Raw genomic sequence first — 115,461 nt, 5'->3', positions numbered from 1 at the left:
GCTCGTAGATGGCTTCCTATCCAAGCGCCACTACCACCCTAGACCCAGCACCCCCACCCCCTCCCCCTCCTTGCCGAGGTTAAAGAGACGGGTGCCGGCAGCACGGCCTTGATCCCAAGATGAACTCGACGGAGGAGTCGATGCCGCAGGGCCTCCACCACCAAGAGTTTGTCGTCGCCCGCGCCATCTTCACCTCCAACTCGAGCTTGTTGAGCAGTGTTACTGCCAACGGCGGCGAAATAGCGTGGAGCTCCAAGCCGAGAGGGTGGGGGTCTCTCCACGGATGGAGCTCGCTGTCAACTTTAACTGCTCCACGAAGAGAGGGGAGAGCGAGTTAGAGGGGAAGGAAGAAGAAGAGGGGTGGAATGGAACTGACTAATGGGACACTTCCCTTTGCTGATGTGGATCTTTTTAAAATGTGGCATCCAAAGTGATGTCCAGCTATACCAAAACCATCCTAAAACCTCTAAAGGATGTAAATGTCTGGTTTTGATAGTTTGAGTGTGTTAGAAACCAATTTTATAGTTCGAGGGTGTGTTTTTAACAAAGCAAAAAGTTGAAGGGTGTTAAATAGACTTATCCCTACTCTAAATTCCATTGCATTGCAATGCATAGACATCTACCTAATTGAAAAGTAAAACTCAAAAAGCAACCAGAATTAGCCACATGATTTGTCAAAAAATAGCAGTTGGATTCACAAAATGACAAAATAGCAAGGAAGAATCCTAGCCATTGAAATGAGGAATCTTCTAGAAGTAGTAAAATATAGAGAGAAGGAAGAGTTTGAGCCACTCATTACCTCTTATTGGTTATCTCATGTTGGCCTCCCAAATAGGCCTAGGGCTGGCTTAGCCTGGCCAATCAACCCAAACGGTCCTTAGACTAGATAACCAATTAAATAATTTCATAAGAGGGAAAAATTATTCTACATATAACACTTTAAATCAGTCAGCAACAATCAAAACAAAGATATAGAAAAAAAAAGTTAACATCTCAAACAAATCTTATAACATAGTTACAATTATGATGTGCAATTTTACTTAAATGTAGACCCAGGATATTTGGAATCCGAGGTAGTAGTGAAATTTAATTTTGATTCTTACAATAATATCACAAGTTTAGCGTAATTATAGTAAATTGTTTATTTTCATTACAATATGTATTTATTACATATCAAAACAACATAGTATTTGTATTGAACATGCACTTCCGACCAAATACTTTTTTCGAATATTAAATCAAGTAAAGCAGGAAACAACACGAATAAGATGAATATAAACCCTGAGTCTATACATTAATTATTGATTTAGCTGAATGGTGGAAAATTTATTGTTAATTGTAATAGCAGCTAATAGATAGGAAGGTTATAGTCGCGCGAACGTGCGACTAGTTGCATGCAAAACCTTCTTAAACTACATGGAAGAGATTAACAGTAAAGAAACATGAATAGTGTGTCATGTACAGCAAGTAATTAAGTGACATGAAGAACATACAGTTGCATGCAAACACTGCACGCATGATCTATTGGATTTTCTTCCAGCGAGTGATGAATACATTGCCATATATAAATATCAGTGATGAATACATGCTTTGGCTAGGTTATTAGCTTTGGCTCGTATTAGATAGTATTGATGAGAATACATATTTATCCACTGAAAAAGAAACATTAATTCATGATGGAATATTGGAGGAAAGCAAGAGGGGTTTCTTACCCACCAGATTTTGAAGAAAATATGTGAAGATAGATTGAACAGATATTCATGTCAATTTTGTTATGGTTTAACAAACCTGCGAGTGGGATAGTTATGATAGAATTTTCTGATATGGTTCATATGACAGTTTTATAAAAAAACATTCGATCACTCCATATTTTCATTAAGAAGCAATCGCTCTGTATGGGGGAGAAATAATATATCTACATTTTTCATTAAGAAGAAATCTCTCTGTACAGGGAGGAAAATTATATATAGTATTTAAATGATTGGTGTGATTTTTTTATTATTTAAACCGACCCAATTATATCATTTTTAGTGTTTTAAGTAGTGGGCTTTAGGTTTTAAATATTAAATAGTACTATAAGTTGTAACTTTTTATGTCTCATAATTGTAATTTCATCGGAGGATGATATACTCAAACAAATATTATCTTCATTGTCCGCATAACCTACAAATTGTGAGCATATTATGTCCAATTCTATTTATCCTCAATATTGGTTGGGTTCTGATTGAATAAAATTTAATGGACAATGTAATTGAGTATACACGTATACTATGATATGTGTAAAAAAACACATCTCATTTGTTATGACTAAGGTGTATTTCATTTGATGGATTATATTCTATGTTTATCTCATTTGTTATGACTAAGGTGTATTTCATTTGATGTATTATATTCTATGTTTTGTTGGAGGGATGTTGTTGAATGGAATAGGACAATGTGTTGGATGGGGGTTAGGATAGAATAACTACACTTATTGATTGTTTGATCAAATCTACGGTTCGATTGATCAATTTATTTGGTTGATAATATTGTAAAAGATGACCCAGAATGGTTGGGTAAAATTTATGTTATTTCTAATTTTCATAGAGATGTTGGTACGTAAGTAAATCATAATCTTCCTCGATAATATTTCATTGCATGTCCTTATCTTCTTGTTCATATTTTATTTTCTCTTTTTTATTATCTTGTTTTTATTTGTTTCTATTGGTTTTGTTTCCATTTCTACCGGATTGGGCCAACCTTGTGTAGGTGCATCTCATTCATTGTTTTGTTTTGTCAATTAAATAATATATCTTCACATATATTGCGTCTCCAGCATATATTGTTACTTGCCAAAGAACCACGCTCCAAAACCATATTATTTATATGGAACGGAACTATACACATCTTTGGAGTTATGAGAATATTAGTGAAACATATATGCATCTGTTCTTTTTAATTGAGCATTTTGGACATTGACACCGTCTCAAATGCATGTGTTTTGCCATTATTTTTTTATAACAGTATATTTATAAAAATAACGAACATATAACCATGTGAATATTTTTTTCATGATAAATCTATCAATACCATTTTTGTGTATTAAATTCTAATACTTATGTATGCTTAATTTAATATATCAAGGTTTGACTAGACGCATTCTATAATGTCATCTATGTGATAACGGAGGTAATATCTTGCTGTCTCCAAACACATATAATCCCGTTTATGCATCCAAACAGTAGGATGTCAAGAAAGCATGAACTGGATAGTTCTCCATTCATCTCGTCGGTCCATCCAATCAACCAAAGATAGTACGAGGGTGGGATACCTTTAGAAAAAACAAAAAGGGCAGAGAAGGGTAGAGATCAATTGGCGCGCTAAAAAAAACATAAAAATTGAAACATGTTACATGCATGATCGTTCTGCATTTCAATAAAGTAAGCTAGCTAATGATTCATGCGGGAGTAGCTAGCGTTCATGCGTATGTGATTTATGAAGCAAATAAGTGGGCAAGGAACATAAACATGATGCCATAGCAATTAAATGACAGTGATAGTATATAGTGGCATCATACAGCTAACTTTGCACACATGATGTGTTTATGTCGTACCAGTGATATATAGGAGTGCTAGTTTTAGGCATGATTGAAATAATATGGGTTAGTTATACCGCAAAAGATCATTATTAAATGTGATAAAATATTGGAGAAAAACAAGAGGGTTGCTTACTAAACTGTTAAATCTGTTTCTTATCAATAGTCATGTGGCTTACAAATCAATGTTATAGATGAATGTATACTATATATTGAATGAGGCACAAATTTTTTATTTGAGCCTGTTTATTTGAGAAGGAAAACTAGAGATGATGGTTAAAGATAGGAAGACAGAGAAATCAATGTTATAGATGAATGTATACTATATATATTGAATGAGGCACAAATTTTTTATTTGAGCCTGTTGATTTGAGAAGGAAAACTAGAGATGATGGTTAAAGATAGGAAGACAAAGAATGATTCGATTGAGAAATAATAACATGTAAAACATGTGCTAAATTATATATCAATTTGACACAAGATTTAATTTGGTTGATGAACACAAATTACATATCAATTTGATACAAGATTTAATTTGGTTGATGAACGCAGTAGATTAGCCACTCTTTAATGATGTATGACTGTCTACTCATAAATATGTTTTGCAGTCATAAAAAATCAAATTCCTTATAGTGTGAGTAACCAGATTTGATATATTCATTTGAGAATGAAGCTTTGGCTGAGAAATTATAACCTCATAATATTCAACTGTATAATTTTACCTGTTGATATATGTTGATTGGTCTGCATGTTCTGCCCCACAAGTACTGCATCAAACTTTCAGTTGATGAAACTAATCAATGGAAGGGGCATAGGTTTGGAAAATATGATTGCGCTGGAGTGATTCTTAATTTGATTATTAGCCCCGTTCTTTTCTGCTTATTTACTGAATTATTTCCACGTATTATATGCTCTACGATTCTAAAAATATGATTCATAAGGAAAAAATTAAGACCATTTTACCTTGTATTTCAAAACCAGTTATTTAACTCCATATACTATACAAATTATAGCAAACGATCGATTCCCTCAAGGTAGCGATTCTAAAAATATGATTCATAAGGAAAAAAAAATTAAGACCATTTTACCTTGTATTTCGAAACCAGTTATTTAACTCCATATACTATACAAATTAGAGCAAACGATCGATCCCCTCAAGGTAGTATTCAATTTGTGGTTAATGTGCCATATCATATCCTACTCTTTTGTGATCTAGCTATCATTCTTGAAGAATGATGACGATGGCTTGAATCTTAAAAAACATACCATAACAATCTGTGGACAGTCATAGACAGCGTTGGAACGATTATGTTTTACTGAGTATGCGTATGTTGACAGAAAACACGAGGCCTGGGAGATCTGCTTAACTCCAGTGCAGGTCCAAAACTCGCCTTCGGATGTATGAGCGTACCAGTTAATTTGATCCTGCAATCAACAAGAAATAGAACAAAGAAACCGCAATTAATCCTATAAATGATAGCCGATCGGCTAGGTGCCGATGACATATCATTTATTTCAAGCCGATGTCATGCGTACATCGATCGGCAAATATCAATAAGCAAATCAGAACTAAATCTACTCGATCGGCTGTAGATATTAATGATATATAATCCTTATATCGATATATACTTGAATCAAGTGGTTGGGATAGATCGGTCGCCTTGCCGAGACAGTATAAATCACTTAGATCGAAATATATATTAATAGTGGGATTATATACATTTATAGCATAGCCGATCAAATGGATCTAGCATGTATTGGCTAATACTCCGATACCACTCTATATTAAGATATTAAAGCAAGTAGAATATACCAAACAGAAGCCTAATGTACTTAGATGCGACAAGATCTTAACATAAAGGGCAGATTTAACATATAGATTAAGCATATGGAATAAAAGTAGTTAAATCAGATAAGATCGGTTGAAACTCCGATACTACCCTAATCGGCGACCAGAAAGCAGGCTAGAGATTGCAATTCTAAGCACGACTTAATATATCAAACTCAACTGATGCAGCATTAAGTATGAAAAGAAAAATAATATCTAGACAATCAAGCCGCTGGAAGTTTCATAGAGTGGTAGATATATCACATAATCTAAGTTAACGTCATTGTCTAACCTAATCGGCTGCCTTCCATTAACAGATGTTAGCCGATTATAGGTTAGATAAAGATATTATCGAAGATTATGTGAGATATATGATAACTCGACGAATTATATAGACAAGATTAGAGTATAATAAAGATGGAAGCACTAATCCTGAGAACATAAGTCGTCATGACAAGTTTTACCTCTTATTGAAGATCGAAACCGATGCAGCTCAACCCGAGAGTACGAACTCATCGAAATAAAAGTAAAGCAAAAAGGGTGGCGATGCGCCGAGATTGTATTGGATGTCGTCCCTTTTTTACATAGGGCTCGGGTCTATTTATACCCGAGAATTACAAGATACGTCCACAACGGACATGACTATTATCTCTAACAAACTCTAAGATACCATAAGTCTTTACGGCAGACTTTTGCCCAAACATATCTCTAAGGAAATTACATAGAATATCCTAATTAATAGATACAATTGCCTTCCCAGGACTCTATCCATGCATGGCAACCATCTTGAAGCACATCAACTTGAACCCGATGACGTACACCGAGTCATATTATCAGAATCGGCTGTATCGGCTAGCCTCGTCCGACTCGAACTCTTCCGACTTGACCTTAGCCGATTTGGACTGCAGCCGACTCTTACTCTGTTTCCGCAACGATCTTCATTTTGGATCCCACTTCAATCTGATCTTCACCTCCGATGCCAATAGTGATAGAATTTACCAAATTTGGTCGTTAACACATGCCCCCCAAGTCCGGAATATTGGATAATGTTTCGGATTTGCCATATACCGACTCTGAGAGAAACTCGCACTTGCTGTTTTCCTGTCCGTTATCGCTCTACTTTAAATACTAACCGTTGCCCCAAAGAATCTTCACGTCGTGATTTCCGTTTTCACCGCTTAAACAGATCCCGTCCTTTCTCTCTCCGGCGACCTCCTCAACACGCATGGCGATTTCTAGGCGATTCCACTCCCGGCCAGATCTTCACCCGTGACGATGTCGACCTCCACCAATCCGACCGCCGCATCATCAGCCGAATACGCTGAGGTAAGTCCCCATCGGCTAGACCCCCTTTTCCGTTCATCAGACCGGTTTTCGCTCACCTTATCTTGTTTTCTTCTTCTCTATTCTTGTAGCATCTTTCCAATCTTGTTGCGGTTCCCAGTCTGTTTCATGACCAACAATACTTTCTCGGTCCAATCGGCAATCTAGACCCCACTGAGTTTATCATAGCCGAAACCAACAGAACCCCTTTTAGGTCGGCCAATCCAAACACAAGCCATTGGAAAAACACCTTCAAATCCTGGCCTTCTTTGGAGAAAAGCTGGCCTGTATGGTATAAGCGGATATCGGCTAGCAAACAAGCCCATTGGGATGAGATCGGAATCAGCCAAGCCCTAGCCCTCACAATAGCAAATTCGGCCAAAGATGAACCCCTAATGGCTGCTGCAACTTATTTCTGGTCCAACACTCTCAATGCTTTTCTTTTCAACCAAGGGCCGATGACCCCAACGCTGCTGGATATTATCATGCTCACTGGCCTAGATGTAACCTCATCAGCTAACCCTATGAACCTGAACACCAAGAACACTTTTGAGTTCAAAACTAAGAGCATTGGGGGTTGGTCAGGATATATCACAGCATATATGGGCAAAGGGCCAGTCACTCCTAGAGAGCACGTAGCTTTTTTGCTGATGTGGTTGGAAAAATTCCTTTTCTGCGGATCAAGCTGCGGTCCTACAACCAACTGGCAATTCTTAGCCGAGGCCCTAGTAACGAAGAAACAATTTCCCTTAGGCAAAATCCTTCTCGGCTATCTATACCAGATATTAAACAACGCATCGGCCAAGATAATTATCGGCTCAGTGGTTGGAACAGGTGGACCATGGTGGCTCTTGCAATCCTAGCTGAACCTGGTAGTCATGAAAGTTGTCAATCGGCCATCTGTGACAGAAGCTGAATTTCCAAGTTTGGAGCCGATTGTGGAAGATGATGGAGAAGAACACACCCATCGCAGATGTATGTCATACGGAGAATATGCATCTACACCAGCCGATGCAGGAGCAAAGTTATCGGCTGAACTTCTGAAGGACTGGTTCTTCAGCTTTTATGATGGATTCCAAAAAGATGCCCGAGTTTGGTTCTTCTATGCCGACTCAATGGATTTCGAACTGCCAGCCGATTTCAGGTTCGAGGATATTAATCATGAGAAGTTTCAGCAATCCAGAGAAATCTTTACTACTGCTATCAGCCCATGTATCCTCCCAGTCGGCATCCATCAAGGGAGAAATATCCAAGTCTCTTACGAGTTTTATCATCCGATGTCATCGGCCAGACAACTTGGAATGGGACAATTGCCAATCGGTCTGTACTTTGCCAACAAGATCCAATGCAGAGGCGACATCTCCTCAACTTTAATGATGGATCAGCTATTGAACATCCCTGGACCTCCGTTGGGCAGCATCGAGAACATAAAGCTGGCAAGGTTCAGGAGCAGGACATTTGACAGATGGTGGGGCGAGTGGAAGCTGCATCTGTTCCATCAATCGGCTTCCATGTACATGACAGACTTATTCCCTGATGCTATCCCTCATGTTAATCTTTATTTCTTCAATCTTGCTTGAATAGTCAATCAACCGATTTGAACCTTGACTAACTTTTCTTCTGTTTTGCAGACAACAGAATCTTCTCCTCCTCACCAGAGCAATAGCGGCAAGGTCATTAAGTATGCTCCGGGTCTAATTCCAAATGGAGGTGGGCCATCCCCTTCTGCCATTGGCTACAATGCCCCAAAGACCTCAGCACTTCCCCGAGGACTCATCAGAGAACCAGCCGATGCCGGCAAGAAGCGGAGAACCAGATCATCGGCTGCAGATACTTCAGCCCCGGCTCCGAAGAATAAGGCTAAGACAAAGAAAGCTAAGCCAGCTGACGATCTACCCGCCCTAGATCCATCCATTGAACAAGCTCTGGATGAAGAAGAAATCGAGGAAGACATCGACCAAGCTGCAGCCGAAATAAGCGATACTGAAAGAACACCATTGGCTTCACCTAAGCAATCTCCTCCATCCCCTTCTGCTTCAGCTCAATTGGCAAAGGTAAGCGACTTTATCTGTCCACTTTTGCAGTCATTTACTTTATAGCCGATTCCTCACAATTTTAATAAATATAGAGAAAGAAAATTGCTGTGAGGAATAGATCAGCTACTTCAACCCTTAAACCAGCTCCTACAGTAAGATACTTTTATCATCTCATTAACTGATTTGGGCTGATTATATCTAATATTTATCCCTTTAGCAGTCTCCTCCTCCTTCTTCCCCTCTTGTGCAGGCAGAATCAGGCGGCCACACTCCATCGACTGCAGGCAGTCATCATGTTGAAGAGGAGGAACAATTAGCTGCACCTACTATTCCAGTAAGGTTTATTAACATAAATTTGAGATCGGCCAATCATATCTTGATCCTTAATCATCCATGATATTGTCTCTTGCAGGTCTTAGCCGATCTGTTCTCCTTTGACATCAAAGATTACCTCGATGAAACAGAAGAAGACACCACCAGTAAAGCGATAGCTCTCCTGTCTGATGATATGAAGAAAACACTCGAAGACATCTCCCATCGGTTAGGAGCATCACTAGATAACCTGGTGACCAACTGTGGCTCAATCCGGGCAAGATTTGCAGATATCCAAGCCTTTCTTTCGGACGAATTAGCCGATGCTCTTACTCCAGCTGTCTACCTCGAGCAGCATCAATTCAAACTGGAGAAAGCCAGGCAGAGGTTATCCGATCGCCGGGAGCGCAAGGACATCGAGGCTACAATCCAAACCAATCGGCAGCGTGTTCATGAAGAGAAAGCCAAGCTTGATCAGTTATCTGAAGGCCCGATCAAATCTAATGTTGATCGGCTTGAAGCTCACAAGATTGAACTCTTGGCACAACTTCAAGAATGCAATGCTAAACTGGATCTAGAGCACAAGAAGTTAACCGATCTCATGCAAGCTGTCGAAGAACAGAAGGCAAGGCTAAAATCAGCTATCAAGAACATTGCTGAGATGACTAAATCCTTGAAAGTCATTCCTGGAACCGATGCTCAAGACGCCCAAGCTATCGAAGAAATAGATCAAATTAGGCAAAGGGCTATATCGGCTATCCAGCGATACTTGTCTCAGTGATTTCCATGTAATAGTTTGTAGAAAACTGTTGTAATCGGCTAAGACACCCTAATTACTTTGCTGCCATCCTTGTGCCGGCTTGTTCAAAAATTTCAATTCTCTCATTTTTCTTTGCAATTCTCTATGTATGTGCCCCCCTAATTTTACAATGTTGAAAACATTGACAAAATTATAGAAACGACTAAGGGCGATATAACAATATCGGCCATTTGTAGATCGGCAAACCACAACCGATTACAATAGTGAAAAGCAACTAAGGGCGATATAACAATATCGGCCATCTCCAGGCGATGCAAACACATCGGCTATCATGTATCGGCAACACTAGTCGATCATGCATTAACCCAAACACTGGGATAATATTTCTTCAAGTATTTGCTATTTAGAGCTCGGCCATAAACTTCTCCATCGAGTCCTTGCAACATGTATGCTCCCTTAGATACCACCTTATAAATTTGGAACGGTCCTTCCCAATTTGGCGACCACTTGCCAAATTTGCTATCCCGAGTCCCAATCGGCAGAATCAACTTCCATACAAGTTCACCCTCCGAAAAGTCCTTGGGTACTACTCTCTTATTATAATGCCGGACAACACGCTCCTTATCCCTAGTAACCTTTGCAAGAGCTCATAGCCGTGATTGAACCAGATCTTCCCTTTCATCGGCCATAAGGTTATAATACTCATCGGCTGTTAAAGTATTTTGCAACTCTGTTCTCCTCGAGCCGATTCGAACTTCCCATGGCAGAACAGCCTCATGACCATAAACAAGTTTATAAGGAGGAACCTGTATCGATCCATGACAAGCCATCCGATAAGACCACAATGCTTCAGCCAGCCGAGTATGCCATTGCCGAGGATAATCAGAAATCTTCCTCTTAATCAACTTGATCAAACTCTTATTAGATGCCTCGGCCTGTCCATTAGCTTGTGCATAATACGGTGAAGAATTCAACAATTTAATTCCCATGCTATCGGCAAATTGAACAAACTCATCAGATACAAAAATTGAACCTTGATCAGTCGTAATAGTTTGAGGGATACCAAATTGATAGATTATATGCTCTTGAACGAACTGTATAGCATCCCCAGAATCAACTTTCTTTAAAGGAATCGCCTCTACCCACTTGGTAAAATAATCGGTTGCCACCAATATAAACTTATGTCCTTTACTCGAGGGTGGATTAATCATACCGATCATATCAATTCCCCAACCTCTAAAAGGCCACGGTTTAATAATAGGATTCATAGCCGATGCTGGCGCCCTTTGGATCGCTCCAAACTTCTGACAATCTTGACAACCTTTATAATATCTTAAACAATCCTCCAGTATTGTCGGCCAAAAATATCCAGCACGTCGGAGCAACCACTTCATTTTATGAGCCGACTGATGTGTACCACATATCCCTTCATGAACTTCGCCGATTGCAACTTTTGCCTGATCGGCACTCAAACATTTAAGCAACACTCCATCAATCATCCGATAATAGAGGTCATCATCCAATAAAGTATATTTCAAGGCCTTATAACGCAATTTCTGCGAAGCCGATTGAGATGGATTCTGTAAATACTGAAACACATCATATCTCCAATCATCGGCTGTAATTGTAGCAATCTCTATCTCGATATCTTTTGTCATTGGCTTATATCCCGACGCTCTTTGAGCCAAATCATTAGCCTCTATATTCTGTTCTCGATATATGTGCTTCAAAGTCACCATCCTAAATTCACTTATCAACGTTCGGCACTTTTCATAATAAACCATCAATGTATCATCCTTGCATTCATACTCCCCTGCCAATTGACTAATCACCAACAACGAATCACCCATGATTTCAATAGCATCGGCTGCAACTTCCTGAAGCAACTGTAACCCTTTTAAGACCGCCTCATACTCAGCCTGATGATTAGTCACACGGTGTTTGATAGCATAGGCAAATTCAAAACTTGCCCCCCAAGGCGCAATTATAACCAAGCCGATACCATAACCATGACTGCATACAGATCCATCAAAGAATAATACCCAAGGCATAATGTCAACCAAGCCGATTGAATCATCACGATGACCCACAATAAAATCGGTTACAGCCTGTCCCTTAATCGCCTTTGGTGATTCGTGCCGAAGATCAAACTACGTTAAAGAAAATATCCACTTGCCAACTCTCCCTTTTAAAATCGGAGCCGATAGCATGTACTTAATCACATCGGCTTTACATACCACAGTGCATTCATTGGACAACAAGTAATGCCTCAACTTAGTGCAAGAGAAATATAAACACAAACACAATTTCTCCACAGGAGAATACCTTGTTTCTGCATCTAAGAGCCGACGGCTTAAATAAAACACAACCCTCTCTTTTCCTTCAAGTTCCTGAATCAAGACCAAGCCGATTGACTTATCACCGGCCGACAAATATAACCGGAAAGGAATCCCTTTTTGTGGAGGGATCAATACTGGAGGAGAACTTAAATATTCTTTAATATTATCCAAAGCTTTCTGTTGTTTTGCCCCCCAAGTGAATTGCTGATCAGCTCTCAATCTTAACAATGGTGTAAAAGGTTCCAGTTTTCTAGACAAATTAGAAATAAACCTTCGAACAAAATTAATTTTGCCGATCATCTCCTGCAACTCTGTCTTAGTTTTCCGGAGGCTTAATCTTTTTGATCGCATTGATACTCCTCTGAGGTATTTCAATCCCCCTCTCATGAACAAGAAATCCCAAGAACTGGCCAGCCGATACACCAAAAGCACATTTTGTCGGATTCATCTTTAAACCATATTTCCTAGTCCTCTCGAAAACCTTTCTCAAATCGGCTATGTGGTCCTCTATTTCTCTAGATTTAACAACCACATCATCAATGTAGACCTCAACCAACCATCCGATCAGATCATGATATATATAATTCATAGCCCTCTAGTACGTAGCTCCAGCGCTCTTTAAGCCGAAAGTCATTACAACCCATTCAAACAAGCCGATCGCACCAGGACACCTGAAGGCTGTCTTATGGATATCTTCTTCGGCCATAAAGATTTGATTATATCCTGCGTTCCCATCCATAAAACTTAGTATCTTATGTCCTGAAGCAGCATCAACCAACTGATCGGCCACTGGCATCGGATATTCATCCTTTGGGGTAGCTTTATTCAAATCCCTGAAATCAATGCAAACCCTCACCTTACCATTTTTCTTGATAACAGGAACTATACCAGAAACCCATTCAGCATATCGGTAAGGACGAATAAAACCAGCATCATACAAACGTTTGATTTCAGCCTTGACAGGTTCAAGCATATCGGCTTTGCATCTTCTCGGAGGCTGCTGGTGTGGTCTAATCCCTGGCTTTAAAGGTAATCGATGCTCGACGATCGATCGGCTGAGTCCTGGCATCTCATAATACTCCCAAGCAAAGCAATCTCTAAACTCTTTCAAAAGCTCCATCAGCTTGGTTCTAAATTCTGAAGACAAATTCTTACTAATGAATGTCGGCCTTGGTCGATCACCCAGACCTATATCCACTTCTTCTAAATCATCGGCCGACATAAAACCCTAACCTTGCTTGTCATCGAGATCATCTACCGTGTCCTTGGCGTAGACGCTTGAACCCTCCACGACGCCCTCAAAATAATAGCTTGGGTTCTTCATCTTCAATCGGCTGTATATCAGAATCGGACACTTTTAGAAAATCTCCAACCCAAATCTTCCTGGATAAACAATCAAGGCCATCCATCTCCCAAAGAGCTAGATCGGCACTAGCAACATTAACTGACCTGTCGGCTGGTACAATCTCAACCTTGTCGCCTTGCCATTGAATCAAGCATTGGTGCATGGTCGAAGGAATACAACAATTGGCATGAATCCAATCCCTTCCAAGCAACAAGCTGTAAGAACCTTTCCCATCGATGACAAAAAATGTGGTAGGGATAGTTTTACTGCCGACTGTCAATTCTACATTCAGAACACCCTTTGTTTCCGATTGGTTGCCACCAAAGTCTTTAAGCACCATGTTTGTCTTGATGAGATCCTCAGTAGTTCTACCTAACTTTCTGAACGTAGTATAAGGCATCAAATTTACCGCAGCCCCACCATCGACCATCATCTTAGACATCGGCTTCCCATTGACATAGCCATTTATATACAATGGTTTAAGATGCCGATTTTCTGTCCCTTCAGGCTTTTCAAAAACTGCTCGTTCTGGTGATAGAACCAACTTAGCCAATTCCTCTTCCAGTTCGTCAACATCGGCTTGGTCAATCCCGAATTCGGCTGGCAAAGTAAAGACCATGTTAATTGGCGCCGTTACAATACTTTTCCCTTTTGCCAACCTCTTTGCTTCATCGGCTGCAATATCATCGGCTCCAAGAACTTGATTCTTAACACGCCACTCCTTCCTTGGCTTTGCTTTCCTCAGCCGATGACCAATTTCTTGCTCGACCTCCTGAAAGCGCTCCCTATTCCTCAACCTTTGAACCCTTCTTTTCTGATTCTTTGTAAAAATATCAGAAGGACACCACTGAGTCTTCGCGTTCTCGTCTTCCTCCAAGTAATCATTTTGATTTGCCGGGCCCAACCTTTGATGAACGGGAACTCTAGCTTGCTTCAGCCGATTGCCTCTATTGTACGATCGGCTTGAACTCTCTGTAATATCACTGCACTCAGGACAGTCTTCAATAGATGGTAGCCTCATACCTTCGTTCCAGTAGAACCGAAAGAACTCACAATTCCAATAAGGATCGAAACCATCATTATCTTCTTCATAATGCCTCTCTTGTTGTTTGTCGTATTTCCTCTGATACTTATTTATAATTCTAGCCGAATTCACGCAAAAACCTCTCGCTCGTCCCACATCGGCTGTCCGACCAACGGTATGCACCATGTTAACAAGGAAAGGATTACCATCGACCTTCATCGGCTTTTTGGAATCATCAAACTTAATCTTCCCTCCTTCAATGGCTACTTGAATCTGCTGTCTAAAGACCTTGCAATCATTAGTAGAATGAGATCCAGAATTATGCCATTTGCAATACCTCCTTTTGCCTAGTTCCTTAGCCGATGGAATTACATGACCAGCGGGGAGTTGAATTTGCTTCTCCCGGAGTAGCATATCAAAAATCTTGTCAGCTTTGGTAATATCAAAATCATATCTCTCCTCTTTTCCAGAATTCTTTTCCCACTGACAAGGTATAACCTTTTTACTCCTTACCCATTCGGCTGCAGCTATTTCGGAGTCATCATCGTCATCATCCGATCCATACATGTAAGGGCAGACATGATTAACCCTCTTAGAGCTTCTCCTGGCCTCTGCAAACCTCTGTTCATGCAATGTTATCTTCTGTACGAGATGCGACAGGCTATCAAAATCTTCAGATCAGAATTTCTCCCTAATCGGAGGAATCATGCCTTGAAAAGCCAAATCGGCTAACTGGGCATCAGTCAAACTTAAGCTAAAGCACTTGTTCCTCATCTCCCTGAATCTCTGAATATACTCATGCACAGGTTCATCATGCCTTTGTTTGATTGCTGTCAAGTCAGATAACTTCATCTCATGAACTCCACTATAGAAATAGCTATGAAACTGCTTCTCCAAGTCGGCCCAACTATTGACTAACCCATACGGCAAAGAAGAAAACCATGTAAAAGCCGACCCAGACAAGGACAACCGGAATAATCTAACTCTGAGAGCGTCCACAGCCGATGCTTCGCCGCACTGAGCTAAAAATCGGCTAATGTGTTCATAAGTTGACACACCATCTTGTCCCGAAAATTTGGAGAAGTCTGGGATTTTAAATCGGTTGGGAAGAGGAACTTTCTCAAACCATTTAGGGTAAGGTTGCCGATACAATTTTCCAGTATCTTTCGGCTTAAGCCCAAATTGTTCTCTCATCACATCGGCAATTACATCAGCCCATGGTCGTTGTTGACCTGCTCCTTGCGACTGTTGCTGTATTGGTTCAAACTGATTATATTGCCTCATTGGTAATTCTGTTAATTTGGCTGAATAAATTCTGTTAATTTGGCTGAATACTTTGCACCAAGTGCTCTGGCACAATCTGAGGCATCGTCGTACCATCTGGTTGTATATGGTGAACCAAATGTTCTGGAACAACCTGATTCAGGGCGTGTCCAGCTGATTGCTCAGCCGATTGATTCATCAAAGCTTGCTGCGGAATCGGCTGTATAGTTTGTTGTCCCGGAAGTGTTGGCTGAACTGGCTACACAACCTGCTGCCTTGGTGGAGTCTGTTGAATCGGCTGCACAACCTGTTGCCTTGGTGGCGTCTGCTGAATCGAATTGACAGTAGATTGGAGGGGTAGAAACATAGCAGCCACCTGATCCTGTGCTGGCCGATTTACCGTCTGTCCGCTATGCTGTGGCTGCTCCCTCATCAATAGCCGAGGATTAATCGGCTGGCCTGGTGTCGACGCTGATGGAGCAGGCAAAGAAGTCAATGGCGGTGCCATCGGCTGAGCCGATGGTGCACTCGGAAGAACTGCCTGAGCAAGCGGCTGAACATCAGTGATCAAAGATCGATAATTCGGAAAAACACCTCCCGGCAAGTAAACCGGGCCTGCAGCTTGATGCTCAACTATTGATCCATCGGCTATCGTCTTCATCATGTTAGACAAGGTGTTGACTAACACTCCAGATTGATTGATCAAAGCATTGTGTACGGCGTAGTCCACTCGATCTTGGAAATTGTTGAAGAAATCTTGTGCTGTCTCACCATTCTGATTAAGATTTCCTCGTTGTGGCTCGTGAGCACCATCACCTTGAACTGCATGTGCCCCCTGAGAGTCGTCACCCTGATTCTCTTGAGCCGAGCCATCTAAAACTCTTTTCCCTTCTCCCTCCTTAAAGGTACTGGTCTCAGGCTCATCGGGAACCACCTTTACCTTGTACTTTTAAACAAATTTTCCCTTGCGAGTCTGTGTGAATGATTTGAAGAACTGTTCTCGTGCTTGTTGCATCATTGCTTCGAAGTCCTTCTTCTGGTCAGGTGTGAGCTTTTCCGGATCAATAGCCACAATATTCCCTTCATTGACTTCGCTCAATCCTGGTCTTTGGATTTTCTCTTTAACAGTACCCGGGCTAGCCGAGGATGGCGAAGGTGGCAGCTTCTCGGCCATGAGGAAGATTGATTTCTGACTTCTAATTCGTCCCACCGGGCGTGCCAAAAGCGTGTTGACAGAAAACACGAGGCCTGGGAGATCTGCTTAACTCCAGTGCAGGTCCAAAACTCGCGTTCGGATGTATGAGCGTGCTAGTTGATTTGATCCTGCAATCAACAAGAAATAGAACAAAGAAACCGCAATTAATCCTATAAATGATAGCCGATCGGCTAGGTGCCGATGACATATCATTTATTTCAAGCCGATGTCATGCGTACATCGATCGGCAAATATCAATAAGCAAATCAGAACTAAATCTACTCAATCGGCTGTAGATATTAATGATATATAATCCTTATATCGATATATACTTAAATCAAGTGGTTGGGATAGATCGGTCGCCTTGCCGAGACAGTATAAATCACTTAGATCGAAATATATATTAATAGTGGGATTATATACATTTATAGCATAGCCGATCAAATGGATCTAGCATGTATTGGCTAATACTCCGATACCACTCTATATTAAGATATTAAAGTAAGTAGAATATACCAAACAGAAGCCTAATATACTTAGATGTGACAAGATCTTAACATAAAGGGCAGATTTAACATATAGATTAAGCATATGGAATAAAAGTAGTTAAATCAGATAAGATCGGCTGAAACTCCGATACTACCCTAATCGGCGACCAGAAAGCAGGCTAGAGATTGCAATTCTAAGCATGACTTAATAGATCAAACTCAATTGATGCAGCATTAAGTATGAAAAGAAGAACAATATCTAGACAATCAAGCCGCTGGAAGTTTCATAGAGTGGTAGATATATCACATAATCTAAGTTAACGTCATTGTCTAACCTAATCGGCTGCCTTCCATTAACAGATGTTAGCCGATTATAGGTTAGATAAAGATATTATCGAAGATTATGTGAGATATATGATAACTCGACGAATTATATAGACAAGATTAGAGTATCATAAAGATGGAAGCACTAATCCTGAGAACATAAGTCGTCATGACAAGTTTTACCTCTTGTTGAAGATCGAAACCGATGCAGCTCAACCCGAGAGTACGAACTCGTCGAAATAAAAGTAAAGCAAAAAGGGTGGCGATACGCCGAGATTGTATTGGATGTCGTCCCTTTTTTACATAGGGCTCGGGTCTATTTATACCCGAGAATTACAAGATACGTCCACAACAGACATGACTATTATCTCTAACAAACTCTAAGATAACATAAGTCTTTACGGCAGACTTTTGCCCAAACATATATCTAAGGAAATTACATAGAATATCCTAATTAATAGATACAATTGCCTTCCCAGGACTCTATCCATGCATGGCAACCATCTTGAAGCACATCAACTTGAACCCGATGACGTACACCGAGTCATATTATCAGAATCGGCTGTATCGGCTAGCCCCATCCGACTCGAACTCTGCCGACCTGACCTTAGCCGATTTGGACTGCAGCCGACTCTTACTCTATTTCCGCAATGATCTTCATTTTGGATCCCACTTCAATCTGATCTTCACCTCCGATGCCAATAGTGATAGAATTTACCAAATTTGGTCGTTAACAGCGTATACTTATTTCTCTCTCTACAAAAATAAGGGATTTGGGGTTTAAATTTATTCACGAATATAGGAGATTTTACAGCACTACTTTCCCAATCCATCCAACCTCTACATTTATTCTCATTGATAGGCGTGATCTTTCCTAATTCAAACACACACAGACATTGTAGCGCCCCAATTTTCGTTCGAGATTAAAAATCATTAAATAAATCATTTCTAGAAATTATATTAAAAATTAAAGCAATTTAATCAAGTGAAATAAGGAGGGAATTAAAATTTCCTTTAAAAATCATGGCTACAAATAATTTTGTAATATTCTCTGTGCCCTAAAATACTCTCTGAACTTTTCCTGCGAATTTTCCGAGCTCAAGAAATAATTTAAATAGCATAAAGTTCATTAAACCCATTTAAATTAAATGGAAAACAAATTATTTCCCCCTCCTTCACTTTCGACCCCTTCTATTCCAAAGCTCTCCCTCTCTCTCCTTGGCCCATTTTCCCCTCCCTCCTTCCCTCCTTTCTCTTGGGCCGGCCTCTCTCCCTCGGTCCGCTTGCCCATGAAGTCTATTTAACCTCCCCTTGCCAATTTCCCCTCTCTCTCCCCGACAGGTGGGACCCGAGGCCCCACGTGTCATCTTCCTCTTTCTCCTCGGGCCGGCTCCATGGCTGCCGAAACAGTCCCACGCTGCCACCTTTTTCATGCCTCCCCGCGCTTCTCTCTCGCGTGGGCCCAGATGCCACCCCTCTCCTCCACCTCGCGTCCGTCCTGCGCCCATTTTCCCCACTCCTTCCCACCAAATCCAGCCACCATCCTCCCCATGTCGCCATGCCACTTCCTCGCAGGTTGCCGCCCCTAATCGGCCACGATCCCATTGACCCGAGCCCACAAAAAGGATGCCCGCACCTCCCTCTCCCTTTTTCCCCATTTGCCCGAGCTCCCTTCAACCCCTCCCGTGCTGCCCACGCCGTCCGCCATTTCCGCCACCCTCCGGTGAGCTTTGGCCGCGCGCCACCACCACTCTAGTCTTCACCGCTCTACTCCGCCGTCATCGCCAGCTTCGCCGCCGCAAGGGCAAGCCAGGCCGCCACTCCGTTTTCCCCCACCACCATCGAAAAGCCGCCCCACCGCGCCACCAACCTCAGCCGCTCACCAGTGTCGTTCAGCCGCCCACCACCACCGCTTGGGTCACCGCCGCACTGCACCGCCACCACCGTGCCAAGCTACATCTTGGCGTCCCCTCCCTTTCCCCAAAACGCCGCCGGAACGACCTTCCCACCACACACCCGAGGCAGCCGCCACATTCACCGCCTCCGGTCGCCGTTTTCCCACTGTTACCCGCCATCCCGAGCCACGATGGTCACCCCAGCGTCGTTGCACTGTGCCGTACCACGGGCACCGCCCCACACCGTCGAAAACCTCGCCGGAGCTCCATCTCCCTCGCTCGCCGGTGAGCTCCGCCACCCTCATCGCCTTCGGCCATCCTTCCTCGCTGTTCCGGCCACCCCGCGCTTCCCTAACCCCTTTAAACCCCATCCCCAGGTCGCGACCGAGCTCGTACACCCCTTCCTGAGCGTCGCTCGTCACTGGAGCTCCGCCGCCTCCCTCCGCCTCGAGCTTCGCCGGCCGCCTCCCTACAGTGTCGTTCCCCGATGAGCGCTCCCCTCCCTCTCCCTCTTTCTCCGCTTCGTCGGTCGCATCCTGGGCCAGCTCGCGACGCGCCGCTGCCGCTAGTGGCCGTCCGGTCGGGTCGCTGCCGCCGCGCGCCGCGTCCTCGCCGGGCAGCCAGTTGCCGCCACCCCTGTCGCGCGGCCGATCTGGGCCGTCGGATCGGCCCCGGCCTCCATCTGAGCCGCCCGTGTGTCCGCATAGGTGGCCAGCACGTCGGTGCCCCATCGGCGCCACGAGTGCGCCACGTGGTGCACTAGCCCGTGCCTCCGTGGACTCGGTCCACGGTAGGCCAAGGCTCCTTGAGTCACCGACAGGTGGGGCCTGCTTGTCGGCTCCACCTAATCCCCTCGGTTGACACCATAAATAGCTTTAATTGCGCAATATTTCGAGTAATAATTATAGAAATTCATTTAAATGGCTCAAAACTTCTAAAATTCATAGCTAATTCATAAGAACTCCAAATTGGGCCATTCAACTTGCAAAATTCATCTAAACTTGAGCTCTACATGTTTGTTTACTTTTCATATACTGTTTACTTGGTTTTTATTAGAGTTTTTCCTTGTTTTGCGTGCCAGCGCGTAGATTCCGCTGTTTCGGAAGCTCGCGATTACGAGGAAAGAGTTCAGAGGATTCTTTTGAAGAAGCAGGGCAAGTCACACATTCCCCTTGAGCATGTTGATCCTAATTTATAAATGTTTTATCGTTTGCAAATAAAATTGCATGTCATGCTAATTACATGGGATCAGGGTTTTATCTACTTCTTCGCTTGTGCCATATTACTTGATGTTCGTCCTTTGTCAAACTTAGGTGATAATTCGACTATTTTGTGTTACTTATGTTGACCTAGCTAGAATTATATGCTTATCCATACTTAATTACCACTAGTTCACATAATGGGATAATTACATCATTAGACACCTAGTATATATCTTGACGAGCTGCGTGCTCGAGACATCTAGCCATGTTTCATTGGTTGTAATTATCCAACTAAAACATGACTTAATGGTGGTTTGTGGGTGCATGGTTTTTCTAGTTGCGCCCATAGCAAATTAAGGACTGGTTCGCTGGATGCACTGGAAGACTTACCGCGCGTACCACAAGCAGGAATGGGTAATTGCTTGACTTGTAGTATAGCTTTCCTTTGGCTGACGTACCCAGGCTAGGGTGGGTGTGATCGAGTATGGATGGGCCCTGCGACGGCCTATGCTGCTTCCGGATTCACCGTGGCACGAGGGGGGACTGCCTGCTGCCTGCTGGGGGAGGGGTGAAACCTGAGGTGTGGCATCGATTGGTCAGAGGGAGTTATATGAAGGGTCTTGCCACAATCACTCGACATGGTGACGTGTCCAGCCGGGCACGGTGACATGCCGGTGGATTGTGTCTTGTGGGTACAGTTGTGCACCTCTGGCCAGAGTAAAACTATTCAAATAACCGTGCCCGTGGTAATGGGCGATCGACCAGATTCACCGTGATTAGTCTCACCCTTAATAAATTGGCTTAATGAACTGGTTTAGTTCAGGTGGGATGGTTAGGCCTGATCAACGTGGTGTAGCGTTGATCAGTGAAGATTTAGTACTACCTTAATTAATCAACAGTTTTACTATTTTGCTCAATAAAATGTTTTGCAACTACCTTTATGCAAATAGCCACAAACCTCTCTTTGTCTCCCGTTGCATGAGTGCATCATTGGTGTGGCTTGGTGAGTACGGTGGTTGTACTCAACCTTGCTATTATTCCCCCTTTTCAGAAGTGTAGTGCTTCTGAGCTGAAGACGAAGTTAGAGGACCAAGGCTCAGACCCCAGTTGAGTTTTGCCTGTGGAGTGGAGCTGAAGCCTCGCTATGATCGCCTTTTTCCGTTGCTGCTGCTTCGGTTTTGGTGTGAGAACTAAGTGCCTCTTCTGTAAGTATTTTACGCTTTATTTACGTTTGTACTTGTATATTAATTTGTCGTTTTGTGTACCCTGGCTAATTCCTGAACAAGGATTTAATACACAAAATAGTATGAAATTTTGGGCTAAATTTCTGGGCGTGACAGACATCAAAGTAATTTGAACCTCAATCTTAACTTTGCTAAACAATATAGAATCTCTTATGTTTGTGAACGGATGGAGTATGACATGAATCATTGTTATAAATGACTCATTCGAGCCTAAGCACGCCAAGTTCATGGAGAGAGAGAGAAGAAAATGTAAGCTATTGTGGTTTCAACATCTCTTTGGTGTGAAACTCGAAAGATATTATTATCTGTGTAAACCAAGGTACCTAGGCTTCGAATTTTTTTATCACAATTTTACGTTCATAAATCGAGTTCAAACAATTATATATGGTCATTAATTTTTTTCAGTTCTGATTATTTTTTTTCCAAAACAAAATTGGAATCCCTGATGTGAAGTGCATCAGGCCCATAACTGAACAGGAGAACTATAGTATGCTATAGGAAAATTCCTTATATATATGTCACTAGAAATTTACCAAACCTCAATATGCCTCCAGATTTTTTGTTGAAATGTAGTAATTGATTTGTCAGTTTTATTCCAAGTGACAGCTCTACTCATCATCTGAACACACATAGCCTCTGCTGCGCCGTAGTGGCATGGAAAAAACACATCACAATAGTACATGCATGATATTTATGTGATTTTCTTTCAAGAAGGATGAATACATATTATATATATACACTAGTTTTATTTAGCTGGTTTTGGCTGGTACCCTAGAGGTGGAAGAATACAAATTATCCATGATAGAAGAAAATAATTGGGATATTGAAGGGAAGCAAAATAGATTTCTTGTTCACCTGATTTGCACTTGTTTGAAGAGATGAAGAGACCATGCTGCCAACTACTTTGGTAGATGAACATGCAAGAAAAATATAGGGTCATGTCCATTGCAAATGAGCTGAGCTTAGCTAGGATAGCCTCCAAAAGAACCGAAGCCACAATGGTATTAGCAAGTGTTTGGATATAGAACATTCTATCAGCTAGCACTTCAGTATCAATAACCTTCAAGAGATAAGAAGTTGAGGTAGCAAACCTTGAGAGTCTCTTTATTATCAGATGTGGACCTGTTGGAAACTTAACTTCCTCGTAGTTCTTGTCGAAACATTATCTCGGCTTCCTCGTAGTTCTTGTTGAAACAATATTTCGGCAAAACTAAAAGGGGTGGCTGTAGGATCAAGGAGGCCGACTAGAGGGGGGGGGGGTGAATAGGCGGTTTTAAAACTTTTGGCTAAAACCGAATTTTGTATGCGGAAGCGTAAATCAAAATGGTTTTGCACAATTCAAAACCTAAATCAACTAGTCTCAAGTAAGTGCACAAAAAAGCTAGCCTATGTTAAGGTTTGCAAGCTTAGGGTGATAATAGCACAAATAAGCTTAGTATGTAAACTTGCTCAAATGTAAATGCAACAAATAAATGAGACAAGAGACAAGGAATTTTTCACCGAGGTTCGGAAACTCGCCGGTTTCCTAATCTCTGTTGAGGCGAGGCCAACTCCACCGCTCAACCACGAAGCCACCGCACGCCCCCTTCGTCAAGGGGTGGGCAAGGTGGGGGCCGGCCCACAGAGAGGATTACACAAGCCTCGATCACTAGGGATAGTTCTTACTTCTCTCCGAAGGTGGTTAACTCCAAACCACTCTCAACCGGCGCCGGGTCTTCTCCACAATCTCTTCGGAGAGGTCACCGGCAACACCTCCACAAAGCCGTCTAGGAGGCGGCAACCTCCAAGAGTAACAAGTCTAGGATGCTTGCCGAGGATGATCAAGTACCACACTAGCTCTAACAATGAATCAATGCACTTGGATTGGCTTAACTCACTCTCCAACACCTCACTAGATAAACTAAGTGCACAAGGGTGTGAGAGCTCTTGCAAGGGTTCAAGATAATGCAATGGAGTGCCAAAACCTTACCCTTGCTGTTGGGGAGTGGGTATATATACCCCCAACCACAAAAACTAGCCGTTGGAGTCAAAATCCCCAACTCTGTGCTCTGTCGGTCAGAACGCCATAGTGTGGCCGGTAAGACCGGACTACTTAACGGCTAGAAAACTAGCCATTACATGGCAATCATTGAGCCCAGTCAACCTGGCCGGTCTGATCGCAGTGTAGTGGCCGGTCAGACCGTCCACAGCTCGGTCAGATTGCCAGGGGCTCGGTTTGACCGGCTGCGGCTCTAGTGGCTCTGGATTGCCAAGACGAGACCTCCTTCAAAATCAGGATGTGCGGTCAAACCGCCATGTGATCTGCGGTCAGACCGGACGACATACTTCGGTCAGACCTCCATAAGGGCTGCGGTCAGACCACAGGGCACTTTTCAGCTCAATCGGCCATTAGTAAAACGGTGATATCTCTTGACTTGAGTCTCGGAATTTGACGTTCTTGGACTCTATGGAAAGCTTATTCAAAGGGCTATCCAACCCATGAACAATCCATCCAAGAAACACAACTTTGCTTAGGGAAAAAGGGCTCACACTCCAAAAGATACTCCACCAGACAAAACCATATGAGGCTACCCAAACCTATAGGATGTGCTCACTTCTCTCTTTGTTTGGGACTTGAGAAAACTCACCACACTTGGCTAGACAAGCCCACCAAATACACCTACATGCATATGAACTAATATGGTGCAAGATCATCCACATGCTCGCTTCATAGACCCCTCTTGATAGTACGGCGCCTATCTAGCAAATCCGGTCTACGCCAAACACCAAGACCAGGAAAAGACTAAGAAAACATTCTTAGCTACATTATACCTTTGCCTTGCACCATCCAACTTGGGATCAAGCTTGAGCCGAGATCAACACTTGTGACCATTCGATTCAACCATATTTATGCCGAGGTCTTAACCATCCTTTGTCAAGACTTTCTTCTCATCACAAGCTTGACTTCATTCTTTTCAACATGGCGATGTCCTTGGCTTGGTGACCGTCAACACATGGTGTCATGCATCCATTAGCCTCATTACGGTGGAACCTTGAAAGTGTCAATTAGGCCTAGAGGGGGGGTGAATAGGCTAATTCAAAAATCAATTAAAAGCGGAAGATGTAATTTTCGGATATTTCCAAAATTTTCGGATATATCCGAAAATTTTCGGAGTCAGCACAAATAGCAGAGTAAATCCTAGATCTAGCTGCCTACAACAAGAATATGCTAGCACAAACAGCAACTAGACCTATAGCGGCTCGAACAAGCAAAGCTAGTGGAGAGGGAGAAAGTAAAGTCACCAAAGATGAAGCTCACGAGGTTGTTCCCGAAGTTCGAATCCTTAAGGGGATTCTACTCTCCGTTGAGGAGCTCACTAAGAGCCGGGTCTTAGCTAATCCTTTCCTCAAGAGGTTGCACTAAGCACTCCTCCTTCCACTAAGGGTATCTCTTCCCTTTCGGAGGTGAGATCCGACCTTCACAAACTTCTCCTGGCCAACCACAAGTAGATCAGTGGCTCGGGAGCGACACCTAGCCGCCTAGGAGTCCTCAACCTCCAAGAGTAACAAATGAAGCAAAGAACTCCCGGAGATGATGCAAGTGCTCACAAATCTTCACGAAGTCAACAACAGGCACTCACACAAACTCGAATCCACAACTCTCACACACACACCAAATCCATATCGAACACGGGTGAGAGGGGAAACAAGAAAGCAAGGCTCAAAAGTGCTAGAGAGAGAGAGCAAGCCAAGGGCACAAATGATTGGAATGGAACCAGCAGCCCTCACAAGTGAGGGGAGGGGGCTATTTATAGCCACAGCCCAGATTCTGCCCGTTATGCACAATAATTGAGATTTTCGGATATTCCGAAAGATTTTCGGACATGTCCGAAAAATTCTAGCTCAGCACCAACAGTTTGGTCATGGAAGGATTTTTCGGACATTCCGAAAACTATTCGGACAAGTCCGAAAATTTCCAGTACCAACAACATCGTTCTAGATGTTCTCGGAAAAGTCCGAAAATATACCGAAGCGAAATTGACTCTACTGATATTTTTCAGAAAAATCCGATAATCAGTTTCGGACAAGTCCGAAAATATACAGAACCACTTTTGCCTTCGCAGTCATTTTCGGAAAGTCCGAAAATCACTTTCGGATAAATCCAAAAATTTCCAGAAGCGAAAATCTGGTTCTGTGTGTTTTCGGAAAGTCCGAAAATGAGTTTCGGAAAACTCCGAAAAAATCCAGAACACACCAAACTGAGGAGAAACCCTTTTTTTGAAAATAGATTTTGAGCACTTTGATCACTCCTCGTATGTCAATGCATCATCCCTCTTAATAGTGCGGCTTTCCTATTAACTCAAGGAAACGAAAACGTACAAAATACCATTTGCTCATTTGCCGCATCACATCACATCAACGTATTCGGCGGGATATGCATTACGCTAACTTATTGAGGACATAACAACCTTCACATTTGCTTAAATAAAAATGTTAGTCCTCTCTAATCACATTGTAATTAATCACCAAAATCATTAGGGGCCTAGATGCACTTTCAATCTCCCCCTTTTTGGTGATTGATGACAATACGATTAGAACACAAGAGAATGAATATAATTTAAGGTTTTTTTGTGCAAAATTTTAGTGGAAGCTCCCCCTAAGAGTGTGCATAAAAGCAAGTGGAGAGCTCCCCCTAAATTATTGCATCCACATTGAAGCTCACAAGAGAACAAATATATCACATATGCTCATTACATCCAACACATCGCATGCAAAGGAATAATTACATCTCATCACAAGCACCATATAAAGAGGATAAGGCATTGCACCACATTAAAAGATAAAAAGATCTATTACATCACAAGCATTCATAATTAAACAATAGTCTTACAAAGCTTTAAACCTAACATAAAAAATCACAATAGTCTCATACAGATAAAAACCAACTGTGCTCGACTCTAAGGACAAGATAGATAATCTAAAGCCATGATAGATAGTCTCCCCCTTTGGCATCAAGACACGAAAAAGAGAGGACGATGAGATGACGACTCAAGCGAAGGGCGCCTGAGAAGGATCCTCTGGAGGTGGTGGAGGAGGATAGCCATAGCCATGGCCATATCCAAAGAAGTCGAAGTCGTAAGGCAACCCAGCAAAAGGATCCTCAATCGCTTCATCCTGTGGCTCATCGGGCTCGGCCTCGAAACCCGGAGGAGAAGGAGGGATATCAATGTGGTGGTCCTCATAATACCTTGCCTTGAGGAACTTGACATCACGAGCCGTTTTCTTCGCCGAATTCCGCAATCGGCGGTTCTTTTTGGCCTCCGTGGAGCAAAGACCAAAAAGACTCCGTAAATTGTGGAATAAGGGAGACGGCTCACGACGAGCCACAGAGGCAGGGCGCTCAGGAGCAGGAGGCGGCAGAGTGGAAGAGGAGGGTATGTCCCAAGCAGCCGAGGAGCGGGGGGCCTTAAGAAGGCGCAAGTGAAGCTGAGAATGAGTCACATCATGGCGAAACTGGAGCTGAGTCACAGTCTCGATCATCCGCATAATGTGAAGGGCATAGACCAACCCCTTCTTGTACTGAATTGAAGCCATGCGGATCTCCTCCCACACAAAGTGATAGACATGGAAGCGATGAGGAGGGGGATCAAAACGGAGAAGCACGGTCCTAGAGAGGTGGTTAATGCTGTTAGCATCACTATCCATAGACACAAAAGACCGGCGAAACATCCGGTTCAAGTAGGCAAAGTACGGCTTGAGGCCGTCGACCTTGCCCAACACCACATTTGGATCATTTGGAGTGTAAAGGGGAAGCAATTCTGTGTTGGCAGGAATTTGAAGATTATGAAGGTCATCAAGGTTGAGCAAAGAACGAAGACGGAAGCCCCAGATCTCAGCCAACTGCTGATAAGAAACAGAATACCAGGACCCCTGAGTCATGCAGTGCATGGCACGATAACGATCAAAGTAGACGGTGGCATAAAACTGAGCAATGACCTCGTTGCACCAATTTTGCTGCAACGTCATGAAGGAGCGGATACCCATGAGATCACAATTGGCAATCATAGAGTCAATCACCGGATCGTTGTGTGCCTGCAACTCCTCCCAATTGATCTATTGCATGGGAACAGTGGGATGAGCTTTGGACTTAATCACAGACTCATAAAAGTCTTGCTGAAAGAGGGTCCAAAAACGCGGATCCGTGGCGGTGCAGCGAAGGGAGCGCGGATTCTCATCCCGACGAGGAGCAACAACCTCAGACTTGCACCGCCAATCATACACTTGGCGAATCACCGCCGGATCCCTCTCGGGGGTATGAATGCGGAGAGGTCCAATGGGGAGGGAGGAGGGAGTCAACCCGTAGGGAAAAGAAGTGGAAAGGAGAGAGAAGGGAGTCCACGGGGTGATATATAAGGACCCCGAGATTTTCGGATATTTCCGAAAATTTTCGGATATGTCCGAAAGGATACAGAAGAGTTGCGCACGGTTCTGATGTTTTTCGGATATGTCTGAAAATTTTTCGAAAAGTCCGAAAAATCCTGGGATTGCAGCAATTGAAAGAGGGACAGGACAGAGATTTTCGGAATGTCCGAAAATTCCTGGAAAACACAGTTTTGCAATGAGATTTCGCTGGGAATTTTGATGAAATTATTTTTCAAACATTTTAAAGGAATTTTGCAAGGGACAAGCACCGGGAATTTTGACAAAAACAATTTTTACAAGGATTTTTTATAGGATTTAGGAAGGAAGGGATGGTCGAGCACTAGAGGCTCCATTTGAATTTGTGACTAGCACACAATCAATCACACAAAACAATAGCCACAAGTCAAATGGACGATCCAAGGGATCAAAAGAGAGGGAATTACCATGAGACAAGATAATTCACCCTCGAGAGAGGGAATGTGTGAATCTATGAAGTTGTGCTAGGACCAAAATTCATTGAAAAATGAGATCCCCATACACATAGATTCAAAATCTCCACAAAAAAATGACTAGTGTCCATCCATGAATTGAATGACCATTTTGTCACAAAGTGGTATGCAAACCTATTCTACTAAGCAAACACGCATGCAATAGATCAAGCCACATTCCGAGAATCTAAAATATTTAGTTCACTCCTGAACTCACAAAACCTAGCTTCATCTAGAGGCTTGGTAAAGATATCCGCCAATTGTTTGTCGGTTCTCACATGTTGGATGTCTAGGTCGCCTCTTGTGGAATGATCTCTCAAGAAATGGTGGCGAATATCGATATGTTTGGTTCGGGAGTGTTGAACAGGGTTGTTGGCTATCTTAATGGCGCTCTCATTGTCACATAGGAGTGGGATTTTGGATACATTGAGGCCATAGTCTCTCAAGGTTTGCTTCATTCAAAGAAGTTGAGCACAACAACTCCCCACCGAAACATATTCCGCTTCGGCGGTGGATAGGGCGACGGAGTTTTGCTTCTTGGAAGACCAAGAAACAAGGGACCTACCCAAGAATTGGCAAGTACCCAATGTGCTTTTCTTATCCACTTTGCACCCGGCATAATCCTCATCGGCATAACCAATGAGATCAAACCTCGCTCCCTTAGGATACCAAAGACCAAGGTTAGGTGTGTGCACTAAATATCTAAGAATTCTCTTCACGGCCACAAGGTGACACTCCTTCAGAGCGACTTGAAATCTTGCACACATGCACACACTAAGTATAATATCAGGCTTAGATGCACAAAGGTAAAGAAGTGAGCCAATGATGGAACGGTATACCTTTTGATCGACGTCTTTACCTTGCTCGTTGAGGTCGAGGTGGCCATTTGATGGCATGGGAGTGTGGATTGGCTTGGCGTTCTCCATCCCAAACTTCTTAAGCATGTTCTTCAAATACTTTGATTGGCAAATGAAAGTTCCTTCCTTGAGTTGCTTAATTTGAAGGCCGAGGAAGAACTTCAATTCACCCATCATGGACATCTCAAAACGTTTGGTCATCATCCTACTAAACTCTTCACTAAAAGACTTGTTAGTAGAACCAAATATAATGTCATCGACATATATTTGGCACACAAAAATATCATTATTATGTCTTTTAGTAAAAAGGGTTGAATCGGCTTTCCCGATTTTAAAGCCTCTTTTCACAAGAAAATTGCGAAGACACTCATACCAAGCTCTAGGGGCTTGCTTAAGCCCGTATAGTGCCTTGTGGAGCTTGTACACGTGGTTGGGATACTTCGGATCCTCGAAGCCCGGTGGTTGCTCCACGTATACCAACTCGTTGATAGGCCCGTTGAGGAAGGCGCTTTTGACATCCATTTGATATAGCTTAAAATTGAGGTTAGTAGCAAAAGCAAGCAATATGCGAATCGACTCAAGTCTAGCCACCGGCGCAAAAGTTTGACCGAAATCTAATCCTTCGATTTGGGTGAACCCTTGCGCCACTAACCTCGCCTTGTTCCTTATTACGACCCCGGCCTCGTCTTGCTTGTTGCAGAAGATCCACTTTGTGCCAATCACATTTTGCCGAGGTCGCTCCACCAAAGTCCACACTTCATTCCGGGTGAAATTGTTCAACTCCTCTTGCATCGCTATCACCCAATCCGGATCATTAAGAGCTTCTTCCACCCTTAGAGGTTCAAGAGAAGACACAAACGAGTAATGCTCACAAAAATTTGCAATACGAGAACGAGTGGATACTCCCTTGTTGATGTCTCCTAAGATGTTGTCGGTAGGATGATCTCTTTGGATACTTTGGTGGATTCTTGGGCGAGCTAAGTTGATCGGTGAGGGTGGCACTTGCTCGCCTTCTTCACCTTGATCCAAGCTTGAGATAGAGGGATCGTCGGCTTGGGTTGATGTAGGTGGCTCCACTTGTGTTAAGGAAGAGGCTCCTTGTTGGGGCTTCCTAGGACGTACGTCCCCAAGAGCCAATCTTTTGATTGCTTCGCTCGGATACTTGAGAGCCATTAATTTTGTCAAATGTCACATCACGCGCAATCTCAACAATACTAGAGGTTTTGTTGAAAACGCGGTATGCGCATTCATTTGACCCATACCCAAGCAAGAATCCCTCATCCACTTTAGGAGCGAACTTAGAGGATCTAGCCTTCTTATTAAGAATGTAACACTTACTACCGAAAACACGAAAGTAAGAGACATTTGGTTTATTACCGGTAAGAAGCTCATAGGGAGTCTTCTTAAGAAGGCGGTGAAGATAAAGGCAGTTGATGGTATGGCATGCGGTGTTGACGGCTTCGGCCCAAAAATTGTCCGATGTCTTGTACTCATCCAACATGGTCCTCGCCATCTCATTGAGAGTCCTATTCTTCCTCTCAGCTACTCCATTTTGTTGAGGTGAATATGCAGCCGAGAACTCGTGCTTGATGCCTTCTTCATCAAGGAAACTCTCGATGCACGTGTTCTTAAACTCCTTGCTGTTGTCACTTCGAATGTTCTTGATCTTGAGGTCGAACTCGTTTTGTGCTCTTCTTGCAAACTTCTTGAAGATAGCTTGTGTCTCACTCTTGTCATGCAAAAAGAACACCCACGTGAAGCGTGAAAAGTCATCAACAATAACAAGACCATATTTGTTACCTCCAATGCTTAGATAAGCAATTGGTCCGAAGAGGTCCATGTGGAGAAGCACCAATGGTCTTGTAGTGGTCATCACATTCTTGACGGGGTGATGTGCTCCAATTTGTTTGCCGGCTTGACATGCGCTACACACCCTATCTTTCTCAAATTGAACATTTGTTAGTCCAAGGATGTGATCGTGCTTTAGAAGCTTGTGAAGATTCCTCATACCAACATGGGCTAGCCTCTGATGCCAAAGCCACCCCGTGTTGGACTTAGCCACTAAGCATGTCTCATGTTTGGCTTTACTTGAGGAAAAATCCACAAGGTAAAGCTTTCCCTTGAGGACACCCTTAAAGACTACCGAGGAATCATTCCTTCTATAGACGGTCACATCAACATCGGTAAAAAGACAATTATAACCCATAGAACATAATTGAGAAACGGACAAAAGATTGTAGTTTAGAGATTTTACCAAGAGAATGTTGGCAATGGAAAGATCATTAGAAATTGCAATCTTACCCAATCCCATAACCTTTCCCTTTCCATCGTCCCCGAAAACTATGTTATCTTGTGAAGTGCCATTTGGATCAAGAGTTGAAAACATTGATTCTTCTCTGGTCATGTGATTTGTGCATCCACTATCAATTACCCAACTTCTTCCACCGGAGACATATTCCTACAAGAGATCAATTTCTAATTTTAGGTACCCATACTTGCTTGGGTCCTCTCATGTTAGTAACAAGTGCCTTAGGCACCCAAAGTACTCTCTTGATAGAAATATTCTTGCCCCTTGGGCCTACATACTTAGCAACAACACGACCACTAGCATTCTTCCTAAGAACATAAGATACATCAAAAGAACAATATGAAGCATAATCATTAGGAAGGATACTTTTGGCCTTAACAAAATTGCTAAGACCTTGGGGCCTCTTGATCATCACACTCTTGTCCACCTTTCCTTTTGGTGGAGAAACATACCCAAGACCCTCATGGTTGAAGTTGTCCCTTTTGATAGCCTAGGTACTCCTTTAGGGCCTTACTACCCATATGGCACTTAAGTAGGCCATTGTGAAGGAGTCCCATAAGCTTCTCATTTTTCTTTTGCAAAGCACTCAAGGAAATAGAGTTAGTAGCACAAGCTTCAATATCAATATCATTGCATCTCACACATGGTTCATTGCTTGGGACAATTTTGGAACAAGATGGCTCGCTAGGGAGAGAGACACTATTCTTTAAGGTTACGAAGTTCTCTTCAAGAGTGAGGTATGCTTTGTCCAAGCCATCCACTCTCTCTTAAAGTTGAGCGTTCGCCACCTCAAGATTAGCATGAGACTCTTTGATTTGCTTGTAAAGCCGTACCAATGCCTCATTTTTCTCTCTCTCCTTAGCAAGCTCACTCTTGAGTTCATGAGACCGCTCTTTCTCACGAATGAGCAAAGTCTCTTGCCTCTCAAGAGTTGCATATTGGTCCTCAATTCTCTCAAGCAACTCACTCAAGTGTGGTAGGGATTCCTTAGTTATGGACTTGAACAATTCGTCATCTATAACCTCATCCTCAACCTCATCCTCCTCATCACTAACAAGATCAACATTAAATGACTTAAGAAGAGAAGGTACCTTAGGCTCCTTTGCCATGAGACAAACCGGAGCATCCTCATCACTTGAGTAGTCGAAGAGTCTCGGTGGTGATGAGGGCTTGACGGCAAACGTGGCGACTCCTTCTTCATCACTTGAGCTTGACTCGGAGTCGGAGCCGAAGATCATCCCAAGGTGAGCTTGGCCATAATGTTCCCTCTTGCTATGCTTGTGCTTCTCCTTCTTCTCATCCTTCTTCTTATCTTCCTTGATGTGGGAACCATCCTTGAGGTGGGGGCAATCCGCAATGAAGTGCCCGGGCTCTTTGCACACGTAGCACACTCTTGCGGAGTGTCTTCCACTTGACTTGTTGGAGTAGTGCTTGGAAGATCCTCCCTTGAAGAAGCCGCTTCGCCTCATGAACTTGCCGAACTTCTTGACGAAGGGAGCCATCTCTTCATCATCGATCTCCGCCTTGCTCTTGCTCTTGCGATTCTCTTCTTCTTCTTCCTTTGCCTTCAAAGCTAAGTCTTCCTTCTTGATGCTTGCGGTTGAGCTTTGGTTGATGTATTGGATGACATCCTTGGACTCTTGCACGAGCATGTCAAGGGCAAGGATGCATCCGAGCAAATCATGAGGTGTGAGAGTCTTGTAGTCCGGACGCTCAAGGTAGAGTTCCTTGGAGTGATTGCTCGAACCATCTTCTTGACCACAACCTCATCGGTCATGTCCTTGGAGCCAAGTCCCTTGATCTCATTGATGATCTTGCTCAACCGGTCGTACATGTCGCTTGGGCTCTCACCATCTAACATCACAGATCTCTCAAATTGCCCCTTGAGGATCTCCACCTTGGACTCACGAACACTATCCGTGCCTTCATGCAAGTTCCGAAGCGTGTCCCAAATCACTTTGGCACTCTCAATGCCATCCACACGGTTGAACTCACTTCCACTCAAGGCGCTAAGTATTGCATTAGCGGCTTGAGCGTTCTTGTGCTCGTTCTCGTCGTCCTCCTTGGTGGGATCTTCGGGATTCTGCAAAACATAGCCTTTTTTGACTATTCTCCAAATAGATGGGTTAATAGACTTCAAATGCATCTTCATCTTATGCTTCCAAGCGGCATAGTCCGTACCATTGAAGTACGGAGCTTTGCCGCTATAGGTACTCACATAAGATGTAGATGTAGAGGGATAGTCATAAGGGATCTTAGCTCCCTTATCACCATCGTTCCCATCCCCCGCTTGGCCCGACATGATCTCTCCAAGCGGTTAAGTCTAATTAGGAGATTAGGCTCTGATACCAATTGAAAGTGTCAATTAGGCCTAGAGGGGGGTGAATACGCTAATTCAAAAATCAATTAAAAGCGGAAGCAGTAATTTTCGGATATTTCCGAAATTTTCGGATATAACCAAAAATTTTTGGAGTCAGCACAAATAGCAAAGTAAATCCTAGATCTAGCTGCCTACAACAAGAATATGCTAGCACAAACAGCAACTAGACCTATTGCAGCTCGAACAAGCAAAGCTAGTGGAGAGGGAGGAAGTAAAGTCACCAAAGATGAAGCTCACGAGGTTGTTCCCGAAGTTCGAATCCTTGAGGGGATTCTACTCTCCGTTGAGGAGCTCACTAAGAGCCGGGTCTTAGCTAACACTTTCCTCAAGAGGTTGCACTAAGCACTCCTCCTTCCACTAAGGGTATCTCTTCCTTCTCGGAGGTGAGATCCGACCTTCACAAACTTCTCCCGGCCAACCACAAGTAGATCGGTGGCTCGGGAGCAACACCTAGCCGCCTAGGAGTCCTCAACCTCCAAGAGTAACAAATGAAGCAAAGAACTCCCGGAGATGATGCAAGTGCTCACAAATCTTCACGAAGTCAATAACAAGCACTCATACAAACTCGAATCCACAACTCTCACACACACACCAAATCCAAATCGAACACGGGTGAGAGGGGAAACAAGAAAGCAAGGCTCAAAAGTGCTAGAGAGAGAGAGAGCAAGCCAAGGGCACAAATGATTGGAATGGAACCAGCAGACCTCACAAGTGAGGGGAGGGGGCTATTTATAGCCACAGCCCAGATTCTGCCCGTTATGCACAATAATTGAGATTTTCGGATATTCCGAAAGATTTTCGGACATGTCCGAAAATTCCAGCTCAGCACCAATAGTTTGGTCAACGAAGGATTTTTCAGACATTCCAAAAACTTTTTGGACAAGTCCGAAAATTTCCAGTACCAACAACATCGTTCTGGATGTTCTCGGAAAAGTCCGAAAATAACTTTCGGACAAGTCCGAAAATATACCGAAGCGAAATTGACTCTACTGATGATTTTCGGAAAATCCAAAAATCTGTTTCGGACAAGTCCGAAAATATACAGAACCACTTTTGCCTTCGCAATCATTTTCGGAATCATATACAAGAGAGGCAAGTGTATATGTATAAGTAAAGAAGAACTAATGGGGTTTATCCTATACACATGGAGAATGCATATAGCAATGACAAGACAAACAAAAACACAAACCTTTATGATCTCCATGTTCTCAAAGTAAAGGAGACTAAATAAGATAATGCTCAAGTAAACATTAGTCTCACACTTATATAACAATAACATGGAAATCATATATATGAACCTATCAAAAAGTAGGAGATAAGAAGTGATACATATTGCTTTTTCTCCATGCATTTCATCCTTGTCATGATTAAGGTCTATCTACCACATCTCATTATCGGGAAATAACCTAGTTGACAACTTATGTAAAAGAGAGGTTAATCCCATAAATATCGGTTTATCATCTATCACCAAAGCAACAATTACACAAATTGTTTAATCCAAGATCTTTCAATCTTTTCTCTCTTCTGTGATAGATAATAACCCGATATAAACAATATAGAGAGATAAGATGAAAGATGATTTCAAATCAAAGGTAGAAATCTTATAATAAACAAAATATAGAATAAGCTCCCCCTCAAGATGTGCATATATATGGATATAAAGGAACACATATGCACATAATCAATCGAGATTAATGAGGGAGCTTACACTATATTTTGGATCCACAAGAGAGACCAAGTTAGAATATATAAAGTATAATACATACATCTCATCATTTTTATTTTCATATCAAAATGAGTCTAGTCAAAGAAAAGCTCATAAAACCGTTAGTCTCATTTAATTAGATTTGTCATTAATCACCAAAACCAAATTAAGGCACTTGAACTTACAGTGGCTATCAAGCTGGAAAAGTGGATAGGTTAGGAGACACGAGGTTTATATAGGTTCAGGCCTTCTTGATGAGAATTAATACCCTACTCCTATCCAGGGATTGATCCGCCGAGTGTATTATTGATCATATGATCAACGAGAAAAGTTATGCCCCTAGAGGCATCCGGACCCCTCCTTATATAGGGGGAGGAGCCGGAATTACAAGATACAGCCCATGTTCCTAACGTACTAGGCATGTAAAGATAAATTACAATCATAACCGACTAGGACTATCGGATGTTTCCTTGATACACAAGTTAACATAACAACCGGGTCCTTTACTAAATTTATTCTATATGTACATGGTACCCCTATACCCAGTCGGATATACATGCCGTGTGGGTATGGGGTATCCATAATCTCCACAGTAGCCCCTGAGACCTTCGCAGTCGACGAGATAATCTTCTCCCGAGCCATTAAACAAAAATCCTGAGTGCTTCAATTATTGCCGCCTTGGCCTCCCGAGTGCTTGAATCAAAGGCTGTGAAGAGCTAAAAAATAAAAAATTAGGTGCATTGATTAGATGCACCCCGACTAAACATATAGTGAACATATAGTGAAGGTTGAAACAAATAACCATCCGAGTGGTTTTATAAATAATATTACCGAAGTAATTAAATATTAAACATATGTGACTCCATTCGAAGAGTTTGCCAACTGATTTAATTAAATCATTAAGCTCACTATGAAACATAGAAGATATATAAAGATCCGAGTGATAAAAGCATTCTAAAGATCTATCGTCTATTTCAGAGCTAAATACATCATTTGTGATAAAAAATCCGAGTAAAAACTCATAAGGATTTATCAACTGCTGAATAAATACTGACCGACAAGTTTAACCAACCTAAGTTGTAACTTGAGCCTATATCAGAAAAATGAAGCATATAAGTGCTCAGAAGGAACAACAGCTTTAAAAACCACTCGTCCTGATTAAACCCTAATAGCTTTGTGACCTTATAGAAAAAGTCAACAAAAATAACATGGCGTTTTTAACTGTTGGGCACCTTTTTGTATGCATCGTAGTAATTCCAAGAAATTTACTAACTGCGGAAAAAGGATTTTAATGGTATCGGGCTTTATTTATTATGGGCAATTTTGCCTGAGCAAAAATACGCCTAAGTCCCAAGAGACCACAATCAGCCACACCGAGAGTGTATTTGAGCTGAAAACACTGTTTGGGCCTAGGCCCATTAGCATTTTCCGATACCCATCGATAAAAATCGCACCGAAGGAAACCCCATCGTCTTCCTCGCCACAACAGCCGCGCGTTCCCCATTTTTTGCTACAGTAACAGGCTTGCGCCGCCAAAAGCTAGGGTTCGCAACTGTACCGCAATCCACCTCCTTCAAATCAGCTTCCTTCGGCAAAATTCCTCCGCACAACCCCTGCCCCCAATTTCCCTGTCAATCTTCGTGCTCTAAATCTCTCCACCCCATTTTCATCCATGGCGGAAGAGAGAGAAAATTTTGAGAGTCAATGGGTGCCTTCTGACGTCATAGAGGAAACCCTCAAGGAGATGATGGCGCACGGGGTGTTACCAGCCAAGGAGAACATCGGATGGCATCCAGCATTTGGTGAGGCTTTTCCGACCCCCGATACTCACGAGATTGTCGTCTTCACCCATTTCTTCTATGGTGGTTTTGCTCTTCCAACATCCAGATTCTTTAGGGGAATCCTTGAATTTTATAGGATCAATATCTATCACCTCAACCTCTACTCCATTGTTCATATAGCAAATTTCATCCATCTTTGTGAAGTTTTTTTGGGCATTTGGCCAAACTTCGCCTTATTTTGCCGAATCTTTTTTCTGAAACCCCAACCGAATAAGAACAAGCCCTGCATCGTTGGGGGATCCGGCTTCCAGCTTCGTGGCACCCTATGCCAGAAGTACTTCACTCTTCCCTTCAAAACCTCCAATAAGGGCTGGCATGCTAGCTGGTTTTACATCCAAAAGCCAGATCCTGCGCTACACGAATATTCATGCTGCCCTCTGAAATATCAAGACATCTAGAACTCACTTCCTATGGGCGATGAAGCTTCTCAAGCTCTTGAGTTGCTGGACCGACTGCTGAGGCTAAAGGAACAAGGCCTTCAAGAAGAGCAGATTACTCAGCACTTCATAAAGTGTCGACTGGCTCCAATCAAAGAGAGATCTCGCACGGCCTTCGAGTACGACGGAAAGACTGATCCCAACCGAGAAGACCCCAACTCCCTCGAATTCAAGATCATGAAGGAGAGGATGTATAAAATCTTCTCATCTGGTATTGTGGTCAGCTTCTCACATTTGCTGCCGATCGTGCCATACAACGCCTTCAATCCTCCTCCAGCGGTAAATATCTAAATGCTTGGACTTTTATCATGCTATTCTTGGGAATAATCTCAAAATTGCTTATCCATAGGGAAATGCCCTAATGAAATCCGACCCTCCAACCGCTCAACGTCGTTCTCCGTGGCATCACCAAGGCCAAGCTACCGGGGGTCCAAAGATTCAACCCGTGGCCCAAAAGAGATGCTATTCCGCCCAGTCAAACGGTTTCTCGAAAAAGGAAGATGATCGTAAGCGATGATGACGATAGTGACGATGGGCCAGTTGGCAAGCAGCCAAAAAAGGCTATTCCACCGAAGAAGAAAACAACCAGTCACCCAATGCCAAAAATCCGAAGATCTTCCAGGTATGAGTTCATCAAAACATTCGGATCTGTGTTTGTTGAGATCAATTGGTAATACCCTCTTGTACCTTAGGAAACCATCGGACATTGATCCGACTGGTAAAAACTCTGATCCCTCTACTAGCTCGGGAGCGGCTGAAGAAGAAAAGACTAGCTCTGCTGCTGTTGCCGGGACTAATACCTCCAAAGAAAATCCACCGACTAGCAGTCAGTCGGCAACTGGTGAAACTGAAGCTGACAACGAGCCCCCGACTGGAAACCAATCGGCATCTGCCGAGGCGAGCACCAGCCAGGAGCCCCCGACTGGAAACCAGCCGGGTGAGGATAAAGAGAATCCCCAGCAGCAAAATGTAGATGGGGAAAAAAATATTCCTGAGACGGAAGAGCAGACCAGCAGACCTCCTCTGAACCAAGATACAGATGCTGGACCTGAAGCTAGTACCTTTGACAAGGTGGAGGGACCTGCTCGGCCACCACCGACAATTATCACAGGTAATGCTTTCTCCAGTGAACTTATGTCAAGAAAAACTTCCCTTATTATTTCATTGCTGCCTATATACTTGAAGGCCCAATGATTGGCGACGAAGAAGAAATTCTTCGGATTAAATCAACTGAAGATTCTCGGCCACCTATTTTGGTTAAATGGTGGGACGACGAGATGCAGCCACAGGGTATTGTGATAAACAAGCAAAAAGAGGACGGTGAAGTGGCTCTGCTGACAAGGACTCTCAACCAGGCTACTCGTCTTTTAAACGTAAGTATACTGCCCCAGTCATATTTCGTCATCCATTGAATTTGTTGAGGTGAACATAGTATTGCGCAGAGAATCCATCTTCGGAACGAGGCAAAAACCGATACCCTTGAAAAGCTGGTCCCTCATCTTGGTACTCTGGAAGAAACCAGAGCCAAACTGCATGAAACCAAGGAGGAGGCCAGGAATACAGAACATGAACTTAGGGATAGGATTGCCGAGCTCCAGGATGCCAACTTTGAATTGAGTGGTTCCTCGAAAGGTAAATATTATTCCTGCTCAACTGTTCAAACTTAATCTTAGCAACTGTATAAGTTTTGTGTGCACTACAGTTCAAGCAGCCAAAATCTCCGAACTGGAAAAGCGAATCAAAGCCTTAGAAGACGAAGCTGCTCTACCCAAGGAGAAAGATTTGGCGGTCAAAGAATTTGAAGGTAACTCTTCTGACTAACTATAAATGAAATTTAGCCAATACTGTTGCATCTAAATTCCTTGATTGGTGTTGTATGCAGATCATAAGGGGAAGACAAAGGCACAATTCGACTTCTTGATCAACAAAGTCGAAGTTGCTAAAAAAGCTAGAGGCGAAGTTGCCAACACTGCTACCCCAATTATCTAGGCCATGTATTTGAGCAATAGTGGTACGAGCTCCTTGGACACAGTAGAAATTTTTGATAAGTTAAGGACTGCTCTAGATGTGTACTTCAAAAATATCAAGGAGGCTGGAAATATGGGAGCAAGCATGGCATTGGCAATGACCAAGTCTCTGTACCCCAAAATCAATGTCGATGCTATTGATGGCTTTGCAGCTGGCACAAGTGAAGAAGACGCACATGATCTGATTAATGATGCCCAAAAAACTGCTGAAAGAATTGCTGTTGATGTACTAGATAGGTTTCAGAACACTAGCCTTAGTCCTGCTAACTCTGATGATGGAGAAGATGACTCTGACGAGTGATCATGTAATACTGACAATGGAGGTTCAATTGTGTAGTACTGATATATTTATGTTGTGCTTGAAAATTTAAACTTAGTTTCTGATTTCTTAAAAGTGTTTGTCAAACTTTACTGAGCCTAGAACCCGCAAAAGTCGTCAAAAAACTTTCAGTCCTTATTGACTAAGCTAAAAATCAAACAGGGCAATGATAAATCAAGTAGGCAAATTGAATTGATAAAAATCACACTCCATTATTATTATTATAGCCCCCGACTGGTAACTCAAGAAATACTTGATGTTGGCAGTCAAGAGAAACATAATGTACAAAAATAATGCCTAAGCATAAAAACGACAAAGATGCTCAATATTCCAAGAATTATCGACGACCGAACCATCTTCACGCTTGAGTCGATAAGAACCCGGCCGAGTAACTTCAGAGATGATAAAAGGCCCTTCCCATAAAGGAGATAACTTATGCCGATCCCGTATAGTTTGAATCTTCCTCAACACCATATCCCTGACTAAAAATGCGTGTGATCTGACATTGCGATTATGGTAACGCCGAAGTCCTTGTAAATAACAGGCCGACTGGATTAATGCTGCCTCGCTAGCTTCTTCTAGTTGGTTGAGATCATCCACTCGGTCTTTCTCATAGCGCTCCTCTTTAAAATTGTGAAATCTCATGGATTCAAACTCCACTTCACTCGGCAACATTGCTTCAGCACCATAAACCAAGAAAAACGGCGACTGGCCCGTAGCCCGACTAGGCGTAGTGCGCAGAGACCAAAGCACCGACGACAATTGTTCAACCCATTTGCCAGCATAGGGACGAAGTCGGTCAAAAACCAGTGTCTTAATTCCTTGAAGTACCATACCATTGGCGCAATCAACTTGACCATTGCTCATAGGATGCGCTATGGAAGCATAATAAATCTGAATACCAAAGTCTTCACAGAAATCTTTAAAAACCCCACCAGTGAATTGGGTACTATTATCTGTAATGATTCGATTAGGTACTCCAAACCGATGCACAATGTTGATAAAGAAATCGTGAGCTTCGTCAGCTGTAATAGTAACGACTGGTTTCGCTTCAATCCACTTGGGGAACTTATCAACAACCACAAAAAGGTGAGTAAATCCTCCGGTAGCCCTCTTGAAAGGACCAACCATATCGAGCCCCCAAATAGCAAAAGGCCAGGAAAGAGGGATGGTTTGCAACTCTTGAGCTGGCAGATGAACTAGCCTGGTAAAAAATTGACAACCTTCACACGTTCACACAACCTTCTCAGCATCAGACACCGTTGTGGGCCAGAAAAAACCCTGCCGATATGCTTTGCCAACTATGGTTTGTGCTGCCGCGTGACTCCCACAAATTCCATAATGGATATCATGCAACAATTGCCTGCCTTCCTCAAGAGAAACACATCACTGTAGAATTCCAGATGGGCTCTTTTTGTATAACTCAGCTTCAACCATGACATAAAGCTTACTACATCAAGAAATCCATTCCGCTTCATTCTTGTCTTGAGGTAACTCTTGCTGAGTTAAAAATTTGATGATTGGCTCTCTCCACTCGACATCAATCATCCCTACTTCATTGGTCTCTTCATCTTCAGTTTTATCCTTCTTTGATAATGTCGGCTCATAGAGATGTTCAACAAAGACATTAGAAGGAGATGCTTCCCGTTTAGATCCGAAATTAGCTAGCCTGTCGGCTGCTTCATTGTGGTGCCTAAGCACGTGAGTTAACTCCAGACCATCAAACTTGTCTTACAATTTACGAACTTCTTGTCGATATGCAGCCATATTGTCATCAAGACAGGACCAATCCTTCATGACTTGATTGATAACCAACTGAGAATCACCACGGACCACCAGACGCTGAATCCCTAGAGATACAACAATCTTCAGCCCATGGAGTAGCGCTTCATATTCTGCCACATTGTGAGATGCTTGAAAGTGTATCCATAGCACGTAGCTTAACCTCTCTCTAGTCGGGGAAAACATAACAACCCTTGCTCCAGTGCCCGAGAGTCTTTTTGACCCGTCAAAATGCATAGTCCAATACTCCAATTTCTCCCCAAGTGTATCTTCCTGACACTCGGTCCACTCGGCAACAAAATCTGCCAGGGCTTGATACTTGATTGACGTTCGTGGCTTGAAGGATAGATCCAAAGACATCAACTCCAAAGCCCACTTCGCAATACGTCCAGTTGCCTCTCGATTATGGAGTATGTCGCCGAGTGGAAAAGATGTGACTACTGTGACCGAGTGACTTTGAAAATAATAGGACAATTTCCTGACGGTAATTAAAACACCATATAATAACTTTTCTACCTAGGGATATCTTGTTTTGGAGTCGGCCAAGACCTTGCTAACGAAGTAAATTGGTCGTTGAACTTTTTGAACATGGCCCTCCTATTCTCGCTCGACAACCAAAACCATGCTTACCACCTGCGATGTTGCTGACACATATAATAGCAATGGTTCTTGCGGATGTGATGAAGCTAGGACTGGTGGAGTCGTGAGGAGTCTCTTGAAATCATCAAGGGCTTGCTGGGTTTCGGGACCCCACTAGAAATTATCAGTCTTCTTGAGTAGCTTGAAAATAGGCATCCCCCGCTCGCCACATCTTGAAATAAACCGGCTAAGCGCCGCCATGCACCCAGTCAGTTTCTGAATATCTTTCTGGGAGCTAGGCGGTTTCATGTTGAGGATGGCATTGATCTTCTCCGGGTTGGCTTGTATGCCCCTATGAGACACCATAAAGCCAAGTAGCTTCCCTGACAGTACTCCGAAGGTGCACTTTTCAGGGTTCAATTTCATCCTAAAAGCACTAATGCTAGCAAAAGGTTTCCTCCAAATCAGCAATCAAATCAGCCTTCTGCTTAGTCTTAACTACAACATCATCAACATAGGCTTCTACATTGCGACCGATCTATGTTGAAAAGCATCTCTGGATCATACGCTGATAAGTTGCTCCAGCATTCTTCAACCCGAAGGGCATAGTAATATAGCAGTAAGCTCCAAACGGTGTAATAAATGAGGCCTTCAAGCAGTCGGATTCCTTTAGGTTGATATGGTGATATCCCGAGTAGCAATCCAAAAAGCTGACCCAAAAGGATCTTTAGGAAATGATTTGTTGAGATCCGTGTAGTCAACACACATGCGTCATTGTCCTGTTTTCTTCCGAACTAAGACTGGGTTTGCTAGCCAGTTGGGATGTAAGACTTCTTTGATGAAGCATGCTGCTAAAAGCTTGGTCAGTTCTTCGTTGATTGCATCCTTCCTGTCCTAAGAAAATCAGCAGAGTCGTTGCTTGATAGGCATAGTGTCATCTTTAACATTTAAGGAGTGCTCAATCACCTCTCTAGCGATACCAGGCATATCAGATGGTTTCCATGCAAAAATATCTTTATTAGCTTGAAGAAAGGTGATGAGCGTGCTTTCCTATTTACAATCTAACTCTGCGTCTATTACAGTAGTTTTGGAGAGATCGGATGGATCAAGAGGAATCTTCTTAGTTTTGACATCGCCTTCTTCGGTCTTTGGCATGTTAGTTGCAGGCACTACTCCTTCGGTCGTAGTTGATGCAGCCAGTCGGATTGATTCATGGGCAAGTGTAATCTCATGAGTCTGGGCCATCTCGCAGCTTTCCTTGTCGTAGGTGACAGCTTTCTTGATGTCGCTTCGCAAAGATATGACTCCACGAGGCCCTGGCATATTCATCATCAAGTAGGTGTAGTGTGGGACAACCATAAATTTGGCTAACGCCGGGCGTCCAAGTATAGCATGGTACGCTGTCTCAAAGTCAGCAACTTCGAAACAAACGTTCTCTGTACGGAAGTTCTCCCGAGTGCCAAAAGTAACTGGCAAGGTGATCTGGCCGAGTGGGGTTGAAGACAACCCCGGGATGACTCCATGGAAGGGCGCACCACTCGGTTTCAACTCGGTTCGTGGGATTTGCATCTCGTCCAGAGTCTTGGCAAAAAGAATATTGAGTGCACTGCCACCATCGATGAGGGATAACCGAAGTTTGATGTTGCGAACCACTAGGTCTAGTACCAGGGGGTACCACCCTGGGTGGACCACTCGGTCAGTGTCACGCCCGGAATTTCTATCCAAAATTCCAAACGCTTACATGTGTGTAAACCCTCGTCCAGAAATCAGCCGAGGCACACAATAACAAATTGATAATAGAGTACAATTATTACTCTAATTAATAAGCGAATATAAAGTCATTACAGAGGTAGATAGTTCCTCTCAAACAACAAAGTTCTAAGCAGCGGAAAATAAAAGAAACAGCACAGGCGACTCCTCTCCACAGGCAGCTTGACCAGGGCTACGCCTAATCATCCACACCATCAGCATCACTGTAGAACTCCTCCTCTGATGAATGACTGCAAGGTGAGTATATGACATACTCAGCAAGCCACGCAACAAATATGCAAGTGCAATGGATAACGAAGGATGGCATAATATGGGCTCATTTGCATAAACAGCATTTAATAAGCAATTGAGAGAATAGTAAAACAGTTGAGTAATTAAACAATATTAAATCAACACTATACAATACACCCGTGTTGCATAGGCCCAACCATTCTGAACAACCAATCCCGGCTGCACAGTTCTATCTCCAAACCAGGAATATACCATTCCAAACCAGGAGCTAAACAAGTTATTAACATCATCATTTAATATAGTGAGAAGTGTGAGACTAATCACGAAAGACATTGTTAGACCCGCCCATAACCGCGGGCACGGCTATTCGAATAGTTTAAACTCTGATCAGAGGTGTACCACTGTACCCACAAGACACAACCTCAACATCATGTCAACCATGCGTCGCGATACTTGACAAGTACCCGAATAGAGATTGTGACAATACCTCCTGCATAACACAATTCAAAGCAGTGCACCGTTCCTGGATCATAATCACCCCCTTATAAACAAGGCATGGACTCCCCAGCGACCCCCGTGGGCTTATCTCCGCCACTTCACAGTCTGGTGCTCTACAATGAACCACACTATACAGAAAGTAAAGCCGTTGCCCACGCTGGCTTGTGGTTCGCACGATTAATGTTTCACAACCGAAAATCGTGAACCGGTCCTTAATTGTCATGAGCACGACCATCAAAACCATGTGCTCACAACCCACCATTATCAAGTTTTAGTTGGCAAATTAATTAATTAACCAATCACGATCAACCATCGTGAGCTATCATTAAGCCATCATTAAATAATAGTGAATCATAAGTTATCCCATTTATATGAGCTAGTGTCTCTAAGCATGGCTAAGCATCCTAATCACTTTAGCTAAAACCATATAATGTTCTAGCTAATCCAATTATTAACTAGGTGACAAAGAATAGGTAATCAACATAAAAAGGCTATAACAAAGGCAATAGGTTATATCCACCCAATGACATTCGAAAATAAATGCAATAGTTGAATAGAAACAATAGCTTTAAACGGGATCAACATGCTCAAAGGGTTGTTTGGGATCTGTGTGACTTGCCTTGCTGGCCTTGGAACTCTTCAAAGTCTTCTCCTGCAAAATCGGACTCTCCGGGAACGTCGGAATCTAAAGAGAAAAGAGCAAAATCACCAAAACAGCACATAAACAAGCATGAACAGTACATGTGGATATTTTTAACATGTAGATCTCAATTTTAGAAAAATTTAGAGACTTGAACCAACTAAATCCGAGCTAAGATGAATTAGTTATGAATTTTTAAAGATTAAATCAGATTAAACCATTTATATAGATATCAATTGAATTATGACGCAATAATGAATTATTTTTGAAAAGAAAAAGGGGATTATTGCGTCAGCGGCTAGGGTTCACGGTGGACCGGGTGCACGGCGGCGGTCTACGGAAACGAACGGCCGAGATCACTCTAACCAAATCGGACGGTCGAGATCGATCTAGTCTACGGCGGTTCACGAGACACGGCGACAATGACGTCAGCGGTGACGTCATCACCGGCGACGGCTCGGACGACGCATGCTCGCCGGTGAACGACGGCGCGGCGGCGCGAACGGACGGCACCTACGGGTTGCGGACGACACGGCGAACTCACCAGGGACCAAAGCAGCGACGGAAGATCAACAGACGGCGACGGCGGCGAGGAAGAAGTGGCGGCGACCTTCGGCTTGACGACGACGGCGGTGCTCCGGTGACCTACGGCGATGACGGAGGGGTGGACGAGGTAGGCGACGGCTTGGCGATCACGACGGCGGCCTTCCCGAGCGACGACGACGACCGGAGCGGCGGCGACGCACGGCTGTACGAACGGCGGCGACGGCGGCGCTAAGCTACACGGCGCTAGGGCTCTACCAGCGACGAGAGACGAAGGCGAAGGTAGCGGTGGGTAGCGGAGGGCTCGGCGGTCCTTTTATAGCGGCTAAAGGGCGGCGACGAAGGACCACGGCAACGGGCGACGGCGATGGAAAGTTAGGGTTCGGGAGAGAGAGATTGATCCGAATCGAACTCGAATCCACCAATTTCCAAAAGAAATTAGCCGATGATTCCAAAAGAGAAAAGATAGAGGAGATCAAGGCGATCATTTCCCCTCTATTGATTTCACCGGAGAAGGAAAGACGCGATCGAATTGGAAGGGCGGCGGCGGCTACGCGCGGCGTGGCTAGGGCACGGCGGCGCGAGGAGGAAGACGAGTCCGACAAGTCGGCCCCACCTTACAGCGGGCGAGGGCGCACGCGCGTGGGCTGACTGGGCTGGGGAAAGAGAGAGAGAGAGAGAGAGAGAGAGCTTTTGGGCCGACTTTCGGCCCAAAGCCAAAAGGAGACTTTTAAAACCTTTTTCAATTTAAATTATTCATGAAATGCAATTCCATTTATTAAAAATGCTTCCTTGGCTCAAATAAATCCCAGAAAAATCTAGGAACTATAGAATCAAGTGAAGTATTTAATAAAATTTTATCTGGCCCACTTTTATATTGGAATTTATTATTTAAAATTAGATCTTCTCTTCTAGGCTTTTAAAATTATTTCTAATAATTCCAATTAAACAACAATTTATACATTTGGGATTTTTAGGGTGTGACAGTCAGGGTGATTCGAGTAGTCAAACTTAATTGCTATCTCCGACCACCCGAAGGTATTGAGGTGTGTCCGACTGAACGGTATTGATCTCCTTATCAGTTAGCTTCTGCTTCCGTTTGGACTCATAGGCTTGCGGCCCAACCAAGATGTGATTGAGCTCCTTACGAGAATCTTGAAAACCAGGTGGGCCATCGTCATCGTCGTCCTTTTTCTTCGAGGTGCTTTGCTCTCCATCAGTCAGCTTCTTCGCTTGTTTGGCATATTGTTCGGCAAACTGATTATAGATGAAACAATCTTTGGCAGCATGGTTGGAATTTGGGTGATGCGAACATTGAGCATTCATAATTTTGTCGAAGGTGTTGACTCGCGATTGTTGACGGGAAGAATGTGTTGTAGTCGCCACCAGATCCTCGGGCTTCCGCTTGTGATCTTTGTTATGAGTGCCGCTTCCACTCGCCCCTACGGTTGGTCCATCTTTCTTGGATTTCTAGTGGCTGCCCGACTGGTTGGAAGCAAGAACGGCTTCGTCAGCCTTTGCATACTCATTGGCCTTCTCAAACATTTGCTTGACTATCCTGGGAGGCTTGCATCCAAACTTGCCGACTAGAAGGTCATTACGAACTCCTTTTGTGAATGCGGCTATGATGGCATCATCTGTGATATCAGAGATCTTGTTGCGTTGTTCAGAAAAGCATCGAATATATTCCCGAAGGGTTTCACCGGGCTTCTGGACCACGTTATAGAGTTCAAAACATGTGCCGGGACGCTCGAAGGTGCCTTGAAAGTTGGCGATGAAGTGATCTCGGAGCTCCGCCCAAGATCCTATGGTGCCTCGTGGTAACCCATGAAGCCAGGATCGAGCAGAGTCAGCTAGGGCCACTGGTAAATAATTTGGCATTGCCTTGCTATCTTCTCCTACTGCGCGGATTGTGAGACCGTAGACAGTGAGCCATGGTTCAGGATCTATTTTTTCGTCATACTTCTCGATGCCAGTCGGCTTAAAACCAGCCGGCCAATCCACTCGACGCAGGTCGCTTGTGAAAGCTGCGACTCCATCTTCATCATATTCGTAGCAGTCCAGGGTTCGATGCCGCCGATCACCTCTTTCTGCACAGCAGCGGTTAAGTGTGTCACGTAGGTCAATGGGTTGCCAGCGACATGGCAAGTGAGGCTGCTCAGCGCGTCACTCTCTGTGCCTATCGGCTGGCGAATGAACTAAATGTTCATGATGATCCCTGCCCCCGTGAGCAGACCATGACCCCCCGTGATTGGATCTTGACCCCGCGATGCTGAGACTTGGTTGATGGTAATCTTCAGATTGGAGGGATGGAACCCGACTGCCAGTTGGCACCCGAATGCTTTCCAGGTTGACTGGAACTGATGCGGCGATCATTGTCTTTGTCTGATTGATTATGTTGAGAACGTGATTGGGCACATCCTCTTTAAGGAGTGTCAGGGTTACGGGTTAGGCATACCCCCTACCCTTCGATATACGTTACGTATCGACATGGCATACCCACGCGCACGCGGATATTTCCTTTATGATCTAAGGAAACCTTTCACGAGATCAATAGATGGGAAAAGTCCTTCTCGGACAAGAACTGGGTCACCTACGTATCGTGCTAGGTCTGGTATGTTCGAGTCCCACTCGGAGAGCACCAGACCTGCGATATAAAAGGGACCCCCCAGGGAGGGCATAGATCATCGAATCTCAGTGCCAACATAACCCACACAGCCTACGAAGTCAGAGCCTGCGAGGAGCCAAGTCGTCAAGAGCTAGTCGAATGAGCTCGACTACAATCTCGCCGGATCTGACAAGTTCCATCCTTTCCTTTGTAACCTATGTTTTCCACCGTATAATCCCACATCAATTGGATTAGGGCTATTACCTGTCAAGGGGCCTAAACCAGTATAATTCTTGTCTTTTGATTGCTCGATGTCGTATTACGTAGATCCTTGTACCAGCGTACCCCAATACCCTCTATATCCGGTCTACGGGTATCACCCGTCGACAGTGGCGCGCCAGGTAGGGGGACTTGGTACTCAAGGTTCTACTACTATGCCATCAAGCTTCGTCGACAACAACATCAACACCAGCTCCAGCCAAGCACTCTCAACTTCAACAATGCTGGTATGGACTCATGTCGGCGAAATCGTCTTCCCGGTTTACACCATGACGCCGATCTCAACCGGTCCTCCAATGACTGAAAACGAGAACGTAGTGGCTACGAACCAAGACGGCTCCATGTCGAAAAATCCACCCGTTGAAACGGAGAACGGATTACCGACTACATCCAAACTCGAGACGGATTCTGATGCGGCCAAATCTTGTCCCTCCGACATAAATCACGGGCCGACAAAGATGACTTCTGGTGTCCTATCCACAAAACCAAGAAACATACCCTTCAAGATTGCTGGGTATTCATCAACGTCCGTGCTGAAATTCGCGCCTACAAGGAACGTGGAATTCAGTGTATTTCTCCAACTCGGGATGTCTATTGTCCTATCCACAAGACAAAGAATCACGATCTCTCGAGCTGCAAAGTCCTCCTCGGCGCCATGAAAACCCTGTCTCCTAAGTCATACGTCCCCGCTAGGGATAACGGCAAGGAACAGGGAGCGACTCCAGCCTCAGATCGATTCGTTGGGGTAATCGATCTCGATCCTCACGAACCATCGGTCTTACATCTCCTCGAAGACTACGGGTCATCAACAACAAGTGCGCCATGGGAAGTATTAGTTATCGATGACGTTGGCACATCAGCACAAGCCAACGCAGAAGCGGCGAATCAATCGACTACTCCGGCCCAGCACATCAGGGCTATTCAAGCTATACTGAGGGAAACTCCTTACGATCCTGTTCTGAACGACGACCTCGAGCGTTGGACAGAACGATTACGGGAGTCGGTGACCAACCTCAGCAATGCGTTCGAAGAGGCCGCTACCGCAGCACACCAAGATCAGCCACCAACCGGCGACGCCAATGGTGAAGATCCGGAGCGGAGGGAATTGCCTCGACAGGCTACCCCTCCACCTCGTGGCACTAGCGATCTTCGAGATCAAATTAACAACCGCCGAGAAGCACGGCGCACACGGGACGACGCAAATCGCTCTCGGCGTCATGTTTCTTCACGGCGCCATGATCGAGGAAACCGCCCAAACGAGGACCCAGAATGCAACGATCGCGAACGGCGGGGGCCAAACAATACTGGTCATGGCCGTCGTCGCAACGACGACGACGAAGGAGATCGGCGCCGAGATAATAGCGAGAGACAACGACAAGATTCCCGGGATCCAGGTCGTCATCCTCGTAATCGTACGCCGGAGCCAAGCGACCCATCGTCATCGTCATCATCCGCGTCCTCTTCATCGTCAGACAGACATCCACGAAGGTCATGCGACCGCCGACAACCCACCGCCCCTAGTGCTGGGTGTAGGGCTTTCGGTCGTTCCCAACGTGATGTCCGATGGCCTGAGAGATTCCGACCCGGGGCCATTGAAAAGTATGATGGGAGCACCGACCCAGAAGAATTCCTTCAAGTCTACTCGATAGTGTTTTATGCTGCCAGAGCAGATGACAACGCGTTGGCGAACTATTTACCAACTGCGTTGAAGGGTTCTGTACGTACATGGCTGATGCATCTTCCCCCCTACTCAATCTCTTCGTGGGCAGACCTGTGGCAACAGTTCGTCGCCAATTTCCAAGGAACATACAAGCGCCACGCGATCGAAGACGACTTACACGCGTTAACACAGAACTCGGGGGAATCATTGAGGGAATACGTTCGGCGCTTCAACGAGTGCAGAAACACAATTCCCGAAATTACCGACGCTTCTGTAACTCGCGCCTTCAAGTCAAGTCCGGTGTCAGAGATCGCTACACTACCCAGGAGTTGGTGACAAGACGCATCACAACTACCCGAAGATTATTCGAGATCGTTGAGCGGTGCGCCCATGTGGATGACGCGCTAAGACGCAAGAACGACAAGCCGAAGACTGGGGGAGAGAAGAAACCAGCCGCAGACGCATCTGAGTCGAATAAGAAGAAAAATCGCAAAAACGGGAAAAGGAAAGCTTAAGCGGAAGTCCTCGCAGCAGAATACGCGAACCCTCCCAAGCGCCCAGACCCACAAGGCAGCGATACAAAGAAATCATGGTGCCCCATACACAAAACGGACAGACATTCTCTGGAGGATTGCCTTGTTTTCAAAAAGTCGCTCGAGAAGCACATGGCGTTTCAAAAAAGCAAGCGAGTACGCGTTGTCGAGAAGAACGAGGAGACACCTCCTCACGAATCGGATCCTGCGTACCCAGGCTCCGACCTCCACGTCTCACACATCTTCAGCGGCTCCACAACATACTCCTCCAAGCGGGAATACAAGAAAGTGGAACGTGAAGTCTGTTCGACGTGGTAGGAGGCTGCACCCAAGATGAAGTGGTCTGAGCAGAGAATAGAGTTCTCGGAAGAAGACCACCCCAAGACATCTGTTATCCCAGGACGATATCCGATTGTGGTCGAACCCACTATTCGGAACGTCAAGGTAGCGCGAGTTCTCATCGACGGTGGCAGCTCGATCAATCTCCTCTTCGCCAGCACTCTGGATGCAATGGGAATTCCACAAAGTGAGTTGACACCAACCGATCAACCCTTCCATGGAATTACTCCCCAATCATCGTCCAGACCTCTGGGCAAGATTACGTTGCCCGTGACTTTCGACCAAGCCAACAACTTCCGAACAGAGCAGATCACTTTCGATGTCGCTGAATTCGATACAGCTTACAACGCCATCATCGGGAGAACTGCACTTGCGAAGTTCATGGCCGCATCCCACTATGCATATCAAGTGCTCAAGATGCCGGGACCGAAGGGAACAATCACTATTCAGGGGAATGCAAAGCTGGCGGTGCAGTGCGACAGGCGGAGCCTCGACATGGTCGAGCAAACGCCCACCCCACCCGCCACGTCTGAGCCACCCAAGAAAGTGAGCAAGCCAAACAAGACGCCGAAGCCGGACGGCGCCATCAAGATCATTCCGCTCAACAGGCTAACCCCGACAAGACTATCAAAATCGGGGCTACACTAGATGAGAAATAGGAACTCGCGCTCATCACCTTCCTCCGCGATAATGTCGACGTGTTTGCTTGGCGCCCGTCCGACATGCCGGGGGTCCCCAGGGAGGTGATTGAGCACAAACTCATGGTGCGACACGATGCCAAGCCAGTAAAGTAAAGACTGCGGAGATTTGCACCAGACTGAAAATAAGCCATACGAGAAGAACTCGACAAACTTCTCAAAGCTGGCTTCATCAGAGAAGTACTTCATCCAGAGTGGCTAGCCAACCCAATCATGGTGCGGAAGGCCAACGGAAAATGGAGAATGTGTGTCGACTTCACAGACCTCAACAAGGCGTGCCCCAAGGATCACTTTCCTCTCCCTCGAATTGATCAGTTGGTGGATTCAACAGCCGGTTGCGAGCTATTAAGCTTCCTCAATGCTTACTTTGGCTACCACCAAATCAGCATGGCAAAAAAGGACGAGGAGAAGACAGCGTTCATCACACCGTTCGGGGTATTTTGCTACGTTAAGATGCCTTTCGGACTGATAACCGCCGGGAATACTTTCCAGCGCACGGTCCAGGGCGCACTTAGCAACCAGCTTGGCAACAATGTCGAGGCTTACGTTGACGACATCATTGTCAAGACCAAGACAAGCGACTCATTAATTGACGACCTGCGGGAAACGTTTGACAACCTCCGACGATATCGCCTCATGCTCAATCCAGAGAAGTGCACATTCGGAGTACCGTCGGGCAAGCTACTCGGATTCCTTGTTTCTGGCAGAGGAATAGAGGCAAATCCCGAGAAGATCAAAGCAATCGAGAACATGAAGTCGCCCACAAGACTTAAGGAGGTACAAAAGCTAACCGGATGCATGGCAGCATTAAGCAGATTCGTCGCTAGGATCGGAGAACGAGGACAGCCTTTCTTCTCTTTGTTGAAGAAACAAGACAAATTTGTATGGACACAGGAAGCCGAAGAGGAATTTATTGCACTCAAGCGCTACCTATCAAACCCACCTGTACTCGTTGCTCCCCAACCTAATGAAGAATTATTCCTTTATATTGCCGCCACGCCATATTCCGTTAGCACTGTCATTGTAGTCGAGAGAGAGAAAGTACAGCGACCAGTTTATTACGTCAGCGAAGCTCTCCATGATGCAAAGACAAGATACCCACAGATTCAAAAACTGCTCTACGCAGTCATCATGACATCAAGGAAGCTACGCCACTACTTTCAAGCCCACAGAGTCACAGTTGTCCCCTCCTTCCCCCTTGGCGAAGTTGTGAGAAACAAAGACGTTGTCGGCCGCATCGCGAAATGGGTAGTCGAGCTAAGCCAATTTGATATCCACTTTGTGCCGCGAACAGCCATCAAATCTCATGTACTCACCGACTTCATGGCCGATTGGACCATGCCAGATAACAAGTCAGACAACCAAGGCGACAATGAGACATGGATAATGGCGTTCGATGGCGCACTCAACAGCCAAGGAGCGGGGGCAGGATTTATCTTGACATCACCCTCCGAAGATCAATTCAAGCACGCAATCCACCTCAACTTCAGGGCAACCAATAATAAAGCAGAATACGAAGGACTACTCGCTGGGATACGAGCTGCAGCCGCACTTGGGGCCAAGCGACTAATCGTCAAAGGGGACTCTGAGCTAGTCGCAAACCAGGTGCACAATGACTACAAATGCTCCAACCCCGAGTTATCCAAGTATCTTGCAGAGGTCAGGAAGCTAGAGAAGAGGTTCGACGGGATCGAGGTCCGACACGTCTACCGCAAGGACAACGTCGAGCCAGACGACCTAGCATGATGCGCATCCAGACGAGAACCGCTCGACACCGGCACCTTTCTCGACGTCCTGATGAAGCCATCGGTGAAAGAAGTTAACGGTGAATCTGGCCCGAGCACCCCCGACATTAGCTCGAAGGACACCGAGGCAGAACGCGCCGTTGCTGACATCGAAACCACAGACGACTGGCGCACCCCATTAATCAAATTCATCAGCAGCGAGGAATTGCCCGAGGACGATACAGAGACCGAGAAAATAACCCGTAAAGCAAAGATCTACTGTATGGTCGGTAACGATTTATACAAAAAAGCGCCAAACGGGATACTTCTCAAATACGTCTCTACCGACGACGGCAGACAACTCCTCCTCGACATACATGAAGGCATATGCGGGTCACATGCCGCCAGTCGGACATTAGTCGGCAAGGCCTTTCGACAAGGGTTTTTCTGGCCAACCGCCCTTAAAGATGCATGCGATATGGTCCAGCGATGTGAAGCCTGTCAATTCCACAGCAAGCACACAAAGCTACCTGCACAAGCGCTCCAGACAATCCCTCTGACTTGGCCGTTCTTGTGCTGGGGGCTAGATATACTTGGGCCATTCCCACGAGGACAGGGTGGCTATAGATTCCTATTTGTGGCAATCGACAAATTCACCAAATGGATCGAAGCACTACCCACTGGGGAAATCAAGGCCGACAACGCCATTAAGTTCGAAGAGGGATATTCTGCAGATACGGACTACCGCACCGCATCATAACTGACAACGGCTCTCAATTCATCAGCGCCGACTTCCAGGATTACTGCATCGGTTTGGGAGTCAAAATATGTTTCGCCTCGGTCTCTCACCCTCAAAGCAATGGACAAGTCGAAAGGGCAAACGGCATAGTACTACAAGGGATAAAAACCCGCGTCTACGACAAACTCATGTCACATGACAAAAAATGGGTTGAAGAACTCCCATCAGTACTATGGGTCGTACGCACCACACCGACAACATCCAACAAGGAAACACCCTTCTTCCTCGTGTATGGCTCTGAGGCCATGCTCCCTAGCGAGTTACGACATCAAAGTACACGAGTACAGAAGCATTTCGACGAGAACCAGGAGGAACAGCGAGACATCGATGTAAACCTTCTCGAGGAGCATCGTGAGCGAGTTGCCGTCCGAGCAGCTAGTTATCAACAAGCCCTCTGCCGTTATCACGAGAAGCGCATCCGAGCACGCATACTTTCGATCGGCGACTATGTCCTCCGACGAGTTCAAAGCCAAGCAGGACGAAACAAACTCTCACCAAAATGGGAAGGACCCTACACAATCACACAAGTCTTGCGGCCAGGTGCATTCAAAATCGCAGACGGCGACGGCCGCGAATTAGCAAATTTGTGGAACATTGACCAACTACGTAAATTCTATGTATGAGTCAATAACGCCGTACCTGTAAGCACCCTTACAGTATCAATAAAGCCTATTTCTAGGCTTCATACCACGACCAAAGTGTTTTCACCCGATGATCCCTTACTCTGATAATACCTAGCGTTGAAACCTATCCTTAGGACCCTTTACGCCGTCTCGACAAGGCCTCCAAGGAACCTAAGGGATCTTCGGCTGGGGACGCCCAAAGCCGATAAGGCCTTGTCAGATCCTTCAGAGACGAAAGACCATGTAAGATCTGGTCATGTAAGAGTTCTCGCCGTGCGTATTAACCAAGCCGTGTAACTGGAAACCGAGCTTTCCAACTTCACGGCTGGGGGCTAGGATCAGAGCTTATTCAACCAAGGCAGATCAAGTGTCCAAGAGCCTTATCATCCGAGAAAATTTCTCCGACGACAAGGCTAGGGGCTAGGGAGAGTGTACGACTCAAACGGCCGAGGTCGTTAACTGATAACACACTCTAACACATAACATCCAGAGTAAGATGCATTTGTTTAAGGAATATTTCTTTATTCACATAATAATTCTTACTGTTTTTTACATAGATCTCCCACTACATTACACTTTTTCCTAAGACATCTGTAGCAGGCCACGAGTACTACCAAGAGGGCCAATGCCAGTTCATAGACTGGAATACCTTCTCGGCTAACGGCGACATCGACCTCGCAAGGTGGTCTATCTCCGCCGAAGTCCTCCGAGAACGAGCAAACCCTTCATGGAGGAATTCGAAATCCAGGCGCGGGCGGTGATCTCGCAGGCAAGCTAGCACATGTCCTCCGGCATATCGGCTCGTTCGACGACACTCTTGCTTCAAGGCTTCGTCAATGCGATTGCCGATGCCATCGAGTTGGGCACAGGCCCCGTTGAGCCACGAGATGTACTCGGCCGCCGACTCTTCAGGATCGCTGTGGACTACTCGAAGCTCCCTGCATACCCAGGCCATTGAGGTACAGCAACTCTTTAAATATGACACAAACCACACCTCGCGGCCTCGGAGCGTTTCCACGGCTTGCTCTTTCTTCACGGCTAGCATGGTTCTCTCGAGTTCCGCCACTTAAAATTTAGTCTTCCAATATTGGATACGACGATCTTGGGTTGCAAGGGCATTCTTGAGACCTGCTAAACATAACGACCACTAAGACAAGCTGGAAACCACTAACCCAACGGAGTTAAAAAGGCTACTCACTTGAGGTGGCTGTCGCCATCTCGACCTCCACATCAAGAGTATGGTCCTCGACGTCGTGTGAGACGTGTGGTTCAAATTCGAGTACCGGAATTATCGCCAGTGACTCGGGCTGCCCGCGCTGCTGGACATCCTCGTCATCAGCATCTCTACAATCGACAAGAAAAACTTCCAAGATCAACATTGAACAAGGGTGGTAATCATATATGCACGAAGGCAACCAGAGTTCAAGATTTACAAATTATAAAAAATACAAGAAGTCCTACTCTTCAAAAAGGGGGAGGACAGACTCCCCCAGGTCACTGACTTCTTCCATCACCTCCTTACGCGTGTCGCTTGCCGCCCCCTGATCCAAGATCTCACGCAGATCGAGTTCAGGGCGCGACAACCTTACACACGCGAGGACGTGACACACCCCGGTGTAGATACCGTTGGACGTCTCCTCCGCGATCCTGGACGTATGCTTGGAGGGGATTTCCCCCATTGCTGTCGCCAGCTCCGCAAGAGAAGAAGTCAACGAGAACTCATCGAGGTTCACCGGGATCGTGGACTTGACGCCGCACTCCTTGGCGAGCTGGTGGAGGCCGGTGTAGGTGACCCGCAGCGAACCACGGATCTCGGAGAGATTGTCTCCAAGTTCCGACATGCGGTCCTCGAGCCCTTTGCTTTGGCGCTCGTTCCCGGCCACAAGCTCCCTCATCTTCGTGAGGTCCTCGCGGGCCTCAGCTAGTTCCCGCACCAACCGCTCGGCAAGCGCGTTTGCCGCTGCCGTCTCCGCCCTCGCCTCTGAGATCTCGCGGCCGATGCCACGAGCACCAGCTTTGAGAAGGCGGCCCATTTCGACTTGGAGCTCCTCCCAGGTGAGGACGGCCTCTGGCAGACTAGGACCCCCAGCGGGATCGCTGATAGGGCCGCTTGGCGTCACCTCCTGACTCCCGACCACGGGCACGACATCTGTCGACACCGTGGTAGGGGATGCGCTGGACGTTCCCCCAGATTTGGCCCGAGCAGCCTTCGCCCGCGCCTCCCTACAAACGACCACGAATCAAAACTCCATTTGAACAGAAGACACGAGAATCCAAAAGTCTGTGTACTAACTTCTCGCCGATCGTCACAATGCTCTGACGTCGCGGAGGTGGAGGAGACGCGTCGGAAGCCTGCAAGACAACCAATGTAGTATGAGAATAAACCTTCCTTGCTACATAACCTAGCGACAAGGTGAAATTACCGAGGGAGTCGCTGCTTTGCGGCGATGTCTGAGCACAGACGAGAACTTCCTCGCCTTGGTCGGAGCTTCGCCACCACTGGTGGTGGCAGCGTCAGACGCCTCCTTGACGACTTTCTCCTTCAGAGATGCCGCCACCTGATGATCCGCGAGCGTTCCGACGACATCAGTCAAAGGAAGGGCCTATGCTAAATCATGTCGTAAGCTGATTTCGAGCAGAGAAGGCGGGACGCTATCGAATGAACTCATATTGATCGCTTCGTCGCGCTCCGTCGCTCCCTTTTCACAAAGGGGCGTGGGGATGTTGCTCACCGTGGTCGGGCCGCTGATCATCACCTGACCAACACGCCGCTCCACGGTTTCGCTGCTCAGACCTGTCAAAAAGGAATCAATTTTTGATAAGTCGAAGAGGAACGCGAGTACAAGCATGTCTAAATGAATGCGAGAAAGATACACCGAGGAGAAACCCGGGTCGCGTCGTCTGGCCTGGAATAGTTATAAGCTGGATGGGCCTGACTTTGGAGCGGCTGGATTCGCCTACCGACGAAGTCTGCAACGACTTCATATCCCGATAAGCCCCGTTCTTGGAGATCATCGATGATGTCGATAAATGATTGGAGAGAGGGGGTCAAGGGGGGCTTGGCGGTCCAGACCGGAATCTTGTCCGGTTGTTCCTCGGGAACAACGAGGACAGGATTTGAATCCTTGATTTCAAGGTAAAACCACCTGTTCCGCCATTTGCTGCGAGAAGATGGACACTGGAAGGGGACATAACGCGACTTCATGCCATCACGAAGTCGGAACCCGACGCAACCGGATACCCTATTGGGTTCCATCTAGCGCAACTCGTAATAAAAGCGAAACAGATTAAGAAAGGGCTCTACCCCAATGTAGGCCTCGCAAAGATGCACAAAGACGCTAAGGAAAGCAATGGAATTGGGGTTCAAGTGCAGAAGAGAAAGCCCATAGAAATTCAAAACCAGTAGAAGGAATTCGGAGGGTGGAGGGAGAAACCCGCAGACAATATAATCTTTGATCGCAACCATGCGACCTAAGATGGGCTGAGGATTAGTACCTCCTGCTTTCCTCTCCGCCTTTTCACGGCCAGGAAGGGCGCCATCCTCCTGGAGCTTCTTCAGGTTTGCGCTGGTGGAAGCCGATTTGCCGAGATCCATCGTTGCTAGAAGATCGCCGGAGATGGACCTAGAGCTGGCGAAGCTAGAGTTCTTTACGGCAGCGGAGAAGGCGAGGAGTGCTAACAGGCGGTGTGTTTGACGGAGTTGGCGGATTTCAAAATGCGCACCCAAAATCCCTTTAAATAGGCGCACCCCCGATGGTGTGAATTCCAAGGAACTGAGAGAAATTCCCGCCGGAAATTTATATGTCCATTACGCGCGGCAGTTTTTGGACTTCAGTTCAAAATTCACTCGTGACCGTTGGGTTTCAAACGGTATGCTCGATTACACATCATCTCCGCGGTTCTTGCACCAGGAATGATAACGTTCTCGACACCCGAAGTCGCGAATGGTCGCACGAGTTCATTTTTTGAGCAGAAGTCGGGGGGCTACTGTCAAGGTTACGGGTCAGGCATACCCCCTACCCTTCGATATACGTTACGTATTGACATGGCATACCCACGCGCACGCGGATATTTCCTTTATGATCTAAGGAAACCTTTCACGAGATCAATAGATGGGAAAAGTCCTTCTCGGACAAGAACTGGGTCACCTACGTATCGTGCTAGGTCTGGTATGTTCGAGTCCCACTCGGAGAGCACCAGACCTGCGATATAAAAGGGACCCCCCGGGGAGGGCATAGATCATCGAATCTCAGTGCCAACATAACCCACACAGCCTACGAAGTCGGAGCCTGCGAGGAGCCAAGTCGTCAAGAGCTAGTCGAATCAGCTCGACTACAATCTCGTCGGATCTGACAAGTTCCATCCTTTCCTTTGTAACCTGTGTTTTCCACCATATAATCCCACATCAACTGGATTAGGGCTATTACCTGTCAAGGGGCCTGAACCAATATAATTCTTGTCTTTTGATTGCTCGATGTCGTACTATGTGGATCCTTGTACCAGCGTACACCAATACCCTCTATATCCGGTCTACGGGTATCACCCGTCGACAAGGAGGGTATCCAAAATTGTAATCGCCGCAACCGCATTCTGCTGTGGGGTGCGAAAAACTGATGTGCCTTCGATGTCTTGTTGTCTGATTAGCTCACGCTCGATGCCCTGATTCCAAAGCACGCTGTCGTCGCTCCTCAGCTTCCCATGTCAATCGCTCGGGCTCCTGCTGCTCATGCAGCAGTCGGGCTTGCTCTTGGGTTTGCCGCTCTTGTTCCAACCGGCGGCGCTTGGCTTCCTATCATGTGCACAGCTCATCGGCCTCGCGTGCCAGACGTTGTTCTTCTGTCTCGTTGTCGGCCATAAAGACGCCAAAAAGAGAGGAGTGTAGTTGTCTTCGTAGTCTTCATCAAGGTCGTCGAAGTTGTTGAAGTCATAGTTGTAGCCGAAGTCGTCATAGTCGAGAATCTCGGTTGGTTGACGGGAGTCGACGCCGGGAGAGCTGAGGTAGCCATCTAGTTCTTCCGTGGAGACAGTCACTACAACAAGAACCCCCCTCTAGCAATACATGCTTGGCAACGCATTAAGCATGCGTTGCCAAAATGCGACCCTAGCAACGCTTAGTAGTGGGTGAGCCCAATTTGCAATAGATAATATGTGTTGCAGAACATGCGTTGCAGAGATTGAGTATCTTGCAACGGCCGAATCCACTTTACAACAGATATCATGCGTTGCAATGGTCTTGATGCCCTGTAAAAACTTTTGGAATAAGCGAACTTATTGTATTTTTTAAAATAATCGAGTGAGATATTTATTTTTCATTTCGGACCTCTAGCGAACTGTTTTTTAAAAGAAATTATCAAGTGAGTTGCTTTTTTTTCCTGTTAAAACTTTTGGACTAAGCATGCTTTTTAAAAAATAATAATAATTGAGCGAGCTGCTGATACCTGATAGGAATAAATTAGGGGGGCAAAGATGCAAACAGAGGATTCGAACCTGGGTCTCAAGGATAGAATGTGCGCAACCCAACCAACTGAGCTAATCACATTTCTTATTAAATGATTTCTTTAGGTGTTTATATCATAACAACTAAAATACGATCTGTGAAATTAGCACTTTAGCAGGCAACCTTAGTCTCCCACTTTCTCTCCTCTCCTCTCGTGTCTCTCACCTCACCCAACACGCACGAGAGCGCCGCCCCATCTTGTTCCCACACCGCATCTCATTTTCTTCTCACGCACTCGCACATCACTGCCACGGCGCACACCGACGGCCAGCGGCGCGTTCTCAGCAGCGGCGGCGGTGAGCCCGCGAGGGGATCGGCCGCGGCAGGCCGGCGACGGGCCGAGGCTGACGACAGCGGGTCAACGGCAAGCACGGTCCTTTTCTTAGCCACTTCTCATAGGTTGATTCCCCATTTGGCCCCAAATCCAGGTCAGTGTCAGATCCAGGTCAATGTCAACTTTTTTTTTAATTATTCAGGTTTGTTGCATCATGAGTCTATCTGATTGAGTTTAATAACACCTGCAGATTTTTCTTGTTCATCCGAACGGATATTTGGAACATAGGTTTTAAACGCATGTGCTTCTAGAGTCATCATCTGTAGATTAACTAGAGGTAATTTATAGTAAGGAATTTAACTTGGAGATGACAGCTTTGACATTAGATTGCTGGATGTTTTTTCTGTAAATTGATTTAACTCTTCTCTATTTTTGCAGAGTAAAAGCTTTTGTTTCAGTGTATAAAGGAGGTCTATTAGGTTGTGACAAAATTAGCTGACACTGATTTTATACTGGTATTTTTCTAATTGCCCTATTTTTGCTACATCATGATCATAAGAGACAATTCCTTGTCATTGTTATTATCTACAAGAACCTGAAATATCAAATTTTTTTATATAGGTCGAAATGGATTTAGAAACCATCAAGATTCTTTTGCGCTACCCTAGAGGTTCTGTTGAGTACTTAGCTGGAGTAGATGGATTTCTTGAATTTGCATATAAAGATAAGTTAGAGGATACAAAGATTTATTGTCCATGTGAAACATGCGTACATACTATGCTACTTTCAAAAAATGATGTCTATGATCATTTGGTGTGCAATGGAATGCTTCAGAGTTATAACCAATGGGATTTTCATGGTGAGTCTTCAGAGGAGCAAATTAGGAACCAACAACCACAGCCTCACAATGAAGACATGCGTGCTAACATGCACGAATTAATTAATGATGCACTTAGGACTGTGTATGACGACATGCCTATGAGTGATTCTGCAGATTCGCCATACACACACACTGATGGACCAAATTTAGAAGCTCAAGCATTTTATGAGTTGGTGAAAGATTCAAAGAAGCCTTTATGGGATGGATGTGAACTATCACACTTATCTCTACTAGTGCTTTTGTTCAATATGAAATCCATGAACAAATGGAGTGATAAATCATTTGGAGATCTACTTGATATTCTTCACATGGCAATTCCAAATGGAAAAGAATTGCCAAAAAACTTTTATGAGGCTAAGAAGGTGGTTTCAAAATTTGGTCTAGATTATCAACAAATTCATGCATGTCCCAATAACTGTCAGCTGTTTTGGAAAGAGAAGGTTAATGATGATTTTTGTTCAACTTGTAAGGCTTCTAGATGGAAAGATAAAAAACCAGAAACCAAGTTAACGAAGAAAGAAAGAAAGAAAGCAACACCAAGCAAAGTCTTACGATATTTTCCAATAAAGGAGAGGCTGAAAAGATTGTTCATGTGTAGAGAAACAGCATCGCTCCCACGTTGGCATGATGAAGAGCGCTTAGTAGAGGATGGTGTGCTTCAACATCCAGCTGATTCTCCGGCATGGAAGAACTTTGATAAAAGATTCAAGCAATTTGCATCTGATTCTCGTAATATACGATTTGGGTTAGCTACAGATGGGTTTAACCCATATGGTATGTTGAGCTCTACCTATAGTTGCTGGCCAGTTGTTTTAGTAATATATAATCTTCCACCATGGCTCTGCATGAAGGAACCTAATCTTCTAATGCCATTAATAATTCCTGGGCCCAAAAGTCCTGGAGATAACATTCATGTTTTCCTCCAGCCGCTTCTAGAAGATTTAAGAGACATATTTGCCAATGGCATTTCCACATATGATGCATTTAGAAATGAAACTTTTAATTTGAGGATAGCTGTACTGTGGACTATAAATGACTTGCCAGCTTTAGGAATGCTTGCTTCACATATGGTGCATGGAGAATTTGCATGCCCGCCTTGTGGTCCAAATGTATGGTCCAAACGTTTGGCACATGGGAAGAAATCTTGTTTTATGGGTCATTGTCGATTTTTGCCACCTAATCATGAATTTCGTTTTGATAGAAATTCTTTTGATGGAACCACAGAGATTAGTACAGAGCCTATGACTTACTATGGGCGTCCGGTATTGGATGAAATAAATTCTATCGGTGATTTTAAGAAGTCAAAAACTTATAAGGCAGTAAGTAGTTTATTCACACTACCTTACTAGGATGTCAATCTTCTTCAGCATAATCTTGATGTGATGCAATATTTATGGTACACTTCTAAATTTAGAAGGAAAGTCAAAGGATAATCTCCAAGCTCGTCTTGATCTCAAGGAAATGAACATTAGAGGGGAGCTCCATCCACAACAAAGAACTTCAAGCAAGTTCTACTTACCACCTGCCAGCTTTACTATGTCCAAAAGTGAGAAGCAATTGTTCTGTAAAGTTCTTAGGGATATAAAAGTTCCTGATGGCTATTCTTCAAACATATCTAGATGTGTGAACTCTGCTGAAGGAAAAATTCATGGGCTCAAAACACATGATTGCCATGTTCTAATGCAACAATTGATGCCAATTGCTTTGAGGGGTATTCTTCCCAATGAAGTCACATCTGTCTTGTTTGACTTATCTGCTTACTTTCGAGGAATATGTTCAAAAGTTCTCCATGTTGATGAGCTTGACCGTTTGGAAGAAGCAATTAAAATCACATTGTGTAGAATGGAAATGATATTTCCTCCTAGATTCTTCACTGTTATGGTTCACTTAGTCGTCCATTTAGCTACTGAATGTAAGATTGTTGGGCCAGTTTGCTATCGATGGATGTACTTTATTGAAAGGTACTAAAAATATATTAGCATACAATTTATAATATTTCTCATATGTCATATGATACAATACTAACTTATTAGTTTTGTGCCTTGTATGTATATTACAGGTACCTAGGTAAATTGAAGTCGTATGTTCGCAACAAAGCGCGTCCAGAAGGTTCAATTGCATAATCATATTTGGCAGATGAGTGCATGGCATTTTGTTCGCGATACTTGGAAGGTTTCCCTACCAAGCATAACATACCATCAAGGAATAATGACAAACCAGATCAATTTGAGACTCCCATGAGTAGGCAAGAATCCACTTTGTTTCCTCTAGTAGGAAAACCATTGGGAAAACCATCGGCGTACTCCTTAACTGATAGAGAGAAATTGCAAGCACATAGATATGTGCTATACAACTGTGATGCTGTAGTGCCATATCTAAAGTACGTATTGTCCTAACATAGCCTTTTTTTTATGTGTTGTAAGTGTTTTGCTTCAAATTTATGTTTATTTGTTTTGCAGAGAACATGCTGCTAATTTGCAAAGGAAGAAACGCAAAAGGCTAACTCCAAAAAACATTGAGAACATGCAAAATGAACAATTCCCTGATTGGTTCAGAGATCATGTAAGTCTCAAAATTTAGGTTTCTCTTTTTCAAATATGAGTACAACTAATACATCTTTTGGTTTGGTGTAGATCTTGCAGTTGGAGAATCAAAGAGGTATCGATAGTATTGATGAGGATATTAGATGGCTGGCACGTGGACCAATTGAGGTAGCAAAACGACATAGAGCATTCAATACCCGTGGGTATAGGTTCATATCAAAGCGTTATGACAGGGTGACTCAAAACAGTGGAGTTGTTGTGACTGCAAAAACATCGAGCTACACGTCCGCCAGTGATACTAACCCTGTCCTTGGTGATATCATGTATTACGGAAGGATACTTAATATAATTGAGTTAGACTACTACGGAAATTTCTCAGTTGTGTTGTTTAAATGTGAATGGGTCGATGTAACTAAAGGAAAAGGAGTGAAAATAGATATGTTTGGCTGCACACTTGTGAATTTCTCAAATAAATTCATACCGGTGAAAAGATTGAGCATGAGCCCTTTGTATTTGCAAATCAAGTCGACCAAGTGTTTTACATTGAAAACCATTTAAATCCAGGGTGGTCTATTGTAAGGAAGATGAAACCTAGAGATGTATTTGAACTGGGCGAAGAATGGAATGATGTGGAATGCGAACCATACCATGTCAATAATCTTGGGGAGCTATTTGACAGTGCACATGATGGTCAGACATGGATTCGAAGAGATATAGAAGGAACAACTGTCAATAACATGGTAACTAATTAAAGGTGAGGTTATGAAGGTTTTTCACTATCTATCTGTCCATTATCAATGATTTCCTTATATTGTTTATATCTTCACTTGGGGAGCACTTTATTTTTATGGCAGTAATTTTGGATGGAGATTTACTGCGATGAAGGCTTCTTCACCACAATAGCTTTTCTGGATGAAAATGTCATTCGTATATTTCCTTGGATTGTCTAAGTGATTGAGCCAGATCGATTCAACTTTTTATTTGCATACATAAGTCCTGTAATAATGTTCTACATTAGTTATATACAGAATTGGTGGTTAGATCTTATTTTTAAATATCTAGGATATCATATTGTTTATATGATGAGAAAAAGGAATGGGCGTTTATAATCTTTGCATCTATTGTGTTCAGTTATTCCATTTCCACCTATATAAATACCTGGAGAAAACTATTTACGTTGTGAATGGAAACTATTTACGTTGTCAATGGCACCTAACGTGAATAAGTAAGTCGAACGGACAACTCCAACATGAAGTGGACATAGCCTGGTGGTACATGGCTTCTTCAGCCGTATCGAAGACTGTAGTTCAAATCCTAACAAATGCGTTTTTTTTCCATTTCTTCTCCAGTGGCGATTCTTAAAATTTTTTCCCTCTCCTTAGCTGGCTAGATAACGAGGAAAACAAATATGCCAGCCTAGATTTTTTTTATTTTTTTTCTAGGGGCGATTCCTAATTTTTTTTCCCTATCCTTCTTAGCTGGCCAGATAATGAGAATTTTTGAACTTTTTATTTTTAATTTTAAAATTAAACTGATCGAAAACTTATTTTTTCAATATAAATATTTTTGGCCACACTAACTATTATTTTAGGACAAAATATGTTACGTCTGGATTTGATCATGCGATCAGTCAGTATGGACCAAGACGACAACGAAAAAACATGTGGTTTTTCGGTCGTGCTAACATAAATTAAATAACAATTATTTAAAGAAAAATTATTTTACATCATGATTTTATACGGCTTGTCCAGACCAGGTCGACAACGAAAAAACAAGTGGTTTATCAGTTTTGCAAACATAATTTAAATAACTATTATTTTATGACCAAAAATATTTTACGTCTCAATGAAAAATTTCATGCGGTCTGTCCACACTGGGTCGACAACGAAATAGCATGTGCCTTTTCGGTCGTGCTAACAGAATTTAAATTTCCATCTTATATAAATACCTCGAGAAGTCTATTTACATTCTCAATTGCAGCTAACGTGAAAAAATAAATAAAGGGGGACATAGCCTAGTGGTACTTAGCTTCTTCTACTGTATTGACAACTCTAGTTCGAGAACTAGCAAATGCATAATCGTTTCATTTCTTCTCTAGTGTCAATTCCTAAAAACTTTTTCCTCTCCTTGAACGGGAAAAAAATTCTGTTGCCCCAGAAATTTTTTAATTTTTTGAACTTTTTTATTTTAAAATTTTAAAAATAAACCATTCAAAAACTTATTTTAAGAATATCCGGATTTCATCCAATCTGTCCGGACCGGGTCGACAACGAAAAAACACATGTTTTTGTCATGCTATGATAAATTAACTAACTACTATTTTAAGACAAAAAAATATTTTACGTACAGATTTCATACGGTCTGTCGGATCGTGTCGACAATGAAAAAACACGTGGTTTTTGTTGTCCTAAAAAATTAAACCACTGTTATTTAATTATATATATTTTTCATGTGGTCTATCCGGAACGGGTCGACAATGAAATAACACGTGATTTTTTTGGTCGTGCTAACATTTTTTAAATAACTATATTTTAAGACCAAAAATATATTGCATCTCTTTTCCATGCGGTTTGTCCGGACCGGGTCGACAATGAAATAACACATGAATTTTTTGTCGTGCTAACATTTTTAATTAACTATATTTTAAGACCTAAAATATATTATGCCACTTTTTCATGCAGTCTATCCGGACCAGGTCGACAACGGAAAAACACGTGTCTTTTCGGTCATTCTAATATAAATTAAATAAGTACTATTTTAAGACAAAAATATGTTACTTCCGAATTTCATCCCGTATGTTCGGACCGGGTCAACAATTTTTTTTGGTCGTTATAAATTAACTAACTACTATTTTAACACAAATTTTACGTCCAGATTTCATATGGTCTGTCTGGACCGGGTCGACAACGAAAAAACACGTGGTATTTTTGTCCTAAAATATTAAATCACTGTTATTTAATTATATATATATATATATATTCATGCGGTCTGTCCGGACCGGGTCGACAACGAAAAACACGTGTTTTTTATCGTGCTAACATTTTTTAAATAACTATATTTTAGGACAAAAATATATTACATGTCTTTTTCATGCGGTCTGTCCGGACCGGATTGGCAATGGAAAAACACGTGTCTTTTCAGTCGTGCTTAGATAAATTAAATAACTAACCAAAATATGTTACGTCCGAATTTCATCCAGTCTGTCCGGACCGGGCCGACAATGAAAAAACACTTGTTTTTTGGTCGTGCTAAAAAAATTAAATCACTGTTATTTAATTATATATAATTTTTCATGCGGTCTGTCCGGACAAGATCGACAATGAAATAACATGTGATTTTTTGATTGTGCTAATATAATTTAAATAACTAGTTTGACGGACAAATCAACCCCAAATCGATCTGAATTTAGCAATTTATGCCTCTCCGAAAATTATTTTCTTCTCCCTCCACTCTTTCCCTCCTTTTTTTTTTGCTCCCGCAATTTTTTTCTGTTTTCTTTTTTTTGCCGCCAACTTTTTTTTTTGCCCCCACCTTCCCCATCGAGAAAAGCAAGCCAACTGCCCCTAAAAATCTCTTTCCTCTATCCTGACTCCCTGAGTAAATCTCTTTCCTCTGTTGTGGGATTCCCCTTTCCTACGAACTCTCCTGTCGTTCTACGGTTCTCCTCCTCGTCTTCATCGGTGTTGATCTGTAGGTAAGATGCCGGGCGCTTTACTGACCCACCGCCCCAAGCAGGCGCTCCTAGATCTTCCACCGCTCCGCTCCGTCGGCTGCTGTACCAGCCATCACTGCTGCCGCACCTTCCTGCCGATTAACAGCCACGAGCAGGCGACCCCCATGCCCCATGGATGATGTAGGGCATGCGGCGGGCCGGAGACGCCCCCAGCCGATGTGCCGGGTGACCGGGGCACTGCAATTGATGCGGGTTATACCTCCCGACACCGGCTGTCCACTTCGCTCTGCTCCACGCTGCGCGGCTGGCGGCAATGTTTCCAAGCCCCGGAATCTCTGCCTCCCTCTGCACATCTTACTACCTCTCTGAGTCGCCAAATTGCAATGGAGGCTAATTCCCTTCCAGGACTACAATACTTACCAATTTGATATGTTGTATTTTCAGGTTTGGAGTCAGATGCACTGACCGTCCATAGCTGAAGGAGCCTGGTCTACGTACAGCTAGGCTTCACACAACTGTAAGCAATAAATATGTGATCTAGTTTTACCTTGCAGCCAATTAAATTTTGTTATTTCTACCCATTACTTGTTTCAAATTGTTGGCCTATAAAATGGACAAATGAATTAGTGAGTATGACAAACAGATCCATATTATAGCATTACTTTTGGGACAACAGTACTCTGTTGTTCTTCAAAAACAAATCCAAAATGGCTCAGGGTATAATCAATTCTGAAATTATTCTTTTTGAAACTATGTACAGCACAGTCCTACTTCTGAAATGAGAATGATATACTTTCGATGCCATAAATGACAGATAGGTTTTTTTTGGGTGCAAGAGATATGGCAAGGAGTAGAAAAAGGCGTATTGTTCAGAGCAATGAGGAATATTTGTCAGAGGAACAGACTGAAGAAGAAAATACCCTTCCACAGCTTGCCACACCATCTGAACAAAAAACTGTATGTGATGATTCTGGAGAAGGCAATGAAGACACTGATGACGATTTTAATATCAATGATGGAGAAGGCAATGAAGACACTAATGACGATGTTGATATTGATGATGAAGGCAATGAAGATACTGATGTTGATATTAATGTTCGAGGTAACTGCTAAGTTTAATAGTCCTAATGGTAACAAATAATGACATTATTACTCGTATCCCTGATTACTAAGGATCACTTTTGTCTTCGCAATTTAACACCGAACAGTTGAAAATGGAGCACCTGAAACACGTGGCAAGACAAAACTGAAAGATGTTTGGAACCTTCCGAAAGGGCTTAGAATTGTGGTACAATGCAATGATCTCAATCAGGCGGTAGGGGAAGAAGATGGAATTTTGGGTAAATTTCTTGGAATGATATCTAGGAATGGTAGTCTGTGTAGCTTAGGCTACACAGACTGGAGATATGTAATAGGAAAGAGAGAGAAAAATACAAATGAACTAAAAGTTAAAAAGGACATACTTAAGCAAGTAAAGGTAATTCCTTTTCAGATCAACATTTTTGCTAACTTCTTGTATTATGTTATGCATATCCCCATATGGCCATATGAGTTTCTGTGTTGCTATATGTAGATGAGATTCCTTTATGCTCCTCGGATGGAAGAGTTCATATTAAAAAAAATTGGAGAAAGATGGCGGCAATATAAAGCAAAACTAAAAGATTTGTATTTTGATGTGAATGAGACTAAGGAAGCTAATTGCAACAATGTCCCAGAAGGTGTGCTTTCTGACCAGTGGATTGCTCTTGTCAATCATTGGATGAACGAGAAATCGAAGGTACATATACCATATTCATTTCTGTAATGGTCTTACAAATTAGAACTCTGTACTAAACAAAACAATGCAATATTCTTTTTTGATTGCTAACTCTACGAGACCATAACAGAGAATAAGTGAGCAGAATAAGAAAAACTGCCAAAAGAAGAAGGCAATTCACACAGCAGGGACAAAGAGTTTTGCTCGCACAAGAGAAGAGATGGTAAAACATGTCTTGAATAGTATTCATCTATTTCCATTTCAAGCATGTATAGCTACTATTAGGACTTTACTGATTTGGTCATGTGTTCCATAGAGACAAAAAGATCCTGCAAAGAAGAACCCACATAGAGCTGTTGTTTATGTCCACACACACAAGCGCAAAAGTGACAAGAATATAAATGGGCATGTGGTATACTATTAACACTCAACCATAGATATTTTTCAGTTATTCTCATATGTTGTTTTATTCGTATTAATTTTTCATATGTTTAGGATAATTTGAAGAGACTTATAGCTGAACAACCAGCTTTAGCGGATGCTAGTAAAGGAAAGACTGCTTGGAAAGGAGATGCATTGAACCAAATACTAGGAGATGACAAGCCTGGGCGTGTGCATGGTCTTGGACTAGTTCCAAAGCCTAAACAAGTGCTTGATGTGCCAACTTCCCGACGTTTGCAGAATATAAATCTTACTACAGTGGAGGATAACTCCAGTGAAGATGTAATGGCTATTAGACTGCAGATGGAAAAGTTAGAACGCCATGTTGAGAATAATGATGCTGAACTTTTACAATTAAAAGAGAAGGCAACCAAGTTGGAAAAGGCACAAAAGAATCAGGTGAATTTAAGGGAGTTGAGTCTTAAAAAAATTATATGAACTTGTGTGTGACCCAATGAATGCATCTAACTTACCTAATTGAAGTTACAGGGAGGTTTAGATGGAGCATCTACAAATAAAAAAGCTATTTGTGATGACGTACCTAATTCAAAAAGGAGGGTATGTATCTTTATGGAAGAAATATCATAACATTTTCTGCATTATCTCATAAACTGTGGTATAGATCTCTGTTCATTTTCTGTTATGGACAGAGAGTGTATGGTGACAACCCCTCGCAAGAAATTTGTATGTTTGAGGAGGGAAACATTATGGATCAGCAGGACAACAGTTTGATGGTAATGTGATATAGCACCATCTTATAACTGGGAATAGCTGTGTTTTTTTACTTGGGAATAGCATTTATTTTCTCTCTTTTACAATAGAATACACAAAGCCATGTGCACGATGAGAATTTGCAACCACCAACCAAGCATTCTACTGTTTACAAGGTCCTTGCCTTTGCATTTAAAATATTATTATATATATATTCACTATTATTTACATAGCATTCATTATAATCATATGCCTTCTTTTACTCTAGAATACACAGTCTTTGGGCCAGAATCACAGTGGGAAGCAAAGGAAGATTACTTCCTGTGCAAACATAAACAAATAATTGGAACATTATAGTTTGTGCCAATTTTATGACCTATTCCATTGCAGCGCAAAGGAAATTTGGACCATAATGAGCTTATGCAACCAGGGAAGAGTATTTCTAGTGCATACAAGGTGAGTTGATTAAGTTCTCTCTTTATCCTTTCAAACTCAATGCCATAGTCAATAAGTGTTTGAAAGTAGTTTAATTTCGATATATAAATGTATATATAGATTTGTAAAATTTATTTGTTACCTTCCACTGTAGAACAATAAACCTGACAACCAGGACAACTATATGGTGAATGCACACAAAGTTACAAGTACACACAAGGTTATTTTTTCATCACTTTAAGTCACCATGTCTACAGATATAAGCTCTTTGAAACTATAACACACATGATTTACTAGTTATAATAATTGTATTGCAGAACAAAGAGAACCTTACCCGCAAGCTTGTTAGACCAAGCCTAAACAAGTATAGTACTGCTTCTAAGGTTAGTCTAATTGTTTCAAGTTCAAAATGCTATTTCTGTTTATTGAACACTACACAACAACTAAAATAGCACACACAGCATGTTGGTTTTTACTGTAAATTCTCTCTATTTTTTCAGAAACGGCAATGCAACACAATAGACTTTTTAACTGACAATTCAACAGTGGTAAACCTTGCTAACATTTTAGTCTAAATAGTTTAATAAAATCTGGTCTTAATGTCCTTTTATTTTCCACTGTGATAGAAAGTGTATGGTGACGGTCCCTTGCAAGAAATTTGTCATGTTGAACAGGAAAACATTGTGATGGTAATATACATAAATTTCATTGTTTTATACATGGGAATAGTTGCACTATTTTGTAACTGGGAATATATGCTCTCTTTGACAACAGAATTCACAAAGCCATGCTCAAGATGAGGATAAGACACCACCAACCAAGCATGCTACTGCACACAAGGTCCTTGTCTTTCAATTTATATTTTTATTCTGAACTCACCATGGTTGCATCCTATTATATGGTTATCATGGATACATAGCATTATATTATTTGGTATTGTTTGTAACTAACTATGAATGTTTACTATAGTTCATGACAATGTGATGTATTCTTTTATTCTAGAACAAACGAACCTTTGGCCTAAATGACCATGGGAAACAGATGGAGATTATTTGTGCCAAGGTTAGTTTTCACTTCTTATTGAGTTCAAAAATTATTTGATAGAAAAGTTTGAAAGTAAAATTTCTTAATATATATAATTTTAGCACTAATTTGTTGCCCTCCCCTATAGAACAAGAAACCTGACAATCAGGACAGCCATATGGTACATGCACATAAAGTTGGTGGTGCATACAAGGTTGTTTTTTTATTCACCATGTTTACAAATATCAGTCCATTCAAACTATAACATGCATGATTCACTAGTATTATGATTGAATTGGAGAACAATAATTGGCTCTGTTTGGTCTTTCTTTCTTTCTATCTTGTGGTTAAATTGCAAACCATGATCCAATTTTTTTTTATAGAAACAACAGTGCAGCAAAATGGACTTTATCACTGACAATTCAATGGAGGTATTTTACTGTGAAATTATTTATGATACTTGAATTTCTTAAAGTATATTGATAATATTGATGGATGTATTATGCACTTCAGGTTGGAACTAAAGTATTCTTAAAAAGTTGGAAAAATCGGAATACAAACGTGGCTCTTGCCACTATTGTAAGCTGTGATCCAACACGCAGAGTTGGAGGTGTTGAGCTAGGAAATGAATTTTTAATGGTTCATGTCGATCTTGCATTGGCAAAATCCGAAGATTTGATTAGGCCATACAAAGGCTACAAAATTGTTGGTCATGTTGTAGGACTTGAAATTGCGTGGCCTGCAATTTTTATATGTTCCTATCTCTTACTTCTTACTTCGGAGATGTGCTTTTCGTCTTCATAATGGTATATTAATGCTTATATATTTTTTCTATTATAGGTTGACAAGATAAATGGGTGAAGATGTGGGGGAAATTTTGTGACTGCTAGTACGCAACTAGGTCACCTGTACATGTCACGGAATGATGATGGCTGCAAGGTGGAGAATGGGGGCAACAAGATGTGTTTTTTTTATATACTTTAGATTCTATTTTCTGCATTAATGTTCTGAACAAAGGTTTAATGCCATGAATTATACTGATGATTGTCTATGTAATGCAAAATACTATATTTAATATATAATCGATTATCATGATTGATTGGACTATTGTCACTTGTGCATGCTTTGAGTTCATGGGTCTCTTGCCTGACAAAATAATTGGTCAAAGGCCACCTACAGTGGATAGCTCAAATTACAATATTTGTACATGTTGCAGCAACTTGATTATATCCATTGCTAAGATTATATAAAACTGTTCATCTCTCAAGGGAACAACATATATAAGTATTGCTGAAACCTATTAAAATTGTTGCTAAGTAGCAACGCTTATTTCCACTTGTTATCAACGGTTGTCTATGTGTTGTAATTGATCCTAGCAACGGCAGCATAGGCAACGCATATTAAATGCGTTGGTGCAGACCCTAGCAATACTTATAGAGACTTTTAGCAATACATATATGTATTGCTAAAGAGGGTTCCTCTTGTAGTGAGTTCCGAGTCGTTGAAGTATCACGCCGACTTCCCTAGAGCCAGATTGAACTGAGGTCGAAGCCGAGTTTAATCTGGACCTACGGGGAGAAGACGCTCTTGTAGTAAAAACAGCAGCCAGATCGTCGGGAAGCCACATCAAGATTGACGGATAAGTTGCCTCTCCTTGATTTGATTGCGAAGAAGTTGACGAGACCTCATCCGAGTGGTTTGAATCCAACTCAGATGAGATGGTCTTAGAATAGATTTCAGCCGAGTTTGGGAGACATAATGGAGCAAAGATGGCATCCCCTCCCGACTGGTTCGAATCTGAGCCGAGAAGAGAAATATTGTCGAAGTCGTCGGTGATGAAGTTGAGGCTGCCAAATCGGTATGCCTGCCCGGGAGGGAAGGCGAAGTCGTCGATGCCCGAAACAAATCCCATTGCACTAATCGGCGAAGAACTTGACGCTACCCCTACTTGGTGCGCCAACTGTCGAAACAATATTTTGGCAATACTAAAAGGGGTGGCTATCAAGCTGGAAAAGTAGATGGGTTAGGAGACACTAGGTTTATACAGATTCAGGCCTTCTCGATGAGAAGTACCCTACTCCTGTCCGGGGATTGATCCGCCGAGTGTATTATTGATCGTATGATCAGGGAGAAAAATTATGCCCCTAGAGGCACCCGGACCCCTCCTTATATAGGAGGAGGAGCCGGAATTACAAGATACAACCCATGTTCCTAACGGACAAGATAAATTACAATCGTAACCGACTAGAACTATCGGATGTTTCCTTGATACACAAGTTAACATAACAACCGAGTCCTTTACTAAATTTATTCTATCTGTATATGGTACCCTTATACCTAGTCGGATATACATGCCGTGTGGGTATGGGGTAAACTTTAGAGCATGCACAGAACTAGAAATGGCTATAAGCAGTCCACGTAGGTTCGGAAGATGACCTGGTGCTAAGCGCGGATGAGAGAGAGGACGAGCGTGCGACTAAATTGTCGCCCGCCTACACGCGCCCTTGAAGAAAAAGTGGGGTCCGTTTTTCTACGCGCGGGAGGAACTGCTCGACGACGCCCCATGGCCCATGGGTATCGGAACAGAAATGCAAAGGAGAGAGAAAATGATAAATGAAAGAATTAAATATCATTTGCTGAAGTAAAATGGCAGATGCATTACAGCCCATCGTGTTGGCTATACATGACATGGAAAAAATTGCAGCCGATAGTGGACTATACTATTCACCTTCACAGGATAATCACGGTTAAAGCATCCGGCCAAATGATGAACAAGCGCGGAGATGGTTGAATTTTGGGTAGCATCGTCAATTATAGTGTACTATTATTACCAAGGAACATAATTGAAATCATCATTCAGACAGCTTATTACCATTGTAGGCCAGTATGGTTTTTTAATATCCCAGTCCAATTAGAATTTAGCCTGTGTGGCTTATAAGAGTTGTGTGCTCATGTTTAGTACCACCTTGAGTTATGTGCTCATGTTTAGTACCACCTTGAGTTATGTGCTCATGTTTAGTACCACCTTACTAGTTTAACAAGGTTGGAACCAACTTATAAGACATCTTCCTTCCAATCATATCACTTCTAGGTTAACCCTTTTACACGAAGCGAGGACGAAAGTATAAGTAGGTTCGTAGGCCCGTCCATTGGTTGCGCTCAGAGCCTGTAAGTGGAGTGGTATCCGTCCATTGGTTGGGCTCAGAGCCGACCCTCGCAGTATGTTTAGTGGGCTCAGAGCCGACCCTCGCAGTATGTTTAGTACACATTTCTCAGATCCAACTTTATAGGCAGTGGGGTGGCGTGGGTAAGTGGGCCCACCCGTCAGCCTATATGTCGTGTGGCTACATAGGTGAATTGGACCGATAGGGACGACGGGGACGTTTGGGCCTTTGAAGCAAGGATAGAAGTGTAAATAGCCCCACCCGTCGGTTGGGTTGGGCTGTTACATATTTCTAATTTCATTATAAAAATATTATATATCCTTTTTTATACAACGGTTGGACTGTTACATATTTCTATTCTATCATTTCATTATAAAAATAGTATATATCCTCTTTTATACAAATACTTTAATTAATTAATTTGCAGACAACTAAGTTACGAATTTTTGCAGTGAACTAAGTTACAAATTGAAAATTAATCAATGAACGTACATCTGGACGATCGAGCAGTCAACTAAGTTACAAATTGAAAATTAATCAGTGAACGTACATCTGGACGATCGAGCATGTTGTTATCTAACATCTGTCGGTACCCCTCGAGCTCACACTGATAGACAATAATCTTCCTCGTTACATATTGATACCTCTCAGCACTGACTGGCCCCACAAAAGGTATGGCGATAGAGCTGTCAGCGTATGATTACTCACCCACTACATTTAATGAAATCCTAGTGCTTACATATGTGGATGTGATTTCAATATAAATTTAGTTAGGTTAAGGGTATATTTTTCATATTCGTGTGTTTTGAATTTATTTCCTTTCAAAGCTGTCCTTGGCTAGTTTTGGAGTCCCCAAAACCTCCTCTCTTCAAGTGAGAGCCAATTCGTTCTTTTTGCCAAACCTTAAAACCAAAGTCAAATCCCATTCAAAGATTGTATATATTGGTCCATTTAAAAATTTATTGATTCTTAAAATGTTATAGTGCTCTTATGAAGGTATTTCGTTGGTTAAAAACAAGATATGAACATAAAAGACACTCCTCGAGCTAGGGTTAGAAGGGCCTATACAGATTAACAACCCTACTTTCCTTAAATGAAATAAATGAAAACGTTTGGCTTCCTGTTCCTGTATGCATGATCAATGCATTTAATCTCTTTTTTCATATGAAGCAAAACTTTTCAAACACAAAACAAGAACACATCCCCTACCTGCTAAAGTACCCAACTAGCCCATCGTTAGTGAGTTAGAAAACGTAACGAAAGTTTTTTTAAAAAAGAACTTTTTATTAAAGCATTCTTTCTAAAGATTTTATTTCTTTCATCGTAAAGCATCACCTAGCATTGCCTCCTCTCACTCTCGTGTCTAACTCGATTTGTATATGTCTTTCAACACCACTCAACCTATTTAATTAATTTCCCTTTTCAAGCAAAAGAATGCTTTTAAAAGAAAGCCACGTACACGTATTCTCTCACTTTAATTTGTATATCCAGCCAAATGATATATTACCGACGAATTAAACTGAAAAACACAACCGAACATATACACTTATTAGTTGAGGATGGTGATCACTCTGTTACCTTTCTTTCACTAACTTGTGTTGGGTTGGGTTGAAGATCAATTTAAATGAAGATTTAGTTGAGAAATCGATAAGTGAGATATTGTGATCGAGATATTGACTCAAAAGATGAAGATTTGGCAGAGAATATAAACTTCTAGTCGTTACCATATGTTAATTGTGCACATATTGACTGATAAGTGTTCGATTAATCAAATCGATGGAAGTGAGGACACTTGCGTAAAATGTGAAATTCTAACATCATTTCAATCCTCCTCAATAGATAAGTCCAACTTGAAATATTTTCATTAATAGAAGTAAAAATATTAGTATTTGATATATGAAAATGATATTAATAGACTTCCATTATGAACTCATATAGTTTTATTTTTTTATAATTTTATAGAGAATAAAAATATAATTGTAAATTTTGAGAAATCAAGGTATCCATGTGGTGCTTTTAAAATATAGTGTCTATACTCCCGAGCCCACATGGGATCGCTTGAGCAATCTTGTAATTGTAGACCCTTTGCAAACGGATTCTAATGAAGCAGAAGAGAATAACGTATTCATATGATGTTATGTACGTCCGACCGCATAAAAAAAAACAGCCTCCCGTCTACCACGTCAGCACGTCAAGTGGAGAGGAGACGGCGCGGTGTCCATCGGCAAATATCCACGATTATGGGATGTCTTCCCCCAAAAGTTCACTTTCGCGGTGTCCTGAGCTAAATACACACAGTTACAATGTCCTGTAGCAAAATTTGCCTAAAATATATGGCAAGTTCAGTGAGGTCAAAAACCTCACTTCAAGTTAGAGCCGATTTTTTTTAGAGTGAAATACATGGCCAGTCTTTAAACTTGAGGGGTGGTATCACTTAGGTCCATGAACTTAAAAATTACACGTTTAGATCTGTGAACTTGGTTTAATGTACCACCCCTGGTCCAATCGTCCTTTGACCATGTTTGACTGCCAACGTGACGTGCCACGTAGACAACACTTTTGTGCTCAGCCCCCTCCACATATACTTTCGCACATAACTTGCTATGACCAGTGTGCATTTCAACCCAAATCCCTCAAAATATCCCTAAATCGGCTAGGGTTTCGACGGTGAGGTTAGGGGAAGGAGGCCGAGAGGTAGCAGCTGTGGTGGCCTCGGCGGTGCGATTAGTGGCAGGAGGCAGCGCAGTGCAGTGGGGTTAGCGGTAGCACAAGGCGGCCGTATTAGCGGCGGAAGGCAGTGCAATACGGCTTGCGCGCTAGGCATCCCATGGATTCTCCAAGCTCGTCCTCGTCTTGAAGTCGCTGGAAGAAAGTGTTGTTAATCATGTGCCCGTTGCGCAAGGATAAGGTTATTTTGGAGTGCAGAGCAATGGCAATTGCTAATCAGAACCGCATTTTCTATACATGCAAGGAGAAGAATGAGATGGAAGAACGATGTGAGAATTTTTTTGGGATTCTGGTGTCACTATATAACTATAAGAAGATATATGCGACGTGTTGTGATGTGGAGGGGGCTGAGAGCAAAAGTGTTGCCTAGGTGGCATGCCACGTTAGCGATCAAACGCAGTCAAAGGACGTTTGGACCGGGTGGTACATTAAACCAAATTCACAGACCTAAACGTGTAATTTTCAAGTTCACGGACCTAAGTGATACCACTACACAACTTTAGGGACCAGTCATGTATTTCACTCTTTTCTTATGTACGACCAATTCATTTACTTTTTTTTCATATGATGCAACACACGATACTAAACACACACGCCTGCTCCGCTAAAGCACATCGTCGCCAAGTTAAACAGAAAACGTGACGAAAATGAAAACAAAAATTTTTATCAAGGTATTATTTGTAAAGTTCTTTTTCCTTTCACGATGAAGCATTACATAGCATTGCCTCCTCCCCCTCGTGTGAGACTTGATTTGTCGGCGTCTTTCAACGGCGCTCAACCTATTTAGTTTATTTTTCAAGTAAAGCAATACCTTTAAAACATAGTACCGTGTACGTTTTCTTGCTCTCCGTAAATCGGTCCAAACAATATATTGTCGACGAGTTAAACCGAAAGACACAACCGACATAGACGGAAGCGGTAAAGCACTTTCATAACTAAACGGCACATTGTATTACAAAATCAGAGAACAACCTTGAGTTGGAAAGAGGGATGAAGTTGAAAATGTTTACCAAACCAAAACCACATACCAAAGCCAAAAACCATAGAAACCAGAGAAAAAGTCCTAAAAAAGCTACACAAAGGGGGTAAAAAGGGGACCAAAACAGGGCAAAAAATTCCCAAAATAAAAAGGGCAAGAACAGCGAGAGACCCAGGAAGGAACGAAGCAAGGCGCTTAGGCGCACGCACGCACGCACATCTCTCGAGCCCCTCACCCTCCCCTTCTTCCTCCTCCTTCCGCCGCATTGCTCGTCGCCGGCGGCGACCAACCCTACCCCTCTCTCTCCCTCTCGAGCGGCGGCGGAGGCGGTTTCCGGTAGTGGCGGCGGCGGCGGGGACAGGAAGAAGCCATGTGCGATTTGGTGGCGAGAACGGGGCGGCACCAGCAGCGCTACGAGCATGGGCGTCGACTCGTGGCCGGGTGGGACATCCTCAAAGCCCCAATTTTTACTCCCCCATTCCTCTCCTCCTCCTGCATCATCATCATCTTCGTATCCCCCACCACCAAGAAAAAATATCACTTTTATTTTTATCTTGCCGTAATTTAGGTTTGTTTTGATATGCTGCTTGATTGGAATCAAATTTTCACCTCTTGCTGCTGCTGCTGCTGTGGAGGGGAAGTAGGAGGACTATTTGGTGGCTAGATTATGGGAGGAGGGGAGGGGGTGGTCTTAATCAATGAACAGTGAGCAGGGCTACCATTAAAATTTAGCTCCTTTAATTCATCCGTAGGCACCTGCTGATGGCGACCTGCTTATCGTTTTCTGTTCTTTACTGATTCTCAGTGTGCTTTGTTCTTTACCGGCTCCACATGATTGGGGTGTGCCTGTGTGTGGGGAAAAAAAGGGAGGTTGGGGTATCTCTGTTTGGTCCCAGGATGTGCCATCAATTAGGTGAATCTTGGTAAAGATTTGTATTGATATTGATTCGGCATCGGTGGTGGGCCGGCGTCGATAGGGAAATTTTCGCGGATAAGGATTCTAGGCTCAGTTTGGAGGGTCTAGAGTTTTTTTTTTTTAGGATAATGGATGTCTCTTGTTGCAGGTGTGGATTAGTTTGTGCCTTTTATGAGCACTGTCAGAAGGTGCTGTGCAGACTTGGTATCCCTTTGGCTTAAATTGTTCAAGGGAGAGGTTCCATTTTTATTTGATTTTTCCAAGAAAAGAAAGTGGTGATAAAAACATAGATATGTGTGAGATGGGCACAGGGAGATGGATTTCAGGATCATAGAGATGACCCCAGGGTCCTCTTGTTCCCATGTGTGCAGTTAGATATTTGTATTAACAAATACGAAAAATGATATTTGTATTAACTGGAGACTAAAAACCGAACTAGGAGAATAGCTGGTTGTACCTGTTGTTTATGCTGCTTTGTCCTGTTGTCACAATGTTCCAAATACTGGTGTTGTTGCATTAAGTGCTTATTACTGTTAGTGATATAAGCTATATGAGAATTAATTTATTTGTTTCAAAATTTGAGGTCAAATTTTATTTGGAGTAGCAGTTAAACATTTTACCAACATTAGTAAAGTTATTACTCATCTGAATAGTGCTTGATAGTCAAGCTTCTACTTAAACTCACTTCAGAACAGGATTTTATGAACTCAATTAAACAGTACTGTCTACATTAGTATGTATCTGTGAGCGTGCTGCTCTTATCTTTGCTGTAAGACAACATGGTTAAAGACCCTAGAGAAGAATGTTGTCATGCTTTAAATTCATCTGATACTTGTTTCTTATATATGTAGGTGCATACCTTTTAGATATAAAGATAACAATGATGAAACTTCTGATGATGGACACAAGAAACTTGTGGAAGTTCTCATGATCAACTCCCAGAGTGGATCTGGTCTCCTATTTCCTAAGGTATTAACATTTTAAACATCTATGCCTAAGAGTCACTCAATTCTCAGAACATGGTATATGAAAACATCTGTGATGTTATTCTGTTTGTGCTTTAGATTTCCAGAGTAATTGATGGGAAATTATTTAGGCTATAATCCAATATCCGTTATCCATCTACCATTACATAAAGATATGTTCCTTGATTTGTAACCTCAATGCTCTAACATAACGGGCATGAGCAAGATAATCAATATCCCTCCGAAATGTTTGATTAAGTAGGTACTGAAATCAGGTGCCGTAGAGTCGACTTTTGAGCCAGTCAGGACTCATTAGTAGAGTTAATCTTATGATAACCTTGTCTGCGAGGTGTACTAGTTAGTTATTGGGATAAATATATCTGTTTGTTTATTATATAGTACATGATTCTGTGGCATGCGGTCTTTTGTTTGATGTGCCATACTGCTTTAGGGAGGATGGGAGAATGATGAAACTGTTGAAGAGGCAGCTGCTCGTGAAGCTATTGAAGAAGCTGGAGTTCGAGGAGATTTAGTGGTGAGACCCTTTGGCACTTTTACCTTGACTTTTTGATCTTCTCTTAGAAAAAAGCCCCATTATTATATCCTATAGCCATATGTTTGTTGTTCAACCTTGTGTCCAAGACCTCAGGTCTTTTTTGAGGTATGCATGCGATTTTGTGTTTTATATAGACAATTAGATATAATCTTCTTTCCTATGGAGACCTACTACCTTCTGATAACTAGCTGTGTCCTTCACTTAACCTGAAAATTGATCCTTAAGCATAGTCTGAGTCTGGGCTATGGAATTTCCGGCCTTATCTGTTCATTCAGAGTCAGCATCCATTTTGTTAAGTGTTAATATGTTCATACTTTAGCATATGAATATGCAACGCTGCTTGTTCTTTACTAGGCCTTTTTTTTTGTGCATTAAAGAACTAGGGTCATTTGACAAGTGTTAGGTGCCACTTGACTAACAAACAAGCTGGTTGGACCTCATCATTGTATACTGTTTTATAAGATTCATTGTGTAAATAGCACTTGTTGGACTTTCAGTAAACACAAACTTTGAAGGGCACTTGTAAGTTAAGGGAGGATTCTTGTGTTGCTAACTCGCACTTTAGATTGTAATCCAGACCTGAACTGCTTAATGCTGGCTACTCTGCTACTGTGTTGACACTGATTTTGCTCATTTGCACATCTGGTCAAGTTGTTTGTTTGAAAGTTTAATGAAACTATTGGTACTAGACAGAGCATAAGAGCACACGACATAGTGCAGCCAATAAACCTTGACCTGAATCTTGCATTATAAATGGATTATTTTATAGGAAGTTTATTTAGGAAAGCAAGCTAAGTCAAAGGAATATTGTGTCGCTAGGTTGTACTTGCATAGTCTACATTTAATGTGTAGCCAAGTTTAAATAGATTCTGTGATTCCTTAGTCCTTGTGGCTTGCGTGTGGCTTATTATTGAACATCACTTATTCCCTTCCATGTGTTCTGCCATCAAACTCTACTTATTTGCGATTCTTTCTGTGCATAAGCAATTATTGGGCTTCTACGACTTCAAGAGCAAGACGCATCAAGACAAGTTCTGCCCCGAGGGGATGTGCAGAGCTGCGGTGTTCGCGCTTCGAGTTAAGGAAGAGCTTGCCTCCTGGCCCGAGCAGAGCACCCGCAAGAGGACCTGGCTCACTCTCAGTGAGGCGGTGGAGCGGAGCCGTTACCCATGGGTGCGAGAGGCCCTTACAACGGGTTTCACCACCTGGCATGAGAACTGGAGCAACGGGGACGACCATGTCGACCCAAGTTCAAGATGACCGCACCTCAAGCATCAGGGCCAGGGGTCATGCTCTCTTTTACCATGCTAGTGGTTTCAGAAACATGACCATTTCGGCGTATGTGTGCTCCCTGATGCTTCAGTAGTTCCGATCGCCCTATATTACTACCTAGGATGGGACCAATCTTAGTTCTGGAAATGTCGAGATGGGACCAATCTTAGTTCTGGAAATGTCGAGAATCGCTGGAATTGTAAGTTTTAATTGATTCTCGCTGCTACCATTATCAGTCCTCTTGGTTCTTTATTTCTTTTTACACCATGCAGTATCAGCTGGTGTGTTGCCCCTTGTGTGTGCGCAAAAATACCTGAAATCAAAGAAGGCTTTGTGGATCAATGTGCTGCAATGCTCCTTCTGAGTTGGCTTGTTCGTGAGCACTGGTCTCCAAAAGAATATTGCAGAAAGGGGGTAAAGAAATCCTGATGTTCTTTGTCAGCATTGCTGTCTGTTCTGGTCTGTCAGAATCAAAGTTGAATTCAGTTGTTAAGAACGAGTCAAGGTGAACAATTCACAACACAGATCTTGTTGAGGAGTATCTGTTCTTAAGGAATGCAACCATTTATTTCCAGCGCTTATAAACGATGCGATTTTCGGAAAAGAAAACTTAATATATATGAATTTCTTATGAAACTGTTCAAATCCATTTTTTCAACTTTATAATAGTTAATTCATTTTTTATACCCTCGAATAGTTAGACAAAATTACTCAGCTATATATTCAGACAAAAAAGAGGTAAGACCAAGAAAATGTGCTGAATCTGATTGACTCTGCAAAGTTCCATTCTCATATTGGATATGTGATGGAAAAATGAAAAACGAAAAGCGAAAACTCATCTTATTCACTTATTTGTAACAGCATTTTCCTAGCATTTACATATATAATTGTTCAGTTTTGCATTTCTCTATGCTTCCGGTATGAGAAGAGGAACCAAAGAAACAGAGGGAGAAGAAAATAAATCACGAGAAGAAGAGATCCCCGAGCACTTTGTATTTGTATTTGACCATGACGAGGTGAGATGAGATGGGTGTTGTTAGGCGGCGGCGATGATCTTGTCGTCGAGGTCGAAGCTCATCTCCTTCTGCCCTCTGCCGCTGCTGGCGTACTCCGCGAACCTCTCCTTGAGGTCCTCCGGCAGGTTCGTCGAGCTCCTCCATCCAAGCACCTCCTTCGCCGCCCTCGGCTCCGCGTAGAAGTGCTAACAATTTTCACACAACCATTAACATATCAAAATCACATCCTTTTTGGGAAAAAAAACATCGATATCAAGATAAAATTCACATCCAAAATATCGGGTGAAAACCCGTTAAGAATCGGGCCTAAAAGTTCTTTTTTCTAAATTTATATAAAAAGAAATTACTAGAGACAGTACAAGAATGAACCACGTTTTCCAACCTCGACTTTATTTGAAGTAAGAAAAAGGAACTCTACTCGTCTAAAATTTGTTTCTTTTCCTGCGAAATGAATAGATTCAAAAAATTTTCTAAGTCTATTTTTCACACGTACTTCCTGCGTCTAAAAAAAATTCAATCCTAAAGATATATCTGAACATACACATTGTCCAAATACATCCTCAGGATTGGGTTTTTTATAAGACAGATGAGTCCTTGCTTATCCGATAGTTTTCATCCGATATTCCCCCGAGATAAAAAAAAATCACATTTTCTTTATTCGAGCAAAATAGCAATGTGCCGCTGCATGAATAAAAAACGGTTAGTAGTACTAACCATGTTGCGGAAGGGGAAGGCCTTCTTGGCGTCGACGCCGACGGCGGCGGGGTCGTAGTGGAGGATCTCCGGCTGGGCGCCGGCGGCGGCGGCGCACATCTTGACGAGGCCGTTGAAGGTGACGGCGCGGTCGGAGACGCAGTTGAAGATCCTCCCCGCCGCCGCGCCGGGGCTCTCCACGGCGAGCGCCACCATGCTCGCCAGGTCGCGCACGTGCGATATGTTCGTCACCTGCATCCCCGACCCCGGGATCGGCACCGGCCTCCCCCTCACAATCCCTGCAAAAACAATTTGAAACCAAAAAAATAACTTGACTTCAATTCGAATATTTCTTGGAAATTTACACCGACAATTTGACAAATCGGATTTATTCAAAGTTTACAGCAAAAAAAAAATTGATGGTTTTGTCCTCATAATTTGGATTTGTCAGAACTTACAGTTAAAAATTTGAAAGTTTTGTTTTCAAATTCAAACAATTCATAATTTACATAAAAAATTGCCAATTTTTTATTCATATTTCGAAATAGTTCAAAAGTTAAAGAAAAAAGAATCGACAGTTTTGTCTTAATTCGATAGTTTTAAAAAAGACTACAGTAAAAAAATTGACAATTTTGTCTTCAAATTGAAGAATGTTGTTTGGGGCGGTTTGAAATTTGGGAGAATTTGGTTGGGGGGATTTGGGTGATTTTACTGTCGAAGAACCACTCCTCGCAGTCCTTGTTGTTGCCGGAGCCGATCATGTACTGCGGCCGGAACGACGCCCAGCTGCCGAACTGCTCCGCGATGTACTTCTCCACGCCCACATGCCCCGCGCTCTCCTTCACCGCGTCCTGCATTTGCACGTCGCCGGCGAGCCGACATGGCCGGAGAAAGTCAGTCAGTGAACTCAACTCATCGAGCCAATCCTCCGGCGAATCTGGTTGTTATGTTTCTTTACCCCCTCGACGTGCGGCGGCTCGTCGCTGGGCGTGTAGATGCCGGCGCTGCTGACGAAGAGGAATTGCGCCACGCCGGCCGCCTTCGCCCAGTCCACCACCGGCCTGCGGGAACGCGTCGAACACCTTGGTCAGGACGCCTGCTTGCTCGGAGCGAGGGGGGAGAATAATCGAGGGAGGCGACGTACTTGACGGCGTCGAGGTCCTTGCCGTTGTTGTCGAGGACGACGTCGAACGAGGCGCCGCCGCCGACCGCCGCGCCGACGTCCGCCGGGTCGCCCCACACCGTCGTCGCCCCGGCACTCGTCAGCTCCTGCATTATTAATTGCATCCATTCATTCACCATCGCCGCCGTGAGCCCTCGAACCCCCATAATGTTACCTACCGAGAAGCGGGAGAAGGGCGGCTTCTTCATCTTGTCGGAGCCCTCGTCGCCGACGGTGAGCACGGTGACGGCGTGGCCCGCGGCGAGCAGGTCCTTGGCGAGGTAGAACCCGATCACGGCGTGCCCGCCGCCATTCGTGTTCACGATCAGCACGCTCTTCTTCCCCGCCCCCGCCGCCGCCTGCGCGCGCACGGTCACCGCGCCCACCCTCCTCGGCGCCGCGGCCGCCTCGCCGCACCTCCTCGCCGCGACGGCGCGCGGGAACGCGATGAGGAAAGAGGAGGACAGCAGGTGGCACGCGCCGCCGCGTCGGCGGTGCCCAGAGACGAAGGCGGTGGAGGCGGCGGCGGCGGTGGAGGAGAAGGCCATTGGAGGAGGAGGAGAGGATGAGAGGGGGGAGGTGATGAGTGGTGGGCACTGGGACGCAGGATAGGGAGGGGAGCGGCGCTGTGAGGCCGTTATTTAACGGCTTCGCGTGATTTTCCCGCGCGCGCCAATCGGAGATTGAACTCAAGGAACGAACGTCTAGCGTTGTTGCACTCAAACGGAATACTCCCTCCCTCCCACCAGTTTTATAATTCTGCATGTTTTAGATAAAGTTAATGTTAAACTTTTATAACTTTAACTATCAATAATTTTAAAAATATTTATCTTAAAGACACTTGAATGACGTATATAGATTTGTCTAAAAATATTGTAATAAATATACAAATTGTATGTATTATAATAGAAAAAATATAGCATCGAGACCATGTTATTATCCAAAACTGTAAGAAATTGTAGAACCAGGGGAGTAGGTGATTTTGATTTTTTTTTTCTAATGGAACTGCATACCTTTATTTTTTCGATGGTGGCAGCGTGGCAATGGAGGCGCCAATGGCGGGGCGATGGTGCCCATTGGCGGTTGGCGGTGCTGAGGATGCTGATGGTAGTGTTGGACAGTAACGAGACTAGTCCTTCTTCTCTTACTCAGACACTGGCGATGACGGATAACGGTGGAGGCTAGCCCTGCACCTGTGATGGCGGGTCAGCAGCATAGCGCCTGTGGTTGACGGTTGGTTCGGCCACGGTAGATTGAGACGATGGCGGTGGATGTTCTTAGCGGCGGTGTCCTAGGGGCAGCGGTAACTTGGTGAGCTTCGGTGCCACGTTCTGACCATGGTCAGGCGAGGGCAGTGGACGATGGTCGTCGATGGCTCCGTGACGAGGCTGGGTTGATGGTGTGCGATGGCCATTGACTTTACTGATGCAGATAAGGACGATGGCAACGGAGGCTCTTGACGGAGGCGTCCTAGAGGTGGCAACTGTCACGTGAGTGTCGGCGTCAAGGTCTGGTTACAGGTAGGTGCGAATGACAACAATGCATCTTTCAGCAAGCTCATGGCAGAAAAGACAAGGTGTATATCATGTTGGATGGTTCCACGATGCTTTAGGAACTATGGTGAGTTCAATAGTCTGCGGAAGACGGTGGTAGGGTGGCAAGCGGCTTCCCGGTGCTCTATGGCCGTTCGAAATGCAGCAACCGCATAAGGGGATTTTCAATGGCGACGACAGAAAACAGACTTAGCAGTTGGCAGCAATTGGTGGTTGAGTTCTATAGAGGCGGAGATGGTGCGACGACAATTAGCACTGACTAGTTCCGTTTCTCCTATTCCCCCCTCTCATGCTGGGACGAATAGAATAACTCATCAATGAAGGTTGAGGGTTAGGGGGGTGTTTGGATCCAGAGACTAAACTTTAGTTTTTATCACATTAGATGTTTGGACACTAATTTGAAGTAATAAACATAGACAAATAATAAAACTAATTGTATAAATGAGAGCTAATTTGCGAGATGATTTTTTTAAGCCTAATTAATACATAATTAGCAAATGTTTACTGTAACATCACATAGGCTAATCATGGATTAATTAGGCTCAATAGATTCGTCTCGCGAATTAGTCCAGGATTTTGGAATGATTTTTGTAATTAATCTATATTTAATACTCTAAATTAGCATCTAAACATTCGATGTGATAGGGACTCCCCCCTAAGTCTTCTAGCTTTTCTTCTTTTGTGTTTTGCGTGTATTGCTCTGTGTGAGGTTTGGAGTATAAGAACTCGTGCATGTTTTTTTTTTTGGCTGTGTATATCTTTTATAAATATAGAGACTGAATTAATGAAAAATCTATTTTCTAAGAAGAAATCATCGAAATGCTCAAAGTCATGAAAACTAAATCAGCCCCTACGTGCAACAGCTTATATTAGTACGTATCGGAAAAAAAATCATCACACAAAAACCAGAACCACAGAAAATAAAAAAAATAACCTTGATCCTCTCGGGCCTCGGTGCCTCCACCGTTCACTGGGGTAATAATAGTGATTAACATAAATATAGGCGGATAATGAAATCGGCCGCTTGTGTAAATAAAAGTGGACGAGCTCGGGCGACCTATCCGTTTGTAGTAAAATCGGCGTCCGATTTACGGGTAACACTACTTTAAACTGATTTTTCTTCTAAATTACTTATTCAAATCATGATCCGATTATACCATTAAATTTATTGTAATTAAATCTTCAAAACAAGACCACACATGGATATATTCTGACGAAAAAAAATTAGCTTATTATTAAATTATTTTTAAATGTTGCACGATATTCCACCATGTATATCGGAATTATTTAACTAAGTAGATCGAAAATGTTTCACTCGTTTAAATCAGGTGTTGTTTTACCTTATATAAAAACAATGTTTCAGCAAATAGCGAAAGAATGTTTCAGTTCACTGCAACATTAGATCTATACATAGTGAAACATTGTGAGTACACTAGGTGAAACATTTTTCGGTGGAACAAAAAATAAACCAAATTCCCTTAATAGGGGGTTTCCAAAATATATGGGTTTTTTTTGTTGCAATGGAATGTTTCGTTCACTGCAACATTAGATCTATACATAGTGAAACATTGTGAGTACCTTAGGTAAAACATTTCTGATGGAACAAAAAAATAAACCAAATTCCCTTAATAGAGAGTTTCTAAAATATATGGGTTTTTTTGTTGCAAAAGAATATTTAAATTCACTGCAACATTAGATGTATAAATAGTGAAACATTGTAAATATACTAGATGAAACATCTTTTGTGAAAAAAGGAAGGAGAAGTAGGTGGGTCCAGTAGATACGCATGTGGGGCAGGGGCGCGCCGGGGAGCGCCCGATCCGGCTCCCCCGCATCGGTCACCCAGAGTAGAGCATTATCCAATAAAAGTTCGATCGTTTTAACATGTGGTAGATCATGTTTGCAGGTGGTTCTTGACCGACGCCCAGGCGATTTCCCTTCTGATCGAACCGTCTGTATGGTTTAGGGATACTTACGAAAATCTACTACTTTATAGCAGTAATTATTTCAGGGAGCAACTCATTTTTTTCTTAAGAAAACTAATCATATATAAAATTATTAATGGTTATAAAATTTTAAAAGTTCGATAAAATCATGTTCTACACGTCAAATGTTTTCGACATGTTTTCCAAAAAAAATCTACCTAAATAAAAATATTCAGACACCCAAAGTTCGAAAAAAAAAGAAGGAAAAACTAACAGGTCTATCCGAAACAACCAATATCCAAAAGATGGAACACGCCAATTTTGCCACACCCCAGAGCACACCCCATAATCCATTCACACTATCGACCTAAACTAGACCGTTCGTATTGCATAGCCAGATACAGTTTGTAGTGCTGTTGGGATTGGAGACGTGTTGCAATTGTCCATATTGCTTTCTTCCGAAGAAACGAATTATAGGAAGGACAAGAAAAAAAAAAACAAATTGGAAGAGAGGACATCAATCCTTTTGTTCCAGGTCAGCAGAAAGCAGCACCTAACAAAAGAATCCAGCAATGACTAGAGTCGTCCTGGCTCTTTATCGATTTCTTTTAATTTCCTGTAGGTTCTAGCTGTTTGTACTAATTAAGCAGTAACTTAACAAGATTTGTAGTCTGAATCCTCTAGTAGGAGCAGCACTTGGCTCAAAGCTGGGGCATAATTCACTTTAACTGAATCATCATTAGCCATGGTTTAGGGGGTACAACTCTTTCAGCTTTAAGTTGTTCCCTAATTGTCAAGTCTGTGGCAACCAATTGGTAGGAGAGACTAGGTGCTATCCATCGCTTTGCGCCCCTTAACAAAAGAATCGCCATTTCAAATAGGATATTGGTCCTGTTTAGAGAGTATCTGGTTGATAACCGGCTTATAAAAATCTAAAAAAACTGGATTCTATAAGTTGAGAAACCAGTCGATTCTACTGATCAGCACACAAGCAAACCAAACACAGAGTTGTAGAACACATAAAGTATGAGCGAGTGGAAGCTTTATTTCTTCTGGATTTGAGTACGAGCTACAAGAGGAGAAGCAGGAGACCGAAGATCGGTTGTCCTCGCCTTGGACCTTCTGGGCCCTATTTATAGGCGGAGGAGGGTGGAGGCTTACATCGTAAGCCTTGGACCTTCTGGCTTGTGCCGTAAGCTGGCTTCCTCTGTAAGCTGGCTTCCTCTGTAAGCTAGCTTCTAGCGTAAGCTTTCTTCTGTGGTAAGCTTCCCACTCATAATTTAATTCGTCCACAATAAGATAGGTTTCATAACACTCCCCCTTGGACGAATTTGAATTATGCACATGCCTCATTAAAAACTCCTCCCAAAAACCCAATGGGAAAAAATGGTAGGAGAAAAGAGTACATGGCACTTTGAATATTGTGTTGCACCTGTTGCCTCGTTAAAAATCTTGCGTGAGAAAAACCCAATGGGAAAAAAATTCACCAAGGGAAAAAGAGTACAACAGTTGATCAAGTCTTCAGGACTTGTTTGTGATTCTTCAGGATCACAATCATGGGCTAATTGTTTGCTCCCCCTGATCCTTGCAATTCACTAAGTCGTCTCATGCCGATGCCACGAACACATCTGTAAAAGCTTGATGCTGGCAGAGACTTTGTAAATAAATCTGCGAGATTTTCGCATGACTTAGTTTGCAGGACATTTATTTCCCCGCTCTTCTGGAGCTCATGGGGATAAAAGAATTTGGGAGTAATATGCTTTGTGAAATTGCTTTTCACATAGCCCATATGTATTTGTGCAACACAAGCAGCATTATCCTCATAGATAATGGTGGGGGTGTTATCAATGTTTAGACCACATGACTTCTGGATGTGACCGATCATCCGCCTAAGCCACACACATTCTCGTGTGGCCTCATATAGAGCAATTATTTCTGAGTGGTTGGTTGACGTTGCAACTAGGGTCTACTTTATAGACCGCCAGGAAATGGCAGTATTACCACAAAGAAATACAAACCCAGTCTGGGATCTGGCATTATGAGGATCAGACATATAGCCAACATCCACATATCCCACCATGGATGGATATTGGTTCTTCGGGAACCACAACCCAAGATCTTGAGTACCTCGAAGGTACCTGAGGATAGTTTTGACGCCAACCCAATGTCTTCTGGTTGGGGTTGCACTATATCTAGCCAATAGATTAACTGCAAAAGCAATATCAGGTCTTGTGCAATTGGCTAGATACATTAGTGCTCCAATGGCGCTTAAGTAGGGAACTTCAGGTCCCAACATTTCCTCATCATCTTTCTTGGGTTTAAATGGGTCTTTATCCGCTTCCAGGGATCGGACCACCATGGGGGTTTTCAATGGATGACATTTATCCATATTGAACTTACCAAGGACCCTCTTGGTATAGGTAGACTGGTGCATGAACACTCCTTCAGGGAGGTGCTCGAGCTGCAGGCCCAAGAAGAACTTGGTTTTCCCGAAGTCCTTCATCTCAAACTCGGTCTTAAGATAAGCCATTGCTTCTTTAATGTCCTCTGTGGTGCCAATGATATTAAGATCATCGACATAGACCAAGATGATACAAAATCCATTCAGGGATTTTATAAACACACAGGGACAATCATCGTTGTTTAAGTAACCTCTCTTCAGGAGATAGTTACTTAACCGATTGAACCACATCCTTCCGGATTGTTTCAATCCGTATAATGATCGCTGCAGGCGAACACTATACATGTTGCGATTTCCTTTCAGATTCAGAATCTTGAGTCCTTCAAGGACCCTCATATAAATTTCCGAATCTAGTGACCCATACAAGTATGCGGTCACTACATCCATCAACTGCATATCCAAGTTCATATTAGTTGCCATTGAGATCAAGTATCGGAACGTGATTCCACTCATTACAAGAGAGTAAGTTTCATCATAGTCAATACTGGGTTTCTGCGTGAACCCTTGTGCCACTAGCCTCGCTTTATACCTCACCACCTAGCCATTCCTCTTCCGGAGGAAGACCCATTTGCATCCTACAGGGATGACCCTTGGAGGTGTTGGGACTGCAGGCCCAAAAACCTCTCTTTTATAAAGCGAGCGCAACTCTGCCTCTATTGCTGCTCTCCATTTGTCCCAATCTGAGCGCTTCTGGCACTCAGCCATGGACTTTGGTTCTGGATCCAAATCCATTATGACAGCAATCTTTGAGGTAAAGTGAATGTCGACAATAGTGGTCTTTCTATGATGTTACTCTCCTGTATCAGCATAGTTAGTGGAAATCTCCTCATTTATTTCCTCCAGCTCATCGTGATTTCCCATAACGACCGAGTTGGAGTGTTCCGATCTTCCAGTGCCAAGGTGCGCGCGTAAGGCACTGGGTTCTCCATCTTCAGGATGGTGTCCTTCTGGGACCATCTCAACTTCAGGTTGAGTTGCCTCTTCTGGGGCTTTCTCAACTTCAGGTTGAGCTTCTTCAACCGATTCTTTGAGTGGAACAAGTGGCTCAGGTCCTTGTCTCCGCGGAACCTTGTCCCGAGCACCCGGAGGTCTCCCCCTCTTCCTAGGATGGGGGGTAAGAGCAGAGTCAGTAACCTTCTGGGTTACCTCTACTCTTTCCGGTGCATTTACTACAGGTATATGCGACCTTGTCACTCCCTTGTAATCAGTGATGGCATCTGGCAACTTATTTGCAATATTTTGCAAATTTATGATTCTCTGAACTTCCAGTTCAGCTTCACTAGCGCGTGGATCTAAGGACTGCATACCAGTTGCATTCCATATTATATCTCGGCATTCTTCTGGATGCCTTTCTCCCCCAAATGCTGGGAAAATAGTCCTCATCAAAGATACAATCAGCGTACCGAGCCGTATGAAGATCCATAGTCATAGACTCAAGATACTTGATTATGGACAAAGTCTCATAACCAACGTATATCCCCAACTTCCGGTTGGGTCCCATAGAAGTACGCTGTGGTGGTGGGATTACGCAGATGGGAAATACTTGGTTCTTTTCCACGCACTAGCTGAAGGGGGGATGTACTATGATATGCAGTTGGCCTGAGTTGGATTAGTGTTGCTGCATGCAACACAACATGGCCCCAACAACTGGTTGGCAGCCTACAATCCTGCAACAGTGGCCGTGCAATCAACTTGATCCTCTTGATCAAGGACTCAGCTAGGCCATTTTGAGTGTGGACATGTGGTCCTGAATATTCTACCTTAATGCCCATGGCTAAACAATAATCATCAAAAGCCTTTGACCTGAACTCATAAGCATTATCCATTCAAATGGATTGTACGCGGCTATCAGGGAAGCTAGCTTTTAGCCTGATGATTTGGGCAATTAGCTTTGAAAAAGCATGGCTCCTTGTGGACAACAGGTCCACATGGCTCCACCTGGTAGAAGCATCAATCAGTACCATGAAATACCTAAACGGGCCCGACAGGGGCTGGATAGGTCCACATATGTCACCTTGTATCCTTGCCAGGAAAACAGGTGACTCATCCCTAATCTTCAGGAGGGATGGCCTAGTGATCAACTTCCCTTTTGCACAAGCAGGGCAACTAAAATCTTCAGGGTTAGGGAAGTCTTTAGTTTCAACATTGTGGCCAGCATAATTGTTGATGATCCTCCTCATCATACCCAACCCAGGATGACCCAGTCTGTCATGCTGAACTCTAAATGACTCTGGGTTTCTAAATATGGTCTTCATCGCGACATATTCCTCAGTGGGTTTTATGTACGTGTAGTACAAACCCAATGGCGATGAAGGGAGCCTTTCCACCACTTGCTTTTGATATCCATCTATTTTTGTTATGAGCAGATATTCAGCATCTTGCTCAATCTCGGTTTCTATATGGAAACCGTTTGCACGGATATCTTTAAAGCTTAAGAGGGTACGCTTTGAATCAGGATACAATAGAGCATCCTTTACAAAGATATGGGTACCCATAGGGAGAACTAGAGTAGCACTTCCGGTGCCTACTATATGAGCATTGCTTCTGGCAATGGTCATAATATTTCCAGTTTTCTTATTTAAGGTGTGGAAATATCTAGTTTCCCTTAAGATTGTGTTAGTGGTGGCACTGTCTACTAGACATATATCCTCTTCTGCCATGGGATTCCCACCCAAGTCTGTTTATGGAACATAAACATAAATGAAATTAAACATGGAGTAAGTTGATTCTATTAAGGGAAACATTACAAGGACTTTAGGCCCAGTTAAAGACTAAGCGTGCTCTTCAGGAGCATTATTCATGACCAAAGTTCTACATGTGCTAGTCATGCGGAACACTGCATATGACTGACATATAGGAGATTACTTCACGTCTCCGAATATGTCATCATCTTTTTTCAAGAAGGTTGTCCCAATCATCGTCCATACGAACGTCCCCACCATCCTTAACATTGATAAGCATGTCATCATGCTTTCAATTTGAGCTTCAGGCTCAATGGTGAAGTGGGACTCATGTTGGCTCTTTTTCTCATTCATGCTTTGTTGGTAGAGCTCAACCAGGTGCTTGGGGACACGGCAATTACGGGACCAATGCCCTCTGCCTCCACATCTATAGCAGTTATCCTGCTTTACCCCAGATGATTCACCTGTAACCTTCTTGAGTTCGCCTTTACCTCTGGGTTTACCCTTGCTCTTGCCCATGAATATGATACTTCACTTACCTTTCCCTTTCTTCTCACCATGGCCTCTTTTACGGCCACGCGAGTTTCCAACAACATTGGCATGTGCTTCAGGCACTGCCATAGACCCAGTGGGTCTAGCAGAATGATTCTTTAGAAGAACCTCATTCTGCCTTTCTGCAACTAACAGGACTCAGATAAGATCATAGTACTTCGGGTACTTTGAGTTCCTATATTGCTGTTGCAGCACTATGTTGTTGGGATGAAAGGTAGATAAGGTTTTCTCGATCATCTCAGTGTAAGTGATCTTCAGGCCACATAAACACAACTGAGAAATGATCCTATGGAGGGCAGAGTTATACGCCGCCACAGACTTGTAGTCTTGGAAGCGTAGGGTGATCCAGTCATGTTGTGCCTGTGGGAGCACAATTGACCCTTGCTGGTCAAAGCGATCCTTCAGGGATTGCCATAATACCAGTGGATCTTTCTCGGTCATATACTCAGATTTCAGGTTTGGGTGGAGATGGTGGTGCAAGAAATGCAATGCCTTTTCTTTCTCGGCCTTCGTAGACTCCACAGTGCCAACTTCGGGCAACACAATAGTATGATCGAGACCCATAGAGTTGAGTTTAATCTCAACGTCCAATGCCCAAGTGAGGTAGTTACTACCATCCAAGGCAAGCTCGGTGAATTCCTTCTTTACTATGTCCGACATGTTCTGCAACATCATTTAGTATTTACGACAGGTAAATACGATGTGCAGGGTCGACATAAATTGGTCATGCGTAATCTTCAGGATTACTAGTGTGTGTAATCTTTAGGATTATCACACAGTTTCCCATAGAATCTTTCCTAGCAAATTAACTTAAGTAATCTTCAGGATTACAGATTGCTTGATTAACTATTATTAATCATGCTCGGAAATCAATTTCATAACAATAAAATAAATGTTATGAAAGTCATGCAAACAGCAAAGTAAGCATGTAAAACAAAATGAAGAGCATACATGGGCACTTCATGCATATTGTGCAGACTGTAAAAAGTAAGATAAACCATATAGTACTTCCCCACTATGAGCCCACGCTTCATGGCGACAGAGCCGACCTTAGCGGCATCAAGGGCCCATATGGATGATGTCCATAAATCAAGGGACATCCATAACGACACTTCAGGGTCGTGTAGAAGGTTCGTTTGCCTCCGATATTTGGCGGCAACGGCGGCAGAGCCGTCCATTAAGTTGCCATGCCGGTGCTTCAGGCACCTATATCACCTCTAGCATTTGGACGATAACGGCGGCAGAGCCGCCATTGTGTTATCAAATAGTGCTAAGGGGATGTACCATCTCAAGCCTTTGGACGGTAACGACGGCAGAGCCGCCATCATGTTACCGGGCGTTGCTAAGAGGATGTATCAACTCTAGCAATTGAATGATAACGGCGGCAGAGCCGCCATCATGTTATCGTGTATTGCTGAGAGGATATCGGGGGATGGTACTTCAGGTACCATGTTCTTCTGCTTATTTCAACTATAACAGAAGAATGATTTGCACATAAAGAGCAAGATGATCAGTAGAAACTGATTTCTCACATGTTTACCTTTTTAGCTTGGTAGAGTCTCGTGCTGATAACGTGTTGAGAAACCAGTCGATTCTACTGATCAGCACACAAGCAAACCAAACACAGAGTTGTGGAACACAAAAAGTATGAGCGAGTGGAAGCTTTATTTCTTCTGGATTTGAGTACAAGCTACAAGAGGAGAAGCAGGAGACCGAAGATCGGTTGTCCTCGCCTTGGACCTTATGGGCCCTATTTATAGGCGGAGGGTGGAGGCTTACATCGTAAGCCTTGGACCTTCTGGCTTGTGCCGTAAGCCGGCTTACGCTGTAAACTGGCTTCCTCTGTAAGCTGGCTTCTGGCGTAAGTTTTCTTCTGTAGTAAACTTCCCACTTATAATTTAATTCGTCGATAATAAGATAGGTTTCATAACACTATAGACCTATTGCTACGAATTTCACAACTTTAATGAAAATCTGTATTACTCGGAGGTTCTGAAACCAGGTGCAATTGTTATAAACTCCCCAAACACCCCCAAACAGGACCATTATCACGCTGGTTCTTTCACCCCTTAGCAAGAAAAAGAATGACTAACTTTCGAGCATGACACAAAGTGTTGGTTTTGAAATATGGATGATTATAAAATCATGATAAAGTAAGATCCATAAATTGGATTTGAAAGGCTTGAACAAGCGACTGGATCCATACTAGAAAAGCTTTAGAGAGGAGCTAATGAAAATGTTAAATTACGATCAAGTCCCTTTGAAAGACATAATCAAAGGTGCAATTCATTGGTTGGAGCCAGGAAATGGGTTCGCTATATCCTCGAAGTTTTTATATCACCGAAACCACATCCAATTTTTTATGTTACTTTACTTTTAAATTAATTTAAGGTTTTCTCCATCAGATTCGTTTATTAAGCATTGGCTTTACAACAGCTTAAGAATAAAAGTACAGAAATCTTATCTATTATTTTAAGCATTCGGCCATGTGTCTGAAAGAGCTTAAACAAATAAACAAGCGTAGTCCATCCACCCTAGTATGTTTTAGATGAATTTTTTTTGTTGACTTGGTTGAGTCCCATATTAAACTATTTTTTAGATGAATATTTTTTTTGACTAGGTTGACTAGGCTGAATTGCTAAACGATTTGTTTTTTTAAAAAAATAATATAGGAAACCTATTTTAAAAATCATATTAATCTATTTTTCAAGTTTTTAACTTAATTAATCATGTGCTAATGATCTACTTTTTTTTTTTGCCAGGAAAGAAGGGTTAAAGCAAATTTAATAGTATAGCCAATTTCCAGCTCTAAATTATCTATAGTCAATTTAATAGCTAATTCATACAATAGTTAGCTATAAACATATACTACACTATTAATACCTGGTCCCACATGTCATACACATATTACGTTTTAGAGTCCGTGCTACAGCTAGCTACAAATCTGTAATCCAATGCTATTCTCTATCATCTCTTATCTCCTAAAAATATGTTTATAGATGGCTTATAGTCTATTATTATACCTGTTCTTACCAACCACCCCTAAGGTTCCTTGGTAGGGGACGGGAACTAATCCCTCCAGTACGTAAAATGGAGCAACTCATTAGCACGTGATTAATTAATTATTAATATTTTTTAAAATGGATTAATATGATTTTTAAAACTATTTTCGTATAGAAAATTTTTGCAAAAAAACACACCGTTTAGTAGTTTGAAAAAAACGTATGCGTGGAAAACAAGAAAGATGAGTCCTACCTCTGTCTCAAAATAAGTTTATTTTTGAGTTTCTCTGTCTAACGTTTAACCGTCTGTCTTATTTAAAAAAATTTGTCACACATAAAATACTACTATTCATATTTTATCATCTAATAATAAAAAATTTAATTATGAAAGGTTTTAAATAAGACGAAGAGTTAAATGTTGTATTAAAAACTGAAAAATGAACTTTTTATGGGATGGATATACTACTTAAAAAAAACTGAGGTTAACTGAACTGAACTTAAATTTTCTTCATATGAAATTTGTGTGTCTGACACGGTAAACGTGTGGGACAAGTGGACATATACATGACACATCCGGGGTCCTCTTCACCGTCGCAACGACGTGGCCCTCCACTGATCCCATCCCATTCCCACCTTTATTCCAAAGCACAAAACCACCCGCCCCCCACCACCATCTCCCCTTCCCCCAAAAGGATCATTCGCCAGCCTTTCGATCCATCGGACGAACACCTCCATCGAATCACTCGCCCACCACCACCACCGACCAGAGACCCCCACTCCAGCCGCCGGCGAGGGCGACCCCATGGGGTGCGCGCAGTCCAATGAGGACGGCGAGGGCCCCGTGGCGCGGTGCCGCGAGCGGAAGCACCTCCTGCGCGACGCCGTCGCCGCCCGCCACGCGCTGGCGGGCGCGCACGCGGGCCACGCCGCCGCGCTCAAGAACGTCGGCGCCGCGCTCTCCGACTACGCCTCCGGCGAGGGCGAGGCCCACGCCGGCGGGGCTCTGCGGTCGGGGTCGGCTGACTCTTCGGCCGCGGCGGCGGCGCTCGTCACGGCGTCCTCCGATGGCAAGCCCGTGCTGGCTATCCTGCCGCCGCCGCCGCCCGAGCTTCCCCCGCCTCCCCCGCCCCCGCCGCTGCCTCCGCATGGCGACGTTGAGGCGGCGCCGCTCGCGAGGTCGATGAGCGCGCCGGACCTGCACCTGCAGCAGCCGATCAAGAAGAAGCCGTCCGGCGAGGCGCCCATCATGGAGGAGGAGGACGACGAGGGCGGCGACGGCGGCGACGCGGGAGGACGGCGAGGTGACGACGACGCCGAACTGAAGCCACCCCCGCCGCTCCCCTCGCAGCGCCCCCCTCCCTCCCGCTCCCCGCCTCCCCTCCCGCCGGAGAATGACCACAAGGTGGACACCCCCGGCGGGTTCATCAGCTCCTTGTTCGACTCCATGCCGCCGCCCACTCTGGACACCGCCGCCGCCGAGCCATCGTCTTCGGCGTCGGCCGAGCGGAGAGAACCACCACCCCCCGCGCCGGACGAACACCAGCCATCGGCGGCGGCGAGAGAGGTGGCGGAGGGCAAGAGGCCGGCCGCGGCAGAGGCGGCGACGACGCGGCGGGCGATGACGCAGAAGGCGGCGAGGAAGGGGAAGGCGAAGGCGGTGATGCTGGTGGCGCCGCCGCAGCCGCAGCCGGCCAAGCTGGGCGTCGGCGACATCCTCCGCGCCCTGGACGAACACTTCCTCAAGGCGTCGCAGAGCGCGCACGAGGTGTCCAAGCTGCTCGAGGCCGCCAGGATGCACTACCACTCCAACTTCGCTGAGACGCGAGGTAATTTCAATTTTCAAACCAACACGATGAATTCACTTCACGATTCAGATTACTTTCAAACCAACAGCAAAATTAAAATATCTTCTTTACAATCTTTTTCAATTTTTCACTGTGATACTAGATAGATAGAACACTTGCTGCTTATCTACCATTTCAGATTACTCATTGGAATGAGTAAAATAATCAGTACACTTGTTTCGGGGAATATGCTTTAGCAAGATTGGATAGAGAAGTTCAGATACGTTTTATTAATGGTGACTTGGTGATTATGGAAGAAGTTAACCCGTTCCACACGATTGTATTAAGACTTTGAATAGATTACTAATCTGCACTGTCAAGAACAACAGAATGATTGCATTGTTTTAATTATTGGAATGGGCCAATGGAATGGTTATGGTAGTGGAGCCGCATTTAGCGGGTAAAGCGAAGAACCGGACAGAGCATCTAATCACATATGGGTCACAGGGTACAGGGGAATGAGTTGTTTGGGGTTCACATTTAAATTGTTGATGACCTGTATTCTCATGATTCACTTTCAAGTTCAGTTGAGCAGTCTCTGTCTTGCTTGTTTTTTAGTGCTCGCTGTGATTATTTTCTTCATACTCAGCATTCTTTTTTTTCTTCTTTTGAGAACTCTCAGGTTAATTTGGTTTCCTTCCATTGTTAACGTAAATGCCATTTGCATCCTATCTTAGTAGGATTTGAGAACCATTCCTCGAAAAAAATAGGAATTACATATTTGAGTTCCTTCTGTTGTTAAATGGCATCCCTCTTCGGTCTTGCTAGGATTTGTGGACCATTCTGCCAGAGTGATGCAAGTAATCACTTGGAATCGCTCGTTTAAAGGGATACCTCAACCGGAAAATGTGAGGAATGAAATGGACGATGACGAATGGGAGACACATGCTACCACTCTTGATAAGCTGCTTGCATGGGAGAAAAAACTATACCATGAAGTCAAGGTACATGGTGTTTCTTTTTTGTTTACCACTAGTTCAAAATATAAATCTTTGCAACCACCCACTCATTTATTGGTACAATCTTATAGATTGCTAAATTCAATAGCACTTTCTTACGACAATAATTTTGCAATATGATTTGTTCAGCACATAAAGACGACCTCTGCTACTAGTTTGCTGGAGTATTTTCTTTCTTCCTGTTAAGTTATTTTCCTGTTCTTGTGGAATTTTTTGTTCATGCAATCATCTGATCTGTAAACCTTTCTAGCCATTTTAATCCAATTTCATTACCTATCCATGTTGTTTTTTCCTTTGAAAGGACAGTTGCTTCCATGTTTTAGACTCCTAGGATGTGAAAATGATTGAAGCAACACCATATTGTCACTTGTTTCTTGATCTAAACTGTTATGTTTGTACATCTGAGCCAGGATTTTGAGGTTATCAGGAGGGAATATCAACAAAAGCTAGCTGTTCTCAACAAAAAGAAGCAGCGTGGTGTCACTTCTTCCTCACTTGAGAAGACCAAGTCGGTTGTTAGTCACTTGCACACAAAATATGTAGTTGATCTGCAAACAATGGAGTCAACAGTTGCAGAGATCAACCGTCTCAGAGATCAACAATTATACCCAAAACTTCTTGAACTTGTGAAGGGGTAAGCCTTTTTCAATGATTTCTCCTTCTACTATGAATAACAACATTGCTAACGAAACAAAAAAGAACAATAGATATAGACTCAAGAGAACTTAATTGTTTTGTTTTCTTACATTGGCAGAATGTGGCACATGTGGGATGCAATGTACCTTCATCACAAAACACAGCTCAAGATCATCTTGGAGCTCAAGTCGTTGGACATCTCGGTCGCCCCGCGGGAAACAAGCGAGCAACACCATGACCGGACCGTGCAGCTGTGGAATGTTGTACATGAGTGGCACACTCAGTTCGACAAGTTCATGACATACCAGAAGCAGTATGTGGGATCCCTCTACACCTGGATCAAGCTGAATGTGATCCCCATCGACACCAACTTGAAGCCAAATTCATCACAGCCACATGAGACCACACCTCCCATCAAGAGGGTGCTGCATGCTTGGCATGAAATCCTCGGAAAGCTCCCCGATGAGGCTGCCAAGAAGGCGATAAACACGTTTGCAGAGATCGTAAAGACAATCCTGGTTCATCAGGAAGACGAACTGAAGCTCCGGATGAAGATCGAGGATACCAGGAGGGATTATGGGAAGAAGAGGAGGCAATTCGATGACTGGGCACAAAAGTACATCCACCAAACTGCGGGTATCCTTCCTGAGGACAGGAACCCTGACGGTGCACGCCCCGATCCGATGGCGGAACGGAAGGCTGCCATGGAAAAGTTGGAGCTTTCTATGAAGGAGCTGGAGGAGATGTATGTCAAGCAGTGCAGGGTGGTCAGGGAGAAGTCCCTCAGCCTTCTCAGGACGAATTTGCCGGAGCTGTTCAGAGTTGTGTCGGATTTCTCACTTCAGTCAGCTGGGATGTTCAAGGGCGTGTGGTCGATTGCACACACCAATGACCAACTGGATGAATAATATAAGTTCTTTTGTTGTTGTAATCTTTCTTTCTTTTTGTTTATGTTCATAGGTTGATTAGTTGTTGTATATTGATTTTTGGCTTGTGGTGCCGAGATTAAAAAAAAAAGAATGATCCTTTTTGAGCTACTGTTGTTAAAATTCGTAGTATAGATATAGGAGTTTTACTTTTACATTACATGGTATTTGAAAGAGGGAACTGTATTTTTTGTTTCATATTTGATAAATATTGTAGGCTTTATCATGATGAGTTGCAACAATAGAAGGAAGGTGATTGCTTTAATCTTATATGTGTTTGGTGTGAATGATGAGTTTTGTGAAACAGATGGTGTGTGAGTTGATGTTTTGATGATGTGACAAATCAGCACAAGCACAAGAACCTGTCGATGGAAAGTTGAATTTGTTATTGCCACTTCAATCACTGAAGTTTGATCTGAATATTCTAGTGTTTCCTGTCTCTTTATTTATCAAGTTTGATCTGAATATTCTATAAAAGAAAACGATTTTTTTTAACAAATCAACATCTACGGTGAGGTATTGTCAACTTAATTTGAAGAAAGTCTACCTGTATGTATTATTCTGCCTGAAAAATAATATCAACAGGGCATTAAAATAGATCATGAATCCATTACTACTACATCATACTTACCCAAGATGATTGATGCACATCCTTTTTAAATCTTCTATCGTACTGTACTTTTGTTCTATGTGCATGCCTGGGGAATATAAAATCAGATTGTACAAAGTAGCAAGGGAGACTTGATTGCATCCATGTCAATGTAGAACACCCTTGTTATGTTATCAATACTAGGTAGGTTATATCATTGATGTTTGACATTATATGGGAATAGATCAATACCAATTTCAATGTAACCTTAATAAAAATATTTCCATCTCTTCCTCCTTATGTCTATATAGTAGATAGAATTTTAAGTTTCAAGTTTACGCGCTCATAAGCACGTTGTGATTAACTACACTACATCAAGATTACATAGGCCCTGTTTAGATCCCCTGGCAAAAATTTTTACCTTGTCACATCGAATGTTTGGACACATGCATGAAGTATTGAATATAAACGAAAAAATAACTAATTACACATATTGCGTGTAAATTGCGAGACGAATCTTTAAGCCTAATCGCTACATGATCTGACAATGTGGTGCTACAGTAAACATTTGCTAATGACAGATTAATTAGGCTTAATAAATTTGTCTCACAGTTTACAGGCGGATTATGTAATTTGTTTTGTTATTAGTCTACGTTTAATACTTCAAATGTGTGTCAGCATATCCGATGTGACACGCCAAAACTTTACACCCCTGGATCTAAACGCAGCCATAGTGACAATATACTGATGTAATTTCTGTTTTCAAAAAGAAATACTGATGTAATTTCTATTTGGACTATGTATTAGTCAATATTATATATTCCAAAATTGTACTTTTGGGCTAACCATATACTCCCTCCATTTCAAAATGCAGGATGTCATTGACTTTTTACACGATGTTTGACCATTCGTCTTATTTTAAAAAAATATATAAATTTAATTTATTTTGTTACCACTTGTTTTATCATCAAATAAAATATAATATTAACCTATAGTTTTACATATTCATACTGAATTTTTAATGAGACAAATGATCAAACTTTGTGCGAAAAGTCAACGGCGTCATATATTCTAAAATGGAGGTAGTATTAGTCATTTTATAGATTTTATATTATTTAAAAAGGTACTTTTGGTTTTAGTACGATGGTAAAAAACCTGTATTACATGTTGGATAATGACGGTAGAAGTATCGAGGATAATACTCATCGAGCGAGGATGGAAGTGCCAAATATGGCCAACTAGCAAAATATCCCCTCAACATGTGGGGAAAATATGTGGTGGAAACCATATATGTAGTGGAAATCTGGAAACTACCGTTAAATCGAAAAATAGATGTTTGAGATTTGTTCACGTCATCACGAATAAAAATTTTACTCACGGATTTAGTCATAAGTAAAAATTTTATCGCAAGTAAAACTTTTACTCATGATGACATGGATGAATCACGGATGTCTATTTTTCGATCCAACGGTAGTTTCCAAGTTTCCAATATATATATATATATATATATATATATATATATATATATATATATATATATATATATTCCACCACATATTTTCCCCAATATGTGTGGCAATAATTTTTTCAATAAATGGGAGACTGCCACCTAACCATATGCCATTAAAACTCCATCATTTTTCACATACATGCCCCTCGAACTGCTAAACGGTACAATTTTCTTAAAAAATTATATAATAGTTACTTTAAAAAGTCATATTAATATACTTTTTCCTTTTTTACTAATAATTAATTAATCATAAAACAGGCTCATAAGTTTTGTTTCAAAGAGGAGGGTTTGAGAAAGAAAAAACCGCTCAAAAGTCAAAACACCAACAAACAAACAAACAAACAAAGAGAGGATGACAGCAAGGCCACCAACCGCCGAGATTAAATCATGCGGCTACGCGTCACCCTGAAAATTCTCGCAACCCACATCCCGTCAACCCAAAAAAAAAAAAAAAGAAAAAAAATCACCCGACGAAATTTCCCGCACCAGCAGCAGCTCATCCCTCTCTCCGAGTCGCCGCTCTCTCCCTCCCGATCGATCCATCGCGGGGTGATGCCCTCGCGCTCGCGGCGGTGACCTCGCCGCCGGCGGCCGCGCCATGACATCCTCCCCCTCCTGGTTCTCCGGCATCGCCCGCGCCTCCTCCGCCATGCCCCCCGGCGGCGTCGCCTCCGCGGCCGCTCCCCTCTCCGATGGCGCGGGTGGGAGGGGCGGTGGAGGTGGAGGTGGAGGTGGAGGTGGAGGAGTGGTCGCCGCCGTGGTTGCTGCGGGGCCTGGCGCTGGTGCTGGCGTTGGCGCGGGCGGGAAGAGGAGGCAGGTGCAGGGGGCGCTGTTCAAGTACGGCCCCAAGTCCGCCCAGGTACTCTCTCTCTCTCTCTGGGGCGCGCGCGCGTGCGGCTTGCGGCGGGAGATCTGTGGGGGATCGTTTTGGGATTGCTCGGGATGATGGATTCGAGGGTTTATTACTTTGCATTGTAGAAATCCTGCGATTGCGTCGTGGGGGGTTTGAAATGGTGTAGGATTTGAGCGGGGGACGAGGAGGAATTTCCCTAGGTCGAGATGGTTCTAGAATCTTCTAGAAGGTTACCGCGTTCGTGCCGCCCAGCCTTCGAGATGCGATGCGGGGATCTCCTCGTTGGATTCGTCCTTCTGCCCTTTTCCGCTGGGTGCGTGCGGTTGTTGAGAGAGAGAGAGATAGAGGCTTATGGAATAAGGAAGCTTCTGTAGCATAGCCGTGTTTCTACTCATGATCCAGGGCTTGTAATGGAAATAAGCGCAGGCGATTCTTTCTTTAGAGGGGTTGCACTTTTGGGAGCCCAACTTGTGTGCTAATAATTTTCTTCTCTTAGTTTTCTTTTGCTGATGTTAACACGGCTAGCTAGGCCTTTTGCGTCTTGTCTCCTTGCTTCTGTATCATTTCTCGCGTGGAAGAAAGCCTACTGAATGAATATACAATGTTTGACCCTATCTAGGCTTATGGTCCCTTTTGCATAGTAGTTCCTTTTGCTGCGTGTAGAGGATTTGTTTTCTACTTTGAAATTGCGACGAAATAAGTGTACAAATCTCTGCCAGCTATGTTTGTTATGATCCTTTGTTGCTACAAGCAAGGTTGTTTATATACACCTTTTGTTGTAGTACAAAAGTGAGGGTCTCAACTCTGAATGGGATAATCTGTCACAATGTACCTGCATTCTTTCCTTTGTTTGGACCACGTAGTGCCACATTGCCATTTGTGACCTTATTAAGATGATCAGTTGGTAGTAAGCCTATAGAACATCAGCATTATATCATGCCAGGATGTGGTTGCAATATTGTGGTTTCTAGATAACTTATTCTGCCGGTAAGATGTACCCTTTTACACATTATAGAATCTGGTTGGAATTTTGAAATCTCTTGGAAGTTTTATCATTTTAATTCTAAGGTAAAGTCCATTTTTGGCACTCAAAACTTGTTGGATTCCATTTTTTACCGTTAACTTAAAACCCAGTCATTTCTCACACTCAACTTTCAAAACCAGAAAAATAACACCCAAAAGCTGATTCCATGGTAGTTTTGATTGACATGACAACTGACATAGCCTTCAGGTACTAAACTTTGTTGGTGTGGAACTGTGGACCTAAGTGGCATCCACATTAGCAAGACATGTATAGTAGGAGTCTGCACTAGTGAAAACCATCACCATGTCAATAAAAACACTGTGAATATGGTCTAGAGTGTTATTGATTTGCTTTTGAGAGTCGAGGGCGAAAAAATGAAAAAAAAAACTGGTTATTGAGTTTAGCATGAAAAAGGACTTCTAGAATAGTTCAAGCACCAAACATGGTCTTTAACCTAGTTGTTTTAACTACCTCAGAGGCCCAGATGTCTATGCACTATGCTTTGTTATGTTGTGTACATTCTGTAACACCCTTCATTTTCTGATGATTTGCATATACAAAGGAAACCCTCACAGCCTCACCATCCATATATTAACTTCTAATTAGATATGGCTTGTCATTACTGTTTTGTTTCTTCTATAAATTTCTTCTTGCAGGTCGCATTTAAAACTGGTGATTTTAACCACCAGGTGATCTTCATCGGTGGTTTGACGGATGGGTTTTTAGCAACCGAGTAAGTTGGCAATATGCAGTTCCATTAAATATTTTTCCATATCATTTGTTGAATTAGAAGACACTATTGATAGTGAAAGTTCTCATGAGTTTCCAATTAGGGTACTGTCCAAGCGCTTCAGTAACAACGTTATTTGGTATCTTTACTGTTAGTTAGTCAAGTTATTGTTTTGATTAGTCTATAAAATAGTTGTTCTGAAGCATGGAGTGAAATGCCTTTCTCCCTGAAAGTTCTTTCATCCTAGTCTGTGGTCTCCTCCCTATCCTAAAGTGCCTTCCCTTCAGCCATGTCACTCCTCAGTATGGAAGCTGCCCTGATGTACTGAGTTGCATAGCATGATGCATACATGGAAACATGGAAATATATACTATATAATCACCATTTAGTACTTCATGATGCATTCATGCAATCACTTCCCTCTCACCAAATCAGTATGAGATAATCTAGTTGTTGTTATTATTTACTCGGCATATGTATAAAATTTCAAGTTATAATTCATTATATGTTGAGAGTAACAAACATGAGAAAAATCTGAAAAATGATGAATTGGAGAAGGATAGGAAAAATAACACAATAAGTTCTGTAAGTATATAATCATAATACATATGTTATCATTTTTTTTTCTCTTGGTTAAGACTGGAACTAATTTTATTATTCTAATCCATGTTGGAACATTACAGCTACTTGGAGCCTTTGTCACTTGCACTAGAGGTCGAGAAATGGTCACTGGTACAGCCGTTACTTTCTTCATCATACACTGGGTATGGAATTTCCAGCTTAGAGCAGGTATGATCTGTAACATGGACCTTTTCATCCTTAGAGTTTAAGAACCGCATTTGCATACATTGAGGTGTTCATGGTCTTAGTGGCATGCTGAAAGAAGAATTGAGGTACTTAAGAATGATTTTAATGTTCTCAAGTTAATTTTCATATTCTTTTTTACATAATATGTTCAGTTTTTCAATCTTGTCATTCCGCACTTTGATCGACTTACTTACATGATTTGACTACACATTCACTCATACCCAGGAAGCTAGTTCTAGAATCTCATTTGTATTTTCCAATGACCACCAAAGTAGTCATGAGATCTTAATTTATACTTGCCATCCGAAAGTACTGTATGCAGAATGTGGTTGCTTGAGCTATCTGCTAGTTTGGTGGTAAACTTCTTTTTTCCCTTCTGTGTTTTTCTTATTCTACTGCAGGACGTTTGATTGGATTGTCCATTTTATTCGTTTTTTTGGGTGCTTTACATTTTAACCCTACTTTTTTGGAATCAAGTATTGATTATATGTTTTCTTGTCAAAGGATGCATTGGAACTAGATCAACTCATCAGTTACTTGATAAACAAAGAAAATTCTGATGGAGTAATATTGCTTGGTCACAGTACTGGTTGCCAGGTATGCTCACTGATATGTTGGTACTATTTATAGTCTAAATAGTAATGCTTCATAGGTTTATAAACTTACCCCAGTGGTCAAGTGGATCCCTAAACTTGAGAATTGCATACTGGACTTGGCACCTGTGTTTCACTTTAGATTACAGATGTGCCACACTTAATATAATTTCTGATTTGATGTGCTGAGTGGTGACCATGTCTAGTGTTACTGACTACTGTAGGAACTTACCAGCCATGCCATGGACATATACGAAAGCAAATTCATCCAGTATTGTTAAAACTGTAGGTACATAAGCACTTGTATTGATATTAATCCCCATACTAGTCCAATTGCATGCAAATCCCTTCCAATTCCACCTTGCCCCAAACCTGTCCTAGTCCATTCTGCTTCCCCTTTTCACTTGCCTATCATAATTTCCTTCTCCGTGCGCTGAATTGTAGCTGAGTTTCAAGCTTATCATGTTCAGATTGGACAAAGGGAGTTTAGTATTAATTCATAGTAGAAATTAAAGCATGTGAAGAAGGGAATGAATCACTTATCATAAGCCCTCTTTCTATCCTCCCCTTATCTCACTTTTGGTTGACCAGCTCCCATTTTGATTTACTCAACTATCTCTGTCTGTCTTCCCGCTCTAAACAACCAGCCTTTTTGCTGTTTAGCTATCCAATTTCCAATGCATTCTGAAATTCAGAAAACACACAATTTGTGAACTTTGCTCGAGAATCCTAGAAGTCTGGGTCTCATATTCTCATTAGCCAAGAGCACTTTCATTATTTTCAGTGGGGCACACATAATGCCCATGGATTCCATATTAGGGGTTTATGTGTACATTTTCATCTCAAATTCACTTTTCATGGAAGACTCATGTGGGCAAAACATCCACATTGAACTTAGTCCGGTTTGTCAGGTCAGGTACTGTGCTCCTTTTGGCATGTTTGGGACCTTGAGTGGTCCATTTTAAACAAATTCAGAGGCTCTTATATGCATTTCTAAAGTTTAGACATCTTGACCACTTGAGACAAGTTTATGGTCAGCATTGTATTTTTATCATAGAAAAAGATAACACAATTTTTTCCGTCAATGCCAGGATATTGTGCATTACATGCGGACAAATTTTGCATGTTCCAAGGCAGTTTCTGGGGTCATTTTGCAGGTATTCTCCCTGTCCCTATCTTCTTGTTTGGATGCGAAGGGGTGAAGTGAAAATATTTGAATGTGAACTATGATAGGAAGTTAGGGACTTCCTCCCTAAATAACAGACCAAACTGATGAATTTGTAACCTGTTGAGAATAATTGCTTTTTTATGTGTAAATCCATGTAAACGGTATCTTGATTCAACTTCTATGATATTCAGGCCCCAGTAAGTGACAGGGAGTATAGAGCAACACTTCCAGAAACTGCAGAAATGATAGATTTGGCAGCAAAAATGTTAAGTGAGGGCCGTGGAATGGATTTGATGCCCAGGGAAGCAAATCCAGATGCTCCGATTACTGCCTACAGGTATCAATTTCCATGCCTGAGATGCTCAGATATACTTTTGTGTCAGTGATGTCTTCCTCTGGGATTAATAAAGATGTCGCAAGATCTACACCTCTGTTAGCAACAAAAATTTCAATAACCGCTCATACTATGATTACTGAAAAATGATAGTTAATGGGATTCAGTATTTTGATTTATGATCATGTATTCTTCAACCACTACGTAAAGAGTTAGATGAGGAGTCACAAGCTGTTATTGCTATTGGATGTTTAACCTATGTTCTGAAAAACTTTAGTTGGGACTTGAGAATTTTGTAGAATCCCTTATAGTTCTCTAGATTGTGATGATGATGACCTAAGACACAACTTGTTGCGCCTCCTTCGGCTATGATGACCAATGATACAAAATTTCTTGCTCGTAGACTCTGTGGACCATGTAGCATGGGAGAGTTATCTATGTTATGTTGAGCAAAGAAACTCGCAAATACAAGTTAAAATCATGGATGATGAAAATTGAACCACATGAATAGAACAAACATGATAAGAATGAAACACTATGTAACAAACCTGATGTTTTTGTCTCCCACTTATGTTTCTCATGACCAACTCTTAGTGGGGTCTTAGTCCTTTTTTCTTTTCAAATGATGCAAAGTTAACCTTTCTGTATTGTTTCAAATGATCCAATATCCTATTACTTCTTTTTGTTCCATATCTTTTATTTTATTAGATCTATTTACCAGCATATCTCCTAGTATCCTTTGTTAGTCAGTGTGATCTTAAAAAATTATCTGCAACGAATCAAACATCATTTTTTCTTCAGTTGTACTCTAATGCCATAGAAATAATGTGTAGGTATCACTCCCTTTGTGCATATATGGGTGATGATGACATGTTCAGCTCAGATCTTAGTGAAGATCAGTTGAGGCAGAGACTTGGTCATATGTCAACAACACAGTGCCAGGTATTGTCCCTTTCTACTTGTGACTTTGTCAACACACATGGAAACACCACTTTTTTTGGTCATAGCCAGAGCCCAGAATTGGTGGTAAATATTGCGTTCACATTTTCATTATCATTCTGTTCTGATGACTATGAATACAGGGATTAGTGATGGTTATCCTTTTATGGTCCTTTGTTTCTGTATCTACTTAAAGCAACAATTTCAAGCTGATCGATCTAAGAAAAATAACCGTTTCACTATCAGATATTTGATATTTTCTTAATGCCTAATTCACCAAGTAGTTAAATTATGTTGTTCCTTGAATCTGTTTACAGCTTGTAGGTTGAATGCTTGCATTTGCATTGGTGGCCATATATGCATAGATATATTAGACTTGGTTTCCTCAATGCTATAATGTAATAAAACTAGGCTTGATTACGTTTAGTACTTGACTTGCATGTTAAGTAATTGAAAGGTGTGAAGATACAAAAACAGAAAGAACCGAAGAACTCATATATATTGATGGGGGTCCTGAACCTAACTTTGAGCATTGGGCTTTCGTAATTTATACATGCATAGATTGTAAATGGGGTAATTTTCCCAGTGGGCTGTTTTGGTTCTATTTGCTTTTTGACCACATTAAGCAAGCTAATGGAATAGAAATCAGGAAAAGAAGTACATTTAAAATCTGCATTAGAATGTGAAAATCAATAACCTTAAGGAAATTAGCGAAATTTGAGCATAACAAACATCCCAGAAGCTTCTCTTTGGCATACTGTATAATGCATTCTACAAAAAAAAGACTTTTTGTTCGTAGAGTTAAAGGTTGCCAAATGAGGTAAGCTACGATGACATTATGCTGTAGCTGCTGAATTTTATATCTTGCAAGTGCTTTGGCTGCAGGTTATTTTCTCAATGGGGGATGAATATGTCCCGGAATACGTTGATAAGGAGGCACTTGTGGACAGGTGAAATTAGAAATCCAAACATACCAGATACAATTTTGATATGATATCATCATGCTCTAATGCTCTATATATGTTTCACTGCAGATTATGTCGCGCATTGGGCAACGCGGAGAAAGTTGAAATAGAATGGGGAAACCATGCTCTCTCCAATAGGGTGCAAGAAGCAGTTCGGGCCATTGTAGATTTTGTTAAGAGAGAGGGGCCCAAAGGTTGGGACGATCCATGGAGCTAGATACAACAGCCATATGTAACATGTCTATCCCATTTTCCTCCCCTAGCAAAACGTCTTGTTTTTACATGTTTCTTGATCATTTTTTTATAGTAATAATTCCTATTTGTTTTGCTTTGTTGCCTTAGTAAGCATTGTGAGACACTTTTGTTTATTTTGTGGACATTTATGTACAATACTTGAATTTGTAAATTGTAGTGAAACTATCTCAAATCTCTCTTTGTCAAATTAACATTGGTTAAACGGTGTAATCAAGACTTTGGTTATACTCGGCTGAATTGACACTTATGAAAGAAATTCATCTAGAAATTGAAAGACTGTTTATGTTCACGCTCTATCAGCCACATATATTTCTCGGGTAATCCGAATTCCATGGCCATTAACTTTTTTTCCGTTTGTTGAAAAAGAATGGAATTTGATAATACGTGCAGATGTTTTGCACACTTGATGCGTGACGGCATGAACTATCCTTATTCCAGAAGAAAAAGGTTGGTCAATTGTTCCATATTCCTGTTGTTATCTTTGTACAATTTTCATGACCTATAATAAATCTTATTTTTAATTGTTAGAGATTCATTCATCATTACTTGGTCTTTATTTGAGTCACACTTTACTCTCTTTTCCTTACATGTTCTAGCCCAAAAAGGCCGAAAAGAACAATAATTTCATGATCCTTCACTCATTCATTCCCTTCTGGTGCTGCAAAAGAAAAAGGTTAATTTGTCCTATTGGGTACTAGTATGATGATATTCCTTTGTAATGATTATTTACTTAAATTGCTTTGGAATTAATCAAGGTGCGCCGAAAGCCAATTTTCATCGAAACAAATGAGCCGAATTTTGTGCATGCATGAAGTGATGCACATATCCGATTACCAGATTGATATCGAGTCAAGTCAGGTGTCCACATCTTAAACTGCAAATCATGGCAAAGCTGGGAAGCACATTGAGATGCAACAATCTTTAATTTGTTCATGCATGGATCTCTGCTTAATCTAGGCAGTGTACGAGTAACTGAATATATGTCACGATCGAATTAGTGGGGGTGGTAGCTAGGTAGGTAGGGTAAAAGTCTATAGAAATGCCATGGTTCTAGCTAATTGCACCCAGTGACATGATTGGAGAATCATGAATTTCATGATCACGAGGTCAGGCCAAAAGGCACTGCAAGTTGGTTGACCATGGAGCACACTAGCTAGAGCCTAAAGGCGTCCAAAATAGGCAGCCGAATAAGCCGAAAGGAAAAGAGAAACCATGAAAGGAAGTGTTCAGCTGATGATGAGCACACAGGTCTATCATTTGCCTTCGAAGTTGTATGGCGTGATCAATGGTTTAGTGATGAACCATCAACAATAGTGAGTAGATACAACTTATTTAGACAACAATTCTATTGGTAAATCGCCATCCGAAGTTAACGAATATTTGCATAATTGTTGTCTCTAAATTCTGACATGCAACATGAATGAAGTATTTGTTCTCATCATATCCTTGTAGTTGGGCTCGGAGCCAAAACAAATGTGTTGTCTTGAAAAGTACGCATATAAGATTTAGTTAGAATTTTATCCAAAACCACACCATTCTTAATTACTTAAACCATAGAGCCTAAAATAAAACATATGTCCCTATTAAGATATGTATTTTTTTTGTTTTTTTAATTGATACCAACAAACTAACTACCAAACATCTGAGAGAAACTACTTGGTGGTTGCAAGCAAAAACAATAGCGGTTTTCCAAAGAAATTTAGCAAAATAATATGATTTCATCATGCATAAAAACATTTTGTACTGCCACTTGTAAATCTTTTACATTATATCTATATGTAAATAACTCATACAACATGTTTTCCATTCAAAAACAAAACATGTTCTCCATTCATATTTAGGTAATACGCATAACAACTCATACATATGTTTTTCATATCATATTTGGATAATATAATTTCCATGTTAATTTTATATATTACGCAGGTAGATTTGTATAATTAATGGCTTGATTCTTTATGCAGTCCTTACAGTGTTTTGTAGATGAATACATCACACCTCTCGCTCTTTTCCCACTCTCTCTACTCAATGTCACTCTCCTCATGTCATCCTAGATGACGTGATATCCCTACGGTTAATGTCTTGTCATCCTTTACGCCTATGAAGGAAGGCGAAATATGTGGTTGATATATATAATTTAATGGGGAAAATGTGCCATTATTTATTCAAATATACTCTAGCTACCACATAGCTTCTATATGCCCACTTACTCTGTTTTTATTACAATTACTTATTTATCTAATTTTGTCT

At 42.8% G+C, this 115,461-nt stretch overlaps 6 protein-coding genes, 2 long non-coding RNA genes and 1 pseudogene across 24 annotated transcripts; 7 read left to right on the top strand and 2 right to left on the bottom strand.

The window, feature by feature from the left end:
- The first annotated feature begins 62,240 nt into the window (after positions 1–62,240).
- Positions 62,241–62,989, top strand: LOC107281707 (uncharacterized). The gene is made up of 3 exons (XR_010742383.1): positions 62,241–62,330; positions 62,432–62,508; positions 62,615–62,989. It is a non-coding gene; the product is annotated as an uncharacterized lncRNA (long non-coding RNA).
- A 141-nt stretch (positions 62,990–63,130) lies between these two features.
- On the top strand, positions 63,131–66,168 carry LOC107281718 (uncharacterized; annotated as a pseudogene).
- A 2,813-nt stretch (positions 66,169–68,981) lies between these two features.
- LOC4342716 (uncharacterized) lies at positions 68,982–74,562 on the top strand. Of its 17 annotated transcripts, none has more exons than XM_066312102.1 (21): positions 68,999–69,110; positions 69,534–69,606; positions 69,926–70,191; positions 70,298–70,566; positions 70,663–70,866; positions 70,976–71,068; positions 71,162–71,257; positions 71,341–71,685; positions 71,770–71,844; positions 71,937–72,020; positions 72,108–72,173; positions 72,388–72,453; positions 72,587–72,652; positions 72,750–72,815; positions 72,933–72,980; positions 73,059–73,121; positions 73,207–73,272; positions 73,435–73,494; positions 73,604–73,669; positions 73,839–73,886; positions 73,969–74,396. In XM_066312102.1, the coding sequence occupies exons 3-21, from the start codon at positions 69,930–69,932 to the stop codon at positions 74,257–74,259; spliced, it is 2,334 nt and encodes a 777-aa protein (XP_066168199.1). In that variant the 5' UTR covers positions 68,999–69,110; positions 69,534–69,606; positions 69,926–69,929; the 3' UTR covers positions 74,260–74,396. The 17 variants fall into 17 exon arrangements, with proteins under 17 accessions (XP_015645589.1, XP_066168199.1, XP_066168200.1 ...); XM_066312103.1 differs by having other exon boundaries at positions 69,904–70,191; XM_015790103.3 differs by having other exon boundaries at positions 68,982–69,606; positions 69,928–70,191; positions 71,776–71,844; positions 74,296–74,562.
- Positions 74,563–80,498: 5,936 nt separating this feature from the next.
- LOC4342715 (nudix hydrolase 16, mitochondrial) lies at positions 80,499–84,376 on the top strand. Its single transcript, XM_015789989.3, has 4 exons — positions 80,499–80,766; positions 82,093–82,210; positions 82,658–82,741; positions 83,747–84,376. The coding sequence occupies exons 1-4, from the start codon at positions 80,696–80,698 to the stop codon at positions 84,020–84,022; spliced, it is 549 nt and encodes a 182-aa protein (XP_015645475.1). The 5' UTR covers positions 80,499–80,695; the 3' UTR covers positions 84,023–84,376.
- A 472-nt stretch (positions 84,377–84,848) lies between these two features.
- Positions 84,849–87,543, bottom strand: LOC4342714 (chloroplast stem-loop binding protein of 41 kDa a, chloroplastic). Its single transcript, XM_015789815.3, has 6 exons — positions 87,085–87,543; positions 86,888–87,012; positions 86,702–86,804; positions 86,456–86,594; positions 85,765–86,042; positions 84,849–85,235 (listed from the first exon to the last, which is right to left on the bottom strand). Exons 1-6 carry the CDS (start codon positions 87,451–87,453, stop codon positions 85,071–85,073), a joined length of 1,179 nt encoding a protein of 392 aa, XP_015645301.1. The 5' UTR covers positions 87,454–87,543; the 3' UTR covers positions 84,849–85,070.
- A 5,838-nt stretch (positions 87,544–93,381) lies between these two features.
- On the bottom strand, positions 93,382–96,737 carry LOC136357295 (uncharacterized). The gene is made up of 6 exons (XM_066312361.1): positions 96,244–96,737; positions 96,065–96,159; positions 94,816–95,521; positions 94,508–94,647; positions 93,712–94,208; positions 93,382–93,588 (listed from the first exon to the last, which is right to left on the bottom strand). The coding sequence occupies exons 1-6, from the start codon at positions 96,735–96,737 to the stop codon at positions 93,382–93,384; spliced, it is 2,139 nt and encodes a 712-aa protein (XP_066168458.1).
- A 3,029-nt stretch (positions 96,738–99,766) lies between these two features.
- LOC4342713 (protein ALTERED PHOSPHATE STARVATION RESPONSE 1) lies at positions 99,767–103,709 on the top strand. Its single transcript, XM_015789308.3, has 4 exons — positions 99,767–100,905; positions 101,692–101,867; positions 102,293–102,516; positions 102,637–103,709. Exons 1-4 carry the CDS (start codon positions 99,882–99,884, stop codon positions 103,424–103,426), a joined length of 2,214 nt encoding a protein of 737 aa, XP_015644794.1. The 5' UTR covers positions 99,767–99,881; the 3' UTR covers positions 103,427–103,709.
- A 2,344-nt stretch (positions 103,710–106,053) lies between these two features.
- LOC4342712 (UPF0613 protein PB24D3.06c) lies at positions 106,054–113,398 on the top strand. Its single transcript, XM_015792110.3, has 9 exons — positions 106,054–106,402; positions 108,077–108,153; positions 108,834–108,939; positions 109,462–109,554; positions 110,642–110,707; positions 110,910–111,055; positions 111,886–111,994; positions 112,877–112,941; positions 113,026–113,398. Exons 1-9 carry the CDS (start codon positions 106,142–106,144, stop codon positions 113,171–113,173), a joined length of 1,071 nt encoding a protein of 356 aa, XP_015647596.1. The 5' UTR covers positions 106,054–106,141; the 3' UTR covers positions 113,174–113,398.
- Positions 113,399–113,512: 114 nt separating this feature from the next.
- Positions 113,513–114,645, top strand: LOC136357268 (uncharacterized). Its single transcript, XR_010742494.1, has 3 exons — positions 113,513–113,658; positions 113,808–113,884; positions 113,967–114,645. It is a non-coding gene; the product is annotated as an uncharacterized lncRNA (long non-coding RNA).
- The last annotated feature ends 816 nt before the right edge of the window (positions 114,646–115,461 follow it).

The sequence above is a fragment of the Oryza sativa genome, chromosome 7 (assembly GCF_034140825.1).
Source record: "Oryza sativa Japonica Group chromosome 7, ASM3414082v1".
Classification (NCBI taxonomy): Eukaryota; Viridiplantae; Streptophyta; class Magnoliopsida; order Poales; family Poaceae; genus Oryza; species Oryza sativa.
The sequence above is the reverse complement of the archived record's forward strand: the minus strand, read 5'-3'. Positions and strand labels throughout refer to the sequence as shown.

Excerpts from the sequence above, each read along its gene's own strand:
- LOC4342716 (XM_066312102.1), top strand. The coding sequence starts at position 69,930 with ATGGCAAGGAGTAGAAAAAGGCGTATTGTTCAGAGCAATGAGGAATAT. Across the intron at positions 71,845-71,936 it reads TACCTAATTCAAAAAGGAGG|AGAGTGTATGGTGACAACCC; the intron begins GTATGTATCTTT and ends TGTTATGGACAG. Across the intron at positions 73,670-73,838 it reads AAGTTGGTGGTGCATACAAG|AAACAACAGTGCAGCAAAAT; the intron begins GTTGTTTTTTTA and ends TTTTTTTTATAG.
- LOC4342715 (XM_015789989.3), top strand. The coding sequence starts at position 80,696 with ATGTGCGATTTGGTGGCGAGAACGGGGCGGCACCAGCAGCGCTACGAG. Across the intron at positions 80,767-82,092 it reads GGGCGTCGACTCGTGGCCGG|GTGCATACCTTTTAGATATA; the intron begins GTGGGACATCCT and ends TTATATATGTAG. Across the intron at positions 82,211-82,657 it reads CTGGTCTCCTATTTCCTAAG|GGAGGATGGGAGAATGATGA; the intron begins GTATTAACATTT and ends ATACTGCTTTAG.
- LOC4342714 (XM_015789815.3), bottom strand. The coding sequence starts at position 87,453 with ATGGCCTTCTCCTCCACCGCCGCCGCCGCCTCCACCGCCTTCGTCTCT. Across the intron at positions 87,013-87,084 it reads CGCCCTTCTCCCGCTTCTCG|GAGCTGACGAGTGCCGGGGC; the intron begins GTAGGTAACATT and ends TTAATAATGCAG. Across the intron at positions 86,043-86,455 it reads CGAGGAGTGGTTCTTCGACA|GGATTGTGAGGGGGAGGCCG; the intron begins GTAAAATCACCC and ends TTGTTTTTGCAG.
- LOC136357295 (XM_066312361.1), bottom strand. The coding sequence starts at position 96,737 with ATGTCGGACATAGTAAAGAAGGAATTCACCGAGCTTGCCTTGGATGGT. Across the intron at positions 94,209-94,507 it reads ACGGCCACTGTTGCAGGATT|CATTTGGGGGAGAAAGGCAT; the intron begins GTAGGCTGCCAA and ends CTATTTTCCCAG. Across the intron at positions 93,589-93,711 it reads GATCGGAACACTCCAACTCG|ATTGCTGTCATAATGGATTT; the intron begins GTCGTTATGGGA and ends TTTACCTCAAAG.
- LOC4342713 (XM_015789308.3), top strand. The coding sequence starts at position 99,882 with ATGGGGTGCGCGCAGTCCAATGAGGACGGCGAGGGCCCCGTGGCGCGG. Across the intron at positions 100,906-101,691 it reads CAACTTCGCTGAGACGCGAG|GATTTGTGGACCATTCTGCC; the intron begins GTAATTTCAATT and ends CGGTCTTGCTAG. Across the intron at positions 101,868-102,292 it reads AACTATACCATGAAGTCAAG|GATTTTGAGGTTATCAGGAG; the intron begins GTACATGGTGTT and ends CATCTGAGCCAG.
- LOC4342712 (XM_015792110.3), top strand. The coding sequence starts at position 106,142 with ATGACATCCTCCCCCTCCTGGTTCTCCGGCATCGCCCGCGCCTCCTCC. Across the intron at positions 111,056-111,885 it reads GCTCCGATTACTGCCTACAG|GTATCACTCCCTTTGTGCAT; the intron begins GTATCAATTTCC and ends AATAATGTGTAG. Across the intron at positions 111,995-112,876 it reads TGTCAACAACACAGTGCCAG|GTTATTTTCTCAATGGGGGA; the intron begins GTATTGTCCCTT and ends CTTTGGCTGCAG.